Here is a 144,179-nt window from a genome sequence, read left to right on the forward strand (position 1 = left end):
TATGTAATTTAGGTTCAATTTCATCCCTTGATTACTGCAATTCTTGCAAGATTAATAAAGCACACAAACTTCATTTCTCTCAATCCACTCTTACGTCTACAGCTCCCCTTGAATTATTATTTTCAGATGTTTGGACCTCACCCCACCTCTCACATGACAACTACAAATATTATCTAATCTTTGTGGACCATTACACTAAATATGTATGGTTTTACCCTCTCAAAAATAAATCCGACTCTCTCATAGTCTTTCTTGACTTCAAAAAATTAGTTGAAAACTATTTCAAAAGAACGATCATAACCCTATTCTCTGACAATGGAGGCGAGTTCATCAAATTGGCTCCCACCTTACGCGCTAATGGCATCTCACATCTTACTACACCTCCCCATACCCCTGAACACAACGGCTATGCAGAACGCCGTCATCGTCACATTGTCGAAATTGGTCTCTCTCTCTTATCTCATGCCAATCTACCTTTCACTTACTGGACACATGCATTCTCCACTGCTGTGTATCTCATAAATCGATTACCTACACCAACCTTACAAAATGACTCTCCCTACTATCGACTCCTAAATGTCAAACCTATCTATTCCCAATTACACTCCTTTGGCTGTCTATGCTACCCATTACTACGACCTTATGCTTCCAATAAACTAGATCATCGATCTCAACCATGCATTTATCTTGGTCGTTCCCTAACTCAAAGCGTTTTTCTGTGCCTAAATCTTACCACAAACAAAATCTACACTTCTCGTCATGTCACTTTCATTGAGCATGATTTTCCATTCCACCGTCTATCAAACCAACAAAATTCAACTTCGCTCCCCTCACCTCACGAATGGTTTCCCACTCCTCTCATACCTATTTCATCACATAACCCTACAACACCATCCACCACTGCCACACCCCCACAAAACACACCTCCTACGCCACCACATCCATCACATAACCCTACAACACCGTCCACCACTGCCACACCCCCACAAAACACACCTCCTACGCCACCACATCCACCACCACCCCTCCGCCCATTCTCCCTCGTCCTGTAACTCGTCTCACAAACAACATAACCAAACCTAACCCAAAGTATGCCCAACTTACCACTATCTCCTCACCCACGTCACTACCAACCACCCCCAAACAAGCACTCTCCATCCCTCATTGGCGTGATGTTATGCTTGCTGAATACAATGCTCTACGGAAACACAATACATGGACTCTCGCACCACCTAGTGAAGCTCGAAATGTCATTGGTTGTAAATGGGTCTTCAGAATCAAATATAATCCTGATAACACGATTCACAAATACAAAGCTCGGCTTGTCGCAAAAGGTTTTCATCAACAAGCTGGTCTTGACTACTCTGCCACCTTTAGTCCGGTTATCAAACCAGTCACGATTCGACTCACCCTCTCAATTGCTCTCCAACACAACTGGATATTACGCCAACTCGACATCAACAACGCCTTTCTCCAAGGTGATCTCCAAGAGACAGTCTTCATGCAGCAACCATCCGACTTCATCGACGCTAACAACCCTTCTTATGTGTGTCGTTTAAACAAAGCCATATACGGGTTAAAACAGGCTCCACGCGCATGGTTTACAGCCCTCACCTCCTATCTACTACAATTCGGTTTTACAGCATCTCTCGTCGACCCCTCTCTCTTCATTTACAAAAAAAATGGCGATCTCCTATATGCACTTGATTATATCGATGACATTATCGTAACTGGTCCTTCACCTGATTTTGTCTCGGTTTTTATTTCCAACTTTTCCAAACGCTTTTCTCTCAAGGACTTGGGGCAACTTTCCTTCTTCTTAGGGGTGGAAGTACAACACAACACTTCTAGTCTCCTTCTCTCCCAAAAAAGTACATACACGACCTCCTTCAACGTTATGACATGCTTGACTGCAAACCATCAACTACCCCTATGCTTCCTCACCCTCAACTGCTACAAAATACCTCCACACCTCCATGTGATCCTACTACTTATCGTTTTGTTGTTAGAAGCCTCCAATACTTATACCTCACACGTCCTGACATTGCTTACTCTGTCAACAAGTTAGCCCAGTTCATGCAACACCCTCAAGAAGCTCACTGGACAGCTCTCAAGAAGCTCCTCCGCTACCTTCACGGGACTTCTCACCTTGGTTTGCAATTACATCGCAATACTCCGTCATCACTACATGCCTTTAGTGACGCGGATTGGGCAAGCGATGTTGATAACTTCATCTCCACTACAGGTTATATCATATATCTCGGAAAAAAATGCTATCTCCTGGACATCTCGCGAACAAAAAACGATAGCCCGATCCTCAACTGAAGCTGAATTTCGTGCCATTGCTGACACCACTTCCGAACTCAATTGGATAAAATCCCTTCTACAAGAACTCGACATCCACTTACCTTCTACACCTGTTATATATTGTGATAACTTAAGTGCTACAAATTACTCTGCCAATCCGATTTTTCACTCTCGAATGAAGCATGTTGCTCTCGCTTTTCATTTTGTTCGTGAACAAGTCCAAGCTGGAACACTTCGGGTACAACACATCAGTGGACATGATCAGCTCGCCGACGGCCTCACCAAACCTCTCCCTCGTCCGCGTTTTGAGTTCCTATTATCCAAGATTGGCCTCTTCAATGGAAGGTCCATCTTGAGGGGGAATGTTAAGGAACCAGACAATCTTACTCCACAAAATCTGCAAGTCAAAGATGCAATCAAGTCACAATATATTCCTCCATAATCTTAGTGATTGCACAGCTAATTGTTACCCATATTTAGACTCCACAAAATCTGCAAGTCAAAGATGCAATCAAGTCACAATATATTCCTCCATAATCTTAGTGATTGCACAGCTAATTCTTACTCATATTTAGACTTTACATATAACAAATTGTAATATAAATAACATGTACATTTCTCATTCATATATACAATTATTCCTTTTCAATCATACATCTTCTCTACAGTTAACATTGCAAACATTACAACGGAAACATGTGGTTGTGGAGAGGATTAAAGGATGGTGTGGGTCATGTTGTGATAGTCCTTCATCTCTTTGGGTAAAGATGCACAAAATTCGTGAAGGTTAAAACCACGTCAAGGGATGTTCATGTCCAAAATGCTTAATACCTTTCTCTCTTGCTTCTTCTATCAGTGGTAAATGAGGCACAAGAAAAGATCCTGAACTTGGAGATGATAAACTCCTCCTTGTCCATCACTCAACATTCTGATGATTACACAGAAATTCCTTGTCAATCCTAGTGCGTGATGCAAAAATAGTAGAGTCCCCCAAACTTTATAAGTTGTGAAAATATACCCAACCGACCTCCCAACACAAAGTTAGCCCCAAGAGATTACTTACATTCAAATCAATGGTAGATTAAGTTTATGAAGTTTGGTATTTGTTTGTAACTTGATTTCTAAGATAACTTTTTCTTTTTCTTTATCTTTTTCTTTTTTGCATGCATCAAGATACCATCCTGTAATATCCGTAAAATAGTTAATTAATAATAAAGTAGATGAAATGTGGAAGTAAGTGTAATATCCTTCCTTGTCAATCCTAGTGCGTGATGTGAAAATAATAGGGTCCGCCAAACTTGATAAGTTGTGAAAATATATCCAACCGAACTCCGGACACAAAGTTAGCCCCAAGAGATTGCTTACATTCAAAACAATGGTAGATTAAGTTTATGAAGTTTGGTATTTGTTTATAACTTGATTCCTAAGATAACTTTTTCTTTTTCTTGCCATTTTCGTTCTCTCTATATTTCTGTGAATACTTGGGTCTCGTTTGATGTAAGAGTTTTTGGGATAAAACTCAGTTTTTATCTCAAAACCCAAACATCTTATCAATCATTAAATTAAATAATTTTATTATTTAAATACTAAAATTACCCTATAATTTTAGAGGAATGATAGGGAGCACGACTTTGGGAGCACGACTTTGGGGGAGCGACTCGTACAGCGAAAGTAACATCGCTGTTATACTAAAGTGACTTCGCTGTTATACAAAAGAGACATCGTCCCTTTTGTATAACAACGAGGTCTCTTTTGTATAACAACGAGGTTACTCTCGCTGTACGAGTCGCTCCCCAAAGTCGTGATCCTAATCATTTTTCATAATTTTATCACCTCTCTCTAAACTATCATTTTCTCACCTACACGATATACTCTAAAGTCAAAGGGTAAATTAGTTTTTAAATTTTAAAAACTAATTTTTTCCTAGTTTTTATCAAACAAAGATTTTTAGGATAAAATCCAGGTAAAACCCAAAAACTCTTTCTTCAAACAAGCTCTTGATGTGCCCAAAGATGAAACATGAGTGATGATAAATGAAAAATAAATCTTTTTTAAATTTATTAGATTTTGATTAGAGATTTCTTTAAATTATCTTCATAAATTAATATGTTCAAATAAATAAATTATCCTGAAAATTATCATAAATGATTATTTTTTAAATAACTCTATTTAATTAAAACAAAATTGAATCACATGATTCATCTACGGGCTCTTTCTATTTAGACAAAAAAGAGCAACAATTTAAATAATTTATTCTTTTGGAATTTATAGATTATTAGTTAAAAAAATAAATCTACTATTAATTTATATATATTATAAATAAATAAATGTAAAACATACAAATTTTCTATTTAATTATGTACCTATTTATCTCGTATAAAATGAAAAAAAAAATGAAATTAACTAAGGAATTATACCAGAAGGATTGAGAGTTTGGAAATAATAATACATATAACATTAACCTAAAGTTTTGGAATGTGTACAATTAACATAATCATATAGATTTTAATATAATAAATAAATCCAGATTTTTCATACATATATATTTATATTATTTATTACCTTAAATTTAAATCCATTATAAAATTTAGGATACGTTCCCATTGATCCTCGGTACCCTGTTGCTCATATAATTTTTGTTGTTGTTTAATAATACATATCAGACCAAACCTGATTTGGCATTCTGTACATTCAAAGCCAATTTCAGACCTCCTCCACAAGATTTTTCCTTTGCAACGTTCACAATTAAATTTTTTGCCAGGTAAAATGCAGGTTAGGGGATGTTCTTCATGAAGCTGAGAATCATAGAGTCCGCCAAATTTGATAGGTTTTGTAAATAGACCGAACCACTTTCGCACACAATTAGCATCAGCACATTGGTCACATTCAAAACAGTGGTACGTCAATTTATCTGGATGTATATTCTCCTCACAAAATTCACAAAAATATTGTAATGCACCTTGATTATCATCACTGATGAAAACAGCTGGATCTGTCAATTTGAATCCATGTTCGTCGTACCAATGTACAATTTCTTGTGACAACATCAAACATCTAGGATGAATGCTAAAATGACATATATCACAACCAAATGTGAAGTAGGATGGAGACGCTGGGACAGTAAATCTATCCCCCCATACCTCCTCCAAATTGGTTTCACCACATGAGAAGCAACCACCGATGGTTCTCCCATACTGAAGAATGAGAGGGTGTTTGTGAGTCTCGTGATTGACTCGTCTAGGAAATGCAGCACATCTAACGTCCAAGTAGTAGTTTTCGCATTCATTGCATTTGTAGGCAAATCCATTCCCTATCTCCCGACAACCATTGCATGTAAAGAAGCCAAAGCATTCATCCATCTTTTCTTGTAGTATTAGTGTGTGTTCTGTGTGAGCCGGATCCGGGTGCTTTAACTCACGTGGCAATTTAGCACACCATTTGTGTAAAACGAAATTACATGTCCACCGGTTGCAACTATAAAAGGGTGCATCATTCGTAAATAGAGGAAGAATGCACCCATTGCAGATCACTTTATACTCACCTCTACTTGTGCTGCTAAAGCTTGTAATCTTGCTTAAATCAAACTCAAGGGTAAGCGGATGATCATGGCTGGGGTGATTTAGGATATTACAATCTTCCTCGTCCTTGTCCTTGTCCTCATCCTTCCATTGACATATATTTTTGATAAATTGGGCTAGCGTGTTATGTACTACCTCAATCGAAGGCAACGGAAATTGAATTATTTGATCTTCTTCTTCTTCTTCAATTATTGGTGGATCCCTACATAAGAATAAAACACATGAATTTAATTAATGAATCGAATGTAAAAACTAAGAAGATTGTTGTAAGAAAATAGCTAGTTAGTTGTATGAGATGTAATACCATTTCTTAGTTGAGCATTTTGTGTGAAGTGTGTATTTACATCTCTTACAAAGATAGAAACCCAATTGCTTGTTTATCATTTTCTTACAAACGCCGCATAGATAGTTGGGTAACTCCTCTCCTTGTAGATCATAACATAACTTAAGCGGATGCACATGACTTTCATGTTCAATACTTTGAGGCAGTGAGTAGCATTGCTCGTGGATCCAGAACCAGCAAGTTTTGCACTGATAGGAAATACCTATTTCTCCATGTTTCTCACCACAATAACTACATAAAAATGATTCGGGGTATAGCCTAGGGGTCAATTCGTGGTTGTGCAGAGTGCGAGGACAAACAAGAAAAGACACGAATGCGCATCTTAGATCCACATCAAAATAGCAAACCTTACAGCGATAGTGTAATGACAACCGCGCGGACAATGACGGGTATTTAACATTGCAAACATTACAACGGAAATTGCTTCTTGTGGAGAGGATTAAAGGATGTTGTGGGTCATGTTGTGGATAGTCCTTCATCTCTTTGGGTAAAGATGCACACAATTCGTGAAGATTATAACCATTGCATTCTTCTATACAACATCTGAACCCACTTCTTCCAATTTTAATGTTACAACCACTGCAGAGCAGTTGACCTCCAAATACATTTCTAACAATTCCCATGAACCACGTCAAGGGATGTTGATGTCCAAAATGCATAATACCTTTCTCTCTTGCTTCTTCTATCAGTGGTAAATGAGGCACAAGAAAAGAACCTGAACTAATTGGAGGATAATCAATTGGTTTTTCATCAAAATGAGAACCCATGTCGTGGTTGTGCAGAGTGCGAATACTATCCCTATAGGAAATCATTGCGCATCTTAGATCCACATCAAAATCGCAAACAACACAGCGATAGTGATAGCGGAATGGCTTCGGCTCCAACAACGAGTAAGGTTTGCAAACATCACAAATGAAACCTGGGTGTGTGGTTGTGGAGAGGATTAAAGGATGTTGTGGATGTTGTGGATAGTCTTTCATCTCTTCGGGTAAAGATGCACAAAATTCGTGAAGATTATAACCTTTGCATTTTTTTATACAACAAGTGAACCCACTTCTTTCAATTCCTATAAAACCATTGCTACAAACATCGCAATACAATGCATCTATAGATCCACTTCTAACATCTTTCTTGAACCACGTCAAGGGATGTTGATGTCCAAAATGCTTAATACCTTTCTCTCTTGCTTCTTCTATTAGTGGTAAATGAGGCACAACAAAAGATCCTGAACTTGGAGGATGATGATAAACTCCTTCTCCATCACTCAACATTCTGATGATTACACACAAATTCCTTCCTTGTCAATCCTAGTGCGTGATACGAAAATAATAGAGTCCGCCAAACTTCTTGATAAGTTGTCAAAGTTAAGTTAGCCCCAAGAGATTGCTTACCTTCAAAAGATTAAGTTTATGAAGTTTGGTATTTGTTTGTAACTTGATTCATAATATTAATGTTTATATATTAAATGATAACTTTTTCTTTTTCTTTTTCTTTTTCTTTTTCTTTTTCTTTTTCTTTTTCTTTTTCTTTTTAGATTAAGTTTATGAAGTTTGGTATTTGTTTGTAACACAAAGTTAGCCCCAAGAGATTACTTTCATTCAAAACAATGGTAGATTAAGTTTATGAAGTTTGGTATTTGTTTGTAACTTGATTCATAATATTAATGTTTATATATTAAATGATAACTTTTTCTTTTTCTTTTTCTTTTTCTTTTTCTTTTTCTTTTTCTTTTTCTTTTTAGATTAAGTTTATGAAGTTTGGTATTTGTTTGTAACACAAAGTTAGCCCCAAGAGATTACTTTCATTCAAAACAATGGTAGATTAAGTTTATGAAGTTTGGTATTTGTTTGTAACTTGATTCATAATATTAACTTTTATATATTAAATGATAACTTTTTCTTTTTCTTTTTCTTTTTCTTTTTCTTTTTCTTTTTCTTTTTCTTTTTAGATTAAGTTTATGAAGTTTGGTATTTGTTTGTAACACAAAGTTAGCCCCAAGAGATTACTTTCATTCAAAACAATGGTAGATTAAGTTTATGAAGTTTGGTATTTGTTTGTAACTTGATTCATAATATTAACTTTTATATATTAAATGATAACTTTTTCTTTTTCTTTTTCTTTTTAGATTAAATTTATGAAGTTTGGTACTTGTTTGTAGCACAAAGTTAGCCCCAAGAGATTGCTTATATTCAAAACCATGGTAGATTAAGTTTATGAAGTTTGGTATTTGTTTGTAACTTGATTCCTAAGATAACTTTTTCTTTTTCTTTTTCTTTTTCTTTTTCTTTTTCTTTTTCTTTTTCTTTTTCTTTTTCTTTTTCTTTTTCTATAACATGATAATCCTAGAGAACCATTCCATCAGCTCTACGACTAGCCTTTTGATTCCAGAGTGGAACCTGAGATATAATAAGATGTCATTTATATTAGGTTGAGTAAACATAATTGTATCATACTGATGGCATATATACATTCCACTATAAGCATACATTTTTATAAAGAAGAAAAAAGTTTGTATTAACTAATAGAGTTGTCATGATGGTGATTTCTAATAATATAAACACTTTATCTACCAAGTCTCGAAGAACACTATTTGTTGATTGAACAACTCAATCATCAAGCCATGTCGAATTGGTTGGCATCAATAATAAACAAAGGGAAATCGTGATGCCCTAACAGAATTGCAATCTCAAATCTAGAAAGGTCCCAGCAATGATATATTTTAACATTTTACTCGGGTTTATTCCCAAAGATAGCTAGCACAACCTCCACAGTCAACAACCCCATTATATTTGAGCTTTTTTTGGAGGGAGAAACGACTTAGCGTCATTTCATTAAAAATTCCCAAAAACGGAAAAAAAAAACCAAGAGTTTAAGAGATCATTCTAGATAGGCATAGAATGATTTTGAAGTCGTAACATTCTGAATAAAAGCTAAAAAAGTAAATGAACTATCTGATTACAATGCTTTCAATTCTAGTGAGTTTAAAAAACGGTAAATTCTAGTTCTTACAGATATTCCAGTTATGCTCCGTACTTGAAATATTTCTCCACGTTCTCGCGAGGACGCTGCAATCTGATACAATATCTTTCTATAACTCTTCAACGCTCCTGCGGATTCTACCATATACCCTTGCATTTCATTCTTGTCAAATGTTATATACCACTGTTCCAAAGCCGCACTTGAACACGCTTATTGCAAATCTATTTCCTTTGGTTTTGAGTAGTGTTGCTTCTTTGATTTCATTTCATTCGTTCGGGAAACTGATCAGCTCCAGGCTTTTATAGAATCTGTTACAAAGATCTGAAGCAATACAACAATCCCGAATAGGTGATCTATGGTTTCTTCATTTCCTCTACATAAAAGACAGCTCGCGTCTAGGATACTCATATACTTGCTGATACGATCACAAGTGTTGAGTCTTTCCAAGAAAGCGAGTTATAGGATGAACTGGTGTCTAGGGATAATCTTCGTTGACCATATAAGAGGAGCCCATTCTACTTTTTACGCTTTTTCCCGGGTTACCTCTCATATTTTCTTCGTTATCAGCTTCCCATTGTCCTCAGTTTTCCAGTCATGAATATCCGGTCTGTCGTGTAGTTGTATGTTACTTATATGATCAAATATCATCTGTCCTTCTGGATTTCTTCTTAGGAGTGAGTCCCAATTCTCGTCTTTAATGTCTTTGATTTTCGCTCATGTGTAGTCCCTTCTGATACGGGTATTTTGAAACTCCTCCTTGTGGATGATTTTCTGATTTTCGAACAAGAGGTCGTGCTAGAATAAAGTGTCTTTCCCGTCCCGTAGCCGGATGTCATAAAGATCTGCAATATCGCTTCTTAGTTTAATAATCTTTTTCAGAGACCAGCTCATACCAGCATCTGGACCTGCAAAATTCATGAAGGTATGAGCTGGTCTCTGAAAAAGATTCTTAAACTAAGAAGCAATATTGCAGATCTTTACGACATCCGGCTAGGGGACGGGAAAGGCACTCTATTCTGGCATGACCCCTGGTTCGAAAACCAGCCTATCATCGACAAGGAGTAATTTCAAAATACCCGTATCAGAAAGGACTGCGCAAAAGCGAAAATCAGAGACATCAAAGACGGGAATTGGAACTTGCTCTTGAGAAGAATTCCAGAAGGAAAGAGGATATTTGATAATATAAGTAAAATACAACTACACAACAGACCGAATATTCATGAATGGAAAGCTGAGGACAATGGGAAGCTGGTATCGAAGAAAATATGGGAGGTAATCCGGGAAAAAACGCATAAAGTAGAATGAGCTCCTCTTGTATGGTCAACGAAGATTATCCCTCAACACAAGTTCATCCTATGGCTCGCCTTCCGGGAAAGACTCAACACTCGTGATCGTATCAGCAAGTATATAAGCATCCCGGACGCGAGTTGTCTTCTATGCATAGGAAATGAAGAAACCATATATCACTTATTCGGGAGCTGCTGTATTGCTTCGGAGCTTTGAGATAGATTCTATAAAAGCCTGGAACTGATCAGTTTCACGAGCGAATGGAATGAAATCAAAGAAGCAACACTACTCAAAGGCAAGGGAAATAAATTTACAACAAGCGTGTTCAAGTGCGACTTTAGAGCAGTGGTGTATAACATTTGGCAAGAACGGAATGCAAGGGTATATGGCAGAACCCGTAAGAGCGTTGAAGAGTTATGTAAAGATATTGTATCGGATTACAGCGCCCTCGCGGGAACGTGGAGAAGAATTCCAAGCACAGAGCAGAACTGAAATATCTATAGGAACTGGAATTTACCATTTTTTAAACTCACTGGAATTGAAAGCATTGTAATCAGATAATTCGTTTACGTTTTTAACTTTTTAACTTTTATTCAGAATGTTACGACTTCAAAATCATTCTAGGCATGTCTAGAATGATCTCTTAAACTCGTGGGTTTTTTTCCGTTTTTAAGAATTTTTAATGAAATGACGCTAAGTCGTTTTTTTTAAAAAAACACCATATATTCATCCTCATAAAAAAGAACATTCTCATGGAATCTCTCCTTATTGACAAAATTAATTTACTAGCTCTGAAACCCATTCATGGGCTATGATTTTACAATCCTCAAAAATCAACAAATTATAAAACATATATAGGCTATATATCAATCCATTGTAGGCAAATCACTCGAGGCAAATCACTCGAGTACCAAAGAAGTTCATTCATTATGAACTAAAATATTACTCATTCCTTCCGAATATAAATATTTGAACCCATTACTTTAACGACAAATTTTGTGTTGTATCGTTGAACTACTCATTTGAGTACTTATCAATAAAATAAAAAGACACAAATTCAAATCACTGCACCTAAGAAGCATTTAAAGAGGTTCAAAATAACACTAAAAAATTAAGAACAAAGGGGAATCTTTAGGAAATACATAAGACAAGACTACCATTACCCATTTTAATGATGATTCAAGGATGTGGTTGAGATCCTAAGCTCATTTAGAAATCCATGTATATTTCATAATAATTTTTGTTGCAACGATTATACAAATTCCTTGTCAATCTTAATGCAGATTTGTGGATGTAAGTGATGTGAAGATCACTAGTTCCCTAAACTTGATAAGTTGTGGAAATAGACCCAACCGGTCTAGCACACAATTAGTGTTGGAATTAAACTAATTCCATTAATTAAATGGAAATGATATTTGGGCTAATGAAATTCACACCAAATTCAAATGTGAATTAAGTGTGAAATTAATCCAAATGAAATTCACATGAAATTCAAATGTGAATTAAAGTGAAATTAATCCAAATGAAATTCAAATGAAATTCAAATGTGAATTAAAGTGAAATTAATCCAAATAAAATTCACATGAAATTCAAATGTGAATTAAGGTGAAATTTCATCCAAATGAAATTCACATCAAATTCATTGTAAATTAAATTTGTTAATTGTTACAATTAACATTAATGCCTTAAATGAGGCAATTAACAAATGGTGTTAATTGCTATTGTAACTACAAAATACTTATTGTTGGATGTAACTTGCAAAGATAATGAAAAGGCAAGCAAGGATAACCGTTGGATGAATGGATGATGAATTAGTGGCCGTTGGATTAAAGAATTGATTATGAGTTTAATTTTCAACTATAAATATCCCCTCACCTTGATTCCTCTCCGCACATTATCTTATCACTTCTCACTTTAGAATTCTAAAGTCTTTCCTTGTTCTTGTGAGTATTCTTGTGAGTGTTCTTCGAGTTTCTTGACTCGGCCATTTTTGTGCAAAACCCGGTGATTGCGATTCAGGTACTTTTGTCTAGTTCGCTGTTGTAGTGGTTTTTCTGTGCTAAATCATTACAGGTTCCGTTGTACCCTAGGAAGCAGCCACCGACGAAACTCTTCAGCACAAACGGGAGACGGTGAAACTGTTTTAAGGGAACTGTGATTCCACAGGCCTCGGAGCAAACGAGAAGATTTTTCTTCATCTCTTAAATAATTTGTTGTATTTGTTTTATTATCATTGTATTATTTTCATATATTATTTACGTATAATTTTTATGAGATAAGATTATCAACAATCTTAAAACAGTTTCAAATATTACTTATCTCAGATTCTTACACGTTTCTGGTTTTGTTTCAGAAATGACTACCGAAACACCTACTTCTAACATGAGGATGTCGGTTCCAGCTAACCATTTGGATAAGCTAGAAAAGTTTGATGGCTCAAACTTTAAGAGATGGCAGTAAAAGATGTTCTTCTACCTCACGACCCTAATTCTTGCGTGATTCCTCACGGAGGATCCTCCCACTCCCAAAATCGATGATCCAAACGTGGCTTTATCGTCGGATGCAAACGTGCATTCGAAAGTTGATGTGCAAGCGGCTTCGGTCATTGATGCTTGGCACCATTCAGATTTCTTATGTAGAAATTACGTGCTGAATGGTTTGTCAGATTCATTGTACAATGTGTACAGTGAAAAAATACTACCAAAGAACTATGACAATCTCTTGAACGTAGTACAAAACAGAAGATGCGGGTGCAAAAAAGTTTATGGTCAGTCGATTTTTGGACTACAAAATGGTAGATTCAAGACCGGTCATTAAACAAGTTCAAGAGATCCAAGTTATTTTGCACGAAATTCATGCCGAGGGCATGAATTTGGGAGAAACTTTCCAAGTGGAGGCTATTATTGAGAAGTTGCCACCGTCTTGGAACGATTTCAAGAACTACCTTAAGCACAAGCGAAAGGAGATGAATGTAGAAGAATTGGTGATTCATCTACGCATTGAAGAGGAAAATAAAAGCGCCTCAAAGAAATACTTTAGTCAACATGTGACTAAAGCAAATGTGGTTGAGCATAGTAAAGACAAAAAGAAACAAAACTCTTTTGTCAAGAACCGGAACCTTAATCCTAAAGGAGGAATTTCTAAGAAGTTCACGGGAAAGGGTTTCAATTGCAATGGTATGGGACATAGATCTTCCGATTGCAAAAAGCCGAGAAGAGTTCGAGAGGCTAACTTGACTCAAGGATTATCGGACATGGATCTATGTGCGATGATATCTGTGGTTAACTTGGTGGGGTCTAATCCACGAGAATGGTGGGTTGACACAGAAGTTACAAGACATGTTTTCTCAAACAAAGAAGTATTTTCAAGCCTCGAAGAAGTGAAGAATGGTGAAACACTGTTCATGGGGAATTCGGCCAGTTCTGACATACAAGGTGAAGGAAAAGTGGTGTTAAGGTTGTCTTCAGGGAAAGATTTAACTTTAACTAATGTGTTGTATGTTCCAGAGATTCGGAAAAATTTGATATCCGGATCTCTTCTAAGTAAGCATGGTTTTAGAATTGTGATTGAGTCAGATAAAATTATTTTATCCAAAGGTGGAATGTTTGTAGGTAGAGGTTATGCTATTGATGGGCTTTTTAAACTCAATGTAATGGCAGTTAAGCCAAATATAAATGAAAAGAATAACTCTTCTATTTATCTGTTAGAGTCTTCCATTTTATGGCATGGTAGACTAGGTCATATTAATTATGATTCGATGCATCGATTAATAAAATTGAAGAGTATACCTACATTCGAAATAAATAAGAAACACAAGTGTGAAATTTGTGTTGAAGCAAAATTGACGAGATCATCATTTCGAAACGTTGAAAGAAGTAATAGACCGCTTGATTTAATTCATACAGATGTGTGTGATTTAAAAGGAACACCAACACGTGGTGGAGGAAAATACTTCATTACTTTTATTGATGATAACACAAAATATTGTTATGTGTATATTCTTAAAAATAAAGATGAAGCCATAGAGAAATTCACTCTTTATAAAAATGAGGTTGAAAACCAACTTGGTAAAAAGATCAAGGTGTTAAGAAGTGATAGAGGAGGTGAATATGAATCACCTTTTGCCAAGCTATGTGCTCAACATGGTATAATCCATGAGACGACAACACCTTATTCTCCTCAGCAAAACGGTACGGCTGAGAGGAAAAATAAAACATTAAAAGAAATGATGAATTCACTTCTATTAAGTTCTGGTCTACCACAGAACATGTGGGGAGAAACTATTTTGACGGCTAATTACCTTTTAAATAAGGTTCCACGTAAGAAGCTAGATAAGAGTCCATATGAGTTGTGGCATGAAAGAAAACCATCATATGAATACTTACGAATGTGGGGGTGTCTAGCTAAAGTAGCCATACCATTACCTAAAAAGGTAAAAGTTGGACCAAAAACTGTTGATTGTATATTTATTGGATATGCACATAACAGTAGTGTTTATCGTTTTCTTGTGTTTAAATCGGACATTCCGGATATTCATAAGAATACAATAATAGAATCGAGAAATGCATCGTTCTTTGAACATGTACTTCCATATAAGCCTAATGAAGAACAACGTTCTCCAAAAAAATTTCTTGAACTAGATAAACAAGAAAAGGAGAATGAAATTGAGGTTGAACTTAGACGAAGTAAACGAGCTAGAACCGAAAAATCATTTGGTCCAGATTTTATTACTTTCATGATGGAAAGTGAACCTCAAACGTATAATGAGGCAATTACCTCATCTGATCAAGAGCCTCAATGGAAAGAGGCAATTAATAGTGAGATAGAATCTATCTTACAAAATCATACATAGGAACTAGTGGATCTACCTCCGGGAAATAAATGACTAGGTTGCCGATGGATTTTCAAAAGGAAAATGAAAGCTGATGGATCAATTGATAAATATAAGGCAAGACTGGTGGTAAAAGGATATTGCCAACGAGAAGGTCTTGATTATTTTGATACATATTCTCCAGTTACAAGAATAACTTCTATTCGATTGATTCTTGCGATTGCTTCTTTGCGTAATCTAGAAGTTCATTAAATGTACGTAAAAATAACTTTCTTAAATGGAGACTTGGAAGAAGAAATTTACATAGATCAACCTCAAGGGTTTTCTATTCATTTGAATTAAAGTGAAATTAATCCAAATGAAATTCACATGAAATTCAAATGTGAATTAAGGTGAAATTTCATCCAAATGAAATTCACATCAAATTCATTGTAAATTAAATTTGTTAACTGTTACAATTAACATTAATGCCTTGAATGAGGCAATTAACAAATGGTGTTAATTGTTATTGTAACTACAAAATACTTATTGTTGGATGTAATTTGCAAAGATAATGAAAAGGCAAGCAAGGATAACCGTTGGATGAATGGATGATGGATTAGTGGCCGTTGGATTAAAAAATTGATTATGAGTTTAATTTCAACTATAAATATCCCCTCACCTTGATTCCTCTCCACACATTATCTTATCACTTCTCACTTTAGAATTCTAAAGTCTTTCCTTGTTCTTGTGAGTATTCTTGTGAGTGTTCTTCGAGTTTCTTGACTCGGCCATTTTTGTGCAAAACCCGGTGATTGCGATTCAGGTACTTTTGTTTAGTTCGCTGTTGTAGTGGTTTTTCTGTGCTAAATCATTACAGGTTCCGTTGTACCCTGGGAAGCAGCCATCGACAAAACTCTTTAGCACAAACGGGAGACAGTTAAACTGTTTTAAGGAAACTGTGATTCCACAGGCCTCGAAGCAAACGAGAAGATTTTTCTTCATCTTAAATAATTTGTTGTACTTGTTTTATTATCATTTTATTATTTTCATATATTATTTACGTATAATTTTTATGAGATAAAATTACCAACAGTTAGCCCCAATAAATTGGTCACATTTAAAACAATGGTAGATCCAAGTTTCAGAATTTAGGTTATTCTCATAAAATTTACAATGGTATTAAATTGTAATTTGATTCATAATATAACTAGTGAAAAAATTAATTGAATGTGTTAAACTTACTGTGGTTATATCAAACATTTCCGATGAATGCTAAAATGAAAATTTTACTCAAAATTCAAGAAATTAAATCATTTATGAGTTTTTTTTATTACTATATGTCATGAATATGATATAAAAACATATATATAAATATGTTTGAAAATGATTTTTAATTTTTCATTATGATTTATTTATATTCATTTTTAAAACAAAAAAAAAACTTTTTTTTTTACTTTTTAGTATATTTTTTATATACTATTTTTTTATTGTCCATTTTTTTTTATCTATTATTTAATTTATTTATTATAAAAATTTATAAAATTTAATCTATTAATATATAATATTGTTATCTCCTTCTCTTATAATTATGTAATAACTAAAAATCTATAATGTCTATATTTTTTATTTGTTTGGTTTGTTAATATTATTTTACATGTTATCTACAAAAATATAACTAAAATCAATATTATATTATTTTAAATAATAAATAATAAATAAAAATAAGATAAATATATATAAATTTAAATTATCATATACCGTGTTTGTATGTATAAAAGAGGAAGAATGAGAGGTATACATGTTAAAATTTTTGTTTTATTTTCATTATTTTATATAAATATTTTATTTAATAAATATTTTCAATTATTTAATGATTAAATAAAATTATATAAAAAAATAGGGAAATTTGACGAAATAACCCTGATAATAAGCTTATTTCCAAATTTAACATAGGCATGATAAATTTTGTAAAATTAACCTTTTGTCATGAGTAAAAGACAATACTACCCTTAATTAAAAATTTGGGTTATTTATGTTTTTTTCCTCTCTCTCTCCTCATTCCCTTTCAGTTTCTCCTTAACCGATTTTTTGGTTTCCTTTCTCTCATTTTAGTTTCACCCATTTCAGTTTGTATTCCGACGATCCAAACGAAGCAACGAAACGAAGGAAATCGATCGATTAACTCCCCGAGACAACGCCGGAACGCCTTCATCATTTCAGGTGAGTTATGCCCGTTCTTCCATCGTTTTCCTTGCAATAATGCTGAAATGAAAGATTGGTTTAGAGTTTAGGGTTTGGTTTAAGATTTTAAATGATGGCTGAATGATTTAGGGTTTAATATGCATTTGTCGTAGGCGTCGCAGGCGAAGATGCATATGTCGCAGACGAATATGCATCTGTCGCCTGCGAATATGCATCTGTCGCCTGCGAATATGCATCTGTCGCCTGCGAAAATTGCGCATCTGTCGCCTGCGAAAATTGCGCATCTGTCGCCTGCGAAAATTGCGCATCTCTCGCCTGCGAAAATTGCGCATTACGAAAATTGTATTTGCATGTGTTGAGTCTTGTTGTTGAGCAAAAAATTAAGTAAAATGTTATTGTCCTTTGTGTTTTGTAAGATAAAAGTATCATTTTTTTTCTTTATTTTTTTTCAAGAAAGTGAACCTGCTTCCCTGAAGAAGTACAGTGATACGGGGGAGAAATGTCTAGAGAAGCATGGGGTTGACAGGCCGTCAATTGGAGATATTTTGTGGAATTTGGAGTACGATCTCTAGCTTGAGGAATCTTCATCGGCTCTGACAGAACCGGAAGACAACAACACGAACCATATTCAAGGAATTGCATTGAATCCTCCACCTATGGAGGCGTTTGATAACAACATCGCAAGTAGGGTGGAGGGTGCGAGTTATGGGGAAGAAGATGTGGCGACAAGTGCTGTTTTCTCGCAGCTAGTAAATCCTCGTGAAAGATAAATGTTTTTGCTCGTGAGAATTGGGTGCATTTATACTTAAAACTTGTTATTTCTTTATTATCATTTGGTGATAATAATATCTTAGTTGATCACTGAAAATCATATATATATATGTGTGTATATTGGATCTATGTCTCTTCTACGTACATTGCTTAGAGAAATCTTGTCAGTTGAACTAGCTCCATAAAGGTTTACAATTCATCTAATACTCCATAAGTTCAGTCATTCTACAATTGTTGCATTATGTGTTGATTCACCTCTCCTTTGGAATCAGATAAATCTGGATTTTAATCTATGATGGAAACTAGCTTGACGATAGCTGAGTCTTTGTGATAGTAAACTACTTAAGTAAATCAGGACAAACACCTTTTGTTTTTGTTCCTACAATGGGATATTGTAAAAGGTATTAAACAAACTCGTCAAAATGTTTAAAAGAAAAATATGAACAATATGACATGAGTAGAACACAGTAGAAGAATTTGGATGCATCTTTTTTCTTTTGGATTTATGATTGATCTTTCTTTTGTCTTCATACTCGCTACAAAAGGCATAGAGGAACTTTTTTTAATATAATCATCATTTAACATAAATTAAACTTAATATGTCTCTATTTTTTGGTAACTTACTCAAATGATATAATATATGTTTTATTTATTTGATAATTTATTTTAACAAAAATCTCAAGATCTTAATAAAATCCAAGACAAACACAAGTTACATACCACAACATAATTAACAAAAATAGAACAAAGTTGGCATAATTCATCATTTTCCCACGACAGAATACAAACGAGATGAAGCTACTTGACTTTCTTCTTCTCCTTGATTGACGATGATGAAGATGATACAACACAAATTCTGTAGGGGTCGACACTGTAAGCGTACTGCTGAATAATGACGAAAAAACCCATCTTCAGACACACCAACACATTCTGATACGCCTCTTCAATTTGCTCCACATCAATCCAAATATGATGGGATTTTATTACCCCATGGCAGCTAGAATCTCAAGCACAATCCCTTATTTTGTTTATACACAATAGATTGAATGATTCACAAATATAATGATTTGGATCCATATTCAAACGGAAGGTTAGAATATTACCTGCCAGAAAAGAAGAAGACAATTCCCTTGATGCACAAGAATTTCGCTAGAGGACTGTGTGGTTTCAATTCTTTATCAAACACATGGTAAAAGATCACAAGAGAATACAAGGCAAGTGAGACTGAAACGTTTAAGATAATAGTGAATGTCCAGTTGATCCAACTCGGATATATTCCCATTTTTTGAAGAACTATCATCAAGATCGAACATACAAACTGTCATGTCCACTACTTTAGAAGCTTTAGCGATTGGTGATTCAACTGAACTGTATGGGGCTGCAATCAGTATAAAAAGAACCACATCTTTAAAACAGAGGAAATAAAATCTTCAAAAACTACACCCAAAAAACAAGTTTTACCCACCTGAAAGAGAGTCATTGGAAACGAGTGGTGAATTTCTCTTACTTTTACCCCATTTGGAACTATGTTCTTTCTCAAGGATATGTTCCAAATAGCTATACATCAATGCCATAAACTTAGCAATCACCTGCATTTATAACAACAACAGAATAATCTCCCATTGGAATTACAAAACCCTTAAAAATGTTTGGTACTATACATATCAAAGTTTAATAGCATTCCTTGATTTATTCAAGAAAAGTAAAATAAGAACTGCTCAATGTAAAATGTAACAAACCAGTGTAGGATACAACAACATATAAAGGAGCCATGAGAATGATAACCAATATAGCATTATGTTCCTTTGGTTCCCTCCAACATAATATATGTGTCAAGACTAATTTAGTAGATACCAACAGTGTAATCACCAAGCAACAAGTTGTTGCAATATAAGTCATTTGTGCTGGATGCATCTTTCCTTAATAACTGAGAATCTGCATTAAAGATTTGAAACTTCAACCCTTAATAACTAGATTTGTTGTATTATTCACGGGTAGATTTCAGAAAATTTAATGAGATTCTAAATCTAAAAGTTGGAAAGAAAAGTGTATGATCAAAGTAACTAGGATTCCGAGTAGAATCGCGCAAACAACGAAGGTTGTGAACTCCGACAGGCGAAAAATGTATTTTCGCAGGCGACAGATGCATTTTTCGCAGGCGACATATGCATTTTTCGCAGGCGACAGATGCATTTTTCGCAGGCGACAGATGCATTTCTCGCAGGCGACAGATGCATTTCTCGCAGGCGACAGATGCATATTAAACCTTAAACCATTCATCCACCACCCAAAACGCTAAAACCCTAAACTATTATTCCATTTAAGCATTCATGCAAGGAAAACGATAGAAAAATGAGCATAACTCACCTGAAATGATGAAGGCATTCCGGGGCGTTGCTTCAGGGAGTTGATCTATCAGTTTCATTTGTTTCGTTGCTTCGCTTAGATCGTCGGGGAGAAGAGAAACTGAAATGGGAGAAACTGAAATAAGAGAAAAGGAAAACCAAAGGTCGGTCGAAGAGAAACCGAAAGGGAATGAGGAGAGAGAGGAAAATAAATAGAAATAACCCAAATTTTTAATTAAGGGTAGAATTGTTTTTTACCCTTGACAAAAGGTTAATTTTGCAAAATTTATCATGCCTATGCTAAGTTTGGAAATAAGCCTATTATCAGGGTTATTTCGTCAAATTTTCCAAAAAATATAAAAAAAAATTAAAAGAAAAATAATGAAGAAAGAAAAGAAGAAAGAGAATGAATAAGAAAGAAATGAAAAAAATTGAGATTATAAGTTTAAATGGTGATATTGTTAAGTTAAAATGTCAAGGAGTAAAAGAAAATTTCCTATAACTACAAAATATATTTGATTATAATTTTGTATATAGTTAAAATTAGTGTAAGCAGATTATTACGCAATAAATTAAATTACTACCCTTAAAATGACAATGTTGGAAATTTCTTCTTAATAATCTTCCTAATAACATTGGATAAACCGCCCATCTTCTTAAATTCATATAAACATGATCAAGAAAACTAACGAGCGAGTTTTCCGGATCGAGTTCACTCGCCAAGAAACTCACTACCGAACCATAACTCAAACGAGTCGACCCGTTTTCACCTTCCCATTGTTGTTATTACCTCGATTTCTTCTCCACAGATTGATTCTCTCCATTTATTCTCATTCCTAACTGATTTCACGAACTGGGTCACATCAAAATATGCCGACCAGTTCGAGTTCTATCGGGTAAGAAGTTTATCAAACCAATCATTCTCTTTCATGATTACATCTTCAAGTGATGAAACAGAAAAAGGGAAAATGAAAATAATGTCTGCTCTATCAATAAATGGCCAATTCGACAATTTGAAATAGATGTCAACAGTTAGTTATTGTACATGTAAACTAAATAATTAATTAAATAATCACAATTCAACATTATTTTATTCTCCTTTCAAGTTTATTTAAATAATATAGCTTAATTAACATAATTTTCTTCTTCTATCAGTTTATCACCTCATTTAATTCATTAATTAAAATATTAAAATTTAATTTAATTTTAAATTATTATATTATATTTTACTATTATAAAATAATATCATTTATATTTTTCTAAAAAAAATCTCATATCCTGAAAATTCTCACAAATGATTATTTTTTAAATAACTCGAATTATTTAAAATAAAATTGAATCCGATGAATTGTGAATTTACGGGCTCTATTTTGACAGAGGAGCAATAATTTAATTGGAATTTAAATAATTTATTCTTTGGGAATTTATGGATTAGTAGTTAAAAAAATAAGCCTACTACTAGTACTGATATTATTAATTTATATATGTATATATAAATAAATGTAAATCATACAAATTTTCTATTTAATTATGTACCTATTTATCTCATATATAATGGAAAAAAAATGAAATTAACTAAGGAATTCTACTAAAAGGATGGAGAGTTCGAAAATAATAATACATAAAGTTTAGAATGAGTACAATTAACATAATCATATAGATTTTAATATAATAAATCCAGATTTTTCATACATGTATATTTTTTATTACATTTAATTGTTCCACCTAAGAAATAAATCATGCTTCAGTTTCAGTTTCCGTTCCAGTTGATGTTGATCAATAATACATTTAAGACCAAACCTAATTTGGCATTCAGTACATTCAAAGCCAATTTCAAGGTCCTTACACAATATTGACCTTCCATTGCAATGTTCACAATTAAATTTCTCGCCAGGTAAAATGCAGGTTAGGGGATGTTCTTTATGAAGCTCAGAATCATAGAGTCGGCCAATCTTGACATGTTTTGGAAATAGACCGAACCACTTTCGCACACACTTAGCATCAGCACATTGGTCACATTCAAAACAGTGGTACGTCAATTTATCTGGAACTATACTCTCCTCACAAAATTCACAATGATATTCTGATGCACCTTGATTATCATCACGGATGAAAACATCTGGATCTGTCAATTTGAATCCATGTTCATCGTACCAATGTACAATTTCTTGTGGCAACATCAAACATCTGGGATGAATACTAAAGTGACATATATCACAACCAAATGTGAAGGAGGGTAGAGACGATGATGGGGTAGTAGATCTATTCAGCCATTCATCATCCAAATTGGTTTCACCACATGAGAAGCAACCTCCGATGGTTCTCCCATACTTAAGAATGAGAGGGTGTTTGTGAGTCTCGTGATTGACTCGTCTAGGAAATGCAGCACATCTAACGTCCAAGTAGTAGTTTTCGCATTCATTGCATTTGTAGGCAAATCCATTCCCCATCTCCCGACAACCATTGCATGTAAAGAAGCCAAAGAATCTTTTAATCTTTACTTGTAGGATTAGTGTGTGTTCTGTGTCTGTGTTTGTGTGAGCCGGATCCGGGTGCTTTAACTCACGCGGCAATTTAGCACACCATTTGTGTAAAACGAAATTACATGTTGACCGGTTGCAACTATAAAAGGGTGCATCATTTATAAATAGAGGAAGAATGCACCCATTGCAGATCACTTTATACTCACCTCTACTTGTGCTGCTAAAGCTTGTAATCTTGCTTAAATCAAACTCAAGGGTAAGTGGATGATCATGGCTGGGGTGACTTAGGATATTACAATCTTCCTCGTCCTCGTCCTTCCATTGACATATATTTTTGATAAATTGGGCTAGCGTGTTATGTACTACCTCAATCGAAGGCAACGGAAATTGAATTATTTGATCTTCTTCTTCTTCTTCAATTATTGGAGGATCCCTACTATATAAGAATAAGAAGAAGATTATAAAACACATGAATTTAATTAATTAAATGTAAGAAAATAGTTAAATAAGATAATGTACCATTTCTTAGTTGAGCATTTTGTGTGAAGTGTGTATTTACATCTCTTACAAACATAGAAACCCAAATAACTGTTTATCTCTTCCTTACAAAGGCCGCATAGATAGTTGGGTAACTTCTCTCCTTGTAGATCATAACATAACTTAAGCGGATGTACATGACTGTCATGTTCAATACTTTGAGGCAGTGAGTAGCATTGCTCGTGGATCCAGAACCAGCAAGTTTTGCATTGATAGGAAATACCTGTTTCTCCTTCTCCGTGTTTCTCACCACAAAAACTACATAAAAATGAAGCGGGGTATAGCCGAGGGGTCAATTCGTGGTTGTGCAGAGTGCGAGGACAAACAAGAAAGGACATGAATGCGCATCTTATATCCACATGAAAATCGCAAACCTTACAGCGAAAGCAATGGAGGAATGACGTCCGCAATGAGAACGAGTAGTCAGCTTTGCAAACATGACAACGGAAACCTCTGCTTGTGAAGAAGATTAAAGGATGTTGTGGGTGTTGTGGGTAGTCTTTCATCTCTAAGGGTAAAGATGCACAAAATTCGTGAAGGTTAAAACCTTTGCATTTTTCTATACAACAACTGAACCCACTTCTTCCAATTTCCATGCCACAAACATCGCAATACAATGGATGTTTAGATCCATTTCTAACATCTTCCTTGAAAATCAACGGATGCTCATGTAAAAAATGCTTAATACCTTTCTCTCTTGCTTCTTCTATTAGTGGTAAATGAGGCACAAGAAAAGATCCTGAACTTGGAGGCTGATGATAAACTCCTCCTTCTCCATCACTCAACATTCTGATGATTACACACAAATTCCTTCCTTGTCAATCCTTATACTGCGTGATGCGAAAATAATAGAGTCCGCCAAACTTCTTGATAAGTTGTGAAAATAGACTCAGCTCCCTCACACAGTTAGCCCCAAGAGATTGGTCACATTCAAAAGAGTGGTATATTCAAGTTTATGAAGTTTGGTATTTGTTTGTAACTTGATTCCTAATATAAGTTTTTATATATTAAATGATAAATTTTTCTTTTTCTTTTTCTTTTTAGATTAAGTTTATGAAGTTTGGTATTTGTTTGTAACTTGATTCCTAAGATAACTTTTTCTTTTTCTTTTTCTTTTTCTTTTTCTTTTTCTTTTTCTTTTCTATAACATGACAATCCCACAAAACCATTCCATCAGCTCTACGACTAGCCTTTTGATTCCAGAGTGGAACCTGAATATAATAAGATGTCATTTATATTAGGTTGAGTAAACATAACTGTATCATACTAATGGCATATATACATTCAACTATAAGGACACGTTTTAGAAAGAAGAAGAAAAGTTTGTATTAACTAATAGAGTTGTCATGATGGTGATTTCTAATAATATAAATACTTTATTTACCAAGTCTCCGAAGAACACTATTTGTTGATTGAACAACTCAATCATCAAGCCATGTCGAATTGGTTGGCATACCCAGCAGAATTGCAATCTCAAATCTAGAAAGGTCCCAGCAATGATATATTTTAACTTTTTACTCGGGTTTATTGCCAAAGATAGCTAGCACAACACCCCACAGTCATGATCCCTATTAAATCAGAGCTCTCGTAATGGGAATCGAAGGTCTCTTAGGTCCAAGCAATGATTTTAAACATAACCAAACTAGCTATAATCAAATACTATCTGTCATGTGAAGAGTTAGTCTGTCAGCCAAGAACAGTTGAATGAAGATTAAAGCTAACACGAGAAAGGAGGTCAATGTATAATGAATCAAATATATAATGATGATTAATTTTTCAAAAGGAGGTCAATGTATAATGAATCAAATATATAATGATGATTAATTTTTCAAAGTGTTCGGATTGCCGTTTCGAGAGTTGTGGTTAATTTGGATACTTGGGTCGAATTGTGAGCTGACTCGTCCATAATTAACTTAAAACGGTTAAAAATAAAATTAAAAATGTTAGAGGTATGTTTCGAACTTGCAACTTAACAAAACAAATACATCCCTTTAACCAACTAGGCTACTAAAATTTATATTCTAAATTCAACACAAAATTTGATGAACGCGGGACGTTTTAACATTAATATAAGTTTAATTTTTTAACTAACTAATCTATATATATATATATAATGATGCTTAATTTTCAAAGTGTCCGTATTGCCGGGTCGAGAGTTGTGGTTAATTTGGATATTTGGGTCGGATTGTGAGTTGACCCGCCTATAAATTTAAAACGGTTAAAAATAAAATTATAAATGGTAGAGGTATGTTTCGAATTTGCAACCTAGCAAAACAAATACAATTCTTTAACCAACTAGGCTACTAAGACTTTATATTTTAAATTCAAAACCAAAATTTATGAACGCGGGACGTTTTAACATTAATATAAATTTGTAACTAACTTATATATATATATAATAATAATGTTTAATTTTCAAAGTGTCTGGATTGTCATTAAAAATGCTAGAGGTATGTTTCGAACTTTCAACCTATCTAACAAAACAAACACAACTCTTTAACCAACTAGGTTACTAAGACTTTATATTTTAAATTCAACACCAAATTTGATGAATGTGGGACATTTTAACATTAATATAAGTTCAAGTTTTGAACTAACTAATCTATATATATTTAATGATGTTGAGTAAATGGATACTTAGGTCGGATTGTGGGTTGACCCGCCCATAAACTTAAAACGGTTAAAAATAAAATTAAAAATGTTACCGTAATTTTTTTTCACGATCTTTTATATTATTACTCGTGCAAATGCACGAGTTACATGCTAGTTTCATTAACCCCAAAAAAAGGGGGAAAACCTACATGAGTTCATGAATTAAAGCAAACCAAACATTTGCTTTAATTTTAAAAAGCCGGAATTACAAACCAAATTAGTAAACACAAAATGAATTACAACTTTTCAAATAATTAATAATAATTTTATGATCTCGCATTGAAGTTGCTAGATTGAGTGACTTCATAGTAATTAATGCCCCAATTTTGACATAAACATTAATTTTGATCATTTTTTGGAATTCCCCTCTAAGTCCGAACAAGGGAATTGCAATCAAACTTTATGCTATTTCAAACATTATCAACACTACCTCTCATCCCCTCGTGAATACTCTTGAATTTCTTTCCAACCAGATATGGAATCCAAATATAGAATATGGTAGACTATAAAAGTAAAATATATATACTAAATTTGTAATGGGAGAATGTGTAAAAATCAATATAATTAAAAAGTAGATCATATAAGAAATTGGCCAGAGAATTGCAACTTGAGGGTAGAACTAAAAATTCTCATGAGAATTTAACTTGCATTTTGCTCCAATGAAACTTGAGATATGTTAAATATATTGCAACTTTTGTTAAAAGAATACATTACTTGATAAATAAGTTCTAGCTAGAAACAAACATGCTACAAAGTTCACAAGTCTTTGTTTCTGTGTGACTTTAATTATTAGATAAAAACATGTTTGGTAAAATAATTTTATCGAAAATTGTCTGTAACTAATCAAATAAATCACAATTTTTATAGAAATATAGAACATTGAAATAGACTGAACAACCATTGAGCACATACAATGTGGGAAGATATGTCACCTTCAAAACTATTTGAGTGCAATTTTAAAGAGGAATCGAATATTTTAATTTGAAATAATTAATATATTTTAAAATAAATTCTTATAAAAAATATAGGGTAGATAACTATGTTGAATTATATGAAATATTATATATAATATTAAAAAATGTGTATTTAAAATTTAAAAGTAATATTATTTTAATTAATTCATTACAAGATTGATTATTAAAATATATTGTTGTGATAAAATATTATAAGAAATAAAAAATGAGATGGTGGGAAGCTTTGACGAAGTCTCACTTATTAACTTCCTACTCCAATGCCTGTGGAAATGAGAAATTAAGTTCAAGGAAGTCACAAAATTAAATTTGTATAAGGCGTTTTTGTTGTTTAAAAGTGTTGTAATTTTCATTTACTATTGTGTTTATGAATTATTTGTTTTAATTCATAAGTATCAATTTTAGGGTTTGTCTAGAATAATATAAACAAAATTATGTTGATTTTTCTATCCCTTTGGGATTTTAATATCAGCCAATTATATATATATATATATATATATATATATATATACATATATATATATATATATATATATATATATAAATTAAAGATATTATTTAAATAATTTATTAAGATATTTAAAATTTAAATTTATTTAAATTTAAATAATTTTATAAGAATGTCTTGTTTCTATTAAATTTAATAGTTAATTATTTAATTGGTTAGAATGTCCTCTTTTAATTAAATAATATACAAGTAAAATTAAGTTGGCAAGAACAAATCAAACAATTAAAATATAATTGAATTGAGAACGAAATTAGGTTGATTATAGTTATATTTTTAACCAAACTAATATTAATTAGATCTAGAAGAAAGATTTTTTTAAAATTAAAAAATTTACAGTAAATCTCCATTTATATACAAGAGAAATAATTAAGTGAGGGAATTTGGTAAGGAAATTTGGTGAGGGACTTGGCATAATCTTATTCTCGCTGAAAAAATCAAATAATTTCTAAGTAAATAGCTACCTACTAAATAATTAATTGAATAATCACAATTCAACATTATTTTATTCTCCTTTCAAGTTTATTTAAATAATACAACTTAATTAACATCATTTTGTTCTTCTTTCATTTTATCATCTCATTTAATTCATTAAATAAAATATTAAAATTTATTCAATTTAAAATTATTTTATTTTATTTTACCATTATATAATAATATCATTTATATTTTTCTCAAAAAAATCTCATATCCTGAAAATTATCACAAATGATTATTTTTTAAATAACTCGAATTATTTAAAACAAAATTGAATCCGATGAATTGTGAATTTACGGGCTCTTTCTATTTAGACAAAGGAGCAACAATTTAATTGGAATTTAAATAATTTATTCTTTGTGGATTTATGGATTACTAGTTAAAAAAAATAAATCTATTACTAGTACTGATTTTATTAATTTATATATATATTATAAATAAATAAATGTAAAACATATAAATTTTCTATTTAATTATGTACCTATTTATCTCATATAAAATGAAAAAAATGAAATTAACTAAGGAATTATATTAAAAGGATTGAGAGTTTGGAAATAATAATACATAAAGTTTTGGAAAGGGTACAATTAACATAATCATATAGATTTTAATATAATAAATCCAGATTTTTCATACATATATATTATATTATTTATTACATTTAATTGTTGTAAGCCCAATAAAATCCTGAATACGTTCCTGTTGATCCTGGGTACATTCTTCATGTTGATAATGATCAACAGAATCAACAATCACAGGGGGAACGTACAAAATTATCAACAGAATGCCAAATGGAAGGTCAATATTGTGTACGATGTCTGGAATTGGCTTTGAATGTAAAGAATGCCAAATTAGGTTTGGTCTGGGATGTATTATTGATCACCAAACCTAATTTGACATTCTGTACATTGAAAGCCAATTCCAGACATCGTACACAATATTGACCTTCCATTGCAACGTTCACAATTAAATTTCTCGGCAGGTAAAATGCAGGTTAGGGGATGTTCTTTATGAAGCTGAGAATCATCGAACACCATTTGTGTAAATGAAATTACACGTCGACCGGTTGCAACTATAAAAGGGTGCATCATTCATAAATAGAGGAAGAATGCACCCATTGCAGATCACTTTATACTCACCTCTACTTGTGCTGCTAAAGCTTGTAATCTTGCTTAAATCAAACTCAAGGGTAAGTGGATGATCATGGCTGGGGTGATTTAGGATATTATAATCTTCCTCGTCCTCGTCCTCGTCCTCGTCCTTCCATTGACATATAATTTTGATAAATTGGGCTAGCGTGTTATGCACTGCCTCAATCGAAGGCAACGGAAATTGAATCATTTGATCTTCTTCTTCTTCAACTATTGGAGGATCACTACATAAGAATAGAATAAGAAGATTATAAAACACATGAATTTAATTAATGAATCGAATGTAAAAACTAAGAAGATTGTTGTAAGAAAATAACTAGTTAGTTTGTATGAGATGTAGTACCATTTCTTAGTTGAGCATTTTGTGTGAAGTGTGTATTTACATCTCTTACAAACATAGAAACCCAATTGCTTGTTTATCTCTTCCTTACAAAGGCCGCATAGATAGTTGGGTAACTTCTCTCCTTGTAGATCATAACATAACTTAAGCGGATGCACATGACTTTCATGTTCCATAGTTTGAGGCAGTGAGTAGCAATGGTCGTGGATCCAGAACCAGCTAGTTTTGCACTGATAGGAAATACCTATTTCTCCATGTTTCTCACCACAATAACTACATAAAAATGATTCGGGGTGTATGTGAGCGGCCAATTCGTGGTTGTGCAGAGTGCGAGGACAAACAAGAAAGGACTTGAATGCACATCTTATATCCAAATGAAAATCGCCAACTGATGAACGATAGTTGAATGACAACTGCATGGACATCGACGGGTAGTTAACATTGCAAACATTACAACGGAAACATGTGGTTGTGGAGAGGATTAAAGAATGTTGTGGGTGATGTTGTGGATAGTCCTTCATCTCTTTGGGTAAAGATGCACAAAATTCATGAAGATTATATCCTAGTGCGTGATGCGAAAATAATAGAGATTGCTTACATTCAAAACAATGGTAGATTTTATGAAGTTTGGTATTTGTTTATAACTTGATTTCTAAGATAACTTTTTCTTTTTCTTTTTCTTTTTTCTTTTTCTTTTTCTTTTTCTTTTTCTTCTTTTTTTCCTTTTTCTTTTTCTTTTTCTTTTTCTTTTTCTTTTTCTTTTTCTTTTTCTTTTTCTTGCAGACTAGCTGTAATATCCATAAAATAGTTAATTAATGGTTGAAGTAAGTGCAATATGACTTAGGGATATGCTAACATTTTCCACATATAAAATAAAGTAAATGAGAAAATATTTAATTATGGTTTGATTTTAAAAAATAATTGAACAAGGCTCATAGTCTATAACATTCTTCAATTTAAGAAATATTGATAAATGTTTTTCTATAAAGATTTATCAAACTAAATATCTTCCTTGTACTACAAACTTTTGAAAATAGATAAAAATAATTATACATAAAGTTATATTTTAGTATTCCGTTCTCATCCAAAAAACTTCAAATATCTCATTACAGGACATTGATTGAAAATGTGAAAAATTCTATTATAGGATGGGTTTCGAAGAGATTATCAAATGCGGGTCGTCATGAAAGTGGTGTTGGGATATCAAGATATAAAATATCATATATTGCAAAAACAATAACAACACCGAACAATTGCGGAAACGAAAAAAACAACTAAATAACGCAAACACAAGATTTATAGTGATTCTGTAAAAAAAAAACCCTACATTCACTCTCGAAGAATAAGAGGATCTCAACTTTATTATCAAGATTGTTACAAGAGTATTGCAATGATTCTCTCATAATGAAACTCATACAACTCACAAAGAAGCAATGCTCTCAAAGAAAAGACTTGGTTTATAAAGTGTTCGACTGCACCTTTAAATAAGCCGCAATTAGGTCAATATCAATATCTTGTCTAAAACTCTGAAAGAGCTTTCAAAATATTTTTACCATATTTTCTAATTATATATATCTATAACAAAAGATCTAATTTTCTTTTGTAATAATATTATTTCTTAATATCATATTTTTTTGTTGAATATATTACAATTAAATATTTTTTTTAAATAAAACATTAATTTGTAAATAATAAAAATAACATTATATATAACATTCAATCCAAATATATATATAATGATGCTTAATGTTTATAGTGTCCGGATTGCCGAGTCGAGAGTTGTGGTTAATTTGGATATATATGAGAGAGTAAATGGATATTTGGGTCGGATTGTGGGTTGACCCGCTCATAAATTGAAAAGGGTTAAAAATAAAATAAAAAATAATATAGGTATGGTTCGAAGTTGCAACCTAACAAAATAAGTATAACCCTCTAACCAACTAGGCTAATAACATTTTATATTTTAAATTCAACATCAAATTTGATTAACGCGGAATATTTTAACAATATAAATTCAAATTTTTAATTAACTAATATATATATATAATGTTGCTTAATTTTTAAAGTGTTCGGATTGTCGAGTCGAGAGCTGTGGTTAATTTGGATATATGTGAGAGTAAATAGATACTTGGGTCGGATTGTGGATTGACCCGTCCATAAACATTTTTACCGTAATATTTTTTCACGGTTTTTTATATTATTACTCGTGCAAATGTACGGAATACATGCTGCTAATATTCTTAAATAATTCATCAATTTAAGATGATGATTAATTTTATTAAAACCTCTAATTATAATTATAGATATTAAATTATTGAGTTTTTGAATTAAATCGTGATTTTTACTTTTAAAAAACAGTATCCTAGTTTTAAAGAATGAGCTCCATATTGGATTATAAAACAATGTTTAGGCTGAAAATGCAGGTGAAGATATTGATTTTTTTTTATGTTTCTTAATATTATTTGTCTTATGATTTATTTATTTAAATTTGTTTTTAAGTACAATTTTACAAATTTATATAAAAACAATATTAAATGTCTCAACACACACTTATCATGTGTATTTTTTTGTCATTCTAAACTTTAGATAATGAATAACTATTGCAATTCTCTAATTTGGTTTGGTTACTTTGTTTAGCCCATTTTGTAATATGCAATTCTACATTAAATAAATAAACAAAAAAGAATCACAAATTTCATTTCCAGACCTTTTTCTAAGTATAGGAATGCGACAAACTTCAACAATGACAGTGCGAGAGCGAAGAGATAATTTCCTCTAATCGATTCTCTTCAACCAAAACACCCAATTTCTCGGTATATTCAGCATTCAATGAATTAGCAGCTCCCACATTCTCCACTACTTCCGTGGTAGATATGTCAAGGTATTCATTCAGATTGTGCACACATCCATCTGCAGCATAAACAATTTCAAAAAAACGTCTTAAATGGATCAAATCAGACAAGCCCTCGAGAAATCTTGTTGAAATTCGCAAAATCATGCTCTAAGTTCATAGTCTGATCAATTCTATATAGTTCTATTTATTACCTTCAGCCACAATGGATTCATAAGCAGGTGGTTCAGAATTCCAGTTTCCTGAAGGATCTTTCATGTGTCTTCTATCTGAGGCAAAGGAACGAATGAATGTGGGCGCATGGATAATGCGGAAGAGTCTGAAATTTAAAATTGATGTCAAATTAGTTATCCGTGATATTTCGAAATTCAAATCCTCGCGATTTAGCTTAATCGGAAAAAAAAAAAGTTCACGCACAGAGGATTAGCATTACCTCTGAAACTCAGAGAAGAGCGCAAAAGAAGGCTGAAAAGTTTCCTTTATATAAGTAGGCAATGGTGTAGGAAATGGTAGAGTTGAATCTAAATCCCACACCAAATGAGAAGGCTGGCCTTCTTTCCTTGTCTGTCAATGTTTAAACATTACTAATTAATTCACCATAATACAGAATAACCATAGATAATGGGCTGTTTCGGGATGCATCTCGATCATCTGGATTAGATTATGAACCGGAAAAAATCTACATTTATTATGTTGTCAAATGTTACAATTATGTAGAAAATAATTTGCCCAGTAAAAACAACTCACTATAATCAAAATCATGACCCAAAAAAACTACCAGGGTAGCTCAAGTGACTAAGGTCTTTCCTAAAAGAACAAAGATTTCAGGTTCGATAGCTACAAGAACGCTCTAATTTAAATAGGGTTCGTGGCAAAAGAGAAATCATGTCCCAAAACAGTTTTAACTTTGACAATTTTTCAATGGTATTGTGTTTTAACAAAGATTGTGACTAAAAATAGCAGTTTCCAAAATGCTTAATGAATTGTTCATATTTTAGTATTATTAAAGCTTCGGTTTTCCCCAATAAAATAACAGTTGTTGATTTGTTCTGAATGAAAACAGACAAGAAAATGAAGATCATATTGTATTTACCTGGATGCAGATAACATGATAATCCCACAAAACCATTCCATCAGCTCTACGACTAGCCTTTTGATTCCAGAGTGGAACCTGAATATAGTAAGATGTTATTTATATTAGGTTGAGTAAACATAATTGTATCATACTAATGGCATATATACATTCAACTATAAGGACACGTTTTAGAAAGAAGAAGAAAAGTTTGTATTAACTAATAGAGTTGTCATGATGGTGATTTCTAATAATATAAACACTTTATCTACCAAGTCTCGAAGAACACTATTTGTTGATTCGAATTGGTTGGCATCAATAATAAACAAAGGGAAATCGTGATGCCCTAACAGAATTGCAATCTCAAATCTAGAAAGGTCCCAGCAATGATATATTTTAACTTTTTACCCGGGTTTATTCCCAAAGGTAGCTAGCACAACCCCCCACAGTCAATAACCCCATTAAATCAAAGCTTTCGTAATGGGAATTGAAGGTCTCTTAGGTCCAAGCAATGATTTTAAACATAACCAAACTAGCTATAATCAAATACTATGTGTCATGTGAAGAGTTAGTCTGTCAGCCAAGAACAGTTGAATGAAGATTAAAGCTAGCACGAGAAAGGAGGTCAAAATCTAAAGAAACATCATATATAAGCAGGAGAAGTAGCATAAGAGTGAAGTGAATAAGGCAGTAATTAGAAGCAGGAAAGCATATTGGATCATCAAATCAATCAATATCCATGATAATATTCTAATGGGATTCATATTCAACCATATGTGTATATATACCCATAAGAAATAAACCCATTAGACCAATAATATGTACCTGCTTGTTCTCATTGGTGATGAAGGTAACAAACAGGTCAGATCCTTCAGAAGCAGCTATGCCACTACTACATAATTTCTTGCAAAGCAAGTAGACATTTTCTTCACTAAATTAAAAAAAGGAAAACACAAATGGAATGAGATCAAATGAATCAGTTTCACCCATTGGTAAACTACAACAAAATCATCTAAATATAAAAGAATGTATTAAGATTAATCATTTCTCCACATAAGTGAAGTAATCATAAACCCTGAAACGATTTCAGAAAAGAATCGGTTTCAGAATACAGAAAGCTCGTACTTAACATCTTGATTAAAGTTTCGTTGTAGGGATGGAGAAAGAGAGAGATTTACCAGTAAAAAGGAGTGTGTTGAAAATGGGTAGCGTCCAAATGAGAAGAATTGAGGGACGAAGGTAAATCCAACAGAGAATTAGCCATAAATTTTAGTAGATGAATCAATGAATGAATTGAGTTCTGATGAAGATCCTTTTCGTCTTTCCCATAAGAATTTTCAGCAAAGGTAAAGCTAAAAGCAAATTTGATATTTTTTTTGGATGATTCTTAGAATTATTAATCAAGTCCTTTAGAAATGTATTTATTACAATTTGGTCTCAATATAATACTAATCCAACAAAAGTCCCTTAAACATTGCTTGTTTAATGTTGGGTTATTTCAATTTGTGGTCATTTTTTTTTATTATTATATTAATATTTGAGGTTAACATGACTATGAGGTTAAAAAAAATGTTATTAAGTGAAAATTAAACCGTGACATTTAGTCTTTTAAAATATCCTTATCATTTGATGGGTAAAAAATTAATGAAAAATAATTATTTAAAGTTTTAATTTATTAAAGCACAAGTCCACAAACTTAAATATGATTATTCTCAATTAAAGTGAGTTTTTTTAATTGATTAAATTATTATAATATATTTTGTATTAAATTTTATAAGAATAAAATAAAAATATTTTAATATTTATATGATAGGTGTGTTTTAATAATAATAATAATAAAATCAAAGTAGCTACAAAGTCATTTTATTGAAAATATGCATTAAAAATATCAATTACTAGGAAAAAAAATTATATCTTTCTGGTTAGGTTTTTGATTGACAAATATTCTAAATTCAATCTTATCAATTGCATTTGATCCACTACACATTACAATATTTTGATTTTATTTTAAATCAGAATTTATTATTTATCATTTAGTTTGGTTAAAGTGACTAATGTCCTTTTTTTTATGATATATATTAATTCAAGCTCTTAAGGGCTTGTTTGGTTATTGAGGTTTTTCCAAAAAAATCTTGTTTGATTAAATTTTTAAAAAACTAGTTTTTAAAGATTAAAAGTAAAAAAAAAAATCATTTAGTTTTAAAGATAAATCAATGTTATATAATTAAATAAAGAATAATTTTGATATTTAAATATATAAAATGATTAATTAGATGTTTGAAATGATGGTAAATTTTAAAATAAAATCTTGGAAAAACTAAAAATCAATATATCAAACAAGCTATAAGTCTTCCTATTGTAAATAAAAAATTAAAAAAAAAGTTATTTTCTTAAAATAACCGTCAATCTTTATTCTTTTAAATAATTCAAAATTTATTTTTCAAAGATAATGGGCATGTTTGATTTGATTTAGCGTTTATAAGCCGCGTATGAGCGTCTGCGTAATAAGCTGCTACAGTAACTTTGCGTAATAAACTCAAGCAAAAAATTACAATCAAACACACTTTTGTATTTAAACTCAATTTTCTCTCTGCCTCTATCCTTAACGTTTAAAATTATAATGTCAGCATTTAAGATGATAATCTCAACGTTTCTCTCTCTCATCATTTTTAAATATTTTTTTATTCATTCTCTCTCATATATTTATTTATTTCTAATCATTTTATTCACCGTATACCCGATACTCGTGGGTACACGATGATCGGGTTCGGGTATTTTAAATCGGGTTCGAGGTCGGGGTCGGGGATGGGGAGTAAAAAATGGTACCCGATCGGGTTCGGGGTCGGGGATGGGGTGTTGGAAACCCAAACCCGATACCCTATACCCGAATATATTAAATATTAATAAATATTAATAAAATTTAAGTGACTTATCAAATTCCAACTACTAACTAACTATCATTAAATAAATATATTAATTATGTTATCATTACTCTTAACATCATTTCCTACCTACATCATACACACTTAACATAATTTCATTAATTTGTAATAAATGTTTCCCTCTCATATATCTCCATTCAACCTTATTTCAAGACTTCGAGTCTTCAACTTCTATCTTCTTCAACTTCTTCTTTTCAACATAAGTTACATAACTATGCAAGTAAGTAATGTTTTCAGTCTGTTCTTCAACTTTTACAATCTTATATTTATTTGTTTACTTAATCTTCAATATTTATTTTGTAGCTTCTTTTCCATTTTAACAGCAACAAAGTTGATTTTTTCTATAAGATCTACATGACTACAAGTCTACAACACAAGTAGGTAAATAAGAGCATCAGTAACGCACAAGACCTCTGTCCTCTTATTTTGTGAAATCAATATTCCACATCAGCAGAAAGCGGGCACACATTGTACTTGGCCAAAACACTCCAATGCTTTCGCCCGCCCTCTTATCTAAATAATAAATTTTATTTATAATATTTTAAATAAATAACTAATTTATAATATAGGAATAATATTTCTATATTATAGGAAAATTTGAGATTTTAAACTCACGTGTTAATATAATTAATAAAAAATATATTAATTTATTTAAAAAATATATTTATTAATTAAATATATAAGTAATATTTCTATATTATATATATTATAGGAGAATTTAAAATTTCACCCTTAAAACATATTAATATAATTAATAGAAAATATAAAATATTTTTATAATTTAAAATATATTATAATATTAAAAAATTGAGAATATATAACATATATTCCTATATTATAGGAAAATTTGAGAATATATAATTAATATTTCTATATTATAATAAAATATTATTATAATTAAATATATAATTAATATTATTATAATTTAATATATAATTAATATTCCTATCTTATAGTAAAATTTTAGAATATATATTTATTTAATGTTATTATAATGTTACTTAAAAATAAAATAGTAGGAAAAAATATTATAATTAAATATATAACTAATATTCCTATATTATATAATATATTATATTATATAATGATGAAAAAGTCAGAGGAGGGCATGACCAGCGAGGGCACTGCCCTTTTTTGCTTTTATCTACAATGCAAAAAATGAAAAAAACCAATGACCTGCCCTTTTCCACGCTGTCCCATGCGGGCACAGGTCATGCGCTAGAGATGCTCTAATACTTTCATTATTTATAGACTTTTTATTTATAGATTTAGGCATACTTTCATTATATATAATATGTCTATCAATTATTTGACTCAGATTAAATAAATCGCATCAAACATTATATAAATTTAGATGGATTTTCACAACTAACCAACTAGGATTCTAAATTATAATAGAATACTAATATTATTAAATATTTTTTATGAAATAATTTATAATTTAATAAAGGAAAAAATAAAGGGTCAAAAGAGTTTTTTAAGGAATATTAAAAGTTCTTTATATTTAGTTCAATGTATTAGTTTAAAAATAAAAGAGTTTTTTTTTTAAATATTATGTTTAACTATATTTAGGGAATAATAGTTCAACATATTAGTTATTTATTTTTATAAATATTTTTAAAAAAATATTAATATATAAGACCAGGTAAAAGAATCATATTAATCCTTATTTTCTAAATAATTAATTGTTTTTCAAAGATTTGAGGTATGTTATTAGTATATTTTGTATTTGTTAATGTTGATTGTTTTTTATTGATTTTGTAGGTTGTAATTAAATGTGTTGAAGAAGTGTATTCAAAAAGGATGTTTTTTGTGAGAACTAATTTGATGATATTTGAAGTTTTTGTGTTTAATTAAGAATTATGTTCTATCACTTTTAAGTTTATTTGTATTAAAGTTTATTTGTATTTTTTAGTATGGATGAGTTTATATTATGTAGTAGGAATGAATTTATATTTTATAGTGTGGATGATTTTCTGTTTAAGGATATAATATTTATTAATAGTTTTAGGTTAATTATATTTTGTAGTAACATATTATATTTAATTTATATAATTTTAGTTAATTAAAATATAATTTTTTAATATTTAATATCGGGTAATGGGGTACCCGTCGGGGATCGGGTACCCGATGAATCGGGGATGGGGATATAAATAGAGATACCCGTCGTGTTCGGGGTCGGGTAGTAATTTGAAAATCGGGTTCGGGGATGGGTACTTCACTACCCGGTGGGTAGGGTACCCGTTGCCATCCCTAATTATCTCTCATCTATTTAATCTCTTTCTAATCATTTTATTCATTCTCTCATCTATTTTATATATTTTTAATATTTTTATATAAAATTATTATAATAAAAAATATACATTTAAATATATTTTTATTTATTATTTATAATATAGGTATCTTAATATATAAAATAATGAAGCAAAATATGAAATATAAATACCCTTTGATATTTTTTATTTATAATTATAGTTTTAGAAGTCAAACTAGCCTTAATTAATTATCTAAAATACTAATTACAATTAATTAAGATGAATTCATAATATTAAGAGTGTGAGTAAAAAAAAAAAATTGACAATTGAAAGATTATGTCAGAAAGGGAAGTGTGAAAATGTGAAAAAGATATATTATTAAATACTTTTATATATATATATCTATTTATAAAAATCAATATATTCATATCATTTATTTTAAAATATATTATTTTTTAATTTAAGTCATTTATTAATAATTAAATTATATATTAACAAAAAATTTAAAAAAATAATATATTAATATAATTTATTTTCATATATATATTTTTTAATTTAAATCATTTATTAATATTTAAAATTAAACTAATAAATATATATAACATTATATCTATATATAATATTAATTATTAAATAATATTAAAAATATTAAAAATAAATAAGTTGGACGTATAAGTTGTAACAAACATAAGTTTAACGATTAAATAAGCTGAGATCCTATCAAACGTACCTAAGAATAAGCTGGATAAGCTGGCGTCAATAAGCTGAAAATAAGCTGAATCAAACTAGCCCAATATTAAAACACTAATAAAAATAATACATCAATTTATCACATACAATTAGAAGGGGGGAAAAATTACCAATATTATAGGTATATTGAAAATATTGTGCCACCAAAAATATTAATTTTTTTGATATATTGAAAAAAATGTAAGATATGATAAAGATACGAGATTTTTAAAATTTTGATATATCAAAATATATGAAATATATCGAATTATCAATAATATTTATAAATTAAAATATATATAATACTTATAAGCAAATAAATATTAATTATAAAAATATTATTATTAAAAATCAAATCATAATAAAATCATACTATAATATTATATTTTATTATAAAGTGTTTATTTATTTATTTTTCAAGATAGACCAAATGAAGTCTTATATGTTATCAAGTTTATCTCAAATTCAAAGCACTCTCCAATTTAATCTAACTTGGAGATTATATTTATGTTTGTTCTTGTTAATTTTAATTTTTTTAACTAAATTTAATTATTGACATAGGCTAGTTTCTAAGAATTTTAAATTTTAAAATAAATATTTTATTTTATGATAAATATTTTATTTTTAGTTTTGTGTAACTTTTATGTAATGACAATATTAAATTATTTTTTATTTAAATTAATATGTTTTTTTTTTATGTATAAAGGTATAATATTGATATATACCGATTATTTATTTTTAATTTTTTTAAGATACGAGGTAAGTATAGAAAATTAAATTATACCTTACCGATTAATCATTTAGTTATAGAAAATGAGATATTTTTAAAATTAAAGATAAATCATAAATCAAGAGTTAATAATATTAATATTCTACATTTTGAAAGACTAGGAATATTATGGATGAAGACCTATCCCCTCAAGTCTAGACTGTCAATATTTTATCAAATATTCGCTATATCTCGAATACATATATATTTCAATTCAAATAAATAATACTAAAATGTCTAATCTTATAATTGTAATACATTATTTTTGTCTATTTTTTATTTTGTAATAAAGAAAATTGCTTAATATAGACAAATGACCCATTTGGATTTTTAGATTATTGGTTCTTGTAACAATGACTTTTAATATAAAAATATATATAATCTAAATCTTATTTTTAAATAATAATTATTATAATAGAGACCTGAAAGAGAAATGACCTAGTTAGTTGTTGAAACCTATCAATAGACTATCATCATCATTCATAAATATATTGAAGTATTTAAGTTCACACTTATTTTATTTGTATGTTTATTTAAAATATTAATTCATTAAATATTAACTCATTTATCAAGCTTAATATTGAATATACAATATTTTGTTTTATTATCAAGATTTTCTAATCAATTTACACACAATGAGTAATTTCGGACTAAGCTAACAGGATATGATTAGTGACAAAGTAAATATAAATCAAGTTTTGCATAAATTAATTAAAATATATATATTATTATATAAATATATAAGATGTTTCAACAATAATATTAATAAAATAATTGGAGTTAAATTGAAATGCCGACATCTTCGGTTAAACTTTTACCATTTGAACGGTTAAAATTATACAAAATAAAGTTTTATCTTAACGGTTTTAAACACGTATTATTTACGTAAAATTATAAATAAATAAAAATTAATATCAAGAATTTAACTACCTTCAGTTAATAAAAAGTTTTGACTAGTGAATTTCAGACAATCGGTAGTCAAAAGTCAAAACTCTCCGTTTACTAAAATTTGATACTTCAATTATTGACACTGGTATTTTATTTATTTATAATTTCACGTTACCGTAACGACGTTTGAAATCGTTAAAATAAAACTTTATTTTGTATAATTATAACACTAAGGAGCTCAAATTGTAATTTAACTACCGAATTTAAGTAAATGCATTTGAATTAATAATTTACATATAATCGGTAAACAAAACTCTCAATTCATTGAAATTCGGTACTTAAATGATTGACATTGATATTTTATTTATTTATAATTTCACGTAAATAATAAGTTAGCGTTTGAAGCCGTAAAAAAAAAAAAACTCTTTTGGTACAATAAAAAATATTAAATTGTGAGATTTGAAAAAAATTGTCCAAATGTTAAATCACCCCAATAAGACTAGCCCAATTTGACATTCAATCGTTAATAAATCACATAAAATTAAATCATGAGTACATTCATAAGAAACATTTTTTTAGAAAATAAAAATATATAATATCATAATTGAATAAATAACATTAATTAAAAATAGTGATAAATCCACCGACACCATATAAAAACATGCATTCATTTTCAACACCGTCCAAAACCAGTAACTTTATTTAGGAAAACAAAGATTGCAACTTTCACCTCTATATAGATTATATTATGCCTTGTTTGATGTAACATTTTACACAGAAACATCTATTATCACCCCCCATAATTTAAAGATGATATTTTTTTTCCTGAAATAAATGGGACCCTTATTGACTATGATTAAATATATTTGTTATGTTTATTTAAAAAATTCAAATTTACAATTATTTTAAAAATAATAGGAATCATAAAACAAAAGTCACATAATTATTTTAAATATTTTGTATGACAGATTAAAGAAAAATTATAATCTCAATCCATAAAAAGTATGATCAAAGTATGTCATTTTTGCTAAGATTGTAATTATCTAAATGAAATATAAATCCAAAATTTATTTATACTAAAATAAACAAAAAAAATCACACCATAAGTAGGATAGTAATAATATATATATAGTGAAGCAAAACATACACTATAAACTTTTAACACTATTTCGGAAATAATTTAATACAGTATAATAAAAAAATTCACTTCTAATTTTAAAGTTTACTATTTTTGTAATGAAATTGTAAATGTATGAATATTTTAATTAGAAATATACACAATAATTCACAATTTAACAGTAGAGGTAGAAACATTATGTCTAACAACCGACCAATTTTAATTAAGACTGTTGCACGGTCATATGTTTGCAGTGTACTATATTTGAAAATACATAAATGTAGGCCTATGCTTGTTTGATAACTTCAACTATTTCATAGTATAATTAAATGAATAATAATAATAAGTTAGACTTTATATTAACTAGTTGTTTATATAAAATCATATAATTATATATATATATATATATATATAATTAGAAAATATAAAACCAAACAAATTAGAGAAATAACCAGTATAAGGTAATTTCTAACTTTTCAAAATATGAATATATTTTGTTTTCAATATAAATTATCTTATTAAAAATGTAGCATGATTTCACTATCATGTCTCTAATTAAATTAGAGTATTTTAGTCAAAATAAAACTCGACGAATTTGTTCTTTTAATAAAATATATTGTAGTTGTAATTTTGAATATAAAAAATAAATAAAAAGAAGTAATGTCACATTATTGAATTGTATATTCTCTACCATTGATTTTGTTTTATTGTCTTTTATTGTTGATTAGTTGTCACTTTTCAAATTATTTGTTTATTTAGAACAATAATCTTATTTTCATTTATATTTGGTAAAGATCATTTCTAAATACTATCTAAATAAAATTTCTTTAAGAGGATAAAAGGAATATATAACTAGATAAAACACTATACAAAATAAATAAATTATCCTAGGATGAAGACAACAACTAGCCATAGATCAATGTCATTTTCATTATTTCACAACTCATCACCAAACCAAGCATGAATCCCAAATAAAGCGACATGTCAACATCGAAAACAAGCCTAATAAAACTTAGTTGTGAAAAAGTTTTACTACCCACGAGTGTCCTTAGAGGGCCCAAACAAGTTTAAGTGTTGGAGTCATGCCCGTGCAAATCCAAATCCGTGCAAAGTAACATAAAATCAACACAGAAATGTGATAAAAGGTAAAAATTAGTTGTCGGTCGGTGATAAAGTCGAGAAAATGATTTAGGCCACCTCCATATGTTGGTACAATATATCTTGTAATCGATGCTAACGTAAAATGAAATCGTAGATAAGGACAATAAAATAAATTTGTAAATGAAGGATTCCTCTATAATGATATCGAATTTTTTCTAACGAAAGAGTGAGTATTGAAATACATATACCTAGCTATAATTGAACTAAACAAGTAAAACAATAACTTGTTTAATATATATTTTATATTTTTACTCAAAACTCGATTTCTTCATCGTTTAATTTCATTAATCAAATAACTCATTTTATATCATCAAAATATCAAATTACTCTTAATATTTGATATTTTTTTCATCAGTCAAGTTCATCTATTTAAAAGGATAAAATGATTATTAAACTTTAAAAACCTATTTTTTTAAAATTGAATTGAATATATTTTTTTACCAAAACCCTGTAAAAACAGACATGCCTATATGGCTACTAACCACAATTAACATTGACAAGTAAATGGTTGCATTGGTGATTAAGAATTCAAAAATAATTGTTCCACCCACCCACACATGCACCTGATTTAACATGTTGTCAATTTAAAGCCCCTACACTAATTGTGGCTCAATAAATGAACTACCACCACACCTTTAAATTCATCACTAACATTTGTCGGTGGCCTAATTTATTGCAATATAGGAATCAAATGAAAGTTGTAGTAAGAACAGTGATGGGTGGCCTAATTTAATTCAATAGAGGAATCAAATGAAAGTTGTATAGTAAAAACAATGATGGACAGATTCTTTAAGGTAGGTCAGATTGAAAAGTTACAAAGGGTATGATTTTATTTGAAAAATAATAAGTCTAAAATTGCTATTAAGAGAGTGATTATAAACTTTAAATTTTATTACATTTGCTTTACTCAAAATTGAAAAGAATTTTGGTTTTAATTTTTTTTTAATTAAATATTCTATTACAACTCTAATGACTCAATTAAATTTAAGACATTTTAAACGAAAATTAAACATGTGATATTGATATATTAAAGAGTGGTTTTTGTCACTTAAAATTACCCTTATAAGTTCGAAACAATATTATATATAAATTTTCTACTATATTAAATGCTTCACTTTCTTGTTCAATTTTTGTCTTTTTCATTTGTTTTCCCTGTGTTTTTATTTGTTATTTAGTAAATTAACATCATTATCATATTTATGACCTCCCATCAAATTTTTAAAAAATGAGTGAAAATTAAAATCGTGACATTTGATATCGATTCTATGCATTCTCTTGTTAATTCATTGATTCATACTTTTACTTAAAATGTTGTACTTTGAAGTAATTGAACTTGGTGTAAAAGAGTGTTAAAATTTAATTACTTTGAATAATCATGCAATATTGTGTTACTTAAGTATGCTTAGCTAGTTTGTTTTTAAGCATGTAATTGTAAATGATTAAAAGTTAACTATGAATAAGACAATATTATTTGACTTTGTATTTTTTTTTTCTAATTTTGTGTTTTTATTTTTATTTTTTTTATTTAATAAGTTAGCACAATAAATTAGCACGACTCTAGTAGTTATTCATTTTAACTAAAAACTTTTTTTTTTTTTAGTGAAAATCAAATTAATAATATTTCATATCTTAAGTATAATTCAATTTAAGTTACTCAAATAAGTTAATTTTATTTTTATTAACTTTTATATTTCTCAGCTCTAGTTTCAATATACTTACTTAGAAGTTAGAATATTGTACTTTAAAGTAAATAAACTTTATCAAAAGTGTTAATATAAGCTAATAACTTTAAATAATCATGCAATAATGTGTTACTTAGGTAGGTCTAGGTAACACACATATATATATTAAACAATCAAACTTTTCATAATTTATATTCAAACAAAATATTATTTATATAATTTCAATTATCTTCAAATCAATAAAATCTTATGAGTGTTTTAATTAAATTAAATTAATTATAAAATTAGCCATCTTATATTATTTTTATGTTAATATTTTCTCAATCAAAATCAAACAAACTTGTTACATTAATTATATTTTATGTTTTTTTTTTCTTTTACATTTTAGAAGCTCACATATTCTTTTATTGGATACATGATATTGACTTTCAATATTTGCTGGCCACCCTCATAAAAGTAATATGAACAATGATAACTCTTTAAATAGGGCTTTTTGCAATGCTATTCAAAAAGCTTTGTCTTTACCTATTTCCAACAAATTCTATAGGTCTTTTGCAATGAGAATCTAATGATGTATTTTTAATATATTTTTTTAGATTCATTTTTAGAAATAGTGAACAATTTGTACAAATTTAATAACTATCTATTTTTATTTATTATATATATATATATATATATATATTTTAAAATAGTGAACCATTTGTACAAATTTAATGAATAACTATTTTTATTTTTTAGTCACCCCTAATTTTGTTCTCCAAAAATATTAACATCAACTAAATTTATATACACATTTTGCAAGTTTATAGTTCCTCTATTTTATATAAATTATTGTTATTTATGACCCATATTTTACATTTGTAAATCAATTTCTATAAGATAACTTTTCTATCTCGTTATTTATCATTATTAGGACTTTCTTATAAATATTTTGCAACTAAATAGGAGGTAAAAGAGTACCAAAATTAGATAACTTACCATTTCATTTGTGTATATGATTCACAACATTTTTCCATAATAATTAAATTAATCTTGAACAAAAATACTCAATTATAATGTTTAATTTTAAAAAAGTATTAATTAAGAGTCCAAAAATCTCATATTAACAGAAAATATATTTCAATCAAATTTTTTAAATCCAAGTGAGATTACATTAAAACACAAACTAAAATTTTATTGATTTCTCTAATTAGAAATTGAAATAGAGATATAGAAATTACAAATGTTACTATTTGATATCTATGAATTATTTGATTTCCTATTGAATTTCTATATTTAAATTAAATTATTTTATATTAACACTCACCATAGACATAAGAATCAAATTCTTTGACAAATTTGTTTCCATAAAAAATGATAACCCAAAAATACATTATCATAACCTCTTTTTTTTCGTGTTCTATTCATGTTTTTGTTTTTGTGTCGAATTAGAAATTATTTTGGCTATCAAAATTAGATAACTTACAATTCATTTATATATATTATTCCCAACATTTTTCATATTTAAAAAAAACATCAGAATAATTAAAATTTTAAAATATATATTAAATAAGAGTCCAAAATTCTCATATTAACTTGTTATACAAAATAACTAAAAATAATTTTTTTCAATAAGATTACAGTTAAACACACAAACTAAATTTTTATTGAATTCTCTAGTTGAAAATTGAAATAAAGAAAGAAAATTACAACTATTTTGACATCTATGGATTATTTGATTTCCTATTAACTTTCTATATTAAATTAAATTATTCTCTAACACTCACTATAGACATAGGAATCTAATTCTTGTTGACAAATTTTCTTCATAAGAGATGATACCAAAATCTCCCATTCCTATTTCCACGTCTCAAAATCACACCGTTCGAGTTCACATTCGAGTCGAGTGAACTCGAATCACTCGATTCGCCCCCAATCGACTCAACCTCCGCCACAACGTTCGCACTCTTCATCAAATACTCATTTCTCACAATTCTATCCAAAATTCCCGCTTCGGAAACCACCACATTCTTCTTCTTGTGCGAGTTTCCGACACCACCGCCGGAAACTCTAACAATCTCCGTAAGCAAGGTTGCGGAGAATCGTCGAACACCACGCGTTCCTCCAATTACGAGCCCCGGGACAATTGCCGGTGTTTTCCTGCCGGTTGTTTCCGAATCGGTGAAAAACTCGACTGATTCCGGTGACTGAGTTCTGACCCGAGTTAATGGATCTCCGATGATCAAGATTTGGCTTACATCTATCAATGCGATATGTTTGAAATTCCTTCTTAATCTTCCTAATAACATTGGATAAGCCGCCCATCTTCTTAAATTCATATGAACATGATCAACAAAACCAGCAAGCGAGTTTTCCGGATCGAGTTCACTCGCCAAGAAACTCACTACCGAACCATAACTCAAACGGGTCGACCCATTTTCACCTTCCCCATTGTTGTTATTACCTCGATTTCTTCTCCCCCATATAGATTCTTTCCATTTATTCTCATTCCTAACCGATTTCACGAACTGGGTCAGATCAAAACCCACCGACACGTTCGAGTTTGATCGGGTAAGAAGTTTCTCAAACGAATCATTCTCTTCCATGATTACATCTTCAAGTGATGAAACAGAACAAGGGAAAATGAAAACAATGTCTGCTCTAGAAGTTAAACCAGACCTATGTAAAACTCTCAAGAACAATCGAAGATCCTGAGATGTAATCGATTCGGAAATATGTCCAATTACTAAATCATTCATGGCCCTAGTACCTCTTCTATACAACTTACCCATTCGTTGAAAAGCATGATGAGTTGAGCTTGGTTTATCCATCAATGGCGGATTCGGATTCTGTTTCCATTGTTTGGTTGATAATGGATCTACAGTGGAAAGGGTGAAGAGTAAAACAGAGAATAAAACAAGTAAAGCGCAGATTGAGATGGTGGATTGTGCTCTGTTTAGTAGATTAGTTGAAGAAACTCGCCGGAGAAAGGAATGGAGACTCGCCGGAGAAGAAAGTGAAGATGAAAGTAACTTTGATGAGGGATTATTTGAAATGGGTTCTTCAAAATCAGGGAAGAAAACTAAAAGGAAACCCATTCCTCCCCAGATATCTCTGTTTCTACTGGTTCTTGCTTTGGACGCCATTTTCGTTCTCTCTCTAGATTTCTGTGAATACTTGATGTGCCCAAAGATGAAACATGAGTGATGATAAATGAAAAATATATCTTTTTTAAATTTATTAGATTTTGATTAAAGATTTCTTTAAATTATCTTCATAAATTAATATGATTACTATAACTAATTTCAAATAAATAAATTAGTTTTTGGATTTTTTCTTTTATTTATTTTTTAAATCATTAATTATCTTAAATATATATTTTTGCAAAGATTTTATCCTAAATCTTGAGAAATTTTAAAATAATTTGATTTAATACCCAAAATTTATTGGGTTGAAAAATATGTTTAAAATTTGTAGTTAAGAAGATACTTTGAAATAATTAATTGCCTATCAAGATCTTTAACCAAATAAATTTACCAATTAAATATAAAACATTCCAAAGAGGGATATTTTTTAAAAATATATATATATAATATATAATAGATATGACTTTAAGGAGTTTATTTATGATTTTTCAAAAAAAAAAAATACGTTAATTCAAATTTTAAATATATTTATTTTATTTAGCATTTTAGTTTCTTAAGCTCATTTGATATTTGATTTTTTAGGTTTTTATTTTTTTTTCTTACAAAATTTGTTTGATTAAATTAAAAAAATTATTTTTTATTATTATTTAAGGACGAAAATACCTTTAACTTTTTGTTTATATATATAATGAATGAGAAAATAATTAAATAAAGAGTAATTTTAATAATAGATACAAAAATAATAATAATTAAATGGATGAAGTATGGGTTGAATTTTAGGTAAAAAATAATTAAAAACCCAACTATCAAACAAGGCCTTATTGTGCATGTAAAATTTTTGTTTTCCTTTGACATGTGTCCGGTGGTTTTTATTTTTATGTAATTTAAAAAATTCTTAAATTACATAAAATTTTTAATAAAATTTTAAATAATGTTGCTGGAAAATTTTTTAATAATTTTGTACTTTCAATGTCTGACATTATAATAATGACAAACTAATTTTTTAACATATAATTATTCATAACATAAAATACAACCAATATTAATTAATTTTTATCAACATCCTAATTTAAATAAAAATTAGTGATAGCATTAACCACGATAAAAACACATAAAATGCAAACAGCATTAAAATAGAATAGAACAAACATTTACATATTAAGTCAACAATCTACTAATTTACTTTATTAGTTTTTTAATAATAAAAAGTTATCACTGGTCTGCACTCTGCAGTGAATACTGTATTTTTAAATATATGTTTTTTTTTTTTATCTTATTAACTAAGTAATATTTTATTATTATTAAATAACTAAAATTTTATAATATACATTTGACTATAATTTATATTTATAAATATTATAGTTGAGCATTCAAATAGAATCATTTAAAATATATTTATTAATATTACAATTCAATAAAAAATTATAAATATATTAACTGTAATTTTTAAACTTTTTTTACAAGGAAATTTGTATCATGTTTATATTTTTATACTTTATTTTATTTGATTAATTAATTTTTTAATTTGTTTAAAATATATCAAATACTAATTATTAGGTAAAGAATAGGGTTTTAATATAGTGTAACCGACCAAATGACCGAATTTAACCATATATTATATACAAATTTCAATCCGGCTATCATCCTAATATAAATTAATAATAAAAAGTTTAGAAACAAAATAAATAAATATATTTTTATCATAAACTATATTTGTACAAATAAATTCCAATTTTATTTACAAAAATAAATATTGTGCTAGTTAATTATAATAAACAAATTATCATAAATTAATCAAATCAGATATTACATTGTTATTAACCTAAATATTAAAATATAACTTATTATTATAACTTCAATTTAGATTAAACAAAATTCAAATTTAAATTATTCATTCTTAAAATGAAATATATATATATATATATAATTATAAATGAATGAGTTTAAATTTTGTAAAAAAATATGTTATCATTTTTTTTTAGAACTATAAAGTTAACTTAAGTGATAAAATTTGGTGTCTAAAATTTACTGACACAAATTTGTTTACTGTGTGCTGTGTTAATTATATATATATAATGTTTTAATATTTACTGACAACAAAATTAAATTCATTTCATGACCCTATTTAATAAGAACCGATGTGATTCTGCATGCAAGTTTAAATTAATCATATTTTCAGACAATATTTTGTTTTCTATTTAAATTAACACTTTTATGTATATTAACAGTTTTACGAATAATTAAAATTACTTAGCATTGTCATTTTTAATCATTATATTAATGTGTTGATATATGGAATTTACAAAAGAACAAAAAAAAATATATATTAGTTCATGATTAAGATTAAATATTTAAAATAGTTTCAATTAAATAATTATATATATATATATATATATATATATATATATATATATATATATATATATATATATATATATATATATATATATATATATATATATATATATATATATATGAAGAACAAAAATAACTCAGTCAACTTTAAAAATAAATAAAATAAAATTTATACAAAATAACCTACTAAAAATCTTATCTAAAAATTCATTTTTAGATTCTATTTTAATAAAGAAAAAAGATCAGTCTTTCAAGAATAACTCAGGTGAAATAAAAAATCAAATAAAAGTTAATTCAAGATAAATTAAGTCAAATTTTGAATATATATGATTTAAAAATTTTTAAAAGTAAACTAATAAATTCAACCAAAAATAAGTTGGTTGGGTTTGGAATAATGAAAATTGGTTTAATAGTTTAAAATATATTAATATATAATAATATTTTATAAAATAATTGAAAGTAATTTGATATTTTAATTAATTTGATTAATAAGGAGATAAATAGAATATATAAATTATTAGAAGAGTTTTATGTATTATAATAAAACTAACTAAATTTATTTTATTTAAAATATAATAATTGAATAATATATTTGTCATGCACATATTTTAAGGGATGATAAATATAGTGTTCTATATATTAAGTTTGGAATTTTATCTATATACATGTTTTTGTTTTAAATTGTTATTTTAATAGGTTAATTTACGTTGAAAATATGCACAAATTTTTCTTATAAATGATATATTTATTATTTTTTAAAGTCGTACCGTTAAAACATTTACCTTCGTCTTGAGACAACATCTTCATTTAATTTTCCAACGACGACACATCTGCTTTGTTTCATTTCTAGATAAAAATATTGCATACTAAGGCGAGGATGAAGTCGTTACTCATTCGTCTATCTATATTTAGATATTGTATGGTTGTATTGTGTCCTCAAAATCATCTATAAATAATAAAGAATATTAACGTTGAAAGAGAAAAATATGTTTGAAAGCCATATAGTTAAAATGTAAATAATACGATAAACATTATAAAATATAAAATATGATATCGTAATAAAAAAAATACATAATATGTTTGAATCGGTTGACTAGACAAGGCTTGAACCAAAATGAGAAATATCCACAAAATGAGAATAAATTGAGAGTGAGAATGAATATAATTTAATTTGAAAATGAAATGACACTAGTAAAAATGGTGCTTTAACCGAAAATTTATTATGTCGGTAAATTCCTTAAATATATCGTAATACACATTTACCGACAAGTGCTCGACCTGTCGGCATCTGTCGGTAAAGGAATTGAAGCCTTAGCTGACAGATGTATAAGCAATACACGGGTTGCTAAAGGAATAATGTATTCTAATAAAATGTGACAATCATGACTCTTCAATGCCGTAATCTTCTTCTTTTACAAATTTATACAACCTCCAATGTTTGAGCAAAAGTCATTAGACAACTTAAGATCCTTCATGAATTTACAAAGACGTTGCTTAGTTTTCTTACTCTGATTCGTAGTTAGAACCATGCATTATAGGTCTCGTGCTTGCTCGTAAATTTTTGCCCCGTTAACATTTTCGAGGGTTATCTATAATATGTTCAACCATAAAACGATTCTTTATCCCTCATATATTTATGTTTTAGTGGAAGGAAGTGTTGTGACCCATGTAACATTATTTTTGTCCATTACTCAATCGAAGAGATATAGTGTCACGATTATAATAAGGACAAACGAGTTTCTCTTTTGTACTCCACCCGAGCAAATTTGCGTATACTGGGAAGTCGTTAATGGTCCATAACAATGATGCTCACATGTTAAAAGATTGTGAGATGCGTGTGTCAAATGTTCTCACACCATGATTCGATAGTTCAGACAACTCTTCGATTCATGGCTTGAAAAATATGTCAATTGCATCTCACGGACTCTTTGGGCCTGAAATTAACATAGATAAAATGAAATTTCTAGAATCGATGCAAAGAGTGGGTGACACGTTATATGGAATTAGAGTAACTGGACAAATACTGTATGATTTTTTCCCATTTGCAAAGGGTTGGAACCCATCGCTTGATAAACCAAGTCTCACACTACGGGGTCAGACGCGAAGTTCTTATACCTCTCATCAAACGTTTTCCAGGAGTATGAATCACCTGAATGTCTCAACATTTCACCTTCAACATTTCACCTTCAACTTTTACTTCCTTGTGCCATCTCATCATTAAAGTGGTCTTAGAGAAATGTATAGCCTCTACAGTCTTAGTGTTAGAGGAAAATATCTTAACACCTTAGTGGACATAAGTTTTCCATTTTGATTCTTCTGAACTGCCCCACTTGTTTCGTTCACTTTCCATTTAGAAAGGCCACAAACTCTACAAGACTCCAATTTTTTTGTCATTTTTTTCAAAATAACATACAATTGCTCTTACATGCATCTATCTTCTCATACTTAAACCCGATATCTGTAATGAACTTCTTGTATTCGCAGTATGAGTTTGACAATTGAGTTTTCATCAGTAATATGTCATCTTTAAGTAGACGCAACAACATATCGAACGAAGCATTTGTCCATTGGCCGTCATTATTTATGTGAAGGAGTTTCAACAATACTAATGATTTTGTTATTCGTGCACCTTCATATAATGGCCGTTGAGAATCATCAATCAATTTATAGAATCTTTGCACATCCTCGACTGGTTCATGGTTGCTCGGGCCACCATTAATGTTTGAGATATATCATATATAAAATATTGCATATATTGTTCTTCATTGACTGATGGAGTACTTGTGACTTCCGGCACCACATCATCCGAGTCACTACCATGGTCATCGTCATCATCATGATCATAAACCACGTTAGTAGTACTCCTATTTTCTCCATGATAATACCAGAATTCATAATTCAGATTTATTCTATAAACGATAATATGAGTCTTCACATCAACCATATCCTTAAAAGTCGTGTTCAAGCATTTCAAGCAAATACATTTCATATGTTTTCGTTATGTACTACTCACTGCAAAATCTAGGAAGTGGTCAACTTATTCCTCATATTTTGGATGATCCCGACGTAAGCTCATTCAAGTTTTGTCGGGTACTTCCACCATTCTAATAAGATGGAAAACTTAAGTAAAACAGAAGTGGATAAATTAACTTTTCCTTTACAAAAAGAGGATTTTTTCATTAACATGTTGAACTAAAAATCTATAATAAGACAAAAGTATAAAACCATAAATCACACCAATTTCAGCAAATATGAGAACAAGTCCGCAATCAATCAAAGAGATTTATTACCGAACAACTGACAATTATTAAAATCATACCTATCCAAATGATCAATTATGTGAAATGTCAATTTCAAACATTTTCATTGTCCAAATTAAAAATAACTCTACACATCAATTACATATTCATAAACCCTAAATCACACCAATTTCAGCAAATCTATAATTAGGATAAACATAGAAGTATATAAAACCTTAAAGCACACCAATTTAAGAAAATCTATAATTAGCTAAACCTAGAAGTATATAAAACCCTAAATAAAATCAATTTCATATTCATAAACTCTAAATCACACCAAAAGAAGAAAACATACCTACAAGTAGAGTTTGTCAAGAGAAGAGTTCGCTGGAGGTAGATTGATCGCTGGTTGGAGTTCCTTCCTTCGGCGGCGGTGGCGTAGATTTGCGTCTAGAGGTAGAGTAGAGGTGTGGACCGGCTAGAGGAAGAGAACGACGAATGGCGGCGGGGGAGGTTTCGGTAGAGAGAAGAAAGAGAGAGCATATGGGAGGGTTTCTGCCAAAAACGCGATTTAAAGGGGAATACCGAAAGATATAATAAATTTTTCGGTATTAACTCTTAACTAACGATCGACAATTTTACCTATATCTTTCGGCATTTAAAGGTAATGCCGAAAGATTTGATTTAAATCTTTCAGTATTTAAACCCTTCAAATTTAATAACTAATCATTAAGCCTAATTATATTTTATCCTTAAGAAACTAAACACAATCTTATACTTATAAATTAAACAAAACCCCTACACATACAAACACAAACTTTTATACATCCTATTATAATCAAACAGAAATATATACTTGTAAATTCAATCACAATCCATGTACTTAAATATTGACACACAATTCATATACTTAGATAATTAAACAAGATACATATACTTAGAAATCAAAACACCAATTAGAAAATAAAAAAGAAATTAGTGAAAAAATCCATTATCAAAAGATTTGAAACAAATCTTTCGGTATTTGGTGCCAAAACCAACAAATTTACCAATTTTTTTTGTCTTTGGCCTTAATTACTATAAAAAATAGGTTAAGTTTGTTTTATTTATTAAGTTAGGTTATATTTTAATACATTGTGTTGTTCATATAACTAAATATAAACAAAACAATCCCTTGTAATTATTACATTTTATTATTAAAAGGTAAGGGGGTTGATAATCCACACATTTCTTCTCATTTTTTCTCTCTGCAAACCCTAACTCAACATTCTATCATTTTGTTGATTCACCATTGTCATAAATCGCCAGGATTCTTTTATGGTATCAGAGCGTAGGGTGTAAGGTACTCTTGGTGCAAACATTGTGGTTAATCCAGACATGGAGAAAGGCGACAGTTCGACAATGAATCAGAAGAGAAAATACAATCTTGATCCTTTGTTCCTTCATAGCGCCGACAACCCCAACTCAATCATCTGTTCGACCATTCTAACAAGTAACAATTACTTTTATTGGTGCAAATCGGTTAAGCTAGCCCTAACGACAAAAATAAAGTTAGTGTTTCTAGACGGGTCATGTCCTAAGACAAAATATCCTCATGAAGCTCAACAATGGAATATTTTTGATGTTATGGTTCGATCTTAGATTATAAATGCGATATCTGAAGATCTAAAAGAAAATTTTCAAAAAATGCTACTACACGAGAGCTTTGGACTGAACTTAAAGGGCGTTACGAAATGAATAATAGACCAAAAAATATGGAGTCAAGAAAGAAATTAGCAGCATCAAATAAGGTTCTCTAACCCTAGAAAATACTATTCAAAATTTTAAATGTTATGACAAGAGATTAGAGGACTTAAACATTTAACTTCTAGTAAGAGAGAACAACCAAGCTCAAATGTTATTGAGGTTGGACAACAAGTGATTCTTAATGATGAAGAAGATAGGCTCCTTGAGTTTTTGATGGGTCTAAATGAAAGCTGTTAGGATCGGTTACAACAATAGAAGGGGGGGTTGAATATTGTTGTGTTAGTCTTGACTTTCAATTCGATTTTAAGAGATTAAAATCTGTTTCTCGACAAATCGTCGCAAGCTCTTGAACGGTTTCAAGTGCGAAAATGCTTGCTAGATTTGAAGCGACAAATGCAAGACGGTAAGATGTAGTAAGTAAATGACACGAGAGTTTTATGAATGTTCAGAGATAAAACTCCTACGTCACCCTTCTTCTGTTTACAGAAGGATTCCACTAGAACACTTTAGTTTGTATAGAGTTTACACAAACCTAGTCAGAACTTAGGACTTAACAACTGTCTGTTCTGAACTCCTAGTTATTAATCTGTTGAACAAACAATTTTCTGTTCAACTTATAACACTGAATATGCTCTCAGATATTATAGTAATTTATCTCTCAACTTACAGAATGCACTTATGAAATATGATCTAGAGAGAGAGAGAGTAAATTGATCGAGTTCTTAAGCTTGTTGTTCGACTTTGTTAATTTCCAGAACTTGTTTGTCACTGTGTATGTCTAATTGTGTCGCCGTTATACTTTAAAGCTCTTTTATATGAAGTGTAGCAATAGTCGACTCTGATTCTTAGATACGTGACTTGACCAGAAAGATTTGCCGTACCAAGAATCTAGATATTCGGGGATTCGTCGTACCGAAAATACAGGGATCCACTGTTTAGAAATCTAGGGATTCGACGTTGTACTTTGATGTCCTTTTAATGTTGAGATGTAGGAACGGTCGAATCAGATACGTAGATACATGTCGACTTTCTAATAGTTGAAACACTAGGCAGCAGTTGTGTTAATCTGACTAGAAAGTCTGCTGATAACGAACTCTGATGTTCGCTATGCTGATGAGTTATGCTGATAAGCGAGCGCTTCTTTAGATGATTGCTGAAGCAAGACTGCTGCTAGCGCTCCTTCAGACTACTGCTGAAGCAAAACGTCTATGCGTCTGCTCGCACTTATTTAGCTCTGTTGTTAAGGTGAGACGTCTACTCGCGCTTCTTTAGCTCTGCTGTTGAAGTGAGACGTCTGTTCGCGCTTCTTCAGCTCTATTGTTTAAGTGCGACGTGTGCTCGCGCTTCTTCAGCTGTACTTGCACGTTGAAACATTTGTACAACTTAGTTTTATTCACTTATGAAATACATCATCAAAACTATGCCGTATTGATTAAACTTAGTTTTATTGTTCTAAGTTCATTTTAATCAATTAAAACATTTTTCTTATTTCAACTTAATTAATTATTTCTCTTTTAATTAATTCTTTTTTTTTATATAACTTATTCTAACCAAAGCTATGAATTTATCAAAGAATACACATACTAACTACAAATCCATTACCTACCATTCACAAAGCTTTCACAATCCTTTTAAATATGGAAATCAAAAGAGAGGTAGACATGGAGCGCACAAAAAACTTCAATGTTATATTCACAAGAGACAGCCAATGGTACAAGGAACAAAACATTGGAAGGACTACTCCTTCTGAAGGGAGATCTTTTTTTGTTAAGCAAAAAAGTGGAACTGATAAATGTAAGAATCCATACAAAAATGCAACATGTCAACACTGTAACATGCAAGTTCATGTTAAAGAAGGTTATTTCGATATAATAGGATACCCTAAGTGGTACAAACAACCAAAGGATCAAAGTAGGGAGAACTTTGCTAATGCTACTGCCACCAAATCACTTGATGTCGATAGTAGTCTAGAAAACACATCAACTTTGGATTTCAAACTTTTCAAAGCCTTCATGAAGAACATGAATGATTTAAAATAAAATAAAGGAAACAACTCCAACTTCAACTCAGGTAAACTTTTTTTATATCCTCGAGAAAGTGTCCCAACAACTTATTTTAAACAAATTAACTCTATTATGAATTACAGTTTAACTTTTAATGATTTGAACAAATTAAATACTATATGGATTATAGACTCTGGTGCTAGTATACATATTTGTAATAATAAAAATCTAATGCATAATCTTCATGTTATTAAGAAACCTCTAAGTTTATATTTACCTTATGGTACTAAGAAAACTATTACAGAAATGTGAGCAGATTTGTTAAATAAAAATTCACACCTTATAGATGTTATGTTTGCACCAGACTTCAAATATAATTTGTTGTCTGTTGCAAAACTTATTGAAACTAATGAAATTCAATGCAATTTTTCTTCAAATGAATGTGTTTTGCAGGACCTTAAAAGAAATGATATTTTGGGAAAAGGGACTAAGGAGCAGAATCTATTTTCTTTTTGATAATGATCACTCTTATGGAGAAGTTTTTAAAAATGAGAGTCTAACATCTTGTAGACAATGCAGTTTAATTCTTATTGCTAATATAAATGAAAGTCTTTCATATAAACACAAATGTAATTTTGAGCCTTTGGCAAATATCAATGAAAGTCTTTCATTTTGTGCAAATATTAATTGTAATATTCTTCATAAAAGACTTAGTGAAAATCTACAACATTGTGAAACTTGTCCTATTTCCAAAATAATTAGATCTCCTTTTCCAAACAGTATTTCTAGAACAATGTCTATTTTTTATATGGTTCATATTGACTTATGGGGTCCTTACAAAGAACTTTTCATTATTAATACTCCGTATATGCTTATTTTAGTAGATGATTTTAGTCGATCCACTTGAACTTTCATGCTTAGTGACAAAATATTGTCTTTAGCACTATTAAAAAATTTATTAGATTAGTTAAAAATAAGTATAACAAGTTTGTTTAAATAATTAGAAGTGAAAATGGATTAGAATCATTAACACTAAATATCAAGAATTTTTCTTATATCTTAGTATTCAACATCAAACTTTTGCACTTATACAGCCCAACAAAATGGAGTGGTGGAACACAAGCATATACATCTTACCTAAATGGCAAGAGCTTTAATGTTCCAATCTCACTTACCAATTGAATTTTGGCATTTTTCTTTTCTAATGGCAACACATCTTATAAATAAACTTTCTACTAGTGTTTTTGATTGGAAAACACAATACTTTATGCTCACTAATGAGAAACTTGGATATGAATTCATGAGAATTTTTGGTCATTTATGTTACATTGCAAATGTGTTACCATCCAAAGTTAAATTTGACCCAATATGCAAAAGTGTGTTTTTTGGGGTTACCCATTTGATAATAAATGTTATATTGTTTATGAAATTGAATCAAAAAATATCTCAACATCAAGGAATGTTAGATTTTTTAAGGATATTTTAGAACCTCTTTCACAATATTTTTTTGAAAATGATGATGATTCATTAAATAAAATTATAACTCCTTCTAATAATACAAAATACGACACATCAAAACAAAATCATATTCCTATATCAAATAATTGAAGAAATACTAAAATAAGACAAACACTTAATTGGTTTCATGACTATATTGTTAACCAATCAACCACTGGAAAAGAAAAATAACAAACAAATTTCACTCCATCTATATTTCCTTTTACATCTTATTATCATGATTACGAATGTAATTGTTTTCTATCCAATATTTCTAACTTTTTAGATCCACGTAGTTTTGAAGAAACTAACTAGAATTCTAATTGGATAAAAGCTATAAAATCTGAACTTAATGCTTTAGAACTTAATCACACGTGGAAAGAAGGCAGTTGGTTATAGGTGGATATACAAGGTTAAATATAAATCCGATGATTTAATTGACACATATAAAGTTCGATTAGTTGCAAAAGGCTATAGTCAAATTAATGGTGTTGATTACCATGACAGCTTTACACCGGTTGCAAAATGTGTAACTATTATAATTTTATTTGCTATAACCACTATTAAACAGTGATACTCACATCAAATCGACATTGATTATGTTTTCCTAAATGGAAAACATGATGATTAGATTTATATGTCATTACCTCCTGATTATATAAATGATAAACCTAATCAAGTTTTCTAGTTGAGCAAAAGTCTCTATGGTCTTAAACAAACTTCGAGACTATTGCACTTTTATATGTTGACGATATTTTTATTCCAGTAAACTTAATGAAATATGAATGAAATTTCTAATGTTAAAAGACAACTTTATAAGTTCTCAATTAAAGATTTAGGTGATGTTAAATTCTTTTGGGGACTTGAGATTCATAGGAATAAAAATGGATTCTATGTCAATCAACGAAAATATATTTTGGACATTATCGATGATGTTGACTAATGAGAGAAAAACCTGCAAAAAAAAACCATGTCCAAAGGAATGAAACTTGAAATGCATGATGGTGATCACTCATTGGCTGAACCGGAAAAGTATAGATAACTTATTAGTAGATTAATCTATCTAAATTTGACTCGAACTAATATTAATTTTACGGTTCAACAACTAAATAAATTTATGCAAAAGCCTTCCATGACACATTGAAAGGCATCCTTGCAAAATGTAAAGTATCTAAAGGGTTGTCCTTCTCTTGGGACATACTACTTTACTAATAATGATTTGATTTTTGAGAGTTTTTCAGATTCAGATTGAGCTTCTTGTCCAGATTCAAGAAGATCAGTCACATGATATTATATAAGATTGGGTAAAGTAGTAGTTTCTTGGAAAACCAATAAACAAACAACAGTCTCACGATCATCTACAGAGGTCGAATATCATAGTCTTGCGAATACGGCATGTGAGATCTAATGAATATGTTATCTTCTAAATGACTTCGGAGTCAAAACAATATTTCCAGTCAGACTTTAGTGTGACAATCAAGTGGCGATCCACATCTCCGAGTATGAGACAAATTTAAAGCTGGAATTATTTCGTTGCAGCATATTCCGTCCAAGTCTTAGCTTGCTGATATTTTTACAAAAGCATTAGTGTCGTGACCCGTTTGATCACGATCTTGAACAGCTTTCTTGGGTAAGTGAATGTAATATCTTATATCCAGAATTGTGTAAGATGAGAATGGGTTGAAAAGAATAAGACAGAAAGTAAAGAAGATCTTGATAATAAAGAAGAAGAAAGAAGACGATATATTAGAAGAGATGAAAAGTATAATGTTCAAAGTCATATCCTTTACAGCCATTCAATGATAACATTTTGGTGGCCCACTTCTTGAAATGCTAGCAGAACTTCATTAGTAAATTCATCCCACGATTGAATCGTATGATCTAATAAGTAATCTGTGATCCAAATATCAGCTCGTCCCGTAAAAAAATATATAGCATAATTCACTTTTTCGTAATCCTCCATTATGAAATTTCCGAAGAATTGGTTTGCCCTTCGTACCCAACCCCTTGGATTTGTTCCATCAAACTTATCAAGATCGATTCTTGGATTTCTTAATGATAAATTCCCTATTGATTGTAACCCCATCCCTTTTGTTGTATGTGGATCGTATGTTGTTTTAACATAATTATTGTCTGACAGGTTTCCATTCGGTCGTCAGAAGATGCCGTCTCCTAGAGGTGTGTCTTTCCTTCTTGCGTTTGAAGAATTGGTCCCTTTTGCTCTTTCATCCGGTTGATTGGTAGATTTTGGTATTGATTCACAATTTGCTTTTAAATTCTCCAAAAACTGTGATTGCATTGTTTCCAGTCGTCTAGTCGCATCTTGTTGTTGTCATGCGATTTCTTGTTGGTGTCTTGCGGATTCTTGTTGCATGAACTCAAACTGTTTCGCGTTCTCTTGTTGTAGTAAAGTGAATTGAGAAATAATCTTTGATTCTGTTGTTCTTTGCTGTTCTTGAATTACTTGATGTATCTCTTCGACTTTGCTTGTGAAGGTTGCCTCTATATTGTTAATTCGCTCGCCTAATCTTTGAAAATTTTCTTCTGTAGCTTGTGATCTCGTCATATTAACAGCGGAAGTGTTGCCGAGGATAGATGGCTCTGATACCAATTGTCGTGACCCGTTTGATCACGATCTTGAACAACTTTCTTGGGTAAGTGAATGTAATATCTTATATCCAGAATTGTGTAAGATGAGAATGGGTTGAAAAGAATAAGACAAAAAGTAAAGAAGATTTTGATAATAAAGAAGAAGAAAGAAGACAATATATTAGAAGAGATGAAAAGTATAATGTTCAAAGTCATATCCTTTACAGCCATTCTATCCTTTATTTATACTAATATGTATTTTGATTATTATTACAGGAATTATTATTATTAAAAGCCCAATTAGCTTCTTTAAAGGCCCATTTATCTTTTGGCCTTTTAAGTGATATTAAATCTAAATGACCGTTTCTGTTTCTGAACAGGTGTCATTTACAGCTTCTAAATCGGTGATTCCCTTATTATTCTCCAAGATCTGAAGAGTTGCTGGACGGTCACGACAATTAGACTGCCATCCATTTTCAGAATAAAGGAACAAACTTAGTCTTCAAGGTGTCCATCTTGAGGAGGGGATATAAAAAAATATGTTAAGTTTGTTCTATATAATAAGTTAGGTTATATTTTAATACATTGTGTTATTCATATACCTAAATGTAAACAAAACATCCTTTAAAGATTGCTTTGTAATTATTATATTTTATTATTAAAAGATAAGGAGAGTTGATAATCCCCACGTTTCTTTTCATTTTTTCTCTCTACAAACCCTAGTTCAACATTCTCTCATCTTATTGATTCACCATTGTCACAAATCGTCAGGATTTTTTAATTACCCATAAATTTTCAAAGATCTGGGAAGTGGCCAATACTGAAAGAATTGGGTAATTCTTTCGGCATTACCTTTAAATATCAAAAGATTTAATTAAAATGTTTCGGTATTTAATCCCTTCAAATTTAATAATTAATCAGATTTAAGTCTGATTATATTTTATCCTTAAGAAACTAAACACAATCCTATATACTTGGAAATTAAGCAAAACTCCTACACATACAAACATAATTCATACACACACATTATAATTATAATTAAATAAATATTTTTACATCCTATTATAATCAAAAACAAACATATACTTGTAAATTCAATCACAATTCATATACTTGAATATTGACACACAATTTATATGCTTAGATAAAAACAAGATCCATATACTTAGAAATCAAAACATTACTTAGAAAATGGAAAAGAAATTAGTGAAAAAGGCCATTACCGAAAGATTTGAATCAAATCTTTCGGTATTTTGGGAGAAAATTGACAAATTTAGTCTATATCTCTCGGCATATCCCTTCTAGAAAAACTGAATTTTTTAATGTTTTTTAAGGGGCCAAAACCGGCAGATTTAGTCTAAATCTTTTGGTATATCCCCTCCAAAAAAACTCAAACACTTAGAAATTTTTTACTATTTTTTGAAGGGGCCAAAATCGACAGATTTAGTATAAATCTTTTGGCATTTCCCCTTTAGAAAACCCAAATACTTAGATTTATTTCTTTGTTTTTTAAGGGGCCAAAACGGACAGATTTAATATAAATCTTTCAGAATTTCCCCTAAAAAACTATTTTTTTGGAAGGATCCAAAGCCGATAGATATAGACTATATTTGTTGGGATTTCATGACAATACCGATAGATTAGTAGCACATGTCAGTATTAGGGATGACAGTGGGTACCCTACCCACCGGGTAGTGAAGTAATCATCCCCGAACATAACTTTCATTATACTACCCGACTCCGAACCTAATGGGTATCTATACTTCTATCCCCATCCCCTATTCATCGGGTACCCGATCCCCGACGGGTACCCCATTACCCAATTAAAAACTTATAAGATTATAAAGATTTAAGAAAAAAAACATAACTTTAATAATTTTAAAATTAGTAATATATAAATACTGTTAAAAATACAAATAAAACCATTACTTACATATATACATACTTATTCCGTAGATCTTGAGAAAAATAAATTAGAGTAGAGAAAATATAGAATATAATTGAAAAAAAGTTAGAGAATGAATATGAAGAATAATGAGATAATCAATATTTTGTTAATAAAATAAAAGTTGAAGATTTATATAGAGAAATATATTTTGGGGGAATATAATAAATTTAAAGTTGGTGTGTAGTGTATTTATGATGATGTTTGGAATAAGTGTGGATAAAACCAAATTAAATGATGTATATTTAATAATATTTGTAATGATGACAAATTTGAAAAGTCACACATTAAATTAATAAAAAAAATTAAAATTAATATATTCGGATATCGGGTTTGGGATTCACACACTCCCCATCCCCGATCTCGTACTCGACTAGGTACCTTCTTCCCCTCTCCATGCCCAACCCCAAACCCGATTTAAAATATCTGAACCGACCATCGGGTACTCATTGTCATCTCTAGTCGGTATATGTTCTCATTGACTAAAGATTTCTTCCTTTCGGTATGTATACCGTAAGATTTATATATTTGTCGGAAAAATCTTTCTGTAAAACCCCCAATTTTACTAGTATGAGTTTATTAGTCAAAATAAGTCCTAATCCAAATTTGAGAAATACAACTTAGTTAGAACCTTAGACGATCAATGATTTTAAATTAGTTATCATGAGGTTTAAATTTCGACTATAAAATAAGAATTATTCATTTTTTGCGTTTGGTTATTTATTTTGTATTGTTTTTAAAATTTAATTATTTCAAACAAAAATAAACGTACAAGGATCAATTTCAAACAAAAATAAATGTATAAAATACAATTACTAAAATGGTGTATGAAGAGATATTTTAAACTTAATTAAAAGGTATATATAACATTATATATAATTCGTATTTTTTTAAACGAATAGCATAAATATATAATCCTAATAATTCCACTTATATTATGTTATATGTTATTAATTTAATCTCTCTTTTATTTTATAAATTAAATAGTATAATTTACAATATTGTTTTCAATTTTCATAATACTCTTATAAATTTAATCTAATAAAACATGTCCTGATTAAATATATAATATATATACTAATTTTGATTCTAATATTCTAACAAATCAATAATATAGCTATTCTTAATAATGTTTTAATTACATTCTAATTTATTGATAATAACTATATTTTTTTTAGAACGCTGGGTTCCGCTGCTCCTATGGAGTGCGATTAATCCCCGCGGGTTAAGTACATAGCCCGCAAACATACTTAACCAATTAACCAGGCGCAGAAGTTGCCGCCTGACGGGCTCGAACCCGGGACCTCATGGAGGCCTGGGGGATATCCATCTCTTGTTGTCACTAGGCTAGAAGAGGGGATAATAACTATTTCTTTAACATATATAATGTTAGAGTTCTAACAAATTAATTATATAAGATATATATATATATAACAATCGATGGCACAATCGACACAATCGGCACGAACAACACGATTCGCGAAGTAAGTGACGCTAACCCTAAATCTCTTAGAATTGCATTGATAGCTTTTATGGACACATATTTCCTGGTTGCGAGCGTCGATTAGTTCTCTAATCTTGGGTGTTTTCGGAAGGTTGTCTTTCAAAGCGATTTAGTCGTTAAATCTTTAGGGTTTCTGAATTGCACTGTTTCTGCATTTACTCTGCTTTTATTACTGTGTTCTTCTCTTCAACAATGGGGAAAAGAACAAAAATAAGGCGAAAGAAATAAAAAATTTCGGGGAAATTGATACAAGCAAGAAAGTGATGGCTGAAACAAAGTAGAAACAGAGTTTTGAGAATGCTGAAATAGAATAGAAGAAAAACAAAAAAAACTCTCAGGAAAAAATTAAAATGACAAAGTGTTTAGGAATAAGTCAACAAGAATGGAAAAATGGAGGGTTGGATATAATGAAATGGCTAATCTCTATGGACTAAAAAATCAAATTACGAAATTACTGTTTCAAGCGAAGAAAACAGAAATTGTTCTTAGCAAGGAAAAAACTCAACAGTCCATAGCCCAACTTAATATTCACTATCTTCAGAACTGGAATTTACTCAAAAAAGAAAGATATGATAAGATAGTTAGCTGGTCTGTAGAGATAATGCGGAAGCTAATAAAGTACCAAAAAACCAAGACTTACACTATCAAAAGTATCCAGTTTGAAAGTAAATGAAGTCTAGAAGAAAAACACTAAATAAAAAGTTGAAACTCAGGTACAATACGAAGATAAAATTTACTTGGGGGATTTTAAACTAAAGGTTGAAATTATTAAATCTCCTTTTAAGTTTAAATTACCCCTTGAAGTTGAAGAGAAATGCATTAAATAGTGGGAATATGTAGTTGTTGGTAACTATATAGGAAAAAATTGTGTATCTTTCCTGGTCACTAAGGATGCTTTGCTAAAGCAATGGGAGCACATTGAACTGGAAAAGGTATATGCAAATATCAATGATCTTTATTTCCTGAAGTTCAAGCAGGGAACAAATCTGGAGAATATTCTGAAGTTGGGGCATACTTATGTTGGGTCAAATTGCATGAAGCTGGAGAGATGGTCTGAAGGAATGAACCTACGTAGCAAACCGAAAGAAATGACTCAAATTTGGTTCAAACTAAGGAACATTCTGGCTCATATGTACAATGCAGAAGCAATTAGTCATTTTGCTAGTCTACTAGGAAAACTATTGTATATGGACCCAATCACGAAAGAAAGAGAACATGTCACATATGTTAGGATAAACATTGAAGTTCACCCTAGAAGTACTCTACCAGCAAAAATGACAATTATTGACAGAAGAGGTAAGCCCACAGTCATGGATATTTCATATGAATGAAGGTCAAACAGTTGTGCATTTTGTAATACTTTTGAACATGTTAGTAATCAATGTAAAAAAACAATTGAAGGAACCAGCAGGAAATCTTGAAAGTTCAGAAATAGAAGGATAGCCTAAAAGTCCAAGAGCACAATGAGAAAGCCCAAGAAAATGAAATTGAAGAATCAGGAACTAGAAAGTATCTAGAGGAAACTAAAGATGAAGAAGCAGATGATGAAAATATTGAGGATTCAGAAGAAGGAGAAAATGAAAAATCAGAGGAAGGAGAAGATGAAGAATTAGATAAAGAAGAAGAATTAAAGGGTGAAAATGAAGAAGAATCAAGGAATGAAAGCACGGGAAAATTAGAAGATGGAAGTGATAGAAAAGTAGTGGAGGAAAGTGAAGAGGAAATTATGAAAGTAGATCGAAGCAACTCAGGCAAAGTTGAAGTCAATGAATGCGCATCTCACAAACAAACATCATCATATGCAACAGTTCAATCACCAATAGTAAAGCCTAGAGCCAAACATGTGAGGTTGCGACGTAAATATAATCGCTGAAATTTGAGGAATGCAAATTGGGTTTTGATGAATGTAAATTGGGATTTTAAAGCAGAGTAAGAGTAGTCAAAGAGGAAGTTCACAATAGAATCAGAATTTTAAAATTGTAGGTCTTGTATGCTTTTGTTGTTTGTTATTATAATCTTTGTTTGTTTGTTTGTTTCCAATCAGATACTTTAGAGTCGTTGTTTGTCATCCTTTAATCAAAGCTAAAGATTGTCTAACTTTGATTTTGACCCTCTCCCACTTTTGGGCTTTTTAATGAAATAGCGTTAAACTGTTTTCCAAAAAAAAAATATATATATATATATAATAGTAGGCCCTTAAGGTGAGTCCAACTGCAACCACTTGTGGTCTAAAACTATCTAATTAATGAACTATACTTCGTTAATTTTTTATAAATTTTAATGTGATATTATTATATATATTTTAAATACAAAATCTTTAATTCTTAGAAATTTAAAGTTTAGGCATTAGATTAAATACACATAAAGTCAATATTGATCTTGGGGGATTCATTGTACTCAATGAGTAAACTCAATTAGAAAATGAGAAGGATTGTGTTAGAATTAAGGTACATCATTCTAATCTACATAATTGTTACCCTAAATCTATTTGAGTTGATAACGGATACATGTATATAAAGTGTTGGTGTGGCCTAAACGTCCTATTGTCGTGTCTCCTTCACCAGGATCCTCTTCAACGTTAAATTCGCTTGTATCGGAGGCGTCGACTTCATTTGGACTAACAAGAGAGTCAATTATTACATTATTTTACGTCGATTAGATCTGTATGACTAGCCTTGTTGATGTTGAAAAACTAGTTATTAAAATGACAAATTCGGGGAGATTTAAAATGGTTAGGAGGGTGATTGAGGATGACGATGATAGATTAAATGATTCAATAGTTTCGCATAAGGATGAGATGGAGAAACTGTCTTCACACACCTCGGGTTACAATGATTCCCCGAATGTCAAAAAAATGGAGAATAGGCAAGTGACGGTATATCAAGAGGTGAGTTCATCAATTCTCCGTCCTATTTTAGATTTGTTATCCGAGAACGAAACGATTAACGGTGTAGAAAATAAATTATGGTCTCATGTAGAAAATATAATCCAAACCAATCCAAATTATGTTCTTGAATCACAAGTTTTCATTCATGACGTGTCTAATGAATAATTAGTGGTTTCTGAGCCAGATTATGATGTCAACGAGAATATCCAAGTAAAATTATCGACACATAATATTACGATAGATGAAAACAAATCCTTCATGAAGGAGGTCCTTGAATTAGAGACTGAAGTGTGGTTCAATGTTCTTGAGATTCCACCACTCTCGTATATTTTCCATAGGCCTTCATCAAAAAAGTACCAACATTGTCAACTGAAGAATTTAAATGACCTATTATAGAGTTATGAGCAAGTAGGAAAGCGTGTCTCAAAGTCGAGAAAGAGTTTTTCCGACTAGATTTTATCAATGATTAAAAAAAATTATTATTTGAAACGTTTATGGGTTAAATGATAGTGTGAAGAGAGATATCATTAAGTCACTAATGAGAACCCTTGGTAGTGACATATACAGTTTTAGTGAAGCTAAAATTCAGAAGATGATTAGTGGATTGTTAGAGATTTATGTAATTGATGGTTGTGTTGTTAAGAGGCTCCCTTGATTCTATCAAGATATTAGGTGAAATTTTTGTTACATGGAATGAAGACATGTATGAGAAAATGGATGTTAATTTAGGTAGATATTTAGTTAACCTTCAATTAAGAAATTAGGAGAATAATTTTCGATGGGTAATTTATGTGGTCTATGGACTGGTTCTTTCATAATTTAAGATAGAGCTCTTTAATGAGATGAATAATATGGCTAGTCTCTATGACTTACCTATTGTTTTTGTGGATGATATGAATGAGTTAGATTCCCGTTTAAAAGAAAAGGGTCAATAGGAATAGTTGCATAATGCTCGAGTTCTCAAGATAATTTAAGAACTTGAACTTATCGAGTTGCCTTTGGAAGGTGGTCAATTCACCTTTAGGATAGGTAATTGCAATGAGGGTCACGTTCATTCTCGTATCGACATATTTCTAATTAGTGAATCAATATTTCGAGGATTTTTTAATATATTTCAAAAGGTCCTTCCATTGAGTTGTTTAGATCATCGATCGATCTTGATGGAACACCAAAAAATAGAGAGAACATGTCTACCATTTAGATTCGAAAATAAATGGTTTATCAAAGAGGACTTTATATCGCATGTGCAAACATGGTGGGAAAATCAGTCATCGGTTGGTTCTCCGTCGAGTAATCTCTTTATGAACTTAAGGATTATGCGTAAGCTTCTCAAAAGTTAGTTCGTGAGAGATCATACTTTATTTTGTGCTAAAATCAATGACTTGTGTAATGAAATTAATGTCATTAACGAGGATGAGGAGATTCATGAACTTTCTGCTGAAGAGGTTAGTTCTCGAATTCACATTGCTAACAAATTACTCGATTTGTATAAGAAGGAAGAAATTAGGGCACACCAGTGAAGTAAAGCTACATGGCTAAGAGTCGGAGATAGAAACACCAAGTTTTTCTAGGATCTCTAACGCGCAAGAAAACTTAATGTGATTAATTTGATCTCGATCGAGGGGAAAGTTCATGCTAGTGAATCTGAAATCTCTATGAGTATTACCAAATTTTGTAAGAGTTTGTTTAAGGAGTCATTTAAGGTTATACCTAAATTGAATGATATAACTTTTGATTCAATTAGTACAATGCAAAAAGATATGTCGGAGACTCATTTTATGTTGGAAGAAGTTGAGGAGGCCATTAAGGGGTGTGGAAGTGATAAAGCACATAGATGCGACGAGTTTACTTTGACTATTTTTTTAAAATGTGTGACCTTCCATTAAGACTGTAATTATGGAAGCAATTGATCATTTTTATCGATTTTCATCATTTGATAAGAGTTGGAACTCTATTTTGATATTTCTCATTCGTAAAGTTCTAGGAACTATTGATGTGAAGAACCTTAGACCTATTAGTCTCGTTTCGTCTTTTTATAAGATTGTCACAAAATGTTTCGCTAACATGTTTTGGAGGATGTTAGAGATCATATCTAGTAATCAGATGACGTTCATAAAAGGTCGTCAAATCTTTGATACCGTATTAATAGTCAATGAATAGCATTGACTCAACTTGTTCAAGAGGTGAAAATGTGCTTTTATAAATTTAGACATCAAAAAAGTTTATAATCATGTCAATTGGGAGTTTTTATTTGTTGTAACGGACAAAATGGGAATGAGTGCAAAATAGATTAGTTGTATTAATTTTTGTCTTTCGACGGTTAAGTTTTATGTCACTAATGGAAGTTTCAGGGATTTTTCGAGAGCTCTAAAGGGATTAGACAGGGTGATCCACTCTCTCATTTTGTGATCTTCATTATTATGGAAGTTCTCACAACTCGGGACTCATTCGTGTAGTGAGTTGTGGGTTAAGAATATATCTGTTTACAATATCACATTTTCTTTTTGATGACACGTTCTACATGGTTCAGGTTACCTATAGAAATATAAACACCTTGAGGATATTTTATGGTTATTCGGTGATGTTCCGGTCTTCGTGTTAATCTTAATAAGTCATACATCTTTTTTTTCAAAATTTATTTCGAATAGAAGAATCATGAGGTTGGTAAATGTATTGGGTTTAGAATTTTTGGTTTTCCGTCAACATATCTTGGTATGTCATTAAATGCTAATTACGATCCAATGTCTCTTGGGACCCGATTATCACTAAAATGAAATGTAAACTGTCTAGATGGAAAAGTAAAATAATCTTAAAAGGGGATTGGTTAATCCTCATTAAAAGTGTGTTGTCATATATGCCTACATATATGATATCGTTATTCATTCTCCCCAAAAGTGTAGCGGTGAAAATGGAAAGAATAATGTGTAAATTTATATGGGGATTTTTTAACTCATCGTTATGTCATCTAGTTAGTTAAGATAAAGTTAAATGCTTTAAAGATTAATAAGGTCTATATATTCATGATCTTATTTATTTTAATAAGTCTCTTCTATCAAAATGGTATAGTAGATTTGTAATGAAGTCGAATAGTCTTTGGGCATTGATAATCAGATGTATGTACGATAATGATTGGTTTGATTGGTTCACAAAAATGTTTAATTATTCAGTAGGGTTTAGCATTTGGAGGAGAATTTATTCTATGTGGAAAAAAATCCGTGAACAGTCTAGATTCATTGTGGAGGATGGTTCTTTGATTAAATTTTGGGACAACATTTGGTGTAGTGTCAAAGTCTAGCTACGGTGTATCCTGAGTTTACTTCAATTGTTATATGTAGAAATGTCACAATTAAGGACATGTTTGATCATCAGTCTAGGGATTTTGCTAGCCGAATTAGATATAGAAGGAGATTAAACATTATGCAGATTTCGTCTCATAATAGAGTTTTACTTTTGGTAGAACGCAAGCAAGTGTCACCGTTTGAACTAGATGTTATGCATTTACAAGATATAGATAATTTTCATGTGGAGAATTGTTACAAATTGTTCGCTAAGATAATTCCATATCATTTTTGTTATGAAAAACTTTGAGAGTCCAAGATTCCATCCAAGATTTCGATGTTTGGATGTAGCGTTATTCATGGGAGAATTCTAATGAATGATATATGCATGAAAAGATGTTGTATTATGGCTAGTCGTATGTATCACGAACATGTTGAATCGGCAACTCACTTATTTTTGTATTGTCGATGGGTGACTAGTATTTGGAGTCTTTTGTGAAATATTTTTTAGATTTATTGGGTGATGTCCGAGTCTATAGGAAGTTTGGATTTATGTAGCTGATATGACATGTCTACATATTTGAGTTACCATCCCAATTGTTTTTTTGTTGGACTATTTGGTTGAAGAGAAATCACCATCAATGATCGTAATTGTCCAATGCGTATCATTCATAATACTATTATTATGACGTTTTTTGAAATTCGTTCAGAAAAAATAGTAGAGTGTATTGGAGAGTTATTCGTTATTCTCGAGAATTTACGAGCTTGAACTTATTGTGTACCGTTTTTTTTCTTTCAATGTCATGATTTGTTGGTGTGATTAAACGATTTTTTTCATTTTTAATACACATAAAGTATAATAGTGAAATTGAGTATCTTTATTAAGTTGAGGGGTAAAAGTAGATAGTTAAAAGTACACTATGAAACTCCAACAGGTCAGTGAAGAAGAAACACCTCTGACCAGTTGCGCCTCCCCTGTTAATGGCGTATATTCATGTATGAAAGATAATCTGAAAGAGAAAGAGAGATAAGCAAGATGAGAGGTTTGAAAAAGGTAATGAAGAAGGGTTTGGGAGAGATGAGTTTCAACATGGGCGGTGGAGTCATTAACTGGTTCCCAGGTCACATGGCCGCAGCCACCCGCGCTATCCGTGATCGTCTCAAGGTTTCTGATCTCGTTATCGAAGTCCGTGATGCCAGGGTCTCTCTCTTTCTCCCTATCTGTCAATATATGTTTACATTTTTTATGATTATTCTGACATACTTGTGTATTAACAGATACCACTTTCGTCTGCAAATGAAGATCTTCAATCTATGTTATCTGGAAAAAGACGCATTATTGCTCTCAATAAGAAAGATTTAGCTAACCCCAACATAATGCCTGTACTGTTTATCATTGATTGTGTATGATAGTAGATTATTCCTTTAATTTAATTTGTTTTGTTTTGTTTCACTTATGCAGAAATGGATTCGTCACTTTGAATCCTGTAATCAAGATTGCATCACCATTAATGCACATAGCACAAGTTCTGTTAATAAGGTTAGTCTCAATTTTGTGTACAATATCATTCATACAGAAGAGGTGATTTAAAAGAAAATGTTAAGAATGTTATATTACATAATTTGTATGATAACAATTGGTGAACGATTTGGATATATTATCCAAGTGGTTAACACTGTTCTGACCTTGGATAATAAGCCCATGAGCTTGGTCTTACTTCACCGTGTCGAGGTATGGGGCACCCTAATTGGATTGAATGAAATGACAGTTTTTGTTTTAAATCTGTAAAATCAGAATTTTGATCGTCACAATTGAACAGATAGAAAGCAGGTCCGGTTTGATTCCATGTGATACATAATTGCATAAATTTGATTTCTTGAACTGAATTTGTCTATTTTCTTACAAACATAGCATGATGAAGGGAGACACTCAAAATAGTGTATTGCATATATATATGTAATCAGTCAAAATGAGATCCGAGATTAATATCACAGGTTCCATTTTGAAGTTAATTTGGAATCATACTATCATCTTCCATAATTATTTAAAGCTTTACAATCATGGATGGGATCCCGAAAGTTCAATACAAGTCTAATATGCTCATCTAGATTCTATTTTTGAACATTTTTATTTCTAGATTAACAACAAAAACCTTTCCTCTCTAGTTTGTAATACTCGTGAACCAGAGGTGGACCAAGCGCCAATTTTCACTTTAAACCACCCATTATGCTTTTGGTGTATGATTGACATTATTGATACTATAAATGTTCAATTTCTTCTAGTCCCTAGTTATCGACCTTACTATTCTCCTTTTGTATTTAAGATAATATTTTTTTTGCTAAACAAGATTAAGATGACCTGTTTTGGGTCAAAGAAATAAAATTAACACAAGTCGGTGCAATGGGATGCTCCTAACATCTTTGTTATATGACATGTGATCGATACTCATACCATGTGGTATATATTATTATAGTTTGGATTTTAAAGTGTCTTTGTGTTTTAGTCTTGTAAGTTGTATGTCACATCTTAAAGCCTATACAAGTCATTGAGCCAAGTCGAAAACTATGTTTTTTTTATAGATAATTTGGAGTTGTATCTCAATACTAATGAGAAATGGCCAAATTTTAGTTGTATTAGATTTTTTTCTGTTTGATGAAAAGTTGTAGTTGGGTGAGATCATTAGCTTCATTTGACAAACGATATTGTAGCTTGATCATGCTCACAAACTTCTAAGAAGCAATAAGTTTCGTTTGGTATAAAAGTGTTGTTCAATTTTAAGTAGATCAAAGCTGAATTTTAAGCTGGTGGACAAACAAAGTTTGAGCTGGATGAGATCACAATATTTTACGTTTCTAATGTATTCATTCATCTTACTCATCATCCATGCGACCACTTATATATATATACATATATATTATTTATTTAACAGATTTTCTTTCATGTTTATTTGTGAAGCTTGTGGAACTCGTGGAGTTGAAACTAAAAGAAGTAATTTCACGAGAACCTACACTACTTGTCATGGTGGTTGGTGTTCCCAATGTTGGCAAATCAGCTTTGATCAACAATGTCCATAAGATTGCAGCTACTCGCTTTCCTGGTGAGATTATTGTAACCTTCAGTATAATTTTTAATCAGTTTGGGAATGAGATTTTTCTTCAGCGCAGGATAAGTTGAAACGAGCTACGGTTGGTCCACTCCCTGGTGTCACACAGGATATTGCAGGATATAAGGTCCTTTTTTCTTCTTTTAGAAACTTTTAATAAAAACGAGCTACAATTTTTAATATTATTCAGAATAGTAATGTGACTTGGTATTGACCAGATTGCTCATAAGCCTAGCATATATGTTCTGGACACACCAGGAGTGCTTGTTCCAAGTATCCCTGATATAGAGACTGGTTTAAAATTAGCTCTATCAGGTACCCCTTTATCTTTTATATCTATTATATATATATATATATATATATATATATATTCTTTCTGGATGATTGATGTTGGGAGGTCATTATTGAAAATGATCAAATGTGTTCTCATGTTGGGAAGTTGTTACAAAATCTTTAGTTGTTGTTGCAACATAATTATTTATTTATTTTTGCTAAGAATCTGTTGCAGTATATCCAAAATTTTGTTGAAAGGAGCTTTCTTAACAAAATCAATCAAATCTTACTTGAAGTGTGAATCTATTTGTCAAATTTTGAAGTGTTTTAAATTTTCTTCGCTGATAATAGGATGAAATGTGTTTATGATCAAATTGGCATCACTGTGTTTTTTCTAAAGGATAAACTTTATTAAAGCTACAGTAAACATAAAAGTTGCGTCGAGTATAAAAATGATTACATGCAAGTACATGACATAAATCGATTACAGTTTATACGGAAAAAAAAAATAGTTGATATAAAAAATTGTGAACCTTAAGGCTGTGTCGTTTGGATGAGGGGAATTGGAGTTAGAATTTTAATTCCAATTCTGTAAGAATTTACATTGAATTACTATTATATTCCTATGTTTGCAAAAATCTTAAAATTGTTATTATTAGCTTTGTTTGATTTTCTTTTTTCTTACTTAATTTAAGTGGGATTCAAACTAAAAAATATATACTTGTTTTAATTCCATAAGAATTCAAATGCTAAATCCAATTCCTTATTTTATGTCCTTTAACAAACAATATAATTGGAATTTCCCTCTCCAATTCCAATGCCATTACCAAATCACCTCTAACCAAACATACCCTAAGGTAACTCTCACACACGATTCAAATCACGGAACAAAAGAAAATCCAAATCCAGAATCTGCAAATCAAGTTGCTGAAAATCTCATAAGCAATGTGCTTATCAAGAAAACCTCAAGATGGATTATTGTTTATATACCACTCCAAATTCTCCAATATGTCGTTCTTTGTCCTCGGATTTTGTCCTTTGTTTTTCACTCTTTTGAAATCTCGTGCTTATTGAGGGTGACTTTGATTATCTTCTTGCCTGCCAAACATTCATCATCTATGTCTCTAATACCTAGAAATGACACGTTGCTTCTTTCGGGAATAAAACTCTCATTGTTTTGAAGTTGGTCCTCAATAGTTTATCCTTATCCTTCACTAGAAGTTCTTCATCTCCAATCATTTGCAAATGAGTAACGAAGACAGCATTGTTAAAATTGACGGTTGTGCAAATCTGAATATTGCCAGCCTGTGAAAACTCCTTTGTCATATATGATGTGGTTCATATCATTCCTTTCTTAGAGATAATAACAATCTAACTCCTCTTTGACACCCCTTTATTACTGTATAACTTGACAAAAGAGTTTCTTGATAGCCTATTTGTAAACTAGTATTTTGTCACAATATTAGTCATAATTATGATCTCAGTTAAAAATTACTAGGTTAAAATTCAAAATGTTTTTTTTTTCATTTGTTATAAGATTTATTCTCGATCATAATAAGATTCTTTTTTAGATCATGATCTATATTAAAGTGTGATTTTTGTTGCTTCATTTAGGATACATTTCATTTTCCAGAACATGATCTAAATTACAGTATTTTTTACTTCATTTGTATAAAAATTTTCTTCTCGATCATGATCACATTATTCTTTAGATAATTTTTTGATTTTTGACAAGCATAACAAATGCAGACTTTTCTGTATCACGATTAAACATTAAAATTTCCGATACCAAAACAGACCACTATAATAATAATAATAATGTATCAATTTAGTTGGGACAAAAAATGTACCCATATCACACAAATGTCTAAAACAAGAGGAATAGAGATTAGTTAATTTGGGATTAAATGTATTCTTATAATTACTGCTATTTATGGTTTTTTCTTCTTTGCGTTTGCAAATTGATGTTTTTTCAAATTATATAAGTAAATGACATGCAGGGTCAGTAAAGGATTCCGTGGTAGGGGAAGAGCGGATTGCCCAGTACTTGCTAGCATTATTGAATACCCGAGGCACCCCTCTTCACTGGAGGAATATGGGTAGAAGATTACAGAAAAGTCCTAAAGAGGAAACTGCGAAACCCAAGTATAATGTAAAAGATCTTCTGAAACCCCAGAGAAAGCCCTTGGATCAAACAGATGTCTACTATGTTGAGGTATTCACATATATTTCTTTAAACTCAAAATTTGACATGAAGCTCACTATAAAAAAAACTTTCTTTAATAAAAAATTGACATGAAAAGAGTAAGTTTTTCCTTTATATGAAATATCAGTAATAGTATAGGGGTATTATGGTAATTAATAGAGTAAGTTAGTAGGTTAGTGGCTTAAAAATAGTTAGAATATGTATGGAAGCAATGATAACTATCTAATAAATTGAAATCAAACTTTATTTACTCATCATCGAGTTAAAAAAGTCATATATGACATGGATTGATAAAATTGAAAATATACCAATAAAACTAAAAATACTAAGATTGAGTTTGCTTACATTTAAGCAACAATGCATTAATATGATTTCTGAATAGATATTGACTGTTAAGATTATTACCCACCTTGGGTAGCTGAGTGACAAGAGACTTGAACTAAGAGATTATTACCCAAAAAAAAGAAAAGTGTTAAGATTATTTAAATGTACAATAGTAGAATTTGAAAGATGTACTAGGTTATGAGAAAATCATCAATACTTATTCCTACTTTATTGATATGAAATCTTAAACTTGGGCAACAGGATATTGTAATGAAAGTACAGAACACGCTGAACACTACTCTCTCGGAATTTGACGGTGATTTGGATAATGAAGCAGATTTAGAGATCCTCATTGAGCGGCAGTTTGAAGAACTTCAGTCTTCACTGAAAATAGGACCTCAGAGAACAGCATCAGAAGCTCGCACTATGGTAGCAAAGAAGCTCATTACTCTCTTTAGGTCCGGTAAACTTGGCCCTTTTATCTTAGATGATGTGCCCTGAAGCTTAGGTTTCTTCTAACAAACATAGATGATAGCCAATGTATGTGAGCTTGTTGGGTTCTCGAGATGGATCAAAACTTTTGTATGGGTTTCAAGATTTGGTCTCAGTTTGAATTTTGTAAAAGTTGCTTTGTTTATTCATAATTTACAAAATTGAGATGTGAATTTGCATTTTCTTTTGTTTAGTTAAGTGAATGCTAGTAGGGATCTCAGATAATACAAGATGGCAAAAGCACACAAATTCCCTTCCTTTTTTGCATCAAGTCGATGAATACAAAATATGAACAAAATTAAGTGGTTAAGACTGTTTTCTAGCCTTCCATAATGTTATGTGCTTATAAAAAGTAACACACCTAATGTATTTAACCTCTAGAGAAAACTAGGTTATTATTAAATGGAATATTTAACTATCAAGTTTGGTTTATTTTATGTTTATTCTTGGCAAAAAAAATATAGAAAAGAAAAAAGCATCATTAATAAAGAATTGAAATATTTAAAACCCAAATTGTAGAATTCAAAAGGCAAGTTAATCTACTGCAGCCTTGGCAACAATTAATGTAAAATGAAGAAATGATGTGTAATTGTAATAAAAGTATTAAAAATGAAAAATAACAATGTTAAAAGTTGTTCAAATTGAAACTGAAGTATAAATCTATTTATAAAAGCAGTTTTTTTTTAATTAAAAGTGCAAATTCAAATTGAGAATGAACTCCAATAAGAAAAGTGTGACAAATACATGATATGTCTCAAGTCTCAACTAAGGTCAAAACTAAGATTTTCTTCTAACACATTTAATGATGACACTAAAAAGGAAGGAAAACAAAAACTAAGAAACCAATAGAGAAGATAACATATTTGAAAACGAAACAATTTTCCACAAAGCGCCTTATTCTTTAGAACGCATTGCATATAAAATTTCTAGTCGTGCCGGTTTTTCTGTCGAAACAAAAAACAAACATTCAAAAGGATCGCCATAAAAGGACATATTTCATTCATAAACATATTGTAAAGATAGGAAATGCTACATATATTAAAGGAGACTGATAGTCGACAAAAAACAAAACAAAAAAACCCTAGAACATCACCAAACCACTACTGCCCCCAGCCTCCTTCAGTGTTACCTCCTCCACTACTACCACCACCTCCCCAACCACCCGATTCCTTCTCGGGAGACTTCTGAGCTTTGGAACCGCCACTGCCCCAACCTCCACCACTACTCCAACCGCCTCCTCCACTGTCACCACCACCGCCGCCACCACCGCCACTGCTCCAACCACCACCACCGCCGTCACCACCTCCGCCACTGCTCCAACCTCCTCCACCGCCACTGCTCCAACCGCCTCCGCCGCCACCACCACCATCATCACCGCCATCCTTGCTGGTGCTACCCCATTTCTTTGAACCATAATCGGATGATGAATTCTGTCTATCATTATTTCCTCTGCCTCGTCCACGTCCTCTTCCTCTTGGCGCTCCGCTAGGATGCCCATCCCGTCGATTTCCACCATTTCTGTCGCCTCTCCCTGTTTATTTTACACAACACAGCCCATGATAATATTTATTAGCTTAATAACCAATCGACAAGATAATTTTGATTTGTCTGAGAAAGTGCATGAGGGTGATATACTAAGGTTAATTGGTTCATTTACCTCCTCGGGAACTCCTATCACGATCGTTATTAGATGAACCACCGCCACCCCAACCGTCACCCCCAGATGCAGGGCTTCGCATAGGCACCATTGCTGCAACGGATCGAATTGAAGGTGTGGAATCAGGTGGAGGATCATCAATATGCTTCTGGAAATATGCTACAAGACGGTCTATATCCTCAAATAACCGTTTACGGAACTTGAATCCTTTCGGGTAGAGACCAATATACTCATGGTGTGGATTTGAAGTCCTCACGTAAGAAAGAATAAAAGTTCCGGGATGTTCATGGGATATGCCGAATGAATAAACAATCCGCATTGGATTCTCTGATTTTTCAATTTTTAATTGTTCGTCAACTTCTGATTTATTTCCCTTCTTGAACTTTCGATAACTTAGCATTGTCTTTAAATGGGCAACCAAGGGGTCGACATACCGGTCCATTACCTGCATGAATGGTAAAATTATCCATTATAATACACAAGTTATTGGCACAAACATTTTTGTCTTCGGTGGCCAAAATTAGGGTTAAAGCTGTTGACCTAATCAAAAGATATGTAATAGGATTCAAATATACATCAGTAATAATACATATTTATATGGAGAGGATCATGAAAAGGGGACTGGCCATAAAACAATAATTTAAGAATATAAGCCACCAAGGGGAAGATTGATAGGGGTTGTAAAGGGCATTTTAGGGATCTTGTAATTGCTGTTTTCGTTGAGCATATGCAGGTTATTCCAGACAAATAATTCTGGAATAATGATGATTCATAAAAAAATTAAGCCAGCAAAGGGAAAAACAAACCTCATCTAAATCCTCGAAGGTGTCGTCCCCTATTTTCAATGTTTTACCAATGCGTAGTAAGCTTGTTATATCCTTGTGTTCCTTTCCACCTTCAATTATGTCCTTGTGAGCATAGACACCATCATAGACCTTGAGAGTTAATGTCAAATATGATGGCCCACGTGAACTTGGACGAACAATGGCTTCACCTGGTTCTTTCTCAGATAAGAGCTGCAAAACCACACAAAAATAAAACTACTTCACACACAAAATAAACCTTGATCACATTTTGATCCACAACCAATTTTTTTAACATCTCATCGCAAAGCAATAGTCTCAGGTTACCAACCTCCATAGCCTCGTCAGCAGTCATATTTTGGAAGCGGGGATGAACAATCATCCGTGACTTGAAATGCTTCTTTGCTACCTCCTTACCTTTACGAGCTTTCTCTTGCTCATTATTATGTATACCACTTGAATCTTCAATGTAATAAGGATCCATGACCTTATTCTGATTCTCATACCGGTTACCACCCCTCATATCACCTTCTTTACAAGTGATGTAAACCTGATACCTGTTCTTTTGAATGGATTTAACCTTGCAAGTTAGAATATCACCCTCATGCACTTTCTCAGACAAATCAGAATTATCCCTCCAATCATCAGAATAATCCTCCTTTGTAAGAACGGCAGTTAATCCTGATTCAAGTGAACAGATTGCTCTTTGGGGCATTACCCTACGAACTGTAACCTGAAGAACCCGTCCTTCAGCAAGGGTATCTTCTGTCTCACCGGATATCATATTAAATTCCTCATCCTGATTCGGTTCAACATACTGTGGACGCCAATCCTGAAAACCCTGTATTAACTCTAATCTTATATTGTTCAGAGTTTCTCTTTTATCCATCAGCAGCACCTTATCGTCTGCGTCTGCATGCTCATCAACACTTTGTGCATATGCAGTAACATCAAGTGATTTTAATTTACCAGGTTTATCCCTCACATGCTCTATTGCCATTTCAAGTACATCGTCATCGTCATTATGCTCATCATTAAACTGCTTAATATAAAGATCTTTGGCCAATTGCTGTGCTAGAACATAAGATTCAGGATGTATTCTAGTATCGTCCAACAAATCGATGAACTGACTGCTGCTGGCAGCTATACCACTTCGCCGGACACGCAAGAACCCCACTGCATTAATAAACACCTTTTTCCCAAGGCCATGAACAGTCAATAAATCCTTACGTGAAAAGATTGATCCGGCTCTTACTAAGGAACGCTGAAGAGATGCTGCCTTTCGAGGACCAAGGCCAGATATAAACTGCAAAGGTGCAAATAACCATTCATGGGCAGTTGCCAAATTAATGTCGAGTCCCACTTGATTAGTGACATCAACCATTATTTGTTCGACCATACAATACTTCTCATCAGGGGTCAGAAAGCTTTCCAAGGGACTCAGCTTCCAGGAAAGGATCTCCCTTTCTGGCCCACATAATGTTGAAACCATAGCAGGCGGATTCTGACTGAAGCGCCCAAGAGCCACAGCTCGTCTCACTATGGCTGGAAAACAGACAAAAATTGTTTATATCTTTTTGTGGAAGAGAGATAAAAAAAGAAAAATATGAAAATAAAATATAAAATCATTACCAGTGTGTCCAGGGAGCTGGTCTGAGGAAATGCGAGAGTTTTCATAAAGATGAGGGAGAGATTCATCACCAAATACAATTCTCAAATTTTCAAATTCATGGCTGACATCCCTAGGGTTTTCCTCAACCATCTTGAATATGATCTGAGATAAAGCACAAAGAAGAAAGAATATTAAATCATATTTCAGTGACTACTTCAATACCATAGGTAAAATATGTCATTAGATCAATGCTTAAGTCAAGAATACCATATTCAAACCCACAAAAGTAAGGATAAAAATAAAAGACTTCACATGTACTCGACTAGGGGACATTAAACTGAAAAAGGGGTACCTTAAAATATAATGTAGTTATTATGAACTCAGAAATAGCTATTACTTCAATAATATTGTCAACTGAACCAAGTTGATGCAAATATCAAAATGCGAGTAAATGGAAGTATGAAAGAGCATGAAAGAAAGAAAACGATGTGCATGCATTATAGTTGACAATAAGTGTTATGCCTAACTCAAACTTGCAAGTAAAAAAGTGTTATGCATTTAAGCACTCAACAAGGTTGATATTTTATAAGCTGTTATGACTAGAAGTAGAGGATGTCAGTTATAACAGCTATCAAGTAATAAGTAATGCAGGCTACAGAAATGGTTAGCTATTACCCTAAATATGTCTGGCAACTTATAATAAGTAAAAATAAATCAATTGTAAAAGAAAATAGAGTGAAGTTCATGTACATCATAAATATCTGCCTTCAGCCGAGTGCAAGACAGATTCACAGCTCCGAGAACAACAACATCAGGTTGGTGGTCTTGCATGAACTTCAGAAGGGATTGTTGATCATTCTTCTTACGTTGTTGGTCATTAACATGTTGATTACGACTACTTAAATAACCAGCTTCCAATTTATCTACAATCTCTCCAGAAGAATCAAGCATCACAAAAGTCGTGACAGGCTTCCCAGGGCCCCAACAACAAGCCATAACCCTAGGAGCAGTTTCTTCATCCAAGCTAACATCAACTTCTTTGCGCTGAAACGGTGCCATGGATACTTTTCCCCACAATAGCCTCCCATAGTCCATTAGTAACCAGTTTTTTGCCCTACTGGTCAACAATGCCCTTGCTTCCTTTTCCATTGAAGGCAGAATGAATCCAGAAAAGGCATCATGCAAGATCAACTTTCTCTGTTCATTCCACAACTGAGCAGATTTGCTCACACTATCACTGAGGTAATACTCGTTAGCATCAGCCATCAACTTATTTAGCATGGGTTCAGGTAACTTAATTGTAACCTGAAGAAGCTTCTCCTCTTCTGCCTTCTGTATAAGGAGCCATTGTGCATCATGAAACATGGCCAATGGCTTATCCTTCAGCCATTTCACACCAGCAAACTGATGAAAGGGATCTATAGCAGCATTACCATCAGATGTTGGAGATGTTGAAACAACAGCATTATCCATAAAATAGCTGCGGACATGCCTTCTAACACATGGTTCACAACTAATCTCAACAGCTGCCTGAAACAGATAAAATAGCCAATATAAAATAAAAGTGGTTCACAAGACTTGTGATAAATTTACAGAAGTCAATCGTCAATTAAGGTTTTCTTGCCCCAAATCTTACCATGTGCCTTGCACCTTTGAGCACATTCTGAGGTGATTCAAACATTACACAAGTGAAATTTGAAGCCATCTCCTCTGGAGATTCTTTGGCATCCTCCAATTCCTCCATTCTCTGTCAAATAAATGTCTAAGGGTTATTATCCTTGCAGGAAAAAATAATAGTCATTAATATAAACTTACCATTTGTTCCAATGATATAAGCAAACCAAATTGCTCAGAGCTATACCCAAACTTGTTCGCCACCTCCCAAAGACCAGCCTTATTACAAATACTATATTGTGATTTCCTTTTGGGCCTCTTAAATTGTCCTTCATCCAACCCAGCCTCGCCTGGTGGGAAGTGTAGATTAAATTTTGCATCTACATCATCGACCTCTCTTTCTGACTCAGCAGCCTTCAGAGATTTAATAACTGATTCAAATAGTTTCTTATTCAAATTCAGTCTTGTCTCATCATATACCCTACGGGACTCTTCCTCGTAACGCTTCTTATAATATGACTGCAGAGCACTCTTTCTCTTTTGAAGAAGCAACCATTTTCTATCGAAGTCCTGGATAATCCAAAGCACCTGTGAAAGAACAAAAGAAAGGAGAATAACTACTTACATTACTTGCAAATATAAGGCACACTTCAAAGCATGACAAACAAAAACCACAACCCAACCTTGTGCCACCGTAGGGAGGGACTTCTATCAGATAAATTTTCAGTACCAGAAGCCTGTTCTTCTGGGTCTTTCAATAGGCTCGGGCAATCTTCCTTCCTATACATGGCAATGAATGGGACCTAGGAAACAGAACATATGAAGAGTTCAGCAGAAAAAAAGAGTAAAAGTTTCTCAAATGAGATGGTACCAATAAGTGCATATCAGCTCTTACATCTAGCTTTTCCACATGCATTAACACCAAAAATTTCAAAATGTCACTCTTGCTAATGGAGAGTTCTTGCTCCACTAGAGGTGTTTCAGCATTTCTATTCGTAAACAAAGATAGCATATTGGCTACGAGCTGATTATATATCCAATTACTCTCTTCCTCTACTTTCCTCATATCTTCTGTTGGGGGAGGACCTGTACTTTCTTCAAGAATCTACCACAAGAATATGTAACAAAATTAATAAACCATTGTACACGCATACCACAAGATATAAATTTGTACACCAAACCTGCATTCTTTCTGGTATATCTATTTCACGAATCATATCATCTTTCCCAGTCATATACTTCTCAGAAAGAATGATTGGCTCAAATTCGTCTTCAAGCCTCCTTTCCCTCTGCTCACCAAATTCATCAAACTTTCCTGACTTAGATATCCCTTTCTTACGAAGCCTCAAGAGTTCATCAACATCACCAAATATATCATGAGCCTCCTGCAATGCTGATGATGAAACTCCTGGCGCCTGCCTAGACTTCTTTCGGTTGAGTTTCTTCCGCCTATGTCAAAATTGAAAATGAATATTGAAAAATGTTTTTATATTGCAACCGCATAAAATACAGTTCGAGAAAAGAAGCAAGTACCTCACTGGAGCTCCATGTTCATCAACTTCCTCTTCTTCAACAATAAAATCAGCCATTTCATCATCTTCACCAATATCCCCATCCTCTTCTTCTTCTAGAGGTTCCTCAGCAAGATCCTCAAGAGGTTGTCCTACAACAAAACAAAGCGTTCCCAAACAAACCATGAGCTATATGAACTCGAAGACAAGGAAATAATTTTCAAAAAGTTCCATTGATGATTTAAAAGTGGAAAAGAATCGTGGAAAAACAAAAGGATTACCCTCATCATCTCCAAATAAGCTCCTTTTAAGCTTCTCTTCTGCAGTGCGCCCACCCTTTCTACCTCCATCAAATTCTTCCTCATCAGAAAATCCAGAGTGTTCTTCAGTTCCCCTCTGTGCTTTTTTCAGCCTTTTGAACTTCGTACTTCCCTTAAGATTGATCAGACATTTAACAATTTTAGTTAGAAGCATAGTGTAGTAGCGCTATTAAAGTGACACCATAACATTCCTTAAGTTACATATAAAGGAACCAACTAGATATGTCCATGCAAATATTTAAATGAACGAAAACACACTCACTAGTTTAGGACGATTAAAGCCTGTGATATTGTTGTCTTCAAGAAGATCATAGTCATCTTCATCAAGAACATAACTCTCCGATTCCCTGAAACATCATGCAACCCACAACAATGAACAAGATATATTCACATAAACAAATTCACTGCAGAAATAAACCTATCCCCATGGCTTTTACCGCTTTTTTCTTTTCTTCTTCTTTTTCCTTTCATCATCACTATCTGCCTTCTCCTCCTCCTCTTCTTCATCAATATCATCAACAATAAACCCATCGTTTTCATATTCATCTTGGCCTTCCTCTGCATAGAAGCCCATTTACTATACATTATACACATAACCTAATCTTTATGAGCTAAGCCTAATTGAGTGGCTAAGAGGAATCAATTTCATTCTCGAAATATGACATTTTACATAAAACCTAGAAATCGCTAAACCTTTACACAATCCAACGTTCATAGAACCCAATAATTTTGTCAAATAATGAAATAAAGCTTTAATTAGAGAAAATTATCAAGTTTTCAAGCTCTAACCATCATCTTCGTCTTCATCTTCTTCCTGGCCATCTCCGTCTACTGCATCTCCCTCAACAGGTTCCCTCTCGTCTTCTTCGACTTCGACATCATCTGCAAAATTGAAGACAACAGAAAGAAGTTACACTTCCAAACAATCATAAAGAGAAATATAAAAGGTCATTTCTAGGTTTATCCCTCACCATCGTCGTCCGAAACTATACCACGTCCAGCCATTTTTATATCAGGAAACAAGATGAGTTTTCACAGACAGGGATTCAGCGCCTCTATCGGAACCCTAAGTCGGGATCGGAGAATGTTGAGTCGCCGGAGAATATTGGATTTTCGCCGGAGCTTTTCTGATGCCGTTGTTTGGCCACCCCGGGGGTTTGTCTGTAGAAATGACTATATTGTGGGTTGAGGAAATCGAGTTATGTAGGGAAAACTTAAAATTTATATTGACCCTTCAACATTAATTCATTTTACAAATTTACACCTGAACCTTATTTTTATTTTATTTTTATAATTTAAAGTTTTTCAATATAAATATGATTTCAGAAGTAAAGGGAAAATATCAACATTTAACAAGAAAATTCATAAATAAAAATATATTTACATTATTAATTTATTTATTTATTTTTATCAAATTAGGGTTTATTACTTGGTCAAACTTTACTATTTGGACTCAAAATGATATTTTATTTTAACTATTTTTCAGATATATCGTTCTCTTATAGGATATATGTGACATTTATAAATAAATAAATATATATATATATATCTCACTAATTTAATTATCAAATTTCAACCAATTAAATATTTTGATTATATAATTATATAAAATTTATAGTCAAAACACTCAATTAACTTGAAATTCAAACATTGAATTAATGACATTATTCTTTTATTTATTTATTTATTAATAACTAACATAGAAATAATAAATTAATAGCGTTTAAAACCGTTGAGCCAAAACCTAATTTTTATAACTTTTAATTTTAAGAAGTCAAAAAAATTTTAAAAAAACATATATATAATCTCATTTGTTCCCAGTAAAAAGTCTCAATTTAATTGTAATAATAAGAAAGTTTCTCTTATTGATTGAGTAAACTTATCGATTTATTTGATTACATTTTCACTAATAATATTTTAATTAAAGTAAGGGTATTGTATATTATTATGTTAGATCAATGGTGATTAAATATTATAATTCAATTAATGGTTTAGTTGCTCATTTGTTAAACTAATAACAAATATGTTTTTATTAAGATTTTAAATTAAAATAAGGTCATGACTTTGAAAAATCTAAAATTATCCAATAATAAACTATAGTTTCAACATTAATAACAATTAATTTATTTTGAGTATTTTAAGATAAATGTAATGTCTTTTAATATTCTGTTTAAGATATGGTTTGAGACTTGTTTTGAACTTTTGATAATATTTTAGTTAAAGATTTACTTTCAAGTTTTGGGTTACATTTTGGTGGCATTTAAGTGATTTACATAAATGAAGTGTGTATAAACATTACAAATTAAGTTTATTAAAATAATTTTTTCGTATAATTATTAATATACATAAGTTTATATTTATTGATTGTTTACTTGAAGTTATTTCACATTTGAACAAAAAAAATGAATAGGATTAAAAGAAGAGAAATGGAAATTTGAACTAGCTATATGATCCTTTCACATGAATACTCAAACTCATTGTTTCCTTCTTATAATTTAAGATTAGTACTTAAAATAACCCTTCTTATTTTATACTTTGATTCTAATTTTATTTTCATTATCATTCTCAATCCTTAATGATATATAAATTCATTAAAAAAATTATAAAAACAAAATAATAAGCTCATCATTAATATACTTACCATTTTTTATTTTGAACTTTTCTAGACCTATTTTCAACAAATTCCTACTCTCATAGAGATTAGAGAGTTAATTAGGAGAAAGGCACAATTTTATTTTATTTTAGAATGTAACTCTCATTAAACATTATTTTATTCATCGTGTTAGAATATAAGATAATATATTGATAATATATTATCAAAATACTATACATTGTGATAATATCAATATTATATTAATTAAATTATAAGTATAATATATTCAATAAACACAACCTAATTAATTCAATATAACATTCTAATACAATTTTCAGCAATTATTTTCTTCTTAATTTATTAATTAAAATACTATTCTTTATTTAAAAAAATAAAATTATTTTACATAAAAAATTCTTAAAATCACCACAAATAACATTTTTATAAATAATTCAAAAATTATTTTAAAATCTAATTATATATTATTATATTTTAATTCTATATATATATATATATATATATATATATATATATATATATATATATATATATATATATATATATATATATATTAAAAAGACTATATAATAGTCCCTTAAGAAAGGTTATTTGAATCAAACCAATCATATTTATTAGAAAAAAATGATAAATTATTTTTGTATAGTTTATCAAAAAAATTATCCAAAAAAAAAATATACTTTTCACCTAAAAGAATTTTATCTAATTCATCACCTATTTAAAATCAAATAAAAATAAAATAACTCCCATTTTAATTTTAAGAATTTCAAAAAAAGACTTTAAATATGACAAAAATAAATAAATTCAAACAACATTAATATATCAACTATATACTCAAAGTAAAATCATATGAACTATTTTCAAACTAAAATCACTTCCACTTTTAGTAGTTTTGAAATAATATATATATATATATGTATTTCTTTTTCTTTTTTGAATTAAGAAGATTTATCATTACACCCACATCAAGATAAAAAGTGTTTCTAGTATTTGATTAAAGAGACCAAAATGAACTAAATCAAATTATTTTTTTACAAATGGGCAGTTAATAAAAAGATCAAACATTAACGAGCAAAAATAATATTTAAAAAAAAAAGAATGGGCAATTAGTAGGAGTTAAATGTCCATTTTTTTAAATTTGTTTTTTTACAAAAATAAAAAGATTAAGTTACCAAATAGGCTTAATTATCTAAATGCTTAAATTGAACTTATATCTGCATCCAAGTCCCAACCATATTCATTACATAAAACATTACTAACAAATCCATAACATAAACAATTACAATTACTACTGATTTCCCCAAAAGTAACAAGTTTTGTTTTCAGATTTCTAGACTCTCCACAAGAATCTTCTTCATTTCGCCAACCAACTTCTCCATTTGCTCTCGCGAGTGCAACGGTGAAGGGTAAACACAAGTACAATCCAAACATCCGTTTCTTATAGTGTCGAATATCGCAATTGAGGGCCCCACTCCATGAACAGAAGCGCAACCCATATAGTCCTTGAGAGCGATCCCCTCCTGCTTTTCATCGTCAAAGTTATCAAAAACTGGTTCCTCAAAAACCGAGACTATAGAGGTCCTAAGAGAGGATGAGGGAGTTAGGCCAGGGTTTTCGATGGCCTTGCACATTAGAAAGTTCACATCAGCCATGTCGGAGAAATGCTTTTCGTTCTTTTTCGAGTTTGCAAAGGAATTGTAGGTTCTCTTTGCTAGTTCCCATAGTCCTTCTCCTCCAGAGAGGTCATGGGAATTGAGGATGGCAGAATGGTAAAATCCTGCATTACTCAATCAATTAGAACTTTTGCTTGTTTTTCCTTTGTCAAAAAAAAATAAAAAACAATTTCAAATGCCAACCGATCTAGTATCTATTTTCTTATAACTAGGCCATATAGAGGATCGATTTTGGTTTAATTGAGTTTTTCTTGAGTTTTTAAAAATTTCTCTATCATATTTTACATCACTTTGATTCTAACCATCAAATGACTTAATTTATCAATAAAAATACTAAAATATCTTATTTTACTTTTATTAAATACAAAAGAAATTAGTAATTTGTTTTTGTGCCTCAAGTTTATTCCCAGGGTGACAATCATGATTCATGACACGTTTAATCAAAGTGTTCTTAGTGAGAATCGAACCTCAAATATATTATTTCATATGTAACATCTTTTACCACTTAAGCTACTCTTATGGATAAAGTTTTAGTGATTTATCTAAAATAAATCTCAAATAACACTTTTTTTCTATCAATCAATCAAAGAAATCCTAGAAAAACCCAGGATCAAACGACCTCCTAGAGTTACTCAAGTGATAACATCCTTAAATTAAGATACTAAGTCTTTGAAATGAAAGTTATGACAAAGGGATGGTACTATGTTTGAAGTGTTTTCAATTTAGGTGTTTTCATTAAGACTAAACTTAAGATCCCAAAATGGTAAGCTTTTAAGTACTTAAGATAATGGAGTCTTATTGCTCATTAGAGCGCAGGAACTCGTGTTCTAAAAAGGTCATGATGGGTTCGAGTCTTCACATCCGAAAACTCAATATTCTAAAGGTCATGGGTTTGAGTCTTCACACCCGAAAACTCATGTTCTAAAGGTCATGGGTTCGAGTCTTCACACCCAAAAACTAATGTTCTAAAGGTCATGGGTTCGAGTCTTCACACCCGAAAACTCATGTTCTAAAGGTCATGAATTTGAGTATACACACCCAAAAACTCATATTCTAAAAGTCATGGGCTCAAGTCTTCACACCCGAAAAAACTTAAGACAATCTTAATAAGAATGAATCCGTGACCTTCTTCTATTACCTAGAACTCTTGGGCAGATAAATTTGAGCATATACCCTAAATCTTAGGTCAAATCAAAACTCCAATAAATCATACTAGTAATGAAGGATTTGGAATGAATAGTACCTAGATGATTGTTACTGAGAACAGGCTGAAGAATTGATCTGCAATCGATTAGAGTGACAACCATATACTTCTCCCACTGGCCATTAGGAAGAGCTTTGAAAGAACGGGCTGCGATCAAAGCTGCAGCAGATAAAACTCCACACAATTCAATGCCTCTTGATTTACAACCCTAAAAACATCATTCATCACAATTAATCTCTCAAAATTAATCTCTCAAATCAGCAAAAACAAGATAGATCAATAGAAACTTACTTCAAGAATTCGACTGGTATGATCCTGATCCAATTTCAACCGCACAATTCGCGAAATTCTAGGCGAATCGATATCTTCAAAATCCATATTTGCTAACCTAAACGAATTAAGCGAATATCCAAGCATATTCACTCCCCTAGACCAAATAGGTTTATTCGCTTTCCCATTCGGAATATACTCTTCAATTCCCAAACCTATCTCACCATCTGAATCCAATTCCACCTTTTCTCTCTTCTCCCCCACCATCAAACTCAACAATTCCCTCAACAACGCCACCGCCGCCGCTCTATCACATGCAGAAGTATGCAATCTCATAACCATTACAATCGCACCATCATCAAGAGCGTACGAGCTAGCGAAGAACACATCAGTACCGGAATCCGATTCCGGAACCGTCATCGACCAATCGTTTCGAGTCATCTCGTGTTCGAGGATCAGATGCAAGGAAGATAAGGAACGCGATGGATCGGTTTCAGAAACCGTTCGGAGGATTTCAGCAGTCGATTGGAAATCGAAAGGTTGGATTTGAATATGAGGATTTGGAGGAATGATGTAGGAGAATGTGGTTGTGGATGTGTTGAAGTGAAGTTTGGCGCGAAGAATTGGATGCGAAATTTGGAGTTTGTGAAGAGCATTTTGGAGATTTGAAATGTTTGGTGGTTTGGAAAGGAGGATGCCGAGGACGGTGATACCTGTGCCGCCGGGAACTGCTCTGCACCAGCTGTTCTCTGTGCCGCCGACTGGACGGACCTTTGTTTCTGATTGAGGTTGATTCAGGTTAGACATTCCGGCGACCGGTGACCGGCGATTCTACTTTCTGATAGAGAGTAAAGCTTGAAGGTGGGAAGAGAGAGATGTGAACGATTACGTACAAATTCTTGTGAAGTACTTGTTTGGATTTGTCCTATTTATGCCTTGTTTGGTTATGGATTGTTATTTTAATAAAAAGACATTATAAGTAAAAATATATTTGGCCAAAATAACAAATTGGGGTCCGGGTCAATTAGATTTTGGGATCTCTTAATTTAAATTTCACAATTTGGGATTCTTTATTGAAGAGGGTCAATTGTAATTTCATATATATTTTCCGAACTTCACAATTTAGACTCTTTAATCGAGTAAATGTAATTTGAAATATTTTATTTCTTTTTTAACCTCACAATTTAAGATTCTATATTGTCAAATTTGTTAAAAAATGAGTTTTTGTCCTAACTCTTAACATATACAGATGTCCCGATAAAAAAAAATGTATTACATAATATTTATAATTAAAAAATTAATAATAACACGTAATTTTAAATGTCACATTTTTTTTATAACAAATGTCAAATTATTTTAAAAAATTTAAAAAAAAATCATAAATTAATTGCCCTCCTAGACTAACTCTCCTCCTTTTATACTCATAATGAATTGAAGTTTAGTTGGCTTATAAGGCATCTAAAATTGTTTGTCACTATTAATTTTTTAATTATAAAGAATTTGGTATAAACCTGACAATGCATAACCTTAAATTATAAAATTTAAAAAAAGATGTCTCAAATTGTAATTATCTTTCAATTCAAAAATCAAATAACAATTCAAGATTAAAGAGAATCAGCTATTTAATCAGCTCCTCTACTAAAGTTTATTCAAATTATTATTAATATACATTGGATATAATGATGAAAATATTTATTTAATCAACTCCTTTACTAAAGTTTATTCAAATTATTATTATTAATATACATTGGATAGAAAGATGAAAATATTCATGCATTAAATGAGCAATTGAAATTATAAAATTACAAAATATAACTAATGTTCTCAATTACAAAATATGTGCTGAAATGACTAGTTCTATATTTGGAAAATTGTATGTAAAAAATGGCTTGTAAATATTAATGAAAAATATTTTTTCAATTGATTGTTAAAAAGGGAGTACCAAACTGAACATAAGTCGGTTCTATTGTCTGCTTTCGTTTTATAATATTTCAAATAAACCACGTATCTAAATAAAAGCTAGTCTGAATGCACAATAAACGATGAATTTGATAAAATACTATTTTTCAAATAAAGCCAAATATTTATTGGTGTCTATCGATTCTTCTGATAAATTATTTGGCACTTATCTGATTTGAATAATTGAAACTTTTAATAGTAGGTTAATTTAAGTATTATGAGCAGTGTAAAAAAAAAACACTGTTTAATTTTAATGCTAATTTTCAAATTTATATTTTTCAAAATTGGTACAATTAACCTCTCAACCAATTAGAATTATTAACTGTGTTAATATTTTTTTTTATCTTGAGTAATTATCATATTTTCTCTCTTTTCTACATTTTTAATAATTTAAATTTATTTATAATATAATTAAAACTTTATTATTCATAAAAAAAATTTAGAGATAAGTTGATTTCTAATTATATTTTAATATTTTTTTTAATAAAATTGACATATTAATTATTAAATTAATATTATTATCTTTTATTTGTTAAATTTTAATTATATAAATCATTTAAATTTATAGTTATATATAAATTATAAATTTAAATGATTTATATAACTGAGAATAATTAATAGAAAATAAATAAATTAAAAATTGATTAATAAAAAATAAATTTTAATTTAATAATATGTTATTTTTTTCAATTAATTATAATGAATTATGAACTCATCTCTTAAGCATTTTTTTATCTATAATAAATCTTTTTATAAATAAAAAATATTAATATATTATCAATAAATTTTAAATTAAATTTAAATGATTAATAAGATATAAAAGATACATTAAAGAGGAAAGAATATACTATTTTGTTTATAAAATATTAACACAGTTAATAACTCCAAAGGTTAAGAAGATAAATGTACAAACTTTGAATAGATAGTTTATATGTTCAAATGAGATAAATTTATTCCTACTAAATTTTATGAGATAATTCAAATAACTCATATTAGATAAGATATAAAAATAACAAATAATTCCTTAACTAGACCTTTATTAAATTGAAAAAATGAACAAATTTACACATGAAATATTTCAACCTAGAAACAATCCAATAGACATTAGGGACGACGAGTTTACCTTTCTTCGTTTTTGTTCAACTTCAATCTTCACATCTTCCTCATTATTATTCACTAAAACCGGTTTATCAACAACATATAAAAAAAGACTTGTTCTTTGTAATCGTCTATTGGTTGATACATTTATATAGCCTTCGCAAGATTATACACTACAAATCAGTCTAACAAACAAATATACATTCATTGAGAGATAATTCACAAAGACTAATGTAATTATATTTTTTAAAAGGAAATGAAACAATTGAAATTTCCAAGAGCACCACTTCACCCATTCCTCTTTGAAAAAAGTTAAAACAAGAACCATAACCATGACTCAAATTATGGGCCTTCAGCATGAGGACCCCAATTTGTCAGAATTGAGATGATATCCTGAAATATATTGATATTATATTATGAGAATCATATTATAACTCTTAGTAGGGTTATGGATTAATTGATAAGGCTCTAAATAGTATGTAGACCCTTAGATTTATTATTTTAGTTAATATTAGTACCTTAAAATATTAGAATTTTTTACTAGTTTTAGGGGCTCAATGGGTTTAGAAATGAATGAATGGAATGATAAAAATAACAAGTGTTTGGTTAATGAGGTTGGGAATAAAAAAATTGGAATCATTACTAAATATTAGGGAATAACAAAACCCATCAAAAGGGTTGGGTTAGAAACACATTCCAACTTTATAGTACTTTTTTTTGCCTTCTTTCCGATAATCAAAATCCATTAACCAAGTTATCAATTCTCTACCTCTAAACTCGAACCGAAACTCAATGTCCTATGCCCAAACTTGGTATTTATCACATTTGTATTCCCAAACTTGTAGCAACCAAAACATAAATATTGGTAATCATACCTAAGTCCAACTTAACAACCAAACAATAGTATTGGAATGACTAAACCTATTCCCATTCCCATTCTAGCCTACTATCAAACTCATTCCTATTCCAATTCCAGCATTCAAACCAAATGCCCCTATAGGTATCACCTTGTGGTTATAAAGAGAGTGATCTAGCTAAGATTTAAGAAATTAACTAAATATCAATAGAGTTTACACTCTCTCTCGACTATGGAGAGGTTCTTTATGCTCCTCATCTATGGGTTTAGGCTATTCATTTCTTAACTCTTCTTACACTCTCTTCTCATCTTCTTCAATCTACTATAAGATATTACAAAACCTTAACCTAAATATAAGAAGTTGAACACATATCTAATATTTCAACACTCCGTGTATAGAAAAAACAGTCTGCATGAGCAAACTGAAGCAATGGATAAAAAAAGCAAAAACAAATTGGAGTTTTGGGTAAAAAATAAATGAGATCAGTCCAAACTCCAGATTGTATGAAATACTGTAGCAAAATGGAGGAGGAAGGAATTAGGGTTATTGAAGAGGATCCAAGGTCCTTCCAAATTAATGAAGATAACCTAAGAAAATACATTTTCAACATGTTCTTTTCTTTTTTGAAAATCAGATTCTATGTTTAAACCAACAAAGACATTAAGCAACCTGATTCTAAGATGACTTTGACTAAAAAGAGAAAGAAACAGAGACATGTTTGGTGAATTACCCACTTTTAGAGGCAAATAATCATACATTTGTTGCTCCATTATTATTCTTTTAGAGGCAAGATGAGAAACAAATTAGTGGCGTACAGGTTTTTGAATCAATCTTTTTAGGCAATATTAATATTGTATAATTGTGCAATTTTCTGCATTTTTTTTCATTCCTGTGTAAAGAACCTAATAATGGCTCACAATTAATAACATCTTCACCATCTAGAGACCACAAAAACTTATTTGATTCTTGACTTTCAATGAATTTCCATGATATATTAGAACAATCGTTTAATTTTCTAAATGATTCCTATGAGCGAGTTGATCCTTTTAACTTGCTATATTTTGATCTGTTTTGGTGAAATAAGATGTTGATTATCAACGAAAATCATCAATAGATATTAAACGGATTTAGTAGCAGCTAATGAGGAAACTAGATAAAAGAACAAGAAGTTACACCAACCTATACAGTATATACAATGCTTCTAACACAGTTATTAAATATGATGCATCTGTAAACACTGTCAAAAGTTAACCAACAACATAATATTAGTAGATAAGCCAATACAAAAAAAAATCTCAACAATGTTAGCCTCTATGTGCATCCCTAACATAAAGCCTATTAAATTGGCACAACAAAAATACCTGCAAATCACCCACACATTGTAGCTCAAGTGATAGGATTCTTAAAGTTTGATCCTCACTGAATGCACCTTGAATTGAAATGGAAGATCATGGCAGTGGAATGTTGTGCTAGACTTCTTCAAGGAAAAAACCCTGATCTCAGAGAAGAATGAAAAACATGACACTTTCAAGCAACCCGAGGCTTTACTCGTTGTACCTTCGAAATCAGGTAATTCTCCAAACCGGAAGCTGCGTCGACTATTCTTGTGTTGGGTCCTATCTCCACCTTCAAAACCTCTTCTAAACCATTCCCCATTCTAATAGACTCATCCACCTCACAAATCCTTGAAACAATCTCAATCCAAGTGTTCACATGTGGAATTACTCCTTTGGCTAACATATTCTCTAGAAAAACACAAGCTTCTTCGATCTTCCCTCCATTAATATAACCTCTTACTAATGCATGTACAACGGAAAAGTGGGGAGAATATCCTTTAGAAAGCATTTCCTCCATGTAACTCTTTGCTTCAGCATACATACCCTGATTACATAGCCCACCAACTAAAGCTCGATAAGAAACCAAATTCGGTAGACACTTATTCGAGATCATATCCTCCAATACTTTACAAGCATCGTGAGAACGACCTTCCCTGCAGAAGCCAATGATAACAGTATTGTAATGTACAATATCCGGTTTACAACCCTTCATTTTCATCTTACAAAGAAGCTTGTAAGCCTCTTTTAGCTTCTTCTTCCTACACAAACTGTTCAATAAAGTTGTGTAACTTAACAAATCAGGAACAAACCCTTTGTTCAACATATCTTCCAACATTTCCACTGCTTTATTCACTTGACTCTTCCTACAAAACGCGATAATTAAGATGTGATAAGATTCAACATCTGGGAGGACGTCTCTCTTTAGCATTTTACCAAACAGTGCATATGCAATGCTCAAATCATCATTCAAACAGAAAGCTTGTATCAAAATGTTGTAAGATTGAGTATCGGGAAATACCCCATAACGAGGAGCGGATTTAAAGAGGTCAAAGGCTGGTCTAAGATAGTTTTCTCGATGGGTAACGAGGATTTGAAGGATGGAATTCAAATGCTTGTGAGTTGGCTTGATGTTGAATTCGAGGATTGTATAAAAGGTTTTTAAGACTTTGTCCGGTAACTTAGCATCTCCATACATTTGAATAATGTGGGAGAAAAGAGACGAAGGGATTGAAGGGTAATGATAAGATTTAACCTTGAGAAGAGATAGAACATCTTGCATTAGAGAGAATTGACAGGACCTACCCAATTTGAGAATGAGGGTATGAAATGATGCATATGAGTGATGAAAATTAGGTTGGCGTGAGGCTAAATCGAAAATTTCTTTAGCAAGAAGCGGATCTGTTTGTGAGGCGATGAGCTTTTGAACTCTTGATGGCGACCCAATTGAAGGAGATCCTTCATAAACATGCTGATTTTGCTGATTTTGTGCTTCATGGTCTGAAGAAGAACGAAAATACTTGCAGTAGATTCTGTGAAAAGGAAGAAATTGAGAAGTGGAAGGTAAGATCGTTTCTCTTCTTCCTAGAAGGAGAAGAAAAGAATGATTTTGATTCATGATTCTTGTGCTCATCCCAGTCATGGTAGATTTCTTAGGGTTTTTGGATTGTGTTGAAATATGAAAATAATTGATCAAATTATGTAATGTTTATATATTGGATTAATAGATAGAGAATAGTAAAAAAAAAGTGACAATTTTTTTTGGAAAAATATGTTTTTGGATAAAGAGATTCGGAATTGTCTTTTCGTTTCAAAAATTTGTCTTATAAAAAATGGAAATATTGAATAAATGAATAGTAAATTTAAAAAACGCAAGTTGTTTGCCTTGTTACAATTTCACAAGTCATAGTGGTAGACGATGGAAGCTAAGTTTTTCGCATATTTTTTTTTGTTTTACGCTCCACAACTGTACTGAATATGATCACATTCGAGATTACATTCGAGACTATGCAAAATTACCTAAGCTTTCATAGATTCTGGTCTTTCAGGGGTAAGTTTTGGTCATTTTTTCGGTTACTTAAAAAGTGAGTCAGCGCGTTCATGATGTTACTATCATTAACATCTTGACAATTTGACACCAAACCCGTAACCGCAATGATACAATAATAGTTCTGTTGGTTGCTTAATTGAATCCATTTTGTTTATGGTTAGGTATACTTATAATATTTTCGATTGATCCAGCCGCGAACAAACCCTACTATGAAAAGATAACATCTTTTGCACAATTTTCATAATTTAAGACTTATTGGAATAATTTATTTTTGAACTCACAAATGCTTTTTATTTTCTTGATGGGATGAAGATAAAAAAGTAATTTAATTTTGTTTTTTTTATTAACATTATTCATAATTTGATAAAAAAAAAATATTTATTTTTACTTAAGAAAAATTAATTTATTTGGGTGATCACAGTTTTCATATTAAATAAAATAAAATAAACATTTTTCATAATTTCTATAATCATTTTTCATAACCAACTAAACACCAAATTTTTAATATAGATTTCAATCTTATTATAATAAACTATTCATTATAATTTTATACATTGGCCTATAAACATATTACAAAAAAATAAATTGTTTGGTCAAAAATCAAACCTAAATATTATAATTTTAAAAAATTGCTCAAAAAATTATCATGTAAGTTAATTAAAAATTTATCAAATAATTTTTTCTTTCATTTAAAAATATTTTATCCAATTCAATTATATATTTTAAACTACATAAAAATAAAATTAATTTTACTTTTTATTTTAACAATTTTCAGAAATTATTGTTATTGTGATAATAACAAAATATTAAAATTTAAATAACTTAGATGAAAATATATATTATATTTGTTCATGGCACCATTATGACCAACTAGTAAGACATGTATTTATAATGTTAAGTAAAATAAATAATAAAAATGACACATCATTATACATAAGTAATAATAATGCAAATTAAGCATGATACAATTAAATATACACATGTTATTATATTTTAAAAATAATATTAGTTATTAAATGATTAGTTTAATAAATTACATATGATTCGTTCAATTTTTTCACCAATATATATGTCAATAATATTGAAAAATAAAATCGTGTATCAAATCTAGAGTGGATTTGCAAATTTCATAATAATAAAAATGAAATAAAGACCACTTTCTATAGATGTTTGTCCAACTGGAGAGTGACATTCATGAACATAATTTGTTAATTAAAATGCTTATATGTTTTTTAATAATCAAATAGTGTTTTATATGTTTAATATAATTTATATTATTAGAGTACTAATAACTTTGATTTAATAATAAATAATTAAAAAAAATTAAATATTTATTATAACAAATAAGAATAACATGTCACAAAATAACAATAATACAAAAGAATAAGAACAACACATGAGCCCAACACACAGAATAAATATATATTGTTTTTGTTTTAAAAATACTTTTAGTTTATTATATATATATATATATATATATATATATATATATATATATATATTAAAGTTATTATAATAGATATTGAATTTAGAATATATAAATAAAACTGAAAATATATAGAAAATAAATCATATATTATAAAATAGTTACACATTTTATTTGTCCGATTTTAAAAAAGTATAAATATATATAATTAATAAAACTCTGCATTCCCTCAAAATATTGAATAATTTTGTTTTATTTTAAATTTAACAAATTGCAACTTATAAAACCATTGCAGACTTCAAGATAACAAATTGATAATTATTATTAATGTTTAATTAATGTTATTAAAATGTTTTGATTTTTTTTATAATTAATTGACAAATTAAAAGTGACAGTGACATTAATTGGATAATTGAAGTTAAAAAATCAGAAAATAATTTATTAGTTTTATTCTTAATTATATTTAGATGTTAATAAATTATAATAACTGTTTAAATAATTTGAAGTTGATTTTTATACATTTTTTGTAATGAATTATTCTCCATAACCATTTCTTAAAATAGTTTTTTTTATAACATTTTAACTCAAAATTTAAACTTATTTTTTAAAAGTTTAAGAATAATTAATAATATATATAAATTCTAAATAACTAAAATAGTGAAATAATCAAATTTGGTTTTATTCTAAATGATTTACATTTATTATAATTCTAAATACTGAATTAGAGTAATATGATAAATAAAAAAATATCAACCATAATTATAATTATTTAGATTAGAACATAAAGTCTTGATAAAAATTGTGATGATATCCTAACTTCTTAGGACTTTATGTCTATAAAAAGATCATACATAATAAAAAAAATGTCAAATTAAAAATATTAATGTGCTTTAAAAAAAAACTTTATTTATAAGTCTTAATTTCAAATCTTAGGAAAAAAAGTATTATTAATATTTATAATTAAGAAGGTTAAAAAGAAATATTTGGCTGAATAAAAACAAATAATTAGTTGGCATACTAGTTGTGCCGGGCCTAAATATAAAATTATTACACGTATTTTCAAACCTATTATTTTAAAAATGTTACATTTTATTTTGTAAAGAAAGTTTAAAAATTCTTAACCTTTATTTATATTAAATCTTTCTTAATTTCAAAATATATAAAACTCTAAATTTTGTTTTAAAAAAGTAAATGGCTGTCATGATTAAAAAACGTAAGTAATTCCAATTTTTTTGAAAAACAGTAATAAATTAAGTCTTCGTGTTGTAAATAGTTATAATTAAAAAGAAAAAAAATATATATTTTAAGAAAAGATAATAAGTCAATTTTGGGAGATTTTAAACTATAATTCTTTTTATAAATTACACAGTTCTAAATAAGTATAAATGGGTGAAGTATAAACGAGTTTTTGAAAAGACAAATGATTTACAAAAAATAAAAAATATAAACTTCTAATTTTTAAATAACAATAAAATTCAATTGAGAAAGTATAAAAAAATTTAAGATACAAATAAGTTATAATTTTGTTATTTTTAAAATTTAATAAATTACAACTTAACAATTATTTGGAGAATTCATTATAATGATAGGCTAATTGTCATTAATGTATAATCTGAAAAATATATTTAATTTTATTAAAAAAAATTAATTTATTTTGTAATAAATTAACAAATTATAAGAGATGATTTAAGTTAAAAAAATTATTAAATCTATTTTTAAATAATGACATTAAATATAATACAAAAATTATATTTTTAATTTGTTTTTATTCAACCTTATCTTTCTAAAATATAAGCCAAAATTAATTTGATTTTGGTTTAAATGATTAACATTTATTCTTATTCTAAATATTTAAAATAATTCAATTTTATTAAATACAGTAAAAATGATGAAAAAATGATTTAGTAGAGAAAGAAAGTCGGTCGAGACAATCTCGACATCTTTGCTCGACAAGTCTGTGAAAAAGGCACTATTAATTATATGATAATAAATTCTTAAAATAAAATAAAATAAAATAAAATAAAATAATAATTATTATTTTATACAAAAAAAAAAAAACATTTTTTATTTATAATCTGTAGTTTTAAATATTTTCATATACATCTTATTAATATTTAATAATTAATCATTTAGACAAGTACAATTTCATATTAGATTATTTATATATAATATTACCAACACAAATTAGATTATATACTAAAACAAATTAGAATAAAATGACACGAAACAGAAATAATACAAAATATAATAAGAATGGCACAACACTAAGCACAACACAAGAAATATATATTTTTTGTGTTAAAATATGAAATTTACTTTATTATAAATATATCTATATATATAATTATTAAAATTTAGAATATATAAATATAAAAATTTATAAATAAAATATTACAAAATAAAGGCAAAATTTTATTTATTCATTTTTTTTAAAGTATAAATATAATTAACCAATAAAAGTCTAACATTTGTGTGGCAACTCAAAATATTTGATAATTTTGATAAATAATTTATTTTTTAAATTAACTCTAAAAAATTAATTGTAGACCTCAGGACAATAAATTAATAATAATAATAATTATTATTATTATTTTAGTGTCATTAAAATATTTTGATTTTATTTTATAATTAATTAAAAAATTAAAAGTGACTTTGACAATGACATTAATTGGATAATTAAGTTATAAAAATCAGAAATAATTTATGAGTTTTATTCTTAATTATAATGTTAATAATTATAATAATTGTTTAAAGTTTTTAAAAAGTAAATTGAAGTTGTTTTATTTTTATACATGAATTATTCTAAATACAAATTCTTTAAATTTATTTTTTATGATATTTTAAAAATAAAATTTAAACTTATTTTTCTAAAGTTTTAAGGAAAATGAATAATATTAATATATATTTTAAATAACTAAAAAAAAAGTAGGATAATCAAAATTTGTTTTTGTTTTAAATGATTTTTATTTATTTTAAATTAAATATTGTAGGTATGATTTACATTTATTCTATTTATAAATATTGAACAGAGTAATGAGATAAATACAAATAAAATTATTGACCATAATTATAGCAGTATAGAAGTTGTTCATGGAGTCATTCCCGTCACTACGGATTGATTGTCCCTACCTAACTATATGGTAGTGGTCTAGGGAGCGTAATTGCTAGAGCACGGGAGAATGAAGAGTAATGATTTCAGCAAGAGCAGCCGGACGGACTACTTTAGTCTAGTGAGTGACTACTAGAGTAGAGTTGAGTCAAAAGGTATGGTATAGCAGCCTTTCCGAGCGAGCCTCTGGGATCTCCTGTAAACCCCCATGATGTGGGAAAGGGAGGATATTAGGGGAAGCAGTGAGTGGAGATTCCCCTGCGTAGAGCCGGATGAGGGGAGACCTTCACGTCCGGTTCGGAGGGCGGGGATATCCCGACCCTACTATCATTATGCCTTTGCAATCTCACTGTACGTTAGAATTTTATGTCTATGAAATGATCCGATATATAATTATATAATATAAATAATATAATTTGAAAAATGTCGAACTAAAAATATTAATACGTTGTATAAAAAAATTAAAATTATTTTTATTTATAAGTCTTAATTTAAAAAAAAATTGCAAATAAATATTATTAATATTTTATAATTAAGCAGGTTAATAAAAATAATTGACTCAATAAAAACACATAATTAGCTTGATACGACTAAATATCAAATTATTGGCACCTAAATGTATTATATTAAAAATATTACATTTGACTTTTTAAGTCATTTTTTGATAAATTGCTACAATTCTAAATAAGTATTTATATCTACAAAATTATAAATTGTGTAATAAGTTTTTGAAAAGACAAGTGATTTTAAAAAAGAAAGAAATAAAATAAACTCTTAATTTTTAAATAATAATAAATTTTGATTTTAGAAAAAGTAAAAGTTTTAAAATACAAAATATTAATGATAAAATGTAAATAGATTAATTTTGGATAATAACAATATTGACAATAATAGGTGAGTCACCTATTTTTTCAAAAACGACGACTTAATTGTGTATTTTTAGTAACGTTGACGATTTTCCATGATTAAAGTCACTTTAATATTTTATTCTTCCCTCTAATTACTGAAAGTAAAGTAGTCTATAACAAATCAATTACACAAAAAAAATCAATTAAAAGAGAAAATCAATGTAAACATTTCACAAAACAAAGTCAATCAATTATTTGTATTTTATTAGGTGGAAGAGTAAACCAGCAAACTTTTATTTGTTTTATTTTAATTTAATAAATTTTATTTTTAAATTGGTTCTGTTTTTTAGGAAATTTGATGAAATAAATCAAATAAAATGTAATTTAAGAGGAAAAATCAAAATTAATATAAAATTTAGGGGAACATTGTAAATTATTTTTTTCGAAAAATTATGTTTCATTACTAATAATAAAATCTTTAGTAATTTTGTTTAGCCCATATTATGAACATAAATAAATAGATTATCTTTTATTCAAATATACTCAAATTTTGAATCTGAATTGGATACATATTATGTAGTATTTTGGAATACCCACACTGGGGCTCAGTTGAACTCCTATAACACTGGTTCCCAAGTTTGTGGTCTTGTTTAGAACAAGAATGAACGGGAGTTGTTGAGCTCACATGGGTTTAGCCAGAATCAATTGACATTGAGGAAGTATCCTTCAATGGTGAAGGTTGCAGAACTGAATGGGCATACATCAAGAGTCCTTTTCATGACTCAAGTAAGTTTCTTTTCTTTTCTTTTCTTTTTTCATTTATAGCTTAATTGATGATTGATTGACTGATTGGATGGTATTTGATATTTGACAGAGCCCAGATGGAAATACAATTGCAACTGCTGCAGGAGATGAAACATTGAGATTTTGGAAGGCATTTGGGACACCTTCTGCTTCTGAAGTCTCAACAAAATCATTGGCAGCAAATGCTAGCCCTGAGCCATTTGCAAGCTCAAATCATCATTCAAACAGAAAGCTTGTATCAAGATGTTGTAAGATTGAGTGTCGGGAAATACCCCATAACGAGGAGCGGATTTTAAGAGGTCAAAGGCTGGTCTAAGATAGTTTTCTCGATGGGTAACGAGGATTTGAAGGATGGAATTCAAATGCTTGTGAGTTGGCTTGATGTTGAATTCGAGGATTGTATAAAAGGTTTTTAAGACTTTGTCCGGTAACTTAGCATCTCCATACATTTGAATAATGTGGGAGAAAAGAGACAAAGGGATTGAAGGGTAATGATAAGATTTAACCTTGAGAAGAGATAGAACATTTTGCATTGTGAAAATATGTTGATATGTTTGTTTTTATAAGTTTATAGTCTTATTAAAACCTGATAGATAATTCAGGGGACTGTAACAGATTTATTACATTAATAAAAGGATTTAAGGCTCCCAAAGCCATTTACGTTTTTTTCAATCAGCTTCTTCATTCTTCTAAAACCTAATTCTACAAATCAATCCAAAGTTCAGAAACTTCACATGGTATCAGAGCTAGATGCTCGTCGAAATCAAGAAGACGAAGAAGAGACTAAGATTAACACCGACGATTCTTCTTCCAGCGATTACCTTTCATCTTCTTCAACAAATAGTTCGAACGATGAAAGATCAAGAATTTCTAGAAAGAATAAATACAAAAATGATGTGCTAACGATGCGTAACTCAGATCATACATGTGCGATTATATGTACTACTATTTTTAATGGTGAAAATTATATTGGCTGGAGTAGTGGTATGCGATTAGCGCTAGAAGCGAAATCAAAGTTAGGGTTTATTGATGAATCTTTAGATCTACCAAAAGAATCAGAAGTGTTTGATAAATGGCGAAAGATGGACTGTTTAGTCCGTTCTTGGATTCTGAACACTGTGTCGGATGAGATTAAATCAAACTATTCTTCCACAACCACAGCGTTGGACTTATGGCTTGATATCAAAGAACGATATCAAGAAAACAACGGTCCACAATCTTATCAGATCCAGAAGACCATTAGTAACCTAAGACAGGGTACATTAAGTTTTGAAAAATATTTTTCCAAGATCAAGAAACTCTGGGATGAATTGATGGTCTTAAAACCTCTACCAGCATGCGATTGTGACCCAAGAACTGTTTGATGCTGCAGTATGACGAAATTGGTGGTCCAAGTTGATACATCAAACAAGCTGACACAATTTTTAATGGGATTGAACGAATATTTTGATAACGCAAGGCAACAAATTCTCCTCATGGACCCAAAACCAAGCTTAAATCGTGCTTATGCCATGTTTCTTAGCATTGAAAGACAAAGGGAAGTGCAAAATTTAATGAATAAACAAACAAATAGTTTTGCAATGTCTATGAAGGAGAATTTTGATCAGCAAAGAAGTCAGAATAATACTCAAAATAATAGAGGAAAAGGAGTAATCAACAAGACAAGAAGCAACAACAAAGGAACAACAAACATGTTTTGTACACATTGCATGATGGAAGGACATACTCAAGAAGGATGTTTCAAGATCATAGGTTATCCGGAATGGTGGAAAAGAAAACGAGATCAGAAGATAAAAAATTCTGCAAATGCAGCAACTACTGTAGTGAATAATCCATTTTCCTTTTGTGAAGATCAACCAGAATCATCATCAAATCAGAATTCTAAATTCAGTAACACTGAAATTGCTGATGTGATGAAGGAAGTCATAAAAGGGCTGCAAACCCAAGGAAAAGGTAAAGACAAGTACTACGAAGGTATGTCTTCTAATCAAAATTTTGCTAGTGTTTGAAGTCTAAATGTGCATAGTAATAATAAAGAAAAACCTATTTGGATAGTAGACAGTGGTGCTAGCTGTCATATTTGTTTTGATTTGAGTTTGATGACTGATGTTAAGATGATAAATAGTCTGCCTTTATTCTTACCTGATGGAATATCTAAAAATGTACAACATATAGGTAATGTTAGACTTTCTGCAAAACTAAAATTATATGATGTTATGCATGTACAAGGTTTCACATATAACCTAATTTCAGTTTCAAAACTTTCCAAGAGGAACAATATTAGTTGTCAATTTTCTTCTACTGGTTGTCTATTGCAGGATGTTAATGACAATACGATCATAGGCAGATGAGATCTTTTCCAGAACCTTTACTTACTAGAAACTGAATTAGGGAATAAAGTGTATAACACATGTAATGATTTCAAGTCGATTCATAGAAGACTTGGTCATCTATCTGATATAGCACTTAAGCATACTTACAATTTAGATAAAAATGAGAATTTTCATTGTGATATATGTCCTATCTCTAAAATGAAAAGGTTATCTTTTAAGTGCAGTATGTCTAAGACTACAAAATGTTTTGAACTAGTTCACATAGATATATGGGGCCCTTATAAAGACACATCTTTTATTGATTGTCCATACATGCTCACGATTGTAGATGATTTTTCAAGATTTACATGGACATATATGATTAAATCAAAAAATATTGTTTGTCAAGTTTTTATTGATTTCTATACAATGATTAAAACATATTTTGAATCATCAATCAAAACAGTAAGAACAAATAATGGTAGTGAATTCTTAAGTTACGAATGTCAAAAGTTTTTTTTAAAAAATGGTATTTTTCATCAAAAGTCTTGCCCTTACACCCCATAATAAAATGGGGTGGTAGAGCGAAAATATCAACATTTACTACAAGTAGCACGTTCTCTGCTTTTTCAAGCCAAATTACCCACAACTTTTTGGCCATTTTCAATCCTTATGGCCACACATATCATAAATAGGACCCCTTCACAAATTTTAAATTGGGAGAGTCTATTTTTTAAATTGCATAAAGAAAATCCAGATCTTTCAAATCTTAGGGTGTTTGATTGCTTGTGTTATGTAAAAAATAACTTTCATTACAAAACTAAATTTGAGCCAAGAGGAAAAAAATGTATTTTTATTGGTTATTCATGTGGACAGAAGGGTTATAGAGTGTTTGATATTTCAAATGAAAATATTTTTGTATCAAGAGATGTAACTTTTCATGAAAATATTTTTCCATATCAAAATGAAAATATTTTTGTAGAAAAACCTCAAAACCCTACAAATGTAGATTTTTTTTGATAATTCTGATGAAGAATCAGAATTATATAGTGAAGATGATCCATTAATTTCAAATGATTTTATAATCATCAAACTGAAAATCAAAATTTTGAGTCAAACACATCCACACAGCCTAGTCCAAATAACTCATTGATTCATCCACAAGAACAATAAAGAAAAAGCAGCAGGGATAGAAAGCCTCCTACTTAGCTTGACAATTATGTTGTCAATTCAAATACAAATAACAATGATAATTCATATACTCCAAACACATTCCCTTATTCGACTAAATGTATGAATGCTGAACACCTAGAGTTTTTAGGAAACATATCCACTATTAACGAACCACAAAATTTTAAAGAAGCTGTAAAAATCAAACATTGGAAAGATGCTATGGATGATGAATTAACAGCTTTAAAAAAAATAATACATGGAGTCTAGTTCATCTTCCTAAAGGGAAGAAAGCGATAGGCTGTGGATGGATATATAAGACCAAATTGAATTCAGATGGATCAATTGCTAAATACAAGGCACGTTTAGTGGCGAAAGGATACAATCAAAAAGACGACATTGACTTCCACGACAGTTTCTCCCTAGTTGCTAAAACAGTCACGGTAAGAATCTTATTTGCTTTAACATCTGCCAATAACTGGTTTTTTCAGCAATTTGACGTCAACAATGCATTCCTCCACGGTGACTTGGAAGAGGATGTTTTTATGCACATTCCAGAAGGATTAACGGGGAAAATAAATAAACAAAATATGGTATGTCATTTAAACAAAAGTCTTTATGGCTTAAAACAAATCTTCAAGGTAGTAGAATAAAGAGTTTTCAAAACAATTAATTCATTTTGGTTTTGTTCAATCAATTAATGATAACTGTTAGGATCTAGATCGGCGCTGGAGGACCGGGGGTTGGACCGGTTAGCGGTTCACACTTGAAGGGTGATGGTTAATCTGGTTAGAGATTAACACCGGGGTTTCAATACTACACAACCTGTCACAAACCCTTGAACTAGGTTCAAGCGCGGAAGAGGTTTGCTTTCAGGTTGAAGCGGCACGCTTGTATGATAGGCAGAATCGGTATTGTGTAATGCATGTTTGAAGTTTGATGGGTCGGCTTCGGTAACCTGGAAGTTCGGCTTGGATAGGATTAAGTCGGTTATAGTGGTATAGATCGGTCAAGTAATGAAACCGGCAGACAGTAAATAACAAGACAGATTTTATGGATGTTCGGAGATAAAACTCCTACGTCACCGCTTCCTCTCGAAACCGCGAGAAGGATATTCACTAAGAAATACAAGTACAAACCGATCGAGACTTATTTCCTGCTCGATAACACTCTTACAATTTATACTGAAATTGTAAAACACACTTTAACTTTTAACACTTAGGCTTTCTAAAACAACACAATCTTATCACTTGTAGTAAATGCTCTTAGAGCTTGTTATCCCAAATGTATGTCCCGCATTTACTCTTCTGCAACTGCCTCCTTTTATAGGTGAAATATACCAACGGTCATATTTCACTGCCTTGAATCTGATTGGCTGAGCAGAGGTGCAGTGATTCAGTGTTTCAGAGGTTCAGACCTGCGGTCGTTTCCTCAGACCTGATGGTCAACCTCAGACCTGGTATTCTGTCTCAGACCTGGCGGTCTGTTCTTCCGGTGTGTAAGGCAAACCTGCCGGGTTTGTCTTTTACTTGATGTAGGCACTGTCTGTTGGAAAGTTGTCTGTACTTGGAAGATTTCCTTTCTGTCTTATCCCGAAGTGGAAAGATCCGGTAGTACTGTCTTCTGCAGCCTACAGTCTTTTCTCAGACTTGCATGAATATGGAAGTGTTCAGTCTGTTCCTTTGATATCGTTCTCAACAGATACCCGAATTGTCTTCTTGTACTGGTCGGTCATTTGACTTAACCGAAAGGCTTTTGGTATGAGTGATGTAACCGGACTTCTTCCGGTTATTCCTCTGCCTTGTGGCTGATCGGCTGTTTGATGATTCCGGTTTTAAGCTTTGGACGATCCTTTCTTTGTGCGGTCACGTTCCGAATACTCTTGGTCGGTTTACTAGCTTGATCGGTTAGTTTTCTTTAGCCGGTTCCGGTCCGGATCCTTGTTCCTACATGGAAAGTTTATTTAAGTTAGGTTTATCTGAACCAGTCTGATTTTATCTAACAATTTCTCCCTTTTTGATTATTTTATTTAAAATTATCAAAATCATGTAAGTTTGCAATTGTAGGCCGATTGTTTTGTTTGTCCGGATTTTTGAAAATGACTTAGGAGAGATTTTCGAAAAATTTTGAGAAAGATTTTGGAAGAGTCTTTATCTTTTATCTTATCAATTTCTCCCTTTTTGATCCAATTGTTAGGATCTAGATCGGCGCTGGAGGACCGGGGGTTGGACCGGTTAGCGGTTCACACTTGAAGGGTGGTGGTTAATCTGGTTAGAGATTAACACCAGGGTTTCAATACTACACAACCTGTCACAAACCCTTGAACTAGGTTCAAGCGCGGAAGAGGTTTGCTTTCAGGTTGAAGCGGCACGCTTGTATGATAGGCAGAATCGGTATTGTGTAATGCAGGTTTGAAGTTTGATGGGTCGGCTTCGGTAACCTGGAAGTTCGGCTTGGATAGGATTAAGTCGGTTATAGTGGTATAGATCGGTCAAGTAATGAAACCGGCAGACAGTAAATAACAAGACAGATTTTATGGATGTTCGGAGATAAAACTCCTACGTCACCGCTTCCTCTCGAAACCGCGAGAAGGATATTCACTAAGGAATACAAGTACAAACCGATCGAGACTTATTTCCTGCTCGATAACACTCTTACAATTTATACTGAAATTGTAAAACACACTTTAACTTTTAACACTTAGGCTTTCTAAAACAACACAATCTTATCACTTGTAGTAAATGCTCTTAGAGCTTGTTATCCCAAATGTATGTCCCGCATTTACTCTTCTGCAACTGCCTCCTTTTATAGGTGAAATATACCAACGGTCATATTTCACTGCCTTGAATCTGATTGGCTGAGCAGAGGTGCAGTGATTCAGTGTTTCAGAGGTTCAGACCTGCGGTCGTTTCCTCAGACCTGATGGTCAACCTCAGACCTGGTATTCTGTCTCAGACCTGGCGGTCTGTTCTTCCGGTGTGTAAGGCAAACCTGCCGGGTTTGTCTTTTACTTGATGTAGGCACTGTCTGTTGGACAGTTGTCTGTACTTGGAAGATTTCCTTTCTGTCTTATCCCGAAGTGGAAAGATCCGATAGTACTGTCTTCTGCAGCCTACAGTCTTTTCTCAGACTTGCATGAATATGGAAGTGTTCAGTCTGTTCTTTTGATATCGTTCTCAACAGATACCCGAATTGTCTTCTTGTACTGGTCGGTCATTTGACTTAACCGAAAGGCTTTTGGTATGAGTGATGTAACCGGACTTCTTCCGGTTATTCCTCTACCTTGTGGCTGATCGGCTGTTTGATGATTCCGGTTTTAAGCTTTGGCCGATCCTTTCTTTGTGCGGTCACGTTCCGAATAGTCTTGGTCGGTTTACTAGCTTGATCGGTTAGTTTTCTTTAGCCGGTTCCGGTCCGGTTCCTTGTTCCTGCATGGAAAGTTTATTTAAGTTAAGTTTATCTGAACCGGTCTGATTTTATCTAACAATAACTGTTTATTAATTTTTAAAACTGAAAAAACATTTACTGCCTTATTAGTTTATATAGATGATATACTTATTGCTGGAAATTCTATAGAAATTATAAATGATGTTAAAAATTATCTTGATAAAAAATTTACAATCAAAGACTTGGGCGTAGCCAAATATTTTCTAGGGTTGGAATTGCATCGTACTAAAGCTGGTTTATTTATAAATCAGCGCAAGTATATTCTTGACATACTGGCTGACACAGGTCTTACTGGATGTAAACCAGTTGATATCCCAATGAAAAAAGGGATCAAACTCAATGAATTAAATAGTCCAGAATTGGCTGAACCAGAGATGTTCAGAAGGCTTGTTGGACGTTTAATTTACTTGAGTTTTACAAGACCAAATATCGGGTTTAGTGTCCAGCAACTAAGTCAATATATGCAGAAACCGCTGGAAGTCCATTGGGAGGCTGTCTTATAGTTGTCAAGTACCTTAAAGGCACTACTCAAAGCCAAGTGAAATAGATTTGCAACAAGCGTGTTCAAGTGTGGCTTTGGAGCAGTAGTATATAACATTTGGAAAGAACGGAATGCAAGGGTATATGACAGAACCCGCAGGAGCATTGACGAGTTATGGAAAGATATTGTATCGGATTGCAGCGCCCTCGCGGGAATGTGGAGAAGAATTTCAAGCACGGAGCAGAACTGGAATATCTGTAGGAACTAGAATTTACTGTTTTTTAAACTCACTAGAATTGAAAGCATTGTAAACAAATAATTCATTTACGTTTTTAGTTTTTTAACTTTTATTCAGAATGTTACGACTTCAAAATCATTCTAGGCCTGTCTAGAATGATCTCTTAAACTCGTGTTTTTTTTTCCCGTTTTTGGGAATTTTTAATGAAATGACGCTAAGTCGTTCCCCCCCCCCCCAAAAAAGTACCTTAAAGGCACGCCTTCACTTGGACTGTATTACTCTTGTAATACTAATAGTGTACTTGAGGCTTTTTCAGATGCCGATTGGGCAACTTGTACAGACAGTCGAAGGTCCCTTACAGGTTATTGTGTTAAACTTGGAGGAGCCATGGTATGGTGTCTTGGAAAACAAAAAAACAAAACACAGTCTCACGATCCACTGCAGAAGCGGAATAACGAAGCATGGCCACCACTGTATGTGAGCTGAAATGGATCACTTTTTTGCTGAAAGACTTCAATTCTGTAGTCCATCTCCCGATTTCCCTACGCTGCGACAATCAAGTTGCAATACATATTACTGAAAATCCAGTCTTCCACGAGAGAACGAAACATTTCGACATAGATTGTCATATTGTGAGGGACAGTTTCAAACAAGGTTTTATTCAGCCATTACATGTATATTCAAAAATTCAACAAGCTGACATTTTTACAAAGCCCTTAGAATTTCGACCTTTTGTTAATCTTAGAGACAAGATGAACTTAAAAGGATGTTTATCTTGAGGGAGGGATGTGAAAATATGTTGATATGTTTGTTTTTATAAGTTTATAGTCTTATTAAAACCTGATAGATAATTCAGGGACGGGGACTGTAACAGATTTATTACATTAATAAAAGGGATTTTCTCAATCAGCTTCTTCATTCTTCTATAACCTAATTTTACAAATTAATCCAAAGTTCAGAAACTTCACATGCATTAGAGAGAATTGACAAGACCTACCCAATTTGAGAATGAGGGTATGAAATGATGCATATGAGTGATGAAAATTAGGTTGACGTGAGGCTAAATGGAAGATTTCTTTAGCAAGAAGCGGATCTGTTTGCGAGGCGATGAGCTTTTGAACTCGAGATGGCGACCCAATTGAAGGAGTTCCTTCATAAACATGCTGATCCGGTTGAATTTGTGATTCATGGTCTGAAGAAGAACGTAAATACTTGCAGTAGATTCTGTGAAAAGGAAGAAATTGAGAAGTGGAAGGTAAGATCGTTTCTCTTCTTCTTAAAAGGAGAAGAAAAGAATGATTTTGATTCATGATTCTTGTGCTCTTCCCAGCCATGGTAGATTTCTTAGGGTTTTTCATTGTGTTGAAATATGAAAATAATTGATCAAATTATGTAATGTTTATATATTGGGTTAATAGATAGTAAATTTGTCATTTATGGTTAATAGTAAAAAAAAATTGAAAAAAATACTAAGGAGAAGGAGGTTCATCACAAAATAAAATAATTTACACTGGATTCAGAATTGTCTTTTGTTTTGAAGAAATTTATCTTTTAATAAGGAAATATTGAATAAATGAATAGTAAATTTAAAAAACCTCTATACAGGATTACCAGATATGTTTAATTTTTTTTATGAGTTGAATAAAATAAAATAAAATAAAAATTACGAATAAAATGAATGAAACGTGTATTTAACATTTATTTTTTAGATTTAGGTAAGAAAATAATGAATAAAAATTAAAAAGTCATGTCACCGGCTACCTTAAAAACATTATATTTATCTGGATATAAACTCATATTTTTTTTTTGTTTAAGTCCATCTAAACTATAACATAAATTTGAAAAAAAAAGTATTCTTTTATATATATATATATATACTAAAAAAATATATATATATTATAAAATCGAAATAAATTTAGTAAAGTAAATTTTAACTAAATTTCTATATAGGTAAATATAATAAAAATATTTTAAAATCAATTGTGACCTATAAAATAATTAAAAGTAGTCTAACCCTATTAATATTTAAAATATAATTATAACAAGACATTGGTTATTAAATATAAATTAATAATATAATAATTGATTGGTACAAAAATAATTAATTTTATTTAAAGAATTTTATACAATATATGTTTTTATTGAATAACAATTTTGTGGGTTCATAATTCATGTAATAATTAAGGTAAACTTTTAAAAAAATAAATAAAAAAATTAAGATGAACTCCAATGCAAAATGAAATAATAAAAATGAAATAATATGTAACTGAAAAAATTAATAGAACTAATGAGATATAATTTAGAAAAATTGTGAAAGTAGCCACTAGATAAATAATAATAATAATATTATTTTTTTAAAGATTCAAATATACTAATTTAATGTTAATTATTTATTATAAAATATTATTTAAATATAAAGAAAATAAATAATTTAAAAACTAAAAATACATATATATTATAAAAGCACTAAAAAATATCTTAAAAAATAACTAAAATCCAAATAATCATTATATTCAAATAAAAATAAAATAAATATATCTATCCTCTTTTTTTCTTTTTTTTTTCTCTCAAACAATGTTTAAAAAGTCGAAACTTCTCAAACAATGTTTAAAAAGCCCCAAATTCCATAGGAATCTAGATCTCTGTTACTAATTTTCATATTCTCTCCTTTTTCATCTGTTTTTTAGAAAGACAAATCAGTAAAATTATATTATTTTATCTATAACTCTGAGAAGGAACACCGGAACAGGTAAATTCACTGCGTTTAGGATATAACTATCCTTAACATCTTACAACTAAATATCCAATCCGTAATTGTAACGACATAATAATAGTTTTGTATTTTTGTTGGTTGCTTAATTGATTCATTTTGTTTTATTGTTAATTATAGTTATGATTTTTTCGATTGACCCAAACGTGAAAAAATCCTACTTTGAAAGTATAACTCATAATTTTCATAATTTAAGACTTATTGGAATAATTTATTTTTGTACTAGTAAATGCTTTTCATTTTCTTGGTGGGATGAAGATAAAAAATAACTTAATTTTTTTTTATTAAGATTATTCATAATTTGATAAAAAAAAAATTATTTATTTTTCACTTAAGAAAAATTGATTTATTTTGGTGATCATAGTTTTCATATTAAATAAAATAAAATAAAATAAAAACATTTTTCATAATTTCTATAATCAATTTTCATAACCAACTAAACACCAAAATTTTAATATGTATTTCAATCTTATTATAATAAACTATTCATTATAATTTTATACATTAGCCTATAAACATATTACAACAAAATATTTCTTTGGTCAAAAATTAAAACTAAATATTATATTTTTAAAAAATTGGTCAAAAAATTTATCATGTAAGTTAATTAAGAATTTATCAAATAATTTTTTATTTTTTTCATTTAAAAATATTTTATCCAATTTCGACTGTATATTTTAAATTAACTAAAAATAAAATTAATTTTACTTTTAAATTTAACAAATTGCAACTTAACAATTCAAGATAACAAATAGGTAATTATTATTAATGTTTAAGTAGAATATATTTTAATGTCATTAAAATGTTTTTATTTTTTTTAATTAATTAACAAATTAAAAGTGACAGTTACATTAATTGTATAACTGAAATTACAAAAATCAGAAAATAATTTATTAGTTTTATTCTTAATTATATTTATAATGTTAATAAATTATAATAACTGTTTAAAGTTTTTAAAAAGTAATTTGAAGTTGTTTTTATACATTTTTTAATGAATTATTCTCAATAATCAGTTCTTAAAATAATTTTTTATAACATTTTAAACTCAAAATTTAAACTTATTTTTCTAATGTTTTAAGGAAAATTAATAATATATATATATATATATATATATATATATATATATATATATATATATATAAATTCTAAATAACTAAAACAAGTTAAATAATCAAATTTAGTTTATTCTAAATGATTTAGATTTATTATAATTCTAAATACTGAATAGAATAATAGGATAATACAAACAAAATATCAATCATAATGTGATGATATCCTCGCTTTTTAGGACTTTATGTCTATAAAAGGATCGAATATATAATTATATAATATAATTTAAAAAATATCAAATTAAAAAATATTAATGTGTTTTACAAAAAAAAAAATAATAATAATTAAATAACACTTTATTTATAAGTCTTAATTTCAAATCTTCTGAAAAAAGTCATTATTTATATGTTATAAAAATATATTTTATAATTAAGCAGGTAAAAATATTTGGCTGGATAAAAACAAATAATTAGTTGGCTTACTAGTTGTGCCGGGCCTAAATATCAAATTATTGGCACGTTTTTTCATACTTATTATTTGAAAAATGTTACATTTTACTTTTTAACTAAAGTTTTAAAATGATTAACCATTATTTATATTAAATCTTTCTTAATTTCAAAATATATAAAATCATTTTGTTTAAAAAACAAGGAAATGGTTGTCATGATTTAATAAACGTTGGTAATTCCAAAATTTATTATACTTTCGTCGTAATTTCAACATCAACGAATTAAGTCTACGTGTTCTAAATAATTTTGATTGAAAAGAAAAAAAATTAAATTTAAAAAAAAAATAATAAATCAATTTTGGGTAATTTTAGTCTATGATTCTTTAAATAAATTGTTGCAGTTCTAAATAAGTAATTATACATATAAAATTATAATTTATGTAAAGTATAAATGAGTTTTTGAAAAGACAAGTGATTTAATAAAAAGAAGAAATAAAAACTCATAATTTCTAAATAACAATAAATTCGATTGAAAAATATAAAAAGTTTATACAAAATTGTTGAGAGATATTTTAAACACGACACCATTATCTTATATTTTTAATAATTTTATTTTATTTTTATAATAAAGGGATATTTCAATAACTAATGACATCAGGTCTCTTGCTTAATCAATTACTCTTTTAAAATGACATGTAAAGTCTATAATGGGACAAGTTTAATTAACAAATTCACTAAAACCCATTTTATGAACCACTAAAGACAACAACAACTTTGAATAATTAGGACTTTCTTGACCATTTATTGAGAAATAGTTCACAAAAGGTAAAATGTAATGTAATTATAATTTTTTGATCATTTTTTTAATCAACATTATTAATATTAATTAAAAAACAAAATTATAAAAAATAAGTTTAATTAAAATAAATATATAAATTATTTGACAAAAATAAATAATTTGATTTATTTTTCAATGAAATTATTTATTTTAATTCTAAATATTAAAAAAATAATTTAATTTCATCTAATACAGTAAGAAAAATGAGACATATACATAATAATATTAAAAATATAAAAAAAATAGTTTAGATGAAAAAGAAAGCCACATAGCCAAAACCAGAAGAGATGTTGCGATAATCTTGACATCTTTAGCTTGTTTATGTATGTGAAAAAGGACACTAGTTATATAATAATAAATTTTTTAAATAAATTAATAATAAAGATTTTATACAAAATTTAAAATAACATTTTTATTTATAATTTGTAATTTTAAATATTCCCATATACATCTTATTAATATTTTATAATCAAGTATTTCAGATAAGTATAATTACATATTAGATTATTTGCATATAATATTATCAACACAAATTAAATTACATACTATAAAAAATTAGAATAAAATGACAGGAAACATCAATAATACAAAATATAATAAGAATGGCACAACACTAAGCACAAGACAAGAAATATATATATATTTTTTATAAAAAAATATTAAATTAACTTTATTATATATATATATATATATATTAAACTAATTATAATAATTATTAAAATTTAGAATATACATATAAATAAAATTGTAAATATAAAAATTAAAAATCAAATATTACAAAATAAAGGCAAAATGTTTATTTATTTATTCCATATTTATAAAAGTATAAATATATTTAACCAATAAAAGTCTAACTCTTGTGTGCTAGTTCAAAATATTGGATATTTTTTATAAATAATTTATTTATTTTAAATTTAATAAATTAACTATAAAAAATCAATTGGAGACTTCACGACAAATTACTAACTATTATTATTATTTTAGTGTTACTAAAATGTTTGATTTTATTTTATAATTAATTAACAAATTTAAATGACAGTGACATTAATTGGATAATTTATGAGTTTTATTCTTAATTATGATTTTAATAATTATAATAACTGTTTAAAGTTTTTAAAAAGTAAATTGAAGTTGTTTTTATACATTTAATGAATAAACATTTCTTAAAATGATTTTTTATAATATTTTAAAAATAAAATTTGAACTTATTTTTCTAAAGTTTTAAGGAAAATGAATAATATTAATATATATTTTAAATAACTAAAAAACGTAGGATAATCAAAATTTGTTAGGTTCCAAATGATTTATATTTATTTTAAATTAAATAGTGTAGATATGGTGTACATTTATTCTAATTATAAATATTGAATAGAGTAATGGGATAAATACAAATAAAAATATCAACCATAATTATAATTATCTAGACAAAAAAAAATTAAGATAAATAGAAGTTGTTGATGGTACTATACCTTTAGGATTTTATGTCTATGAAAGGATCCGATATATAATTATATAATATTATAATTTAAAAAATGTCGAATTAAAAATATTAATATGTTGTAAAAAGAAATTAAAATCACTTTTATTTATAAGTCTTAACTTAAAAAAATTGCAAATAAATATTATTAATATTTTATAATTAAGCAGGTTAAAAAAATAATTCACTCAATAAAAACACATAAAGCTTGATACGGGCCTAAATATCAAATTATTGGCACCTAAATGTATTATATTAAAAATATTACATTTGACTTTTTAAGTATTTTGGGGTGATTTTTGGAAATGTTTCTTCTGATAAATTGCTACAATTCTGAATAAGTATTTAAATTTATAAACTTATAAATTTTGTACAACGAGTTTTTTAGAAGACAAGTGATTTTTAAAAAATAAAAAATAAAATAAACTCCTAATTTCTAAATAATAATAAAATTTAATTTTAGAAAAACTAAAAGTTTTAAAATACAAAATATTAATGATAAAATGTAATTAGATTAATTTTAGATAATAACAATATTGACAAAAGATATATAAGTCACATATTTTTTCAAACACAACAACACTTGAATGTGTATTTTCAATAATCTTATCGATTTATTTGATTAAGGTCACTTTTTTCCCTTATTCTTCACTTGAATTACTGAAAGTAGCAGCATAATAAACCAATTATACAAACAAAATCAATTAAAAAGAAAATCAAATATACCTAAATTTATAATCATAAATATTTTTTTTTCTAATGTATCTTATATCTCAGGCCTAACTAACTTGTAAACATTTCACAAAATAAACAGTCAATCAATTATTTGTATTTTATTAAGTGGAAGAGTAAACCTGCAAACTTTTATTTATTTTAATTTAATTATTTTTTTTTCAATTGGTTATGTTTTTTTAGAAAATTTGATGAAATAAATCAAATAAAATGTAATTTAAGAGGAAAATCAAAATTAGTATAAAATTTAGGGGAAAATTACAAATTATTTTTGTCTGAAAATTATGTATCATTAATAATAATAAAATCATTAGTAATTGTCTAGCTCATATTATGAATGTAAATAAATTGATTATCTTTTATTCAAATATAAACTCAAATTTTGAATCTGAATTGGTTAAATATTATGTAGTATTTTGAAATGAAAAACCAAGGATTTAAGGAATAACTATATATATAAACGGGTGACTAATGATTATGTATGAAATTAGAATGATTATGAGGTTTGTTTATATAGAGAAAATTAATTAAAAATATGAATGTCCAAGTTATATATATATATATATATATATATATATATATATATATATATAATAATAATAATAATTTCATTAGTATCACAATATTATTAAGAACATTCAATATGTAATAATATCATTTTTATATAATTTCTTCTATTCTAATTTCTAACACACACAAACACAATATTCTTCCAATTTGACCATTCTTTTTTTTTCTTTTACATTTCATCTAAAGCCTTACCTATTGAATAAATACCAAACGGTTTCTTTTTGTTTATTAATATATATTATTTTTTGAGAAAAAAAATATTCCTGTATTATAGTGCAATTTCTAGTTGGCTTGTAAGGCAAGGATAATCAGATTACTAGCTATTTCAGAGAAACTAGGGTTTGATAACTAATTACACTTTCGCAGTATTTGGGAGTATGTTGAATTGTATTTAGATTTTTTTAATCAACTTTTTTATATCCAACATTATTAAAAAGTAATAATTATAAATTATAACAAATAAGCTTAATGTCATTTTTAAATATATTTTTATTTTGTAAAATAAATAATTTATTTTATTTTTCAATAACATTATTTATAAAATGGACAAAACAAACATTTATTTTATACACTTTTTACTTTTATTTTATTTTATTTATGTTTTACTTTTATTTTTTAATTTATTTATATTGATGTTTATAATTTTAATATTAAATAAAAATATTTTTTATTTTATATAAATTTGTAAAATAAATTTTTCTAATGTAACAAAATTTTAACATGAATAATAAATTAGAATATATAAGAATGATATCTTAAGAGAAATAATAATGGAAATCATATTAATAACGATATATACATAAAACACGACATAAACCCAACATATAAATGTCTTTTGTTTATTTAAAAAAAAATAAAAATTATTTAAAAAAAAAAAAAAATATATATATATATATATTTTTTATATATATATATATATATATATGTTTCAATTTGAATTAAAACTAAAAATAAGTTTTAAGAGTTCATCGTAATGAACTGTCACTCTTAAATATGCATGTTTAAAGAGGAATACCATGTTTTTTCTTTTTTAGGTAATCAAATGTTATTTTATATGATAATTGAACTTATTATAGTGTTAATACTTTATTAAGAAGTTTGTTTTAATAATTCAGAAGAATTAAAGAATAAATGACTTGATTGTTAAAATTGAAATAAATAAATAAATTTGTTTTTGTTTTATTTCTAAAATAAACTTAAATATATATATATATATATATATATATATATATATATATATATATATATATATATATATATATATATATATGGTTTTACTAAATAAATAAATTATTTTAATATAATATTATATTAAAGTTGAAAAATAAATTAATATAGTAAGATTTTATCTTTCTGTAAGAAATAAATTATAATTTATAAAATGTATAATATAATATAATAATTATAGATAATTTTTTTTGGTGTGAAGTGTACCTCGACAGAGAGAGATTGAATTTTCAATCTAATATAATTTTGTTTCATATTATCTATTTTTTATTATAATCTTATATATTATAAAAGAGTGTACTGAGAATATAAACCATAATGAAAATAATAATAAAAATCGTTAAATAAAAAACATATTATTTTATGACTACACAGGCACAAGACATACAAACACAAATATTTGACCATGATACAAATTATATCAACACAACTTAACATAACACAAATATTTCAGTTTTTTTATTTAATTTATATTTTTAAATTTATTTACAATTATATTATCAAAACCTGATTTTAGTTATATAATTTTAGTAATATAACGCATTAAGAATAATAATAAATGAATTATAACAAAAATAATAGATTGAAATCATATTCACATCACACACTATATATATATATATATATATATATATATATATATATATATATATATATTAATCTTATTATAACAATTATTGAAATTTGAATTATATAAATGAATTTCATTATATTATAAAATAAAATCAAATAATATTTTTTGTTTATATTACGAAAAACATAAATATATGGTTAAAAGTTGTATTGCGTCTGCGTACATACGTACTTAAAATATTGAATAATTTTATTATTTTTATTTTTTAAATTTAATAAGTTTTAAGGTAACAATCAATTGAAGAATTCAAGACAATAAATCAATTTAATGAATTGTTAATGAAAATATTATAATTTAATATTATAATTAATTAATAAATTAAAAATGACAATAACAGTAACATTAATTAGACGATTTAAGTTAAAAAATATTAATAATTTATTAGATTTATTCTTAATTAATGACAATAAATATTGTATTAAAATAATATTAATATAATAAAATTATTTATTTTTATAAATATTAGTGACTTTAAAGTTTTAAATAGTTTTTTTAAACATATTTCTTTATATTTTGTGGATTATCCTTGATAGTCATTTCTTACCATAAATTTTTAAACATTTTAAACAAAAAATTCAAACATTTTAAACAAAAATTTCAAACTTATATTTTTAAAATCTTAACAAAATTTATTTTAATTTTAGATAATTTATATTTATTTTAATTCTAAATATTAAAAATATAATTTAAAAATAATGAGACATACATATACATAATACTAATAATATTATTAAAAATAATATTAAAAATAATAAAAATATTTTAAATTAGAAAGGAAGTCACAGCCATACTAGAAAGAGTAGTTGCACAAACATTTTTATAATAATATCTTCACACCAAGAAAGAGTAAGAGATGTTGTAGACATGTTAATTTAATAACACATTAATATAATATTTTTAAAAAAATTAAATAAAAAACAATATCTATTTTATACCAAAATTTAAAATTATTTATTTAAAATCTAAAATTTTAAATATTTATATATATCATATTAATATTTTGTAATTAAGTAGGTAAACACCAAGTTATTGATACATTATATAATCAGGGTCGATGTGTTTATATTAATATTAGACCACACAACCACTTTTAAAACATGTTTTTTATTTATTAAAAATGTTATAATACTTAAAATATTTTAAATAAAAATTCTTAACCTTTATTTTTATCACTTTTTTCTTCTAAATCTCAAAATTTTATGTAAAAAATCATGAAACTGTGTGTGTCATGATTCAATAAAGTTTATTTTATTTTTATATATACTTTTAAAAATTTTATTATATAATATTAATAATAATTAATAGAACTATATCTCATTACTAATTTTTGTCCTACTTATTTCAGTTTTGAAATTATATTTTTAAGTAAGAATAAGTCAAATATTTGATAATCTTGATTAGACATATTAAAATTTATTTTATTTTAACAGATAAATAAATTTAATTTGTTTGATTGTAATTTTAATATTTAATTTAAAAAAAAATATTTTATTAATATATAATTTATTTTTATTTTTTATTATTTAGAAAGTCATTTTATTTTTATGATAATCAAATTCTTGAGATGTTTCCTATATTAAATTAATTTTATTATATTAATTTTTTTAACTAGAATAAAACTGAAATTAAAATTCTAATTATAATGTCGTCTATAATTCAAATACATAAATGATTTTTAAGTACAAGATTTTTATTATAAAATGTAAGTCGTTAATCTTGGATAGTAACAATCTTTACAAGAGACGAGTCACCGATCTTTTCAAACACGACGACTTGATCGTGTATTTTCAATAATCCTATTGATTTTCCATGATCTAATGCCACCTTCATTCCTGATTCTTCACTTGAATGACCAGAAGTTACCTATAATAAAAATAAATTGCACAAATAAAATCAAAATTAGAATGAAAATAAAATATAACCTAAATAACCATAAATCAAATTTTCTCTAAATTCTGAACCTTCAAAACAATCATATCCTAACCCCATCCATAACTAACTTGTAAACATTTGACCAAATAAACTTTAATATTTTATTGTAATCAACTTTTGTCAATTGGGTTATTTCTTTTTTTTCAAAATTTGATTAATGAAAAAATCAAAATTAGAATAAAATTTAGGGGTAATTGTAAATTTCTATTTTTTACAATTGTATCAAAAAAAAATAATAATAATAAAATCATACTTAACAATTTTGGTAAGGAATTTATTTACCGCAGTAGGACTGGCCAAAATAGGATAAACTCCTCTTATACCAAGTAATTGTCTAGCCTGCATTATGAACATGAATAGATAGATTATCATTCATTCAAATATAATCACCAATTTTGAATCTGAAAAGAATAAAAAACTCACCTGAGTTGACCCGGTAAAAGTCCATCTCAATGAATTCGTCTTCAGCCGAGGAATAACAATAGCGAACACTGGGACAGATGGTCGATATTTCGCGATCATCCTATCAACAAATAATATAAGTACATTTCAAATGTTAAATGATTTTTTTTTACTAAGTACATACCTTGCTGCTCGACCAGATGAAGTAAACACGACAATCATGGCTGCTCTAACTCTGTTAGCTGCTTTAACCTTTGAACAAGAAAAATGATTCAATTTTTATTATTTTTTTGTTAGCATTGGAAAGGTGGATATCGAAATTATATAGTTACTGCGGAAGATGCGACAGATTCTGCATGAGACATCGGCTCTCCTACATAATCAACTACTCTTTTGAAATGAAAAGACTGGTTATAAACACGTTCAGCCTGCATTGACACACATTTACTTAGCATCTTAAGTTTTTCAATTCAATGTGTAATCAACAAACGTGAGAATTAATACTCACTTCATCGCATATTCGCCCCACGGTTCTCACCGCCTCAATTGGGTACATACCCTTGAGAGTTTCGGGTCCAAGTAGTATGCCATCAGCTCCTAACCACATATAGAGATATTGGATGATGAAAAATTGCAGTACATTAATCACATATTGCAAATTGTGAAGATATTTGTTTTTTTTATTGAAAAAGGGTTAACTTGTCTTGTTTACTTAAAAAAAGAGGATTTTATTACTTAAACAAGTTATAAAGACTTCAATAGAGCATTTTGCAATTAAAATTGTGACCTTTCATTAATATTTTGTTTCTAACTTTTTATTTCAGGCTTCTTAATTGTAAATGTTTGATTGTATAAAAAAAATATAAAAGCTAAAGTATAGTCAAGTCGAATTTAAGTATATTACCATCAAGAACAGCATTAGCCACGTCGGTTGCTTCAGCACGTGTAGGACGAAGATTTGCAGTCATACTGTCAACTACACGAGTAATTAGGACAGGCTTACCAACCATATTGCACCTATATATGGCAGATTTTTGGAACAAAAAAACCTATATACATATAGTAGAGAATTACATATATAAATTATGAATAATAAAAAGGAAAATGTTCAATACAGAAGAAATTAAATTGAAAAACCTTTTCTGGTGGTAAATCAATCCCCAAATTCCCACGAGAAAGTATAATTCCATCTGCTTCCTGAAGGATCTCATTGAAGTGTTTAAGTCCCTGGGATTATTCATCAATTGGTTTGAAACATGATGATTTGAACTAATTGAGTAAATTTGATGAGTGAACTAAACTGAAATAAAGTATAGTAAATAATTTGAGACATTATAATTGGATAGGCTATTTTGAACTTCTCTATTGAAATGAAAATCCCACAAAATAAGAGTAAAAAAATTGAAAAAAATAGAATGATTCTTACCTCAACTGTCTCAATTTTGGCCAAAATCTGAGTTTCACCAAGATTTTGTGTGTTAAGGAAATCCCTGAGCTGTTACAACAACAAATTCTGGAATTAGATCCATTGAAGTCGATCCTCTGATAGATGATAATTTAGGAGAAACGAAAGGTGTGCAATAACCTCTCGAACATCTTCTGCATGACGAGTGTAGGAAAGACTAATGAAATCAACTTTATTTCTGCTTCCCCAGCTTGATATTGCCTATAATTTTTGAAAGGATGAAAAGATTTCAATATTGCCAATAATTAAAAGTTACTTTGTTATTATAATAGACCACCATATATGTAAAGTACTCAATAAAGCATAGAATATGAACTACCTATAAAACAAATTTTACCTTCTTATCCTTATCAGTTAAAGTGGGCAGCTTAATGTGAACTTGAACTACATGCATATTGTAGACATAACCAGTAAGTGTAGCACTGTTTTTCACCAAGCATATTACATCTTGTCCCTTTGTTTCCAATACCTACAGAACAATTCATATAATTAGATCAAAAATTGGCTTTTTCGTCAATAAAATATGTTGCGATTATATGTATTACCTCTAACCAAACGGAGGTGGCCTCAATTCCAGTAAAGAGATACTGTCCCACGAAGATTGTGCTTCCTTTCGTTGTTTCCTAATATATATAGAGTTAGACACCATCAACATTTTGAACTATTGTGTTTAATCTCAAATAATTCACAATCTAATAAACCTTTTTTAATAATCTGCATTGAACAATGTCATTTGAACATGTTACATCGTCATCATGTAGCTTATATAACGGATAGTAGCGAAAGAACCATACAAAATATTACCTCTGCAAGTCCGGGATAGTTAACTGGTATAAACTCTGATGAAGGTTCAACTGTAATATCTGGAGAAATAACCACATGGTTTCCAGCAACCATTTCTATTGGTTTTCCACTCTTATTGTGAACCTGAAGTGCTGGACCCATTGTATCCAACATAACCTAAATACGTTCAATGAAAGTATACACATTAAAAATTAGTTTGATAAAGTTAAAATAGTATATGAAATGGATGAAATAAATCTGAAAAACTTAATAAATGTTATTTAAAACACATATGGGGATTGTTATATGTAGGTTCTTTTCTTTAAATAATCTGTTTTTTTTAAATGTATGATGGAAAAGTAAATAAATAACCCTTCATCAAACAATGCAATCTGAGTCCATACAAAAATAAAAGTGTTTTCAAATGAGCAATAATAAGCAGTTGGGCAAACTTACAGCACAATGTCTTTTGACATTCTTAATAGCTGTTGTTAAATTGTCAAGAGTCTCTTGATGGTAGTTTTCATCAAACCATGAAAAATCGAAACGTGCAACTGGAGAATATTTCGACAAAACGATAAATTAATAAGTGAATATATTGAGAAATTAACTCATGGTTGAGACCTAATTTTTTTTACAATACCTGACATTCCAGCCTCCAGGCATGCTTCAATAACATCGATGGATCGTAAATTCAATCCGAGGGTTCCAACTACTTTCGTTAATGATGGTAAAAATCCCTGTGGAATAATCACAACAACAATGAAGTTAATGGCTTAAGAAATCGTTAATTTAGTTATGCCATAATGCCTTATATAAGAAATATTAACAATAGAGCCACCTTAGACTATATGTTCTAAGGCCACACTACAAAAAACCCTTTAAAGAATTTTCCTAATTTATTTTTTTTGCTAGAAACAAACAATGAAAACGGTTTCAACCATAATTGCCAAAGACAAACATAAACAACTAAAGAAAGTAAGATCATATGTAACATTAACAAATAACAAAGAAGGAAAGGACAAGGATGATCCCAGAGAATCAGTTTGTATAGTTAGAAATAGGGGAGTAAACTGTTTTATTTAGTAAAAAATTTAACCGAAAATTCATCCAAATTGTTGGTGTCGGTTGTTGATTGCCAGTTAAACATTGTTCAGTTTGGTAGGTTACAGTTGAAGAAATTATATGAGCATTAATCTTGTATATAAAATTCTGATAAATTGATTAAGTCTGTTTCTAAATCATTAAAATTTAATTAATTTCTAGACCCTTTGGTTACCTTTTTGGATGGAGTTAGAATGGATGACATTTGGTTAGATTCTTCAAGCACAATTTGACCTCCTCCCTGCATTTTATTGTTCTTCTGTGTCCTTTCTCTGTGTGTGCGAGATTATTGAAGAAGAGAAGAAGAAAGGGAGAAAGAATGCAATTAATTAATTAGATGGGGTCGTACTGGTGGTAGAATTGAAGTGGGGCTGCTAAAGAGACTTGAATGAGAAGGTTAGATATGAATGATTATTTTGGCGGGTAGATTTTTGAGATGTCACCAAAGGTGGTAGTTGGGAGAATTTTGTTACATTACCAAATACTCCCCCCACCAAACTATATTCATTTTTTCATTAATTCTTCCTACCCTTCAATTTTGTTTCTATTAACTGTTTTTTAATATTTTTTTTATTTGTCAATTTAGATTTTTTTTTTTTAATTCAAGGATTATATTTCCTTTTTTTTTTTTTTCAATAGACACATAACTATCAATCATAATATTAAATATATAGGCATGGTAATTTGGTACCCATTGGGTCGAGTCGAGTTAGATACCAACCGTCCCTACAGATAAATCAGGAATCAAATGTTTTCGGTCATCGGGAATATGTAGGTACTCGAATCTAAAAATAAAAAATAGGGACCATTTTTTTTTAATTTATATAATTCTAGCTTTTATATAGGATAAACATCTTTATACATAGAACAATGTGAACAATCCTAAATTCAAATGTATTATTTCATATGTATTACTACAAGCCAAAGAATTAATCTTGAAGTCAGGTTCTCTATCGATGAAGTGTGGCAGGCTATGGACGATTGTGGTGGAGACAAAACACCTGACCCCGACAGATACTCTATGGAATTCATCAAGAAAGCATGATTGCTTATCAAGGATGAGATCATGAAAGCGATACACCGCTTACACGATAATGGGGCATTCGAAAAGAGTTGAATTCCACACACATTGTTCTCGTCAGAAAATCCACAGAAGCGATTGAGCTAAAAAAATTCAGACCCATTAGCTTAATTTTGACCATGTAAATGTTTTGGTTAATAGACTGCAAAATGTTCTTCCAGCGGTCATCTTTAAAAATAAAATGGTTTTTATTCGTGGAAGACAAATTTATGATGCAACTCTTATCGCAAACTAATGTTTGAACTCAGCCATTAGGAATAAGGATGACATACATTCATTAAACTTGATATTGAAAAGACATATGATCATGTGAATTGAAATTTTCATTTTGACGTTATGGGCAAATGGGCCTAGGATATAGGTGGATTAAATGAATTAAGTTTTGTATTTCAATAGCTAAGTTCTCCATCATTAATAATCATTATTAATAGGGAAATTTACTGGATTTTTTTGGAAGCTCAAGAGGTTTGAGGTAAGGGAATCCGTTATTCCCTTTTCTCTTTGCCATTGTGATGAAGACGCTCTTGGGATTACTTAAAAATTTCGAGAGATGGTCAAATTAAGGGGATTAGATGTGAGAGGTCAAAATTACTCATCTTTTGTTGGCTGACTATATCATTTTCATGTTTTTTTTTGAAAAACAACTTAGCAGCGTTATTTTATTAAAAAAACTCTCAAAAAGGGTAAAAAACCTACACGAACTTATGAATTAGAGTAAAACAAACCTTTGCTTTAATTTTTAAATAACGAAAAAACAAACAAATGAACATCACAAACAAGGCATACAAACAAACAATTCAAACATCAATACTTAGTTTATAATCTCGCCTTAAACATACTAAATTGCGTGACTTTATCATAATTCATGCTCCAATTTTGACATAAAGACCAATTTTGCTCATTCTTCGGGATTCGTCTTCATGTACGAGTGAGTGAGTTGTGATCAACCGTAATAATCCTCCATACATCATCAACGTCACATCGCACCCTCGAAAATGCTATTGAATTTCTTTCCGCCCATACATGATAAACAATAGATGCAAACCCACATTTAAACAAATTTGAGCGGAATTGATTACCTCTTTGCTTAAATAATAGGAACATGTTGGAATTTTAAATTAATTTCATTAATTAAATGAAAATGAGAATTTGAATAAATAAATTAAATATAATTTAATCAAAATAAATATAAATTTATATTAAATTCAAATGTGAATTTTTGGTGAAATTTATTGGCAATAAAATAAGATCAAATAATAAGATTGAATGTCAAGAGTCTAGAAATGTCAAGAATCTAGAATGACAGTCGTTCAATAAATTATGAACCAGATTGATAAATGAATTTATTGTGATATATTCCTCAGGTTCAAACTCTTCAGATATTTCATATCTCCTTCTTCACTCATTTCATTATCTCTTTAGAATTCGAATAGTTCTTTATTTGTTTTCTTGAGTGTTCTTTGAGTTCTTCACTAAATTGAGCGTTTTTCAAGTTTTGACTTGTCGTATTTCCGTTAAAACCCGGTGATTGATTCAGGTGCTAAATCACTACTAACTTCGTTGTACCTTGGGAGACAACTATATGTGATAAGCTCCAACACAATGGGAAACGGTGTAATTGTTTTAAGAGAAATGTGTTAAACACATGCTTCAAATCAACATCTCAATTTGGTGATTTTGTTCTTCTTTATATTTAATTTAATTTATTTGTAATATCATATGTATAAACATTTTTTATTTATTTAAAAGACAAGAATACTGACACAACCTCCTTGATGTCTATCCATTTCAAAGGGAAATATGCCGATTCCAGTGTTTTAGAAAACCTTTTCCACAACTCAGGAGTAAACGGACAACAACCGAATAAGTGATTCATTGTCTCCTCATTCCATTCACAAAGTAGACAATTAGAATCTGGTATGTCCATAAACCATTTTCATGTTGGAAGCTACTATAGATAATTTTCAAAACCTAAAAAACATCTTGAACAAATTTGAAGTTTGCTCAGGTCTTAAAGTGAATAAAGAAAAGTTTAAAATTATGTTCCTAATGCGCAAATTTGCTTAATTGATGTTTTGGGCTTCAAGATGGGATCAATGCTAACAACCTACCTTGGATTACCTTTGGGGACCAGTGGTTCTTATAAAAAAATTGCCTTGCGTCTCTTCCAATGTATATGATGTCTATCTTTAGTCTCTCAAGAGCGGTGACGAAAAAATTGAAAGGCTAATGAGAGACTTCCTGTGGGATCGATTAATTCTAACATTACTCATTTAGTTAGATGGAGCAAGGCCTAACAAAGATGGGGGTTTTGGAATTAGAGACATGTTTTCTTTCAACAAAGTTTGGTTGTCTAAGTGGTGTTAGAGGCACGCATATTAAAAAGAGAGATTTTGGACAAATGTTATCCTTAGTAAATATGAAGGTGATTGGTCTGGATGGTTCACTAAAAATGTCAACGCAATAAATGGATGGGTTGTGCAAAAGGATTAATAATAATTGGAGGCATCTTAGAGAAAAATCAAGGTTTGTTGTGGGTAAAGATAATTCTATTAGTTTTTCACATGATAATTGATGCGGAAATAGTAGCATGACAAAAGAGTTTCATTGTTAGGAGCATCAATTTGCAAGTAAAGTAATTTATAGATATGTTTGTTCAGGATGGTAATTGCTATAATGTTAATATTAGATTCCTCCCTAGACTCAACAACATAAAAAAATGTTGAAGTAACCGAATGATCAAATCAAGGGAACAAGATTAAACCTTACTAAGTTGGATTAGTTTAGCTTGAGAAAATATTATGAATCATTAAACCAACTAGCATTTAGCCCGTGCATTTGCACGAGTAATATAATAAAAACTGTGAAAAAAAAATTACGGATAACATTTTTAATTTTATTTTTAACCGTTTTAAATTTAAAAACGGGTCAACCCACAATCCGACCCAAGTATCTAAATTAACCACAGCTCTTGACCCAGCAATCCAGACACTTTAAAAATTAAGCACATTATATATATAGATTAGTTAGTTAAAAAGTTGAACTTATATTAATGTTAAAACGTCCCGCGTTTATCAAATTTGGTGTTGAATTTAAAATATAAAGTTTTAGTAGCCTAGTTGGTTAAAGAGTTGTATTTGTTTTGTTAGGTTGCAAGTTCGAAACATACCTCTAGCATTTTTAATTTTATTTTTAACCGTTTTAAATTTAAAAACGGGTCAACCCACAATCCGACCCAAATATCCAAATTAACCACAGCTCTCGACCCGGCAATCCGGACACTTTAAAAATTAAGCATCATTATATATATAGATTAAATAGTTAAAAAGTTGAACATATATTAATGTTAAAACGTCCCGCGTTTATCAAATTTTGTGTTGAATTTAAAATATAAAGTCTTAGTAGCCTAGTTGGTTAAAGAGTTCTACTTGTTTTGTTAGGTTGCAAATTTGAAACATACCTTTAACATTTTTAATTTTATTTTTAACCGTTTTAAATTTAAAGGCATGTCAACCCACAATCCGACCCAAGTATCCAAATTAACCACAACTCTCGACCCGCCAATCCGGACACTTTAAAAATTAAGCATCATTATATATATATATAGATTAGTTAGTTAGTTAAAAAGTTGAACTTATATTAATGTTAAAACGTCCCGCGTTTATCAAATTTAGTGTTGAATTTAAAATATAAAGTCTTAGTAGCCTAGTTGGTTAAAGAGTTGTACTTGTTTTGTTAGGTTGCAAATTTGAAACATACCTTTAACATTTTTAATTTTATTTTTAACCGTTTTAAATTTAAAGGCATGTCAACCCACAATCCGACCTAAGTATCCAAATTAACCACAACTCTCGACCCGCCAATCCGGACACTTTAAAAATTAAGCATCATTATATATATATATAGATTAGTTAGTTAAAAAGTTGAACTTATATTAATATTAAAACGTCACACTTTATCAAATTTGGTGTTGAATTTAAAAAATAAAGTCTTTATAGCCTAGTTGGTTAAAGAGTTGTACTTGTTTTGTTAGGTTGCAAGTTCGAAACATACCTCTAGTATTTTTAATTTTATTTTTAACCGTTTTAAATATAAAAACGGGTCAGCCCACAATCCGACCCAAATATCCAAATTAACCACAGCTCTCAACCCGGCAATCCAGACACTTTAAAAATTAAGCATTATTATATATATATATATATATATATATATATATATATATATATATATATATATATATATATATATATATATATATATATATATATATATATATATATATATATATATATATATATATATATATATATATATATATATATATATATATATATATATATATATAGATTAGAGTCAAATATGAATATGGTTTGACACAACGGTACCCCCTCTAAAATTTAATTTTTTGGATGGTGCGCCTGCCATTATGGTATTATTATGGACAATAAATTTCAATCTAAATGGATCGTCACTATGATCAGATGTCACTTATGTAGGAAGGCGGAGGAGATTGCTTCACACATTCTTTTGCATTGCCCTTACGTTGAACCCATTTGGAGTTTATTGTGGAGCATTTTCAGAGTTAATTGGGTTATGCAAGTGACCATAAACCAATTTTTTTTTGTCTAAGTGGGTGGATTAATGTAAAAACGTTGAGCTTGAAAAGAAGTGGATTCATATTCTACTTATCATTTGGTGGACGATTTGTCTTGAAAGAAACATAAAGATCTTTAACAATAAAAGTAGACCCAACAAAATTTCAAGAGCCTTATTTTGATCACTTTCGCAGAGATTAGGATGGGAAACAACGTCAATTCTACTGAATGCATCGTGAATTTTCTTGATGAGATTGAAAGAAAGTAATATTTTGGGTTATACAAGTGACCATCAACCATTTTTTTTTGTCTAAGTGGGTGGATTAATGTAAAAATGTTGGGCTTGAAAAGAAGTAAATTCATATTCTACTTATCATTTGGTGGACGATTTGTCTTGAAAGAAACATAAAGATCTTTAACAATAAAAGTAGACCCAACAAAATTTTAAGAGCCTTATTTTGACCACTTTCGCAGAGATTAGGATGGGAAACACCGTCAATTCTGCTAAATGCATCGTGAATTTTCTTGATGAGATTGAAAGAAAGTAATATTTTGGGTTATGCAAGTGACCATCAACCATTTTTTTTTGTCTAAGTGGGTGGAGTAATGTAAAAACGTTGGACTTGAAAAGAAGTGATTCATATTCTACTTATCATTTGGCGGACGATTTGTCTTGAAAGAAACATAAAGATCTTTAACAATAAAAGTAGACCCAACAAAATTTCAAGAGCCTTATTTTGACCACTTTCGCAGAGATTAGGATGGGAAACACCGTCAATTCTGCTAAATGCATCGTGAATTTTCTTGATGAGATTGAAAGAAGGTAATATTTTGGGTTATGCAAGTGACCATCAACAATTTTTTTTTGTCTAAGTGGGTGGATTAATGTAAAAACGTTGGACTTGAAAAGAAGTGGATTCATATTCTACTTATCATTTTGGTGGACGATTTGTCTTGAAAGAAACATAAGATCTTTAACAATAAAAGTAGACCCAACAAAATTTCAAGAGCCTTATTTTGACCACTTTCGCAGAGATTAGGATGGGAAACACCGTCAATTTTGCTGAATAGAATTCATCGTGGATTTTCTTGATGAGATTGAAAGAAAGTAATATTTTGAGGTTGCTCTTGTTCACCCCTTTTATTTTTTTGAAACACGTGTTTAACTGGTTTGTTCCGGAATTTTGGTTTTTATTATTTTAGTTTCTAGCTAGTTTGTTCTGGCTCACTGGATGGTTTATGGTTATTGTTCCATGGGTGGGGTTTGGGTTTTGGGCTAGTCCTCTTGGGATTTTTGTTTTTTACATCATTGAGATTGACTAATCTGGTTTTACTGGTGCTCTTCTGTGTTGGGCATGACGATAAAATGTTGTTATTCTTTATTTTTTTTAATGAAATGAATTTGTTCAAAAGATAAAATTTTAATACGAAATTTTATAACTTTTTTTAAAACATATTATTCATATTGTTATCGTGTTTTTTTTTCTTTGACCGTCGTAATAGTATGAAGGTAATATTTATATGATTATTAGTTACCATCTTATTTAAAAAATGTTTTTTTAATTTTGTATAAAACAAATGGATTCAATAAAAAATTATATTTAAATTTATAAAAAAACATTATAATTAATTTGTAAAACAAACTAGTCATAAAATTTGCTTTTTGTGTGGATTGAAATTGTCATCTAACTAAATATTTATTCCATTTATTTTTATTTAAAAAGTCACCTCAATTTAACAAATAAATAAATGTTGTCAACTAAATACATATCAAGGGGCAAATTTTCCCAACCAAACCGAATCATTATTGGACAAAACAAGGAAAAAGAGAACAAGAAAAGAAAAGCATGATTGACATCTGACCCAATGGATTTATTTATGTAAAAACTACTAACAAATTTATGAATTTGCCTATTTTTTTTTATTTTCAAACATTTTATAGTTTTAAATAAAAGATACATAAATATAAATAATGAAATTTTGGGTAATATAAGATAGTGTCATCGTACATACTATAGAAAAAGATTAAAAATAAAAATGAAAGAAAAAAAATGCTATTAAGAAAGTGACATTTGTGAGAAGAGAAAAGTTTAGAGTTTGGAATGGGTTTCACAAACAATAGTACTATTCGAAATGACAAAACGAAAATATCTTGTATATGACCACAAAACAACCAAAGACTCAACCCCATATTGGCCCAAATGAGCCACCGAACCCTCCTCCGGGTAGTTGGCTGTTGCCAATCGGGCGAAGGCTAACAATTTAGAATGAAAAGAACATATGAAAAGCTAACAATATTATTACCTTCATATGTTTCATTTCACAATATGCAACAAAAAAACAGCAACTAGACATTTGCTAGTTCACAAATAATGTGCTCATAATTTAACAAAAGGAGATATTCCCAAAACATGTTTGGTTTGCCTCCATTCCCATACCATGAAGATTTTACCCAACACCATTCCCTGTCAATACAACTAATTTTGGCTCAACAGTTGCATGCATAAAACACTTCCCATTTCCTGTTCAAAGGCATTTGATAGATCTCAAAACCCATAAAAAGTAAGACCTAACAAGCAAATAAAGAAAGATTCATACATTACACTTAAAGTATGGCATACATGTACATCTTTGGAGTTAAAAACAACTCCTCTCGATAGGGGGAAAACATATGCAGCCGATCACAAAAACAGCCAACTTGTATATATTTTTTATTTTTATGTTTATTTTTGTGTTCTACAAATATATGCAACAATTCATTCACTTGTTTCATAACTAGTGAGATGATGAATTTTGAGATTGATCAAAAGATCCCAAAACAAATGTATGTATTTCAGCCCAACTAGTGATTGTGTAAAGAATTCCAGAGAGACCCTTTCAACCGAGATTTTGTTAAACAATCAACAGAGATGGAGGAGAGTTTAGAGCTGTAGAAATTAGGTTTGAAGGATTAAGAAAACAAACAGCTCTGCTCTTTGAGAGCTTTATCATTATAAGTACTAACTAAATAATCAAATAAGTCCTTCAAGTTAGGAGGTAAATACAAAATGAGAATAATAAAAACGATAATAATTCTTTACAGATTTTCACCCTCACAACATTCCTTTTGTTTTTGTACCAAGCCAGAAAATAGAGGAACAAAAGAAACTCCAAGATGACTTCCCAATCTTCTGAGGTTTGAAATTGATCCAATGACGATCCCAATGTCAACTTGAAGCAAACAGAGAAAAGCAAACAAAGAAGATAACCCACTGAATCTCCAAGATAGACAGTCAAATTCTTTTTCTCATTGCATCTCTTTTATCATGTTTGATGAAACTGTAATTGTGAAAAAAAATGGATTTGAATTTCATCTTTAAAAGTTGTTACATTGATGCTATGATATTCTTGTTTTTGATTGTGTTCAACTATATTCATCATTTCAAAGTTAATGATTAGACATTGAAATGACCTAATTCAAAAGATTCAAATTTTTACCTAAACACAATTTTTAAAAATTAATCTTTGTAGGGATCGATTGATCGTGATTAGGGTTAGGACTTTTGTCTCCATGATCATATGAATCATCTACAACTTACAGATCAACGCAGATCCATGATCTGTATCAAAAGTTATAACATGTGCAATTCTTGACCAATTCAAGAACACTCGGTTCCCGACAACCGAGTCATGTAGGACCGGGACCGAGAAACAAGATCGAGGATCTTCAGTCCGGACCGAGACCAATGACCGATGTTCTTGAGTCCTGACCGAGACCGAGAACTGACGTTCTTGAGTCAAGGACCGGTGTTCTTGAGCTATGATCGATAATTGTGACCAATGTTTTTGATCAAGGAACGAGCATTCCCTTTAGCCTATTACCGATTTTTCTAACCTAGGACCGAGCCTTCTCTAACCCTAGGACCATGTACTAGACCGAGAAACTTGACCTGGGATCGAGCCTCCTAGGCCTAGAACGGAGCAGTTCAAGTTCGGAACCGAGCCTCTCGAACCCAGGGCCCATGCTCTCGAGCCCCGATCCAGACCACCTCGGTCTAGACCGAGCCCGTCCGACCCCGTCCGAGCCCAGATCGACAAAACTAAACACAGACCTAAGGACTCCGGTCCTAAGACCTATTTGGTTCCACTTTTCAAAGTTCAAAATTATTTGACAAGCGTGAAAGACATAGTGTGAAAGCCCATTACGGGCGTAACAAAAAATATGAACCCCTTATAAAAATTCTGGTGTAAAAATCAATAAAAATATAATAAATATTTTTTTATTTTAATTTATAATGTTTCATATATATATATATATATTAAATATGTAAATTAGAAAATATATTAACTAAATAGGTTAAGTTTTAAGTCATTCAGAAAATATTTTTGATTTATTTATTATTATAACAAATAAAATAAGACATTATATATTGACTAAAAAATTAAAAAGAAAAATCTCAATATATATTTAATACATTAAAATACTTAATTAAAATAAATAATTAAAATGTTGTTAAAAATAAAATAAAACTGTAAAATAAAATAATAAAAATATTAAAATTATTTAAAAAAATATATATTTAATTAAATATGTTTGTTAGAAAAATTAAGTAAGTTAATTTTAAACGGCCAGATAACTAAATTAATCTTAACTTTCATTGCAGGAACAGACCAAGTCGTATAAACCGGCTGGAGACCGCATAAACCGGCTGGAGAATACACCAAAGTAATCCGGCTCTAGATGATCAAGTCATGATCAAGAGGAACCGACTTCAACATTTCAAACAGACCGGCTAGTAAAGAAAAGTTCACATTCCAGCCGGACTATATTACGAGAAGATCAACCGGAAACTTCGAAATATAAGATGACGTAATATGACGAAATAGATACTTTTTGGGAAAATGCAAGAAGATAAGATCCAGATCAGAAGTATGCGATAAAATAATGATGATCTGCTTATCCGAAGATCCGAATCAGACAACCGAAAGGTGCATGTTTGACACGTGTCCAAAACTGCAAGCCGGTTACGTCATCAATACCTGACCGGTATATGCATGCTTGCCAAGTGTCAGAAAGATGAAACGTGCACGCAACATTTCTGAACCGGCGTGGTTTCAAACTGACCAATCCTACGGAGAGATAAGAAGATGACCGTTGGGATGTCATTTACTATAAAAGGAAGACGAAGCGACTTCATTTATTACGGTTCTGAAATATTTAAGAGAGAGAAAGAAATCTCACGCGCGATCCTAAATTGTTGTTTCATTTACCGAAAGCATTGTTGCTATATTGTGTTATTGTATTACATTAGAGTGAAGTGGTGTAACCGGCGAGTAGCGAGTTAGGCTCGTCCGACATTGTGTGAGTGTTGTAACATTCAAAGTTAGTGGAGATCCTTCTCATAATCTGAGAAGAAGGGGTGACGTAAGAGGGTTTGCTCCGAACATCCATAAAAAATCATGTCTCGTGTCTTTTTCTTATTTCCTGCTTACTCACTTAAAAACCGAACCAATACTAACCAAAATATAATCCTATTCCTTAATCAAAACCGGTCTATTCATACTTCTTAAACCGATTCCTCATAAACATCATCCAAGTCGTGTGTGTTGCTTCAAGTTGAAATAGACATTTCCGCCCTTGAACTCGGTTCAAGAGTCTGTAACAGCTTGCGTAGTGTTAAGAACAGTTGTAATCTCTAACCGGACTATCACCAATCAGAGCGTGTTGTGTTGTAAGCGGTCAACCCTTCAAAAACCGAAACCCCAATCTTCCAAGGGCGATCCCGGTCCTAACAATGTTAAGTTTTAAATTTATTGAGAAATGTATTTGAGACTTATTTATTATTATAAAAAAAATATTTGAAATTTTATTTTTTTATTAACAAATATATTTTTTATAGAATTTTTTATATATTAATTTAAAATAGTTTTTACTAATTTATTATTATAAAAAAATAAAATAAGACATTATATGACCATTTTTTTATTAGCACATATTTTTATTATTTAATTATTATATTAGTTTAATTATTTTTTAATATTTGTCCATTTATTTATTATTATAATTTATTATTGTAAAAAACAAATTAAGACATTTTATATAACAATTTTATTACTACTTATTTTTTAGTTATTTATATATATTTTAAATATTTTTTTATATTTGTCCATTTATCTATTATATTAATTTATGTTTCTATTCTTTTTATAATTATTATTTTTTTATTAAGTTTGGTTATTAAATAATTAAAATTATTATAGATATAAAATATATAAAAATTTAAATTAATCGATTAGATTATATTTTAATATTTTTCAAATAAGTATATTATAATAAAAAATATTAGACCCATATAGAACTTTATATAATTTGATTGATCGGTAATTTGATGTTTTTTTTTCTAGACCACTTTTTTTATTTTTTATTCTTATCTAATGAATATTGTAAATTTATATGATTCATTAATATGCATTACATCTTTCTTAAATGTAGTTTGGATTACATCTTTCTAACTATATATACTCGATGAATTTTAAAAATATAAGTAAAATTGAACTTAATTTTTAACAATTAAAACCAATTCAAATATTTGAATAATGTTATTTTTATTTAAAATATTTTATATATTTGCATGAAATACATACTAATTATTATATTATGTTGTATTTCTAGACATTTTCTTTCATATTATACCCTTAAGACCTAGTTAGGCAAAGTTGTCCAAAAGTCAAAAAACTTAAAACGAAGCCCAACTTGAGATCTACAATTTTTTTGACCTACTCAAAATTTATAACAATACATAAAAATCTATATAAATAATGTGATGAAAATGATTTTACTTTACTGAAAATAAATTTTGCATGTGGAAATTTAAAGAAAGAAAGAGTAAAGTTGTTGCATAAGTAATATTCCATAGTCACAATGTTAAAAAGATAAAGAGAATGAAAATAGGAAAACAAGTTCTCCACTTAAATAAAGAAAATACATGACATCCCCATATCCATATGACATACTTTTCATCAAAGGGAGATTTCCACAGCCATTTGTATGAAAGACTTCAAGGAAAATACCAACTTAAATGATTCACCATCATCATCATCATCTTCACTTGTATTCATTTATCATTCAACAATATCGACTATTCTGACAGCAAAATTCAGTATGCCCGTGGGATCTAAAATTAAAGAGACGCAAATCAAACACAAATTTTGTATAACATAACAATAAAAAACACTATTAGAATCAAACTTCTTTTAAATCTTAACCGATGGATATATATGAGCTGCTATATAATAACAAGCTAAAACCTTAGAATGAACCATTTTTCATCAAAATGAGGAATGAATGAAATCATTTAAAATACAAAACACTTATGAGAAATATGAAGCAAAACATCTTGTGAGTTATTGTGTTTGGTTATAGAGATATATATACACATATTTTTTCAACATACAAAATTGACAAAAAAAGATTATACAAGTATATAGCTATCTAGGGGTGGGAACTGGTGACTGAGCAATCCCCCATCTAGTTATAGAAGAAGAACATATATATATATATATATATATATATATATATATATATATATATATATATATATATATATATATATATATATATATATATATATAAAGCCCGTGATCACCTAAACTTCTTAGGAAATCATATGAATTATGTAAAAAAACAAACACTTTTTTGTTAAAGAGAATGCAATGAATTAACCAAGAATTTAAAAGAAATTTCTTACTATTTCTTCAATTACCTCATTTAATGATTTGTTGTTGGGATCATCAGGTGAGGTGAGACCAGGCTCTCGATATAAGTTTCTACATCATGGAGAAACCTGAGATTTTGAATCTTGGGCTGTGTAAACGTCTTAGTCTCAAGATTATACAACATCAAAGCCGATCCAATCAACATAAGCACTTTATTCTTCCCGGAAATAATCAAGGATGCATTATGCTGGAAAATACTTTGCAAAAAACCTTTCTCACATTGATACGGTATTGAATACATCTTAGACCAGGACTCTACTTTTCCAAACTCCTTCATCGCCCATAAATCAATTGTCATCGTCCTATAAACGTAAGATAGCTGACATAGACTTCCACTTAAATTCCCTAATTTTGAACAACAAATCATCCCTTTCTTCAAATAAAAAGGTAGTTTGGTTACAGAACAGGTTTCTTTCGACAAATCGAAAGAGGCAATAATGCCACCATATACTGCCCAGTTAAGCGATCCACTCACAAACGTGCAAAATGCATATTCATACAACTGTTTTCCTATATAAAAATCATCAATCTTCCTCCACGAATCAGTCTTTAACCCATAAATCTTTCCTTCAACTTTACAAGGCCGTTCAAAACAACATTCTGAACGGTAAATAACAACCACCTTATAATCGGAATTAGCTTCTTCATATCCAAACCCATATGAAATGATATCCCCTGGATCTATTTCAATACCATAATGAGGCAATCTCTTTACTCTCCTAGTAGATGGGTTCCATATATATATATGAGATTTCGAATGGATACAAACTAACCCGTTAACTGAATTAACTATCCAAATCTGTTGCTTTTGGTCCTTCAATGAATAATCCAAGGTTGTAATAGATGATTCTTCATTCAAAACAGATGAAAGGGAACATGATCTCACATTATAGTTTTCCATAATAAGCCCATGGTGTGCGTAATTCTTGTCTTGGATGTTACCTTGCAGATGTGCCTTAACAAATATTGGATCAGATATCAATTCACGCCAGGATCTGCAGACGGACTTAAATCTGATGAGTGATTTGACTGGCAGTTTGATTAGGATATTTGAAATGATTTCTTCCGGCAGGGAGGTTGCTAGAAGGACGGAATCAGAGTCGGCGACAGAGGTGCTTTGTCTCATACTCTTTCCACCATGCTTAGAAGGATCACTCCTGATGTCCATTGTAGAGGAACTGAGAATAGATTGAGAGCGGCCAGGGTTTCGATGAGAGAGACAAAGTAAAAAATGACCTATCATTTTATACTATTGGGCCGGTTGGTTCAATCCAATTTGGAAAACCCTAAGAAGGTGGGTTATTCTATCAAGAGAAGAAATATATGAACAAAAAGAAAATGAGAAAGTAGTGATCTCCTTATATTTATCAACTAGTTTGAATATGAATGAATTGTATACCTCAACTTTGAGTTTAAAGTTAAGAAAAACATTTGTATTTGTTTCTTGTTTATAGTGAAATTTGTTAGTTGACCTCATAGGTTTTAACCTTCAAGTTGAGAGAGTTTTCCACGTAAATCTGGTGTTATTTTATTATGTACTTAATCTTCTATTTTAGATTTGGATAACCTGTGCATTTATCCATCTCATATTGATTGATTATAGTATAAAAATATTTTCGTTTCAAAATTCTCAACAAGTAGTATTAGAGTTGTTGGGTTTATTTTTTGAAGAGTGCTTTTGTAAGTTGAGATGAAAAACAATAGTAAAATGATCAGGTTGACAAATAATAACTAGCATATTTGGAAATCCAAAATAGAGGATATTTTTACTGTAAAGATTTGTATGAGCCGGTTGAAGGAGATAATGCGAAGCCAAAAGACATGTCTGACACTAATTGGACAAAATTGAACCGAAAAGTAGTCGGCACAATCAGACAGTGACTTGATGATAATGTATACCACCATGTAGCAAATGAGAAGGGTGCCATGAATTATGAAAGAAGTTGGAGTCATTGTTTGGATAGAAAACAATAGGTAACAAAACGTTTCTTATTCGAAAGTTAGTAAAGAAATTCAGATAATGTACAAGTGTTGCTAAGAATTTAAATGAGTTCCAGAGCTTGATTAATCAATTGTCAGTGATGGAGATAACTTTAAAAGATGAACTACAAGCCTTATTGCTCTTGAGATTATTGCCAGACAGTTGGGAGACCTTGGTTGTGACAGTCAGTAATGTAGCTCCGAATGGTGTATTTACTATGAGTATAGTTACTAGTAACTTGTTCAATGAGGAGACAAACAGAAAGTCAACTAATATTAATAGTGCACAAGCCCAAGTCATAGAGAATAGGGAAGAGCTGAATACCGACAACAATCAAGAGTCCATAGCAAGTCCAAAGGCAGATCAAAATCTAAGGGAAGACAATGTTAACATTGTGGTAAAGAAGGTCACTGATATAGCTTAAAGACGAATTAGGTATATATAACTTGAAATTACATAAATAATAGAAGTAGAATTAAGAACGAAGAGAATATAAAATATTGATAGAGGAGAGATAGAACCCTAATAGGGTGAATACAATGGGGGAAGAATAAGAAGATAGAGAGAAGTTAATCTTGAGAGATTTCTTGATTAATGTCTAGTGTGTTTTCTATAGACCCTCGATCTCTTCTTTATATAGCCTCCACCTACCATAATCAATCATCAGCCGAATATTATGTAGATTATATTATTTTCCTTATATACTCTCCAGCTGCCATAATCAGTTGCCCGTCAATCTCACATTTTTAACTACTACCTTATTAATAATTATTTATTTCCATATAAATAATTATTAATTCTAAATGAATTAATATTCCATATTTTGGCTTACTGCCTTATTAATAATGGTTACATCTACCCATCAACTTATTTAGGGTTAAGAACCCTAACCCCTAATAATCCCTCGTAACATTAGCCTCCCCTTCAACATTTGTTCGACCACGAACAACACAATTAAAAGAAGAAGCCAACTTATTTCCAACAAACCCAAGTTTCGGAAATTCATGTTCCAACCAAGATTCATTCTCCCCTGTAGATAATAAACGAAGGTTTAACTGACACTCCCAAGTATCTAGTGGCTCTTCAAACCACACAAATTGCTTCAAAATATCTCCCAATTGTAAGGCATAAGAACAATTGCAAAACTCTGCAT

General features: G+C 29.8%; 11 protein-coding genes and 1 pseudogene across 11 annotated transcripts; 1 reads left to right on the plus strand and 11 right to left on the minus strand.

Moving 5' to 3' along the window:
• Nucleotides 1–4,835: 4,835 nt before the first annotated feature.
• Nucleotides 4,836–7,573, minus strand: LOC124936525. The gene is made up of 2 exons (XM_047477030.1): nt 6,190–7,573; nt 4,836–6,087 (listed from the first exon to the last, which is right to left on the minus strand). Exons 1-2 carry the CDS (start codon nt 7,497–7,499, stop codon nt 4,866–4,868), a joined length of 2,532 nt encoding a protein of 843 aa, XP_047332986.1. The 5' UTR covers nt 7,500–7,573; the 3' UTR covers nt 4,836–4,865.
• Nucleotides 7,574–19,078: 11,505 nt separating this feature from the next.
• LOC124934541 lies at nt 19,079–20,179 on the minus strand (annotated as a pseudogene).
• A 2,129-nt stretch (nt 20,180–22,308) lies between these two features.
• LOC124936832 lies at nt 22,309–24,558 on the minus strand. The gene is made up of 2 exons (XM_047477354.1): nt 23,628–24,558; nt 22,309–23,544 (listed from the first exon to the last, which is right to left on the minus strand). The coding sequence occupies exons 1-2, from the start codon at nt 24,431–24,433 to the stop codon at nt 22,338–22,340; spliced, it is 2,013 nt and encodes a 670-aa protein (XP_047333310.1). The 5' UTR covers nt 24,434–24,558; the 3' UTR covers nt 22,309–22,337.
• A 4,235-nt stretch (nt 24,559–28,793) lies between these two features.
• LOC124936985 lies at nt 28,794–30,336 on the minus strand. Its single transcript, XM_047477511.1, has 2 exons — nt 29,745–30,336; nt 28,794–29,625 (listed from the first exon to the last, which is right to left on the minus strand). The coding sequence occupies exons 1-2, from the start codon at nt 30,260–30,262 to the stop codon at nt 29,274–29,276; spliced, it is 870 nt and encodes a 289-aa protein (XP_047333467.1). The 5' UTR covers nt 30,263–30,336; the 3' UTR covers nt 28,794–29,273.
• Nucleotides 30,337–32,404: 2,068 nt separating this feature from the next.
• On the minus strand, nt 32,405–35,011 carry LOC124936063 (protein N-terminal glutamine amidohydrolase). Its single transcript, XM_047476520.1, has 6 exons — nt 34,843–35,011; nt 34,490–34,595; nt 33,686–33,763; nt 33,026–33,156; nt 32,787–32,911; nt 32,405–32,651 (listed from the first exon to the last, which is right to left on the minus strand). Exons 1-6 carry the CDS (start codon nt 34,926–34,928, stop codon nt 32,479–32,481), a joined length of 699 nt encoding a protein of 232 aa, XP_047332476.1. The 5' UTR covers nt 34,929–35,011; the 3' UTR covers nt 32,405–32,478.
• A 12,001-nt stretch (nt 35,012–47,012) lies between these two features.
• LOC124934542 lies at nt 47,013–48,332 on the minus strand. The gene has a single exon (XM_047475073.1). The coding sequence runs from the start codon at nt 48,330–48,332 to the stop codon at nt 47,013–47,015; it is 1,320 nt and encodes a 439-aa protein (XP_047331029.1).
• Nucleotides 48,333–72,327: 23,995 nt separating this feature from the next.
• Nucleotides 72,328–77,953, plus strand: LOC124933685 (short integuments 2, mitochondrial). Its single transcript, XM_047474127.1, has 8 exons — nt 72,328–72,576; nt 72,654–72,758; nt 72,838–72,915; nt 74,332–74,473; nt 74,536–74,606; nt 74,698–74,794; nt 76,753–76,967; nt 77,544–77,953. The coding sequence occupies exons 1-8, from the start codon at nt 72,412–72,414 to the stop codon at nt 77,781–77,783; spliced, it is 1,113 nt and encodes a 370-aa protein (XP_047330083.1). The 5' UTR covers nt 72,328–72,411; the 3' UTR covers nt 77,784–77,953.
• Nucleotides 77,954–78,618: 665 nt separating this feature from the next.
• Nucleotides 78,619–86,455, minus strand: LOC124933684 (transcription elongation factor SPT6 homolog). Its single transcript, XM_047474126.1, has 17 exons — nt 86,263–86,455; nt 86,081–86,173; nt 85,729–85,849; nt 85,554–85,638; nt 85,253–85,403; nt 84,994–85,123; nt 84,642–84,909; nt 84,356–84,565; nt 84,144–84,263; nt 83,662–84,048; nt 83,483–83,593; nt 82,597–83,376; nt 81,867–82,008; nt 80,566–81,779; nt 80,238–80,447; nt 79,432–79,876; nt 78,619–79,305 (listed from the first exon to the last, which is right to left on the minus strand). Exons 1-17 carry the CDS (start codon nt 86,294–86,296, stop codon nt 78,875–78,877), a joined length of 4,932 nt encoding a protein of 1,643 aa, XP_047330082.1. The 5' UTR covers nt 86,297–86,455; the 3' UTR covers nt 78,619–78,874.
• A 2,632-nt stretch (nt 86,456–89,087) lies between these two features.
• On the minus strand, nt 89,088–91,940 carry LOC124934000. Its single transcript, XM_047474453.1, has 3 exons — nt 91,071–91,940; nt 90,819–90,987; nt 89,088–89,679 (listed from the first exon to the last, which is right to left on the minus strand). Exons 1-3 carry the CDS (start codon nt 91,854–91,856, stop codon nt 89,225–89,227), a joined length of 1,410 nt encoding a protein of 469 aa, XP_047330409.1. The 5' UTR covers nt 91,857–91,940; the 3' UTR covers nt 89,088–89,224.
• A 4,266-nt stretch (nt 91,941–96,206) lies between these two features.
• LOC124935789 (pentatricopeptide repeat-containing protein At4g01400, mitochondrial) lies at nt 96,207–97,963 on the minus strand. The gene has a single exon (XM_047476215.1). The coding sequence runs from the start codon at nt 97,937–97,939 to the stop codon at nt 96,491–96,493; it is 1,449 nt and encodes a 482-aa protein (XP_047332171.1). The 5' UTR covers nt 97,940–97,963; the 3' UTR covers nt 96,207–96,490.
• Nucleotides 97,964–123,548: 25,585 nt separating this feature from the next.
• On the minus strand, nt 123,549–127,922 carry LOC124934145 (pyruvate kinase 1, cytosolic-like). The gene is made up of 16 exons (XM_047474625.1): nt 127,790–127,922; nt 127,154–127,250; nt 126,967–127,064; nt 126,532–126,687; nt 126,273–126,350; nt 126,065–126,196; nt 125,848–125,928; nt 125,689–125,757; nt 125,400–125,489; nt 125,167–125,311; nt 124,771–124,859; nt 124,595–124,690; nt 124,447–124,514; nt 124,284–124,383; nt 124,143–124,199; nt 123,549–123,791 (listed from the first exon to the last, which is right to left on the minus strand). Exons 1-16 carry the CDS (start codon nt 127,859–127,861, stop codon nt 123,639–123,641), a joined length of 1,581 nt encoding a protein of 526 aa, XP_047330581.1. The 5' UTR covers nt 127,862–127,922; the 3' UTR covers nt 123,549–123,638.
• A 12,217-nt stretch (nt 127,923–140,139) lies between these two features.
• LOC124936787 (F-box/kelch-repeat protein At3g23880-like) lies at nt 140,140–142,352 on the minus strand. The gene is made up of 2 exons (XM_047477314.1): nt 141,033–142,352; nt 140,140–140,444 (listed from the first exon to the last, which is right to left on the minus strand). The coding sequence occupies exon 1, from the start codon at nt 142,286–142,288 to the stop codon at nt 141,038–141,040; it is 1,251 nt and encodes a 416-aa protein (XP_047333270.1). The 5' UTR covers nt 142,289–142,352; the 3' UTR covers nt 140,140–140,444; nt 141,033–141,037.
• Between the last annotated feature and the right edge of the window lie 1,827 nt (nt 142,353–144,179).

Source organism: Impatiens glandulifera, chromosome 4, assembly GCF_907164915.1.
Source record: "Impatiens glandulifera chromosome 4, dImpGla2.1, whole genome shotgun sequence".
NCBI classification, from domain to species: domain Eukaryota; kingdom Viridiplantae; phylum Streptophyta; class Magnoliopsida; order Ericales; family Balsaminaceae; genus Impatiens; species Impatiens glandulifera.

Coding starts and splice junctions, on each gene's coding strand:
- LOC124936525 (XM_047477030.1), bottom strand. CDS start 7,499: ATGTTGAGTGATGGAGAAGGAGTTTATCATCATCCTCCAAGTTCAGGA. Junction 6,088..6,189: donor AAATGCTCAACTAAGAAATG/GTATTACATCTC, acceptor ATTCTTATGTAG/GGATCCACCAATAATTGAAG.
- LOC124936832 (XM_047477354.1), bottom strand. CDS start 24,433: ATGTTGAGTGATGGAGAAGGAGGAGTTTATCATCAGCCTCCAAGTTCA. Junction 23,545..23,627: donor AAATGCTCAACTAAGAAATG/GTACATTATCTT, acceptor ATTCTTATATAG/TAGGGATCCTCCAATAATTG.
- LOC124936985 (XM_047477511.1), bottom strand. CDS start 30,262: ATGAAGGACTATCCACAACATCACCCACAACATTCTTTAATCCTCTCC. Junction 29,626..29,744: donor AAATGCTCAACTAAGAAATG/GTACTACATCTC, acceptor ATTCTTATGTAG/TGATCCTCCAATAGTTGAAG.
- LOC124936063 (XM_047476520.1), bottom strand. CDS start 34,928: ATGGCTAATTCTCTGTTGGATTTACCTTCGTCCCTCAATTCTTCTCAT. Junction 34,596..34,842: donor CAACACACTCCTTTTTACTG/GTAAATCTCTCT, acceptor TTTTTAATTTAG/TGAAGAAAATGTCTACTTGC. Junction 32,912..33,025: donor CTCTTCTCTGAGTTTCAGAG/GTAATGCTAATC, acceptor TTTAAATTTCAG/ACTCTTCCGCATTATCCATG.
- LOC124934542 (XM_047475073.1), bottom strand. CDS start 48,332: ATGGCGTCCAAAGCAAGAACCAGTAGAAACAGAGATATCTGGGGAGGA.
- LOC124933685 (XM_047474127.1), top strand. CDS start 72,412: ATGAGAGGTTTGAAAAAGGTAATGAAGAAGGGTTTGGGAGAGATGAGT. Junction 74,607..74,697: donor AGGATATTGCAGGATATAAG/GTCCTTTTTTCT, acceptor GGTATTGACCAG/ATTGCTCATAAGCCTAGCAT. Junction 74,795..76,752: donor TTTAAAATTAGCTCTATCAG/GTACCCCTTTAT, acceptor AATGACATGCAG/GGTCAGTAAAGGATTCCGTG.
- LOC124933684 (XM_047474126.1), bottom strand. CDS start 86,296: ATGGCTGGACGTGGTATAGTTTCGGACGACGATG. Junction 80,448..80,565: donor CTGCTGACGAGGCTATGGAG/GTTGGTAACCTG, acceptor GTGGTTTTGCAG/CTCTTATCTGAGAAAGAACC. Junction 79,306..79,431: donor TGATAGGAGTTCCCGAGGAG/GTAAATGAACCA, acceptor TAAAATAAACAG/GGAGAGGCGACAGAAATGGT.
- LOC124934000 (XM_047474453.1), bottom strand. CDS start 91,856: ATGTCTAACCTGAATCAACCTCAATCAGAAACAAAGGTCCGTCCAGTC. Junction 90,988..91,070: donor ATACCAGTCGAATTCTTGAA/GTAAGTTTCTAT, acceptor TGATGTTTTTAG/GGTTGTAAATCAAGAGGCAT. Junction 89,680..90,818: donor TCTCAGTAACAATCATCTAG/GTACTATTCATT, acceptor TGAGTAATGCAG/GATTTTACCATTCTGCCATC.
- LOC124935789 (XM_047476215.1), bottom strand. CDS start 97,939: ATGACTGGGATGAGCACAAGAATCATGAATCAAAATCATTCTTTTCTT.
- LOC124934145 (XM_047474625.1), bottom strand. CDS start 127,861: ATGCAGGGAGGAGGTCAAATTGTGCTTGAAGAATCTAACCAAATGTCA. Junction 127,065..127,153: donor CCTGGAGGCTGGAATGTCAG/GTATTGTAAAAA, acceptor AATATTCTCCAG/TTGCACGTTTCGATTTTTCA. Junction 124,200..124,283: donor CTTTTACCGGGTCAACTCAG/GTGAGTTTTTTA, acceptor TTCATAATGCAG/GCTAGACAATTACTTGGTAT.
- LOC124936787 (XM_047477314.1), bottom strand. CDS start 142,288: ATGATAGGTCATTTTTTACTTTGTCTCTCTCATCGAAACCCTGGCCGC.